At 32.5% G+C, this 121,896-nt stretch overlaps 2 protein-coding genes across 3 annotated transcripts; one reads left to right on the forward strand and one right to left on the reverse strand.

The window, feature by feature from the left end:
- Positions 1-7,334: 7,334 nt before the first annotated feature.
- LOC145279668 (uncharacterized) lies at positions 7,335-110,041 on the reverse strand. Of its 2 annotated transcripts, XM_080130928.1 has the most exons (4): positions 109,609-110,041; positions 77,123-77,146; positions 19,715-20,082; positions 7,335-8,195 (listed from the first exon to the last, which is right to left on the reverse strand). In XM_080130928.1, exons 1-4 carry the CDS (start codon positions 109,695-109,697, stop codon positions 7,963-7,965), a joined length of 714 nt encoding a protein of 237 aa, XP_079987054.1. In that variant the 5' UTR covers positions 109,698-110,041; the 3' UTR covers positions 7,335-7,962. The 2 variants fall into 2 exon arrangements, with proteins under 2 accessions (XP_079987054.1, XP_079987055.1); XM_080130929.1 differs by lacking the exon at positions 77,123-77,146.
- A 5,215-nt stretch (positions 110,042-115,256) lies between these two features.
- On the forward strand, positions 115,257-116,018 carry LOC145280262 (uncharacterized). The gene has a single exon (XM_080132036.1). It carries the CDS (start codon positions 115,257-115,259, stop codon positions 116,016-116,018), a length of 762 nt encoding a protein of 253 aa, XP_079988162.1.
- The last annotated feature ends 5,878 nt before the right edge of the window (positions 116,019-121,896 follow it).

The following is a 121,896-nucleotide window of genomic DNA, read 5'->3' on the forward strand; positions in this document are numbered from 1 at the left end:
TTTGCATAGTTTTTACATTTAACTTAGATAATGTCATAAAATTGTCACAACTACATTCAGCTTTCGATTATAGATCTAATTAGTTTTGAATAAACTGATAAAAATATTTTTGTGGTCTTAATGCAAAATATGATTGCATTTGTGTAGACATTCACTAAATTATATTATAAAAACTTTACACATGTAGTGATCTCTATTGAATTTGAAATCAACATCTTTTGCTGGAGTAAATTTTACAAGGAATCCAACATATACTTTTTAATGTGAAATTAGTTTTACTTATGCAAACCAACACAAACTACACAAATGCATTCATATTTTGATCCAACAAAAAGTCAAAGTGTCAATAGTTATATGAAAAGTAACTCTGTAAAATTTCAAAGTTTGGGAAGAAAAAAAACTGCTTAAGACTTTCACTCTCAAGTAGAATCTGACAGACATGTAAAAACAAAAAGGCTGTTTCTAAATCACAAGTTCAAGTGAGAAGATAGATGGGCTTTTAAAATTTGTCTTGTCTACTCTTTCATTTTTTTTTTTTTTAATTATTTTAAACCAGGGGATGTTAATAAATTTATTACATTGTAAAATTTAAAAAAAAAAAAAAAAAAGAAAGAAAGAAAAACTTTCTGACAATGTCTTTCGTTTTTAATATTTCTAGTCAGATATTTTTCACTTATTTATTTCTGAAATTTGTCATGATTTTCTAAAACAAACCTAATATTAAATAAATACATGTGTATGTACCCTCCCTTTGCCCTATAGAGGATATGCAAATGAATAACCTTTTAAAATTTGCCTTAGTTACTCCCAATTTTTTCTTGATTTAAGCCAAAAAGTATGCACGTTTATTAGTGGTTTCGTAAGAGAAAAATTCATGTTATAGGTTTATTAAGTCAGATCAGAGTCTTTTTTCCCCCTAAAACTTTTGAGTCTTTGAATTCTGAAGAATTTCTTTTCATTGTGTTTCATTCTATGATTTTACTATTGCCTAAGAAAACAGATTTCAATCAATAAAAATATACATGTGTAGCATATCATTTGTATAAATATAATTTTATATTAAATAACATATGGCTCTACTTGTTATCGAGCACGGTTATTTAAATACTGTAAAATTCAAAAGATTAATTGTATGATTTTTCTATTGAAAAGAAAAAAGATTATCTCTGGATGATTATATATATATCCTTATATATGGAATACTTTGAGAAAGGGAATGGTGGTTTTCACTTAGCATAATGCAATATTCTTCCATAAAAATGAACTGCTTTCTATATTAACATTATCATAAATTTGTAAACAAATAAAAAAATTATCTAAGTGATATAATTTTCTCCACTTTATAACAAATGGTAAGACATCCAACACCACAAGTTATATTTGGAAATGTCTGGCATCCAAGTTTTGAATCTCCGGTTGATATGCTTGCTGTCTAGCTACACTGATGAGTTAGGAATCCGCAAAACATCCATGTGCATGATAACATTCATACATTGCGCGCACACACAGAAGAAAATGGATATGAATAAAAACGCCTACAAGATGAATACAAGATGAACAAAGAATGATGAGTGATGACAATGTTTGGTATAGGATCAATACATATTTGTTTTTATATTTTTGTTCTTGTTTTCTAAATATTAAGTTTTATTGATTTTTAGTTTAGATATGAACTGGGTTTTTTTTTGGGTTTTTTTTGTTTTTTTTTTAGATACTCACTTCAAGTTTTTTTGCTTTTTTTTTTTTTTGTTTTTTTTAATAATTGAAACGCTCATTCAGAGACAGGAAAAAAATAAAAACAATCTTTGGCATATTCACAAATAAAACCCACCTTTCGTGGGTGAGAATATACTTTTCTTCTTTTTCATATTTCAAGGGAAACTTGGAAATAATATCTCTTTACCAAGGCTACAAATATCAAAACTGCCTGACAGAGATGCAGAGATGATATTCTTCAAAAGGGAATTTCTGTGCAGATAATGAAGTTGCACTTTTTCAAATAAATCAGACAGTTTTTGTTTCTCTGCCTTGAAAAAAAAATATATATATATATATATATATATATATATATATATATATATATATATATATATATAGAACTAACTTTTAACCTTTGCTTCCAAGACAAACTTTTGCAACCTAAATTATTTAATACATTAAAAAACAAAGAAAATATGAAAACCAGTGAAAATAAATTCATTTTTTTCTCTTAATGAAGATCCTGACAAAGATAATGCTGCCAAAAGTTCAGAAAAATGGGGATTTTTACATGGGACAAATAAAAACAACAACAAAGATGTACAAACTAAATTTCTCAAAAGATAGAAAGGGATTATGAATGTTAGTTTTTTTTTTTTTTTGACAATACTTTGTTTTGAATTGAAAAAAAAAAAAAAAAACAAAAAAAAAAAACAGCAGCTTTTTTTTTTTTTAAAAACAGTACCATTTATGGCATGAGTACTCGCTTGAAACATCCATGCATTTTGATAACAAATAATTTTTATTCTAATTATTATGAGATATTTTTAAAGTTGAGTCATTACTAATACAGAAAACTATTTTAAAGGAAATAATTCCAAAACTATTTTTCTTTGTCTAATCATTTATGACAGATGTATAAAAAAAACAATTTAAAAAAAAAAAAAAAAGAATCAATATTTAATGCTTACAAAATTTGGAACCAATTTACTGTTCTGTAAATTTCATATGAATAATCTTTGGGATATCGTGACATGCCTCATGGATTACAGAGAATTAATATCATTCTGTTAAGGCTACCACTCCTACTACTACTACCACGTGCAATGTGAATAATAATAATAAACACTTATGACCTCTAAATATTTCAAAGAGTTATACTTAATAGTGTGAAAAGCCTAAAAATAAGGGTGTATTTTAATGGTCAACACAAACTGTTTTGAAATGATATTGATAATAATTACAAACATGTATTGCTTCAAAACTATTGGTTATCAAATCTCTCACAAGCTCTTGGTGGCCAGTTGTAATGCAATTAAGAATTCTACGCATGCAGCTTAAATATAGCTTCAATCTTCTGCTAAAGTAATATATTTTACATCATATTGCATGCTTTGGTGATTAAGTGTATTTTAATATGTAATAATGTTAATAAATATTAACATGTTTATGTGAGGTAAGTTTAGTTTCAACTTCTAATTTTGGATTACTATAAAAAAAAAAAAAAGGGTTTTGTAAATTAAAAGCAGAGGTTTTAAAGACATAATCCACATTCAGCCATTTTGAACATAAGAGGAAGTACAATGTAATGATTTGAAAATGTAGATGCTTGTTTTGTTTTGATTGGCTTAAAACTGCTTTTAAATATTACATTTTGTTTTTAACACAAGTAGGTAACAATAAATAAGTAAATCAAAATAATTTTTTAACAGTATTTCCTTTAAAATAATTCATGTCCGCATCTGTAATGATTACCAATTAACGTTATTTCAATTATTCAAATAATTTTTCTCATCTTAAATCTTATCCTCAATTCAACCTTCTTCATAGAGACATCAGACAAAATGCTGTGCAAATAACCAGAAGAGACTAGTAGTCTGAATAATACAAATATACAATTTATCAGTCTTCATTTCAAAAATTCCAAACATGATTAAAATGTTACCATTTGGTGATGCTTATATTATTTATTTAGTAGCACTCGTAGCGGCCATGTTTAGTCAAGTTGAGCCAGCTTCCTCCCAAGTAAATACAGCAACTGACAATCGCAGTCTCTGCATTAAACACTCATATTTAAAGTCAGATGTCCAAAGCACCGTAAATGTCAATTGTTTGAACGTTTTAATGTTGACGTAGTTTTTACACACAAATTATCATGCAATGATGGTATTTATGAAAATGACTCAAGAGAAGGTCTGAAGAAAAATACTATTTAATCATCATAAACAAACCAATGATTAGTGTTAGGTTAGATACCAACCCAGAAAACAGTAATTCTTTCCCTTCTGAAATATTGCCCATGGAATGTGAAGACTGAAGGACAAAATAAGGAAAGTAAAAGTTGCAAGACTGCTGAAAGTAAAGCCAGAGTTCACATTCTAGCCTTCTTACATGATACTATGATCTAATAAATGAAATTAAAAATGAAATGTCAAGTATTCATTGTCAAAATGTACCGAGATTCGAAATATTGAAGTAATCATACCTAAAATTGCACAGTTTACAAAATTATCAAATTTGTTCATGGCGGTAAGATTGTATAAAACACACACTTTTTCTTTAAGAGGAAAAATTAAAAATCATTGAATTTCTAAAGGCAAGTAACTCAATAAGAGCAATAAAAAAAAAAGGTGTTGTGGGAGGAGGTCATTTCAATTTACCCCTTATTCCTTTGTTCACAAAATAGTTTTTCTTTCTAATGAAATAAATGAACAAAAGAAAAAAAAAATTTAAATACTAAACAAACATTTGTTTTTTGTTTTTGGAATGGCTATTTTGTTTAGTCTGATTGTCATCTATTAAAATTATAGCGAAATTGGTTTTCTTTCATTTTCCTTTTTTTTATTAAGTAAAAATATGTACATTGCATACACATCTATATAAAATTATTTCATAACTACATACATTTTTGTTTTAATTTTAAAACTGAATTTATGTAAACCAAAAGAATAGCTTGCAGAATTTGAAATATTAATCGATATGTAATTCTGCTCCAAAACATACAGACCATCTTTTAAAAGATGGAAATAAGAATCAGACTAAGTACAGATTATCAATTTTAGGGTTTATTAAGTCTTTTGGGTAATTCAGTGCCAAAACAATAACTATGATCAACATTTGTATATGATTGACACTGATTGCTATTATATTCATAGTTAGGGTCAAATTATGGGTTCATACCTTTTGCTAAGTTGTAGAATTGAACATAAAAGATCCAATAAGATTTGAACTCAACAGAGTAGCTTACATAGACAGCAACTGCATCAGTTAGATCAATTTAACTCCATTTAGAAAAACCCCAAGATTGGTGAAGAGAATCAGGTCAGCTAAAGACGTGATTACACACTATTAAAGTCGATATTAAACCTAGCTCCAGTCCATGGTGTTCACCACCGGTCTCAGGACTGGCTATCCATTACTATTTTGGCCACTGTTATGAGCTGCGTTCATTCAAAAGGCTGTGTGTTCTATGGGAGGAGCAGGTTCAAGCCATTCTGGGTGAATGTCGCCTTATGTTATCTTAACTCGACTAACCATAAAGAGTAAATCTAATTTGTACAGACATTTTGGTTTTAGTTTCTTTTTAATAAAATTTTTAAATTGCTTTAAATTGAAATTTATCTATATTGTTAGTGAAAGACAAAATTATTCGTACATTCAACAAATTTTGTATAGTTTTATCATTTCTCAGTATCTACCAGTCATATGATGCCACGTTTATGTTTAATAAACAACAGAATATAACAAACCTGATAGGCAAATTATACAAAATACAAATCAACAAAATTATTCTTACACTAGCAAGAGGAGCGCTCTACCTTATTGGTCATAAAATATGCTTAAATATATTTTAATTCATGCAGATGTAGTATTTATTAATACAGAGCTAATTCTCTATTGAATATTATATTGTACTTAATATTTTGTACTGATTTCAAAAGTAAAAAAAAAAAAAAAACTGAATTGGGTGCCATCAGCTAGAATCGAAACCAAAACATTTAGTGCTCCAGCTGCATTTTCCACTGTTTGAGCTAACCAGACAGATGAATAAGAAAATTTTTTAATTAAACCAACTGTAGCTATGATTAAATTTCAATATTACATGATTAGTAATTTAAGAGTTTATCAGTTAAATACAGACACACACACACACACACATATATATACATTTGTTTTATTTATGTAGACAAGTAAATAACATTCTATACTAATTGATCTAAGAGTTAATTTTATAATTTTTTTGGTGGAGTCTTCTAGACTATTTATTCAGTAGAATATTTGTGATAATTTCAGCAAAGAATATCACATGATGCATAGAATGGCACCATTATTATTTGTACATAAAACAATGCGGAAGACAAAAGATAGAGAATTATTAACTTCTACGAGTCAAGAAATAATTACAGCACCATTTTAAATTGGTCAACTGTTCTCAGATCTACAGTAGAGTTTGTTATAATGAAGTTTAAACAGTTTGGCACAACATCGAATTTGCCGGAATATAGAAAGAAACCCAAATTGTGACCAAAAACTGCACAAAAAACATGTCACTGGGTTATATATATATAAACCCAGGGGTTGTTTTGAAAAGATATTGTCAAAGGTTTGGATACAATGCACAAAACATTGAATAAAAATGGGTTATGGCAACCTCACAAACTTTGCCACATTTTTTCATCTGTTTAATCTTACTAAAACGATTTTGTAGAAAGAAAATTTCTTTTGAAAACAATGGAATGAAGAAAGAAAAATTGTGTTTGTTAGAAATAATGTACAGATTTGCCAAAACAAAAGTGAGAATTTCCTTCGAAAGAACACAGTATAAACATATTTTCATATTAACAGTAATCAATTACACTGAAAAAATGGATAACTTACCAAAACCATTCTTCTAACATTACAAGCTAGAATTCTTGTTGACAGGCAAAAGCGAGCAACAGAAAATGAGAGGGGGTTGGTGACTGTCTTTCTAACTTTTTCTGCTTTTAGAGTTGTTTCAGCTAAGGGGGCAACTGAACAATTGCAATAAGAGGAAAAATAAAATCTGTAGACTATATTGAAATTATGGACGAAAAATTTACATCTATCAGCGCAAAATCTTGATCTAGTTCGATGATTTACTTTCGAATAAGATAATGATCTGAAGCAGGCATCTGCATCAGTGTACAACTTCATAAGTTTGGACTTGAATCTCGTCACAAATCTATGACAACAGTTGAAAGTTCTAATAAATTGTCAGTCACCAAAAAAACCTACAGGAATTGGAATGTGTAACAATTGAAGAAAATCTCACAAAACACTTGTTCAAATCTCATCAAAAACCTTAGAAATAACTTGCTATTACTAGTAATATTGTTTACTTTTCAAAATTTTTATACTGTACCAATAATTTTGTCCTTACTTTTTATTTTTCTTCTCAGATTTAAGAAACTTACTCATCCGTTTCAAAATAGTTTTATATTCTTATCTTTAGACTTAACACATAAAAAAAACGTCTCATATCGTATAAGTATTAAATTCTAAGAAACAAGTCAAGATATCCAACATTGTGCATATATGAAGATTTTGTCATTGAGTGTATATTTATATGAAAAATTTAATAGTTTTTTTTTTTTTTTTTTTAATTCTTAAAATAGTTTGTTTTTTTTTTTTTGAAGGAATGGCAAAAATGAAATGTTATTTATGAAAAAAAATTGCTGATAAATCTCTTAGTAATGAGGAAAAGATTTTGTAACAAAGAGAAAATAATTTTAAAATAAAAGTAAAAATAAGTTAGCAAAGGCTGAACTAAGGAGAGACCCATTCGAGTTTTTATTAGACAAAAGAATAAATCTATCCTGCCTTATCCTTAAGTGAGGGGGGCGGGCAAAATTACTAATAAAGGTTTAAAACTAACAATTCTTTTTAGTAAAATGTTGGAAGATATACACAAAAAGGCCTCAAAACGATAAGTGTAAAAATAATTACATCTAAATGTTTGTGTGTGTGTGTGTGTATACATAAGAATTCAGTTATGATTTAAAAGTTTCTGTATTTTACTGTTTGGGGGGATAATTTTTCCCCAAAAAAATAAAACACCTATTTTAAATTTCTTTCCCTTTTCGTTTTTTAGGGATGTTGATGATGAGGTTGCTGCAGTTGTAGTCCTTCAGATGTGTCTTGGGTTTTTCTTGTGAACATTGTTTCCAGCAGAAAAAAAAAAAAGTTGAGTGGTGGCTGGAGAAAGAACATCAAAGGAAAGGGGAAAAGAGAGAAGATCCCCATCTATTTCCAGGCAATAATTCCCTCAAAAAACCTGATGACCAATTCTGGACAGTGGAGTTTGGCTTTCTTTGCAGGAACAAAATCAGCTTCATCAGTGCCTTTCCATTTGACGAGAAACGAGAGTTCACCCAGTTCGTCTGTGGCCCCAATAATGCGTTCTGGAGTCATGCCGTCAGAGAAAGCATCATATTCTTGCCTTATTACAGGGGGCGGTGGCTTACTGGGAACTCGATCTGAAAACAGAAACAAAAACAAAACCGACCTTTATCAGAAAGAAGACAATTTCACTTTAGATAATAACTAGCAGGGGGTGCCCAGCGTTGCCCGGGTGTTTGGAGGTGTGTGTGGTTTTGGGTAAATCAAAACACCTGGGTGTTTGTGTTGGGGGGGGGGGGGGGAATAAAAAAAAGTTTTGGTAGGTAAGTATGAGGATCGAACCCGAACGCTTGAGGCAAAGTTGGAAATTAAAGTGTGAAAAAAAAAAAACGTGCGACATTAACCACTGGGCCACCACAAAATACTAACGGAAACACATTTGAATTTATTTAATTATTTAGAATTGGCAGGTGCACGTTTTAATGACTTAATGAGGTCAACTTTGACTGCGTGGTAGTATTTTATTTACTGGGGGAACGCTTTTTTTATTTTTATTTTACCAATATGTTGGGGGGGGGGGCAAATCCCCATAACAAGGGGATTGTTAAAATTTAATAGCAATTGTTTGATATAAGGAAAATTTCCACATTGATCAAAGTTGATTGTTTTCGGACATTTCCAGCGATCGTGACCGGAAAAATACCGCCAGAATTAGTGTCGCTTTTATTATACGAAAAAGCCTAATTCACATGCGGTGAGCGAAAAATGTTGAATATTTATCTTTTCAAAGTCAAGCAAATTAAATAGACAGGCGACCTCCGTTGTTAACTCGTAGATATGATTTATATGTGATATAAAAAGTTTTTAAAAGTTGTGAGCCGGCCGACCGCTTCTCCGAAAAAAGCCTTTCTTGTACATACACAAAAAGCGTACATGCATAACATACACACATTTTCGCTTTTATATATATAGATAAGCATTATATAAACAAATCAATCATCCCTGTTCGTTAAAGATTCAGAAACTACAGAATGGATTCCACCTCCGAAGTAACACGTTGATGCCAATGAAAGTATATCTTTCTATTTCTAGTATTTTGCCCAAAAAGGATTTCTTAACCTTTTTTGTACCAATGTTCCTTAAATGGAACATAGTTTTCAACATACTATAGAAATTGTAATTTTGCTTTAAATTCAATTTTTATAAGTTATTTCTATTAAAGTAGCTTCATTTTACTCCAGATTTATGAAAACTTTTATAAATTATTCTTATAGTTAAAATAAATGGAATTTAAAATAGAGCTATAATCACTGTTTTTCTGGATGAGAATTGGAAGGTCTGAAATAACCATAAAGCAACCTGAGAGAAGTTTTTGATCAAGAGGATATCCTTCAGCAGCAATCAAGGTTTGTATGTATGCTGTTAAAAATATAATACACCTAACAAAAAATTTGATATGAGAAAAATAAAAAAAATGTTCCATTTATAAAACATTGGGAGGTTACTGCTCCAAAGGTAGCAACATATATCTTGTATTACCTAATACTGTACGTTTTATAAGGTATGCACTAAATATTTTTAAAATTATAGATATAAATTTTATATTTCAGACAATATTCATCCTTTTTTTCATAGATGGATCCTCATAAATTTTATGGAAGAAATACGACAAGAGTTTCTACACTTGCTGAAGCTCGTGAGGTAATTGAGCAATCATCAGATCCTACAGCCGTTGTTGTGCTACCTCCTACTGCAGGAGATGCAGCAGATCAAGAAAGTGATATCGAGGAAAGTCCCAAAGACGCGGAAGTTGAGTATGAGCCGGCTGGAGAAATTGAAATAGAAGAAAATACGGAAAGCGAGTCTGATCACGAAATCCTGCCACTTCAAAAAAAAAAGGAAACAGAATAGTAACATTGTTTGGAAGAGTGCTATATTTAGCAAGCCAATGCAAGTTGGAAATGCCGTTATAGATCAGAAGCTTGAAAAACTTGAAGGAATGACACCTTATGAAATTTGGAAGCTAATATTTTCTACCGAAATGTTGCAACATATAGTTTTTCAAACTAACCTGTATGCTAATAGGGATAAAAACGTTGAAAAATTCATAATATTAGAACATGAAATGGAACAATTTTTAGGGATCATCTTGTTATCAGGATATCATCTTGTACCACAAGAAAAGCTGTATTGGTCAACCCAGCCTGATTTTCGTGTAGAAATTGTTGCTAAAACTATGAGTAGAAACAGGTATCTTGAAATAATAAAAGTACTCACACTTTGCTGATAATCTGAAGCTTACTGCAGGTAATAAAACGAGTAAAATTTCACCATTATATGATATGATGAATGAAAATCTTGTGCAATTTGGTGTTTTTCACAAACTGCTCAGTATAAATGAGTCAATGGTTCCATATTATGGACGTCACAGTGCTAAAATGTTCATTAGAGAGAAGCCAATACGTTTCGGATATAAAATCTGGTGTATTTGCGGCAATGATGGCTTTCCTTATTATATGAAAGTCTACCAGGGAAAGGAGGATAAACCTGAAAACTTGCCCCTTGGTACTAGGGTAATCAACGGCATGGTAGATGTTATAATATCGAATACGGATATTACTTGTCACGAATTGTCTTTTGATAACTTTTATACAAGCTACAACCTACTGTCTGAACTAGGTGATAAAAGTGTTAGAGCAACTGGAACAGTAAGAGAAACAAGAACATCTAATGCAACGAAAAAGCTCATCTGAAGAAAAATTCTCAAGAAAAAGGAAAGGGGAGCTTTTGATTATTGTTCTGATGGAAAAGTTTATGTTGCAAAATGGCATGACAACTCAATTGTAACAATCGCAAGCAATTGGGAAAACCATAAGCCTGTTCATAAGGTAAGACGTCGTGTCAAAGGGGGAGAAAAGCAGGTTCCGCAGCTGCATCTCGTACACTCTTACAATAAAGGAATGGGTGGTGTCGACCTAATGGATAGACTAGCTGAATCTTATCGACCTAGTATACGAGGTAAAAAGTGGTACTGGCCACTCTTCATCAATGTAATAAATTTGTCAGTGATAGCAGCATGGAGGCTTCACAGCAAAACCGATCAAAAAATACTATCTCATTTGAAATTTCGCAGTCAAATCACACTGTGTTTGCTAAAGGCAGGACCACAACGTGGAAGAATATCTATGTCAGCTGGAACATTGCCCGCCAATGTAAGATTTGATGGAATGGATCATACATTAGGGTCCACAACACAAGGGAGATGCAAAGTGTGCAGCAAAAATACTAAAAATATGTGCAGAAAGTGTAATATTCGGTTACATGCGGAGAGGGGAAAATTGTGTTTTGAAAAATATCATAAGAAACAATGAAAACATAAAATAAACACTTCTTTTCTTATATTTTAGATCATGTATATTATACATGGAATTTTATTTTATAGCTTTATAAGAGATCACTTATTTTACAAAGGAATAAATTGTCAGAATTTCAATGTCGTTCACCTGTAACCTCCCAATGTTCCTTAAATGGAACACACAATAAAATAAAAAAATTGATATCGTATGAAGTTCAAATTTTATATATAAAGTCATTAAGCTATGGTGAATATTTTTAAAATGAACGAAACCGTAAAGCAAATGCTATAGTCGGTCCAAAAAAGGTTAAACTATATGAACAAATAAAATATCAATAAATCTACTTTTATTATTTGTTTTCTTTTTTTTTATGGTTGTTTTGCTTTACGGCATATCAACCTTTTTCGGGTTATTTAATGTTGAATTCAGTCATTTTGGAAAAAGATTTTATGTTCGAAGTTCTTTATATTCTCAAATATTTATTCATGGGGTTTGGTTTGGTTGTTTTGTAGAGAAAAACTGTCGATTTTGTTTTTTTTACTTTGTAGAACATGATTAGATTTGGGAAAGGAAAAAAAACAATGTTTGGTGCATTTTAAGTCAGAAAGCCAGTATTTTCAAACAAACAAGTGTTGTTTTTTATAATCTATGAAAGCGAAACATCATGTGGAATGAGAACATGCGTTGCATAGAGCAAAAGAATATGAGAATGATACAAAGGATGTGTAATCTGTTAAAGACAAGCTCAGATCTGATGACCTTTGAGGAAAATTAAATCTGAACAATAAGTACATGGAGATACTTACAGAACAGGAGACTTTGATAGTATGATCACATTGAAAGATTGGATGGGAGTTTTTGGGTCAGCAGATGCAAAACACTTGAGGTAGCAGATTAAGTTCACAAGGGACAATAAAAGAAAGTGATAAAAATATATGCCAGAGGGGGATGGATAAACACAGACCTGGCCAGAGATAGGTTTATCTGGAAGTCAATTTCTAAAAGTCATGTAACACACGCAAGTATGTAAAACTGACATTGAACTGAAGATTATGATAGTAGTAGTGGTGATTATGAAATCATTATCAATAATTTCATCTTATTTTGCTTGGTCAGTGATCTGAGGTTTTCTGACACCTTGCAATCTAAGTCACAAAGGTAATTTTGAAGAGCAATTTCATCGACTAAGATTCTTGTTGATGATTTGCATCCAAATTTTCTTGTATCGTCTAATTTAGTTCCGCCTTTCCACCTCAAGATGCCTATATTTTCTTAAATAAGAAGTGCTTTTCTCAATGAAGCTCATCAGGAGTTTATCAAGTGTTACTATATTCAGCCTCACCAACAAGTCGATTTGCTAAGTCTGATTTGATTGACATTGCATATTTGATCATTGCTCTGACATTACCTTGAAGATGAGCGAATGAGAACTGGATGGTGCTCAGCACGTCTTTACATGGCGTTACACACCTAACAAAGTTGTATTATGCATCTAACGTTGGTAGAGGGATAGAGTACAATGTGAGAAGGAGAAGAACAGTTCATAGAACTCCGTACTAATCTTACTCTAATGTTAGAAATAAACTCACAACCACCTTCACGATTTAACATATCTCCAAGATAACAAAGTGAAAAGAAGATATGACAATTTAAGAAATGAAAACGTTTTCAAATATTTTGAAACCATTTGGGGTCATTTACTTTCTTATCCATTGAAAAACTAACTTTACCTCAGTAACACTTGTTTAATTACATAAGGCAATGATAATAATCTAAGTTAAATGAGCAGGTAAAGTGGTTTTTTAGCATTGGTTGGCAATCACTTAAAGATGGTATCTCAATAAAAACACTAACTACTCATCTCACTGGAAGGGCATCAGGCCTATAAAACTTCTTAGCTCAATTAAGGAAATGACTTCCAAAGAAAAAAGATAAGTTTGGAAGTAAATTTTTTTAAGCAGTCCAACACATGCCAGCATATAAAACAGATGAACATATGATTATGATAAATATTGTACATTACTCCGCAACACTAGTCTAATAATACCACACAAATAGTGCCAATGTTATATACAGATAATCGCAATGCCTTTAGTTTCTTTCACTTCTTTTTTGTTTATCTGCCTTTGTACGTCATTATTATCTATTTAAATCTATACTTCGAAAATAATGAGGGGAAAAAAAACAGGATGAGGAAAAGACATTTGTAGAACCAGATTATAGTCATTAATAATCTTATATAATTATAAAACTCAAATGAGCTTGTAACGGGTGTTGTAACCCACATCCGGTTTACGACTTCCAGTTGCGCATGTGTACATAAACCATAAACCCATAATAGCATAAACAAATAAACACAAATCGCTACTTTTGCAGAATTTGACTTGTGCACTGAAATATTAATGTTATTTAGAATTTATTATTTAACATGAGAAGGGTGGGGAGGTTTTTCAACCATTCTGTATTACAACTATACTGTCGCCATTTTCTTACAAATAAATCTACTTTAACCCGTTGACAATCATAAGAGCATTTTACAGTGATTTACCCACCACCTTCCTTTTTTTTTTTTTTTTTTTTAATTTATTCTCCATTTTTTAATACATCTTTCTTAAAAAACATTCATACATTTTCTTCTACACTACCAACATAAATAAATAATCCTGAAAATTTGTGTTACAAATAAATAATCAACGTGACAATAAAACATTGTTTTACTGTATGCGTTTTTCAGCGTCCCAATTGTTTTGTTTTTTGGTGTTTAAATTAAAAGATATATCAAAATTTGAATTTAATTTTAAGTATTATGGTATCTGTTCAGTGCACATTTACTTATAAGTATGGCAACCCACTTATAATTCAATGGCTGTAAGTTTTTTTTTTTTTTCAAAAATAAACAATTATAAACAGAACGACTCATAGAAATCTATATTATTTTTTCATTTTAATATACTTTCATAGAAATGTTTCTGTTATGTCACAAAAAACTATTCTCTTTACATCACAAGTATCATACTCGTACATTAACTCCATGGCTAATATAAAATACTGACCCAACGGGTCACAAGTAGTCTAGTAACTAATAAAGATGCATTCAGTTTAGAAAATTAAATAAAAAATTATAAAAAATCTAATTGAAACATGAAATTAAAAAACAACTTTAAAACATACAAGAAATTCAAAGAAATATTTTTATTTTTTTTCAATTATTGAACTTGCTGTACCTCCTTGGCATTGCCTGGAATCTTTACTTTCATTTGTTTTTAAATAGGACTTGAAGTTAAATTTAATTATTGCAGTATCATTTAGTCATTAAATTACGAATTAAACAAAATTATTATAAAACTATCTTTTTTTTTTTAATATAACTAACGGGGGTACCCGACGTTGCCCAGGTTTTTAGAGGCGTGGGGGGTAAAATGATTACAAAGCGAAGTAATAACCCTGTTTAAATATTAGGTATATTTTTAGATTAGGTCCACCTCCACAATTTTCTTTTAAATGACGACTTTTAAAGGTTTTCAACTATGCTGAATACGGAAATCGCATTGAAATTTTGCAGAAAGTAGTTATTGAGATATAAAAAGTTGTTTTATGCATTGTATTCTTTGGCGGCCATCTTTGTTACGCGCGTAGACTACTTATTTCTGCAAAATTTCAATGCGATTTCTGTATTCAGCACAGTCGAAATCCTATAAGAGTCGTCATTTATAAGAAAATTGTGGAGGTGGACCTAATCTAAAAATTTACCAAATATTATAAAAACAATGTTAAAAAAAAAAAAAAAAAAAAAAAAAAACACGAACGGCCCGGGTGTTTGAAAAACCCAAAAAAGGTTTGAGGGAGGGGAGGTTCGAATTCGAATACTTGTGGTGAAAGCGAAAAAAAAAAATGTTATGAATTAACTAAAAAGTGAATTAGGTCAAATATCAATCCCGCAGTAAAGTTTGTTTGGTTAAGTTTCCCAACATGTTGGTTCCCATAAAAAATAAGGGTGTCCATATGAAAGTAATTGTCTGATATAACGTTTCCACCGCATTGATCAAAAGCTGATTACTTTCTGGACGTTCCAGCGCGAAAGCCAAGAATACACCGTTTGAATTTAGTTTCACTTTATTTATACTAAAATGCAGGACAAACAGGCGACATAGCGAAATAGTGCGATTTTTATAAAAGTCGATGTAAATAAATCTAGACCCGACACGCGTTCCCAAATCCTAGATATTATATCTAGGGGTATATAAACACTTCTAAGCGATAGTAACCTCCCCCCCCCCGAGAATCACGGCGAAAAAAGCCTTTGTGAGACATACATAAAATGATCACACACATTTTGCCTTTTATATATATATATATATATATATATAGATTAGCATTACAAGTTGACTATTTTTTTTAAATTGTTATTTCATCAATTTAAATAGTGTGTTAAAAAACTCAAAAGCATTTGAAAAAATTGGTAACCGCAGCACTTTCATTTAGAGGGTTGCAATCAGCAAATTTGCAACCCTATTGACAAGCCAATTAGGTGGGTAGTGGTAAGAGTTTTGGGTATTTAATCTGTGAACATGACGGGTTCAGATAACCTTATCAATGACCATTATCCACCACCACCAATATTCATTCTTCAACAAACAGTTCTTCAAATTGGCAATCAATGATACAAAAACGTTTGTGACTTTTGTCTTTTCAAAAGAATTCCACAAAAACTCAGGTAACAACTCTCTGCATTTTACTAACCCAAACCACCACCACCAATTCAATTCTATTCTAAACAAAAGTAAATTCTTCAATTTCTTGGAATGGTAGGAGTGGGGAGAAAATGAAGGCTATGTAAAAAGAAAGTCAGCTTTTAAGAAGCTTAGAGATTCCTAGGAAAATATTTTTTTTCAAATGTATGCATGGGAGGGGGTGAAGTGGTACAGAGCTTTTATAGAAAGATGAAACTGTTCTCAACTTGATGGAGGATTCTTAAGTCTTAACCCACAACAACCTCCCTCTCATCCTAATCCCCTTCCAAATGTTTGTGCAGTTTACAGTCAACTCGACACAGAGGACATTAAAAGGTTTTACAAGTTTCAGAAAATTTAAAAAGTTTTGTTTTTTTTCCTTTTTTTTTTTTATTAATATCAGGATTTAGAAGTCCAAAGAGAAGAAACAAATATGAATAAGAGAAGAGTGGGGGAAAACAAGCGAGAAAGAGACCAAGAGAGTGAAGGAAAAAAAGGAAAGAACAAAAGTGAGAGAGAGAGAGAGCAAAAGAGGAGAGAGAGAGAGAGAGAGAGAGCAAAAGAGGAGAGAGAGAGAGAGAGAGAGAGCAAAAGAGGAGAGAGAGAGAGAGAGAGAGAGCAAAAGAGGAGAGAGAGAGAGAGAGCGCAAAAGAGGAGAGAGAGAGAGATCAAGCAAAAGAGGAGAGAGAGAGAGATCAAGCAAAAGAGGAGAGAGAGAGAGAGAGAGAGAGATCAAGCAAAAGAGGAGAGAGAGAGAGAGAGAGAGAGATCAAGCAAAAGAGGAGAGAGAGAGAGAGAGATCAAGCAAAAGAGGAGACAGAGAGAGAGAGAGCAAAAGAGGAGACAGAGAGAGAGAGAGCAAAAGAGGAGACAGAGAGAGAGAGAGAGAGCAAAAGAGGAGAGAGAGAGAGAGAGAGCAAAAGGGGAGAGAGAGAGAGAGAGAGCAAAAGGGGAGAGAGAGAGAGAGAGAGAGAGCAAAAGGGGAGAGAGAGAGAGAGAGCAAAAGGGGAGAGAGAGAGAGAGAGAGAGCAAAAGGGGAGAGAGAGAGAGAGAGAGAGCAAAAGGGGAGAGAGAGAGAGAGAGAGAGCAAAAGGGGAGAGAGAGAGCAAAAGGGGAGAGAGAGAGCAAAAGGGGAGAGAGAGAGCAAAAGGGGAGAGAGAGAGCAAAAGGGTAGGAGAGAGCAAAAGGGTAGGAGAGAGCAAAAGGGTAGGAGAGAGAGAGAGAGCAAAAGGGTAGGAGAGAGAGAGAGAGCAAAAGGGTAGGAGAGAGAGAGAGAGCAAAAGGGTAGGAGAGAGAGAGAGAGCAAAAGGGTAGGAGAGAGAGAGAGAGCAAAAGGGTAGGAGAGAGAGAGAGAGCAAAAGGGTAGGAGAGAGAGAGAGAGCAAAAGGGTAGGAGAGAGAGAGAGAGCAAAAGGGTAGGAGAGAGAGAGAGAGCAAAAGGGTAGGAGAGAGAGAGAGAGCAAAAGGGTAGGAGAGAGAGAGAGAGCAAAAGGGTAGGAGAGAGAGAGAGAGCAAAAGGGTAGGAGAGAGAGAGAGAGCAAAAGGGTAGGAGAGAGAGAGAGAGCAAAAGGGTAGGAGAGAGAGAGAGAGCAAAAGGGTAGGAGAGAGAGAGAGAGCAAAAGGGTAGGAGAGAGAGAGAGAGCAAAAGGGTAGGAGAGAGAGAGAGAGCAAAAGGGTAGGAGAGAGAGAGAGAGCAAAAGGGTAGGAGAGAGAGAGAGAGCAAAAGGGTAGGAGAGAGAGAGAGAGCAAAAGGGTAGGAGAGAGAGAGAGAGCAAAAGGGTAGGAGAGAGAGAGAGAGCAAAAGGGTAGGAGAGAGAGAGAGAGCAAAAGGGTAGGAGAGAGAGAGAGAGCAAAAGGGTAGGAGAGAGAGAGAGAGCAAAAGGGTAGGAGAGAGAGAGAGAGCAAAAGGGTAGGAGAGAGAGAGAGAGCAAAAGGGTAGGAGAGAGAGAGAGAGCAAAAGGGTAGGAGAGAGAGAGAGAGCAAAAGGGTAGGAGAGAGAGAGAGAGCAAAAGGGTAGGAGAGAGAGAGAGAGCAAAAGGGTAGGAGAGAGAGAGAGAGCAAAAGGGTAGGAGAGAGAGAGAGAGCAAAAGGGTAGGAGAGAGAGAGAGAGCAAAAGGGTAGGAGAGAGAGAGAGAGCAAAAGGGTAGGAGAGAGAGAGAGAGCAAAAGGGTAGGAGAGAGAGAGAGAGCAAAAGGGTAGGAGAGAGAGAGAGAGCAAAAGGGTAGGAGAGAGAGAGAGAGCAAAAGGGTAGGAGAGAGAGAGAGAGCAAAAGGGTAGGAGAGAGAGAGAGAGCAAAAGGGTAGGAGAGAGAGAGAGCAAAAGGGTAGGAGAGAGAGAGAGCAAAAGGGTAGGAGAGAGAGAGAGCAAAAGGGTAGGAGAGAGAGAGAGCAAAAGGGTAGGAGAGAGAGAGAGCAAAAGGGTAGGAGAGAGAGAGAGCAAAAGGGTAGGAGAGAGAGAGAGCAAAAGGGTAGGAGAGAGAGAGAGCAAAAGGGTAGGAGAGAGAGAGAGCAAAAGGGCAGGAGAGAGAGAGAGCAAAAGGGCAGGAGAGAGAGAGAGCAAAAGGGCAGGAGAGAGAGAGAGCAAAAGGGTAGGAGAGAGAGAGAGCAAAAGGGTAGGAGAGAGAGAGAGCAAAAGGGTAGGAGAGAGAGAGAGCAAAAGGGTAGGAGAGAGAGAGAGAGCAAAAGGGTAGGAGAGAGAGAGAGAGCAAAAGGGTAGGAGAGAGAGAGAGCAAAAGGGTAGGAGAGAGAGAGAGCAAAAGGGTAGGAGAGAGAGAGAGCAAAAGGGTAGGAGAGAGAGAGAGCAAAAGGGTAGGAGAGAGAGAGAGCAAAAGGGTAGGAGAGAGAGAGAGCAAAAGGGTAGGAGAGAGAGAGCAAAAGGGTAGGAGAGAGAGAGCAAAAGGGTAGGAGAGAGAGAGCAAAAGGGTAGGAGAGAGAGAGCAAAAGGGTAGGAGAAAGAGAGCAAAAGGGTAGGAGAAAGAGAGCAAAAGGGTAGGAGAAAGAGAGCAAAAGGGTAGGAGAAAGAGAGCAAAAGGGTAGGAGAAAGAGAGCAAAAGGGTAGGAGAAAGAGAGCAAAAGGGTAGGAGAAAGAGAGCAAAAGGGTAGGAGAAAGAGAGCAAAAGGGTAGGAGAAAGAGAGCAAAAGGGTAGGAGAAAGAGAGCAAAAGGGTAGGAGAAAGAGAGCAAAAGGGTAGGAGAAAGAGAGCAAAAGGGTAGGAGAAAGAGAGCAAAAGGGTAGGAGAAAGAGAGCAAAAGGGTAGGAGAAAGAGAGCAAAAGGGTAGGAGAAAGAGAGCAAAAGGGTAGGAGAAAGAGAGCAAAAGGGTAGGAGAAAGAGAGCAAAAGGGTAGGAGAAAGAGAGCAAAAGGGTAGGAGAAAGAGAGCAAAAGGGTAGGAGAAAGAGAGCAAAAGGGTAGGAGAAAGAGAGCAAAAGGGTAGGAGAAAGAGAGCAAAAGGGTAGGAGAAAGAGAGCAAAAGGGTAGGAGAAAGAGAGCAAAAGGGTAGGAGAAAGAGAGCAAAAGGGTAGGAGAAAGAGTGAAAAAAAATATGATTTTGTTATAAACACTAATCTCTCTTACTTGATAATGCTGGATGTACGGAAAAGTTTGGCCCATAGTAGCTGTCAAAATTGGCTTTGGCCTGTTGTTGCTCTTCTAATTTCTGTAGACGCAATGCTTCTCTCCGTTCTAGTTCCTTCCGTTCTCGACGTTTCGCATCCCGTTTCATCCGCTTTTCATCTTCTATCCGTGACCGTTCTGCCTCTTCTCTTTGCTGTTGGATTTTTTTCTCTTCAAGGATTCTCTGCCGGTCAGAGAAAGACCGTTTCCTGTCAACTTCCGGTTTTATCTCTTTAGATGAAGATGACTGTGACGGTGAAGACTCTTCCGGCAGCTCCACTACCACTTGTCTCCCGTCTTCTCCTCCCTCCTCCTCAATTTTCATTTCTCTGTAAAATAGAAAATGGGTAGAAAAATAATTACAACCAAGAATCAATCAAAAGTTCATGGAAAAATGAAATAGAGGCAACATTCCATTCAATTAAAGTGATTTTTTGTATTCTGAAACGTGATTTTTTTTTTTTTTTTTTTTTTTTTTTACAAAGGCATCAGTACATTATCAAGGCCCAGAGGCCACTCAAAGATAAGGGTTAAAGAGTGTACAGTAGTAATTGGTCAATATAGTAATCATTAGTAATGAAAATTTGGTAAATTTGATAACTTATATGGAACGGCTCATCAAGAACTTATTTACTTTAGACTTGAACACAACCATATTGTAGTCAGCCGGAAAGCAGGAAAACGGAAGACAATTCCACAGGCGTGCAGTTCTAAGAAAGAAGCTTTGTTCATGGAATCTACGTTTAGGTTTAGGCACAGATAAAGAGTGGGGGAAATTATTGATAGTGTTTACAGCTAGACGAGTGTTTCTTGTGAAAGTTTGGCGAGGGGGGACCATAGATTGAAGCTCAGTTGAACACTTTCCATGAAAATAACGATACATCAGAGACAAACTCGCAACATCTCTTCTGTGAGATAGAGGTTGCAAGGAGGAGAAAAGGACATCTCCTACGAGGCTACGAAGTCTATTTTGAACTCTATCAAGGCAGGACAAGTCCTTTCTAGCAGCTCCTGCCCAGATGTGGCAACAGTATTCCATCCTTGGACGTACCTGGCTCTTATATAGATAGAGAATAGCATCAGCAGTGAGATATCTACCGGATCGATAGAAAGATCCCACCATTTTTCCAGCGGCCTTGGCAACAGATTTGATATACGTGTTCCATTTAAGATCAGGAGTAATGGTCAAGCCCAGAAGCTTGTCGAAACTTGAGGCCTCCTGAAGACGAGAGCCATTCATTTCAATTGATGACAAATGTGGATTAGAATGTTGATGATGTAAAGAGAGAAGCTTGGTTTTAGATGCATTAAAAGTAACCAGCCACTCCTTTCCCCATTGTACTATGTGCTCAAGATCAGAGGAGAGAGAATTGGAGAGAACGAGGTCGTTTACTGTCTTAGATGTGGTACCATAAATGGTAGTGTCGTCAGCATAAATGTCTACAAATGATGTAAGGATATGATTTGGAAGATCATTAATGTAGATCAGGAAAAGAGTTGGGCCCAGGATGGATCCCTGAGGAACACCGGCATTAATACTGTGAGCTTCTGATTTTTGCCCCTCAACTACTACTCTTATGAACCTATCAGAAAGAAATGATTTAATAATTGAGAAGACTTTTCCAGCTATACCATAGCTAGCGATCTTATGAAGTAAACCTTTATGCCATACCCTATCAAAGGCTTTAGATATGTCAAGAGCAATTGCCCTAGAAAGATTGCCACCGTCGAGAGATTTGCTAATCCTATGCGATATAACTGTAAGGACATCTGCTGTAGATCTAGCAGAACGGAAACCATATTGAGTGTCACTAAGAAGGTTATTTTTGTTGAGATGGTTGATTACTTCTGTATTTAACACAGATTCTAGCAACTTACTCATGACGCACAGGAGACTTAATGGCCTGTACTGAGAGGGGGATGAGCGATCACCTGAATTCTTAAATACAGGGCATACTGATAAAATTTTCCAGGGAGATGGGAAACTATTCTCCTTAAGACAACGTTTAAACAGTTTTGTAAGTATGGGCGCTAATTCAGGTTGAAGTTTTTTGAGTACTATAATTGGAATACCATCAGGGCCAGTTGCTTTACTCGAATCAAGGTTTTTGATTAGCTTCGCAACATCACGTACAGATATACGTATATCACATAGCGTGTTTTCTGATACAGGAGGAAATATTGGGGGTTGGCGGTCTTGGTCGCAAAGGGTAGAATTAGCTGCAAAGTTCTTGACAAAGAAATATTTCAACAAATGCAAAAAAAAAAAAAAAAAATCCATACGCCTATACATTTGTTATTTTTTGTGCGTGTATTGATATTCATATTAAAAACACTTTTTTTGTATTTATTTAAAAGGAAAATACAATTTTGTTACATATGGGTCGTGGAATTGCATTCATCTGCAAAGATTTAGCTAATTTGCATATTCTTTTAAACATCTATATATTAATTTGCTTGTCCGTACGGTGTCACGTCATCATCATCGCAAACATTAATTAATGAAACGCGTCATCATCATCGCAAACATTAATTAATGTGAATTATCTCCCTTTATTGTTCACTCTTTATTAGTTAAAAAATCATTAACCCCTTTTATTTTCCAAAACTTCCCGAACAACAACAAAAAAATATATATGAACTGTCTTTTTATGGTTCTGGATTATTTTAAAGATAATTATGTATAGAAGGTATCGTTCCACAGTTTAAATAGTATTTTACTTACATTTTTAACGATGTCTTCTGCTTATTATTGTAGTGAATACGGAACGCTTATTTTATTTTATTCAGTAATAAATATATTTTTTACATTTAACGTTACGAGTTCGTTTTTTTTTTGTGGCACAGTAAAAAACATTTTTACTGTGCCACTTTTTTTTAATTTACTTTTGAGTAAGCCTTACATAACAAAAAATAGGTTTCGAAATAAATGTTACAAAAGTCAAGAATGACTTTATTAAATAAATAACCAAAGTCACCATTCGCAAATACACTGAGTAACAGTAACACAGAGTTTTACGTCTTGTTCTGTTTTGTTTTTGTTTTACGGCATATCAATCCTTTTTCGTGTTATTTAATGCCGAATCGAGTAATTTTGTAACATTTATACATCTTCACGTTGTTTACATAGTTATTATTTATGTTTTGTCTGTTTTATTTTGCTTCTTTTACAGGCATTCATCATCTTCTAATGCCCACCGACAGGGACACAATTTTTTTTTAATATGAAATAAAACACTTATTTATTTCCTATTTAAAGATTTTCAGTATATTTTATTTAACTGAAGAAATATTTATTGTTCATACATATATTTTTCCATTATTTTTATTACATTGTTAGGTGAAGTTTCAGAATAGTTAACCCCCCTCCCCATATTAAGAATGGCTTTCGGCATGATTCTTACAATAGCGGTATCAAAGCTTTTTATTTTTTATTTTAAAACAAATTATAAAAAAAAAAAAGATACAAGACCATTACATTTTTTTTTCATTAAATCGCTATTTAGGTGAAGGTTCAAAATAGTTCATCCTTCTCCCCATAACCGTTTTTTTTATGCAGTAAAATACTGTTTCAATAATTATGGTTTGAATAAATATTTATTCCTTATTTAAAGATTTACAGTATAATTTATACAGGAAGTCCTAGGAATCTACAACAGCTTTATCAATTTATTTAACTGAAGAAATATTTATTGTTCATACATATATTTTTTCCATTATTTTTATTACATTGTTAGGTGAAGTTTCAGAATAGTTAACCCCCCTCCCCATATTAAGAATGGCTTTCGGCATGATTCTTACAATAGCGGTATCAAAGCTTTTTATTTTTTATTTTAAAACAAATTATAAAAAAAAAAGATACAAGACCATTACATTTTTTTTTCATTAAATCGCTATTTAGGTGAAGGTTCAAAATAGTTCATCCTTCTCCCCATAACCGTTTTTTTTATGCAGTAAAATACTGTTTCAATAATTATGGTTTAAATAAATATTTATTCCTTATTTAAAGATTTACAGTATAATTTATACAGGAAGTATAATTTATACAGGAAGTCCTAGGAATCTACAACAGCTTTATCAATTTATTTAACTGAAGAAATATTTATTGTTCATACATATATTTTTCCCTTATTTTTTTTACATTGTTAGGTAAAGTTTCAGAATAGTTAACCCCCCTCCCCATATTAAGAATGGCTTTCAGCATGATTCTTACAATAGTGTTATCAAAGTTTATTGATTTTTCTTATTTAACAAAAATTATAAAAAAGATACAAGAACATTTTAAATATTTTTTTCATTAAATGGTTATTTAGGTGAAGGTTTAGAATAATCAAACCCTCTCCCCTTATTAAGAATGGCATTTTTATTATTTCAGCATGATGCTTACATTTTTCTTTATATAAAAAAAAAGATACAAGAAAATGTTAAGCTTTTTTTTTTTTTAATTAAAATGTTAGATCAAAGTTCGGAATAACTTACTTTATAGCCAATTAGCCAGCTGTATTAAAATGTTTTAGCATTTAATACCTAATAAGGTTTTCGCTTCAATTGTCAAAGCAGACAATATCGATTCAAAGGAGGTAATTCGTCAACAATTGTTTTAGCCGAATTTTACGGTAAAGTGTAGTGGACTGGTGGATATATTATACATATCCCCCAGTTTGTATTTATTTTCTTCCTCACTGAGCAAATTAGGCACAAGGCCATTTTTTAATGTGGAGAGAGAAGGAAGGGGGAGGGAAATGGGGGACCAGCTCCCGATGGGTGGGAAATGGGAGTTTGATAGGAACTGTTGGTATGAAGGGTTGCCCCTACATTGACCAAGGTAGATATGTGGGGTTACCCCCACATATGGTCTTTGCTTGCAGTATCTGTCGGAAGGGCCGCAAAGGGCGGGGGCCAGTGTATATTCATATCCCCCAGTTATTCATTTGATAAAAGCAATATTTAATGAGCATGGTTCTTCTTGCCAAGCAATGGGTTTACCTGAACCAACAGGTGATCTTCCAATAGATAATATGACTTGAAATACAAACGGGCCTAATGTTGAATTGTTAAACAATGAACAATTAGAGGTCTTTAATACTATAATCAAGGCTGTCATGGCAACTGAAAAAGTAGCCCCACACAGCAATTGCTTCTATTTAGATGCCCCATCCGGATCAGGAAAAACCTTTTTATTCAACATGTTATATGATTACTTCACCTCCAGTAGTACTATAACCGCCACTACAGCATTGCTGCAATGCTACTAACTTCAGGGAAAACACTCCACAGTATATTCAAGCTACCTGTACCTCTGACAGAAACCAGTGTCTGTAACGTTTCTCCTGTATCAGAGCATGCTTCTTTTTTGAGAAAGGTAAAGGTATTCATCATAGACGAAGCCTCTATGATACCTAATCATGCACTGCTTGCTATAGATAGATGTTTACAAGATATAATGGGTAACGATAAAATATTTGGTGGAAAATTTATCATACTTGGAGGTGACTTCAGGCAAATTTTGCCAGTAGTGCCACATGGATCACCTACATCTATTATAGACACCTGTCTTAAAAGATGCCCATTGTGGCATCATTTCAGTCAATTACAACTAACACAAAACGTCAGAACTAACATAAATGAACAGGAGTTTTCTAGATGGCTCCTTCATCTTGGTAATGGTACACTAACGAGCAGTCTTAATGACGTTCCTGTAGATGCCATAGGTGTTCCTGATGATTCGGTATGTAATGGTTCTCTAATCTCAGAAATATTTGATTGCAGCCCTCAAGAAATGGAAAATAGAATCATCATGACTCCAAAAAATACAGAATGTTTAACAGTAAATGTAGAAATTCTAAATAATCTTCCCGGAGGCATAAATACATATTTAAGTACAGATTACATCTCCGATGATGATGCTGAACTTCAAAATTATCCTATCGAGTTCATAAATTCATTAACTCCATCTGGAATGTCACCTCACTGACTTAATGTGAAAATAGGGGCAATAGTAATGCGACTGCGAAATTTATCCATAAATCAAGGACTTTGTAATGGAACTAGGATGAAAATAAAAGAATATCATCAAAACAGCATCATTGCTATTTTAATTAATGGATCTAATAGAGGTTCCACAGTTATCATTCCAAGAATTTAGTTAAAGCCAAGTGATACAAATGTTCCGATTGCATTTCATCGGATACAGTTTCCAATACGATTAGCATATTCACTGACCATCAATAAAGCACAAGGCCAAACTTTTGATAAGGTTGGTATATATCTTCAACAACCTGTATTTTCTCATGGTCAGCTGTATGTGGCATGTTCAAGAGCTCGATCTAAGTACAGTGTGAAATTTAAGGTAATGCAACTGCATAGAGATGATAATCAGGTCAGAAAGTGTGGTGTAACATATACTAAGAATATTGTTTACCGTGAAGTGTTATGAAAACAATCAGGAACAGCTATGGAATCTAAAAATTAACTTGGATGTAAATATGATTTTGGAAAAAAAAATTTTTTAATTGCTTTCCTTATATTTAAAATTCAGAATTTGATGAAAAAGTAGTGTACAGTTTGTTTAACTTTACTTAATTATATAACATTGACATAAATTTGATAGGTACAACCTACCTCACATAATTTTGATTATCAAAAAATCAAAATTTAACTTTACTTCGTAAGTTTTACAGAAACACTTCATTTTCTATGCACACAAGAATCTGAATATTATAACAGATTACAATGTTTTTATGGAAAAAACTTTTGTACAGAAAATTCAAAGTGTTCTATTTATATTATCAGGAAGTTGTGATGCATTAATTGAAATCTATATCAATAATTCCACTTAAAAAATATTTGTGAATTTCCAAATCTTCATTGAATAAAATTAAAAATAAATAGAAAAGTCTATTGCATATGTAAAAGTTGACGGTTGCTTATTTAACTTCATTAAAAGCTATCAAAGTCAACCAAGAGCTGCTCAATAGTCTGGCTTAATGGATCATTTATCAAGGAATGAAGATGGTTATTCTGGTGTACCAGTTATTCTACCATCTACATTTACAGGAAGTGCTAGGAATCTACAACAACTTCATCAAGATGCAATGGCAGTTTTTTGTGACCTATTCATTACTCACACGTGCAATCCAAAATGTCCTGAAATATTAAACAACTTGGGGTCATCAGAACTTGCACAAAATCGATGTCAACAATGTCACAGTTTTTTTTAAATTCACAATCTGACTCCCAAGAACCTGCTGACTGACTACTATTCTCACTCCAAGCAGCTGATCGACGTCCCTGTCACCGCCTCAATCATCACCAGCACTTCTTGACAATATCAACAGCATCAGTTACGATCGCATTGACCTTCAATAAAAGTTTAAACTAAAGTTCTTTGTTCTACTTGTTTCCATACGCTCATTTGTTCTACTTGTTTCCATACGCTCATTTTTGTAATATAACAATAAGGAATTTCTTACTGATGTGTTTTAAAAGATTTTAACTACCGTGGAATTTCCACGGGTCCTGCTAGTTTATTTTAATTAATTCCCTATTAGTTTTTTCGGTTTTCTTGTGGGACTAGCAAGGGGTACCCGGCGTTGCCCGGGTGTTTTTCGGGGTATGTGAAAAAAAGCCGAAGTGTTGAGGACGCGCAGGAAAATAGTAAAGTGTTTTAAAAAAACAGGTGCGCGTTTTTGATTGACGTGACGGCGATAGGTTTTCAGCAGTTATTTTGTGTGGGACAGTTTTGAATAAATGGGTTTGTTTGTTTTTAAAAACCTGCTCCCTCGTCTCGATATGACGAAGTCGACATTGAACAAACTGGCTTTCGGCCTGTGATTAGAGTCGAGTTTCGCTTTTTTTTATACCGAAAACCGAATGTAACGCGTGCCGATGCGGGAAATGTGGAATAATTAAGGTTTGAAAGTCAATAAAATTAAATAGGGAGGCGAGCTCCGTGGATAATTCGTAGATATTACAATTTATAGATGATATAAAAAGTTTTAAAAAGTTGTGAAGCGAGCAAGCGCTTCTTTTAAAGAAGCCTTTCGTGGACATCGAGGAAAAGCGAACATACATTTTCGCTTTTATATTTATAGATGATCATCTTTAGTTAACTATCGTGTAATTATATTCACGCAGCTATTCTACATGATTTATACTTGCATAATATTTACATAAAAAGGTTATAGTAAACACAAACCTCTTTATTTATTTATATATATATATATATGTGTGTGTGTGTGTGTGTATATATATATATATATTTGTTTAAAAACTTTTGCTTACCTAACTCTTGTCAGTTTTTAGTCCACAGATATGAAACTTAATATATAAGGTATTTAAATCCATGCAAAACTTAATATTTGGATTTTAACCAGGGAAAATCTGTGCAAAAGTGAAAATAAAAAAAAAATTGGAATTTGCCAGGTAATAGTTGAACGACGGAATTACAAATATGCATGTGTAACGTAATAGCTACTAGTTCATGTTTTAATTTTTAGACTTGTAGCAAATATGTCTTCATAGCTCAGGCATTAATGTCAAAGGAAAAAGTAAATTGTAAGTTAAATGTTTTGGCTTCAATTCTCAATGGTGGCGCATGAGTCATTTTTTTTTTTTTAATTTTTAAATCATTGCTATTTTTTAATTTTTTAAACCATTGCTATTTTTTTAATTTTTTACTTTTTAAACCATTGCTATATTTTTTTTTTACTTTTTAAACCATTGCTATTTTTTTTTTTTTACTTTTTAAACCATTGCTATTTTTTTTTTTACTTTTTAAACCATTACTATTTTTTTTTTTACTTTTTAAACCATTGCTATTTTTTTTTTACTTTTTAAACCATTGCTATTTTTTTTTTACTTTTTAAACCATTGCTATTTTTTTTTTTTTACTTTTTAAACCATTGCTATTTTTTTTTTTTACTTTTTAAACCATTGCTATTTTTTTTTTTACTTTTTAAACCATTGCTATTTTATTTTTTTACTTTTTAAACCATTGCTATTTTTTTTTTTTACTTTTTAAACCATTGCTATATTTTTTTTTTTTAACTTTTTAAACCATTGTTATATATATTTTTGTTTTTACTTTTTAAACCATTACTATATTTTTTTGTAAACTTTTTAAACCATTGTTATATATTTTTTTTTTTTTAACTTTTTAAACCATTACTATATTTTTTTTGTTCGTTTTAAACTTTTTAAACCATTGCATTTTTTTTTTTTTTTTTAACTTTTTAAACCATTATTGGGTTCAATATAATATAATAATATGAAATTTACATTAATGAAAATATCACATTTAAGTGTATTTTACAACGGTGCAATGCTAGGCAACCTGCTAGTGGAAATAAAAATACAAAGCAAAGGTTGCCTTTTTTTTTTTTTGCATATGAGAAATCAATATTTTATTTTATATTTCTGCTTTCTATCATGCTCTTTGCAGTAAATATATTTTGCTTCAGTACCTTTCACAAAATACTTATTCATACTACTATTGCTTAGATCTATTATATAAAAGGAAAAATATGTGTTTGTGTGTGTGTATATAGCCTCACAAAAACTTCCGAGAGACATGTCGGACTGTGCAAAATTAGTATCTTTAGAAAGATCGATCTGTCGGACGACAAATATCCAAAAATTGGCCAAAAAGATTAATTTTTTGATAATCAACTGGGTCATTTTCTACAAAGAGGGATCAGTTTTTAGCGTCGACATTTTTGCAAAGGTATACACCTACTGATCTCAACATACATATAAAGACAGTTAAAGTGTTTGCTTTTTTCACCTCCTTTTTCTCTTTCACATTACAGGTTTTTGTGCCATCATCTCACATGCAGCACCAGAGTTTTTTTTTGTTTTTTTTTTTGCAATCACACGGATACTTGCTGTTTTTTTTTTTTTTAGACATTTTTTTAGGTTTTGGTTGCTCAGTAGCCTTAGTATACTACCTCTCTCCACCCGAGCAACACCGGGTAGCCATGCTAGTTAATAAGAAAACTCAACATTGCTCTATCTCTCATAGCTTTCAGATAAACAATTTTGTTACATAGTTAATTGAACAAGAAAAACATCCATCCAAGATGGATAATTCCATAGACAGAACAGTTTTTACATAGATTAAAATCAAGATATGACGCTATGTCTGGAATCCTGTGTTTTGTTTTTTGTTTGCTGCTGTTTAATTTTATTTTTGCTTTAAGAATCAAGAAAAATGGTTAAAAGAAAGGTAATTTGTTTCCTTACATTCTAATATATTTCAGTTATTTTATGAACCCAACAGATAATTGCCCTAATGCCCTTAGATTCCAAGGAATATTAATTCATTGGTGTTTCACATTCTATGAAAAATTGAACTATTATTGAAAATTATTTGAATGTTCTAACATATCGAATTCTATAAACATTGACACATGTAAAATAGATTTCAGATTTTAAATCATTTCATTTTTTTCTGTTGCAGTGCTCTTTTGATTTTTTGGATTGCCAGGAAATGGTTTCTAATTGCAAGAAATTTATTCATAAATTGATTCCTTACAATCTTTTTGAATATTAGATATTTTCTGGATTACACAATTTCTTAACTTTTTGGATCACACAATTTATTATTAACCGACTTTTTCAATTTCACTCTAATCCATTCATATTTTGGATTACAGATTCTTCTTCTGGACTTTACAAAGTATAAATTTATTGTTTGATCCTTGACTTTGACGCTTTAATTCTCTTAAATCCCATTGAAAAACCTTTTAATTAAAAAAAAATTAAATAAATAATAATTATATATTTCTAAATTCATGGTAACAAGTAATAATTTTTTTTTTACTAATTTTTATTCTTTGAGGAAAGAGTGTCTTCGAATATCCATGAGTTATGGATTATGAATTTTTATTCTTGATTTTAATTCCTTGTTTTAACGAGATGGATTAATGAATATTGCAATTAATTCAACACAATTTTCATCATAAACTTTCTTGCATTCTAATTGCTCTATACAATATATTGAGCTTTCTATTATATCAATAAGTTCAAAATCATTGTTTACAAAAACTAATTTTAAAAATGCTCGTCTTAAATCTTGGGAGAAAAATTGGATGCAGCGTTAAATCTAATAAGTGGGGGGAGGGGCTGATGACAGATTGGCTCAAATAAAGATATGTTTTCAAATCAGGAAATTATAAATACAACAATAACGAAAGAAATGTGTACAAATAGCAGAAAACAGTTTTTTCACATTCTATCCTCACAGTAATGAAAAAACAGATGCATTCTTAAAACACTCGAATACAATTTTTGTTTAGCGATGAAAATGTCATTTCAAATTTAAATATGACAGACCAGTGAAAATGCGGTTGAAAACTTAAGCATGACAGACCGATGAAAATACTATTTTAAATTTAAGCATGACAGACCAATGAAAATACTAAACTGAAGCATGACCAACTAAAATGCTATTTTTAATTTGAGCATAACAGATCGACAAAAATGCTAATGTGACAGAATGACGGACATAGCCTTTTATAAAAATTTATAGACGAATCCATGCTTTATTATTTTTTCTTATTTCCTATCACCTTTTTATTTTCATCAGTAGCAAATTCTGTTTTAGTTACCAATCTCCTGGAAGTTTTGTATCAATTTCCCTTTCATGCCAAACCAATTCAAAGACCAAAATAGAGGATGAGAAGGAAAAGGAGCAGAATTATGCCCCCTATCCACCCATTTACTCCAACATCTGAAACAAATCTGTCTGGTGATGAAAAGATGAGGGACATTGGATAAAAAGTAGAATTGATTAAAGATTCCACTTTTGAATATTTGAAAGATATCTGAAAAAAAATAAAATAGTTTTTATATATATATATATATATATATATATATATATATATAAAGAAAGAAAAAAAGAAAAAAGACAGAAATACAGAAAAGACAGAAATACAGAAAAGACAGAAATACAGAAAAGACAGAAATACAGAAAAGACAGAAATACAGAAAAGACAGAAATAAAGAAAACAGAAAAAAAGAAAACAGAAAAAAAGAAAACAGAAAAAAAGAAAACAGAAAAAAAGAAAACAGAAAAAAGAAAACAGAAAAAAGAAAACAGAAAAAAAAAACAGAAAACAGAAAAAAGAAAACAAAACAGAAAAAAAAAACAGAAAAAAAGAAAACAGAAAAAAGAAAACAGAAAAGAAAAAAAAGAAAACAGAAAAAAAGAAACAGTCCCTAAGTTGATAATTAAATTAATAGAAAATTAGTTATAATAGGAAAACACTTCCAGATAAATATTTACTATTTCCAAACTAAACTAAAGAGAAAGCAACCAAAATTAACAAGAATACATAAAAACTGAAAGATGAAAAGCACATTGACCTATATAATACTTCAGTAGGTCAATAAATAAATATAAAATTGACCTACATGCTGCACAGGAATAAAAAAAAAAATCTATCCATCTTGTTGCCAAGGTCAGAAACAATAACGCAAACAGTGACCTTTCTGTGATACAAGGTAAAAAAAAAAAAAAAAAAAAAAAAACAGTGACTTCTCCGTGACACCAAAAATAAAAATAAAAAACGGATATTCTCAAGATGCATCCAATCTGCACAGTTATTGATGAAAATGCGATTCCAGACTCAAGCGTCACAGATCAACCAACAGATGGAAACTTTTAGCTGATAGGACGCATAGTGACCTATATACGGCACTAGGTCAAAAAATAAATGAACGAATACATGAAATATTAACCTATAGCAAACAGGGTCACAAAAATATTGATCTATGCTACAGGAGATCAACATCAAAAAAAGCTAAAAGATGACTTCTACGTGATATGAGGTTCAAACAAAAACAGAAAATGTTGATCTCTCTGATATGGGGTAGGGAGACAAAGGCAAACAATGTGCTAATGCAGGTTATAAAAAAAGGATTCATAGTATTTTCATGTTACAGTAAAATAGGCACCGCCAAAACTGGGGGGGCAGGTCAGTACTTTTTGACGGACCGTCTTTTTAAAAATCTACCAAAAATCAGGTAATTATCCGATCAATACGAAATTTTCAGCGATTATTAGGAGAAGAATGAACTTTATAACAGTGTACTTATTTTTCATAAACGATATTTATATATATATTTTTTTTTGCTTACAAAACCCCCCCTTGTTTTGAAGTGGGAACAAATATGCTTAAAATAATCATCTGAAACTGAACAAAACATATTGTGTTGTTGTAAGGGACAGAATTATAGATTAAAAAAAAACAAACAAAAAACATTGTTTGCATACCTTATTTTGACGTCTGAATATCAGAACTTCGATTGTGTTTAATTATCCCGCTTTTGAGTTTTGAAGTGTGAAATTCGGTGAATATGTTAAGTAAAATAATTAATTTAAGTTAAGCAAAAAAAAAAAAAAAAATTTTTTTATATTTATACGAAAAAAGCCATTTTAAAATTTTTGATAAATAAATTAACAATTTTTTTTTAGCGAGCCGAATAATGCATGACCATTATTAAACAGAGCATGCTTTGAATAATCGATACAAAAAAAAAAAATTCGATAAATATTGTGCCCTTTGTGTTAAAAATAGCATCATTTTTTTCGATCTCGTTTGAAAACGTTTGCCGCCTTTCGACTACGGTGGACCAAACGCGCTGAAATAATTTTTTTTTATTCTGCTTTAAATTGCCCCCTCCCCCCATTTTGGGGAGCCTGGCCCCCACACACATACACATTAAAAACCAAACTCATACAAATGGTCACCCATCTGGTACTGGCCAGCCTCAGCTTAATAATACATTGAAATTTTCGTCACTGAAAAATAAGTTTTTTTGGCCTGTTTGGTCTTCCATAGTTTTCGTCTCAATCAAAAGAAAACGTAAACAGAGTCGATCTGAACTCTACGCGACGCGAAATGTCTGGTTACCTATATGAATAAGTGGAATTATTTGAAATTCAGGTACTTATATTATAATATTTTTGCATATTCTCTTAGAAAATCATCCTAAATCTTAGTTAGACAATAAATGAATAAATAAATTATTTCAAAAACCCTTTTTTTTTTAATATTTAAGTACGTTATTTGTGCAAGACAAAAAATATCAATTGTTAACTTTTTGGGAAAATTTAACATTTAAAATTGAATTAAAAATAGTAGAAAAAGTTTTACATTATTCTGTTTTCTATATGATAAAATTCAGAGTTTTATCTTTCTGGAAAAAAAAAAGTTACTCAGAAATGATGGATTGTAATAAATGTAATTTAGTTTTAAAAAACAACAACAACTTGATTTTGCGGCCATTTTTGGCGGTGCCTACAGTAAAAACATTCATATCTACTAGTTGGTAACCATATGGGGGGTGGGAGCTATATGTGGAACCAAACTTCCAGAGTGGATCAGTAAATCTATACAATTACCCAACTGCTTAATAGAGAGAAAAAAAAAAGCTGATTTTTAATATGATGCTTTTTCAGATGAAAATATTTTTTTTTTGCATAATGAATGACCTGACAGATTTGTACCTATTTACAATGTCCCCCACTACCCACGGGACAGAGTTAGACACCAGGGTCGTTTTTTAACGTGGAGAAAAGGTACAAAAATAAAAAATTGTCTCAGTCGTGAAGGACTGCTCCTCCACCGAAAGAGAACAAAAAAATGGAAGTGCAGCATCTGAACAGATACTACACTTTTATCTTAGCCAAAACCTGACAGATTTGTAGGTGATGACACATTTTTCTATTTCAAATTTGATATTTCATTCCCCCTCCCCAATTTTCATTGTTTCATATAATTTACAAGATTCTAAACATTGTGCAATCTTATATTTTAAACTTAGTGCTTTCATCTCTATTTTATCTTAAATTTCTATATCAATAATTTTCTTGGCAAGCAAAAGGTGCTCATCAAGCTAACCAAGTAACACATCTAAGTGTAAGAAATAACAGATAAAGCCCTGTATATCCACTTACAGCAATATCTTCATTATTCAACATGAAGCAAAAATCTGAAGTCAGTGTCACTAATTCAACAAAATTAAGGTAACAATTGCAACAACGCTGGAAACCATTGGATCATTTCGAAGTGATATGTATGATCACTAGTCTCTTCTCCATATCTAGTGACCTACCCAATTACATATCAAAGTATAGAAATCTCTTAATTGATGTACAATATATTTTATATAAGAAAAATTATGCATAACAATCGAACTATTTACTTCATGGACTCGGCTGAACATTTTGAATAAAAATACAATCTAATTTATATGAAATAGCTTAAAAAAGAAATCGGCAAAAAAAAAAAGGGGGACGGGGGGTAAAAATACAGCAAAACCATCTCAGAAAAGAAGTGAAGGCATGGGTATACTTGACATGGAAAAAAACATTAATAACTGGAATCACAGCATTTACTATATTTCAATATGTTTGTATCAAGGATAAAATTGAAAACAACACCTTATACCAAGATGAAACAGCTTTTAGCGTTACACCCGATATCCCTAACATATTACTGCATTTTATTTAATTAAAAATGGTAGAAATTCAAGATAATAAAAATTGTACTATTTATTTCATTTTTATTATTTGTCGATTATTATTCTCATCTTTTACTTGTGGTTTCACACCGTTTTGGACAATTATTCCTCTGGCCTTCGTCTCAAAATTACTCATCTCAGAAAAGAATTCCAAATTCATTCAATAATAAACTGTTCAGTACAGACCCGACAATAGATGAACAAATAAAACTGGATTTATAAGACCAAAAAATCCAACTTTGATTGCGTTTTGGGGCGCAGTGGATAGAGACGTTGAATCTCTACGGTTCCAGGTGAGCATTGTCTGAAGATAATGGTTTCAATCCCATCCAAAGCCGGCCAGAGGATTAGTTGGCCAAACCATGGTGAGACAACAACAACTATGGAAGGCAGTAATTGCTGTGGATGCAGTTGGAGATTCAACATTCCTATCCTGACAAAGGTTAGACGGATAGTTGGCCGAAACGTCTCAAAAAAGAATTCTAAATTAATTCAATAGTTATTAATTCAATAAGGAGTACAGCCGGCTAACCTGCTGTCAGAAAATCTCTTATCAGACGTTTTTTTTCTCTGTAAAAATAAATTCATATTGCTGATCTTTAATCTGATAGTTCTTTCAAATTATATTTTTTTTTTATTACATTTTCACCCCAAACCAGGCACATTGCTGCTTTGATGTAGAGGGATATTATCAGGGACCTAAGTTGCAGGGCTACTATGAAGGGAGTTGAGCAGCAAGATGTCTGCTCACATTACACTTGGATTTCTGCATGTCAGTACAGTTGGAGAAGCAGGAAACCGAAAGAGAATTCCAAAGTCTAGCAGCTCTTGGGAAGAAGCTATTAGAGTAAAAGGCCTTCCTAAATCTAGGGATCTCTACTGTGTAGGAGTGGGACTTCGCTGCTTGTAGGGTGTGTCAGAGGTATTTTCATCGAGGGGGCACAAGGGCTTGTAATTCTTCAGAGCATCCACCATTAAAATACTTGTATAAACAGGCAGAGAGATGCAACATTTTATCGATGGGACAGGGGCTGAAGCTTAGATGACAGTGTGGGACCTATCAGGTTGGCGACTTTCTTTTGGACCTTATCCAGGAGCTAGAGACTAGTAGCAGATGCACCAGTCCAAATGTGACAGCAGTACTCAATACATGGGCGAAAGGTGGTTTTGTAGAGGTACGGGATACTTTCAGACGTAAGTAACTTTCTAGCACGGTAGAGAGAGCCCACCTTCTTCGCAGCAGCCTTGGCAATGATTTCGATGTATCTATTCCAACTCATGTTTCCTGTGAACGTTAAGCCAAGGAGCTTGAACGAAGTACTTACAGGTAATGTATCTTTAGCCATAACTATTAGTGGTTGGTAAGGTTTCATGTAATTATTAAAGGAAACAAGCTTTGTCTTGGCAGCGTTGAACATTACCACCCATTTTTGACCCCATTCCACTACAGTCTTTCTCTAGGGTTTCCGCCATTACCTTATTTTGATGAAGTAGCTAAAAGTAAATTCTATTAATTAAATTATCTTAACAAAATACAAAACTGCCATTAATACTTTCATTTTTTTTTATTTACATTTTAAAATGTAACAAGCCGGGCGTGCGTGGTCCCCCTCTGGTGCTACATGTGAGATGACGCCACAAAAAATAGTGAAGAAATGATGAATATGAGAAGTGTGAAGGGCCAACGTTGCCTTCACATTTTTGCCAAGTTTCAGAAAATGGATGGGGCAAAAGTTATGGGGTAAAAAGTGTCATTTTTTTGAAATTTTGGGGCATTTGTGGCCCCTTTTGAGCTCCTGGGAATGCCAAATCCTAGTGAAAATGGACAAAAGGTGCAGTTTCACATCTTAAGACATGTATATTTGAACTCAGCACCATGGAAAACCACTATATAGACATACATATCAAGTTTGAGTAATATGGAAAAGGAGCTCCAAAAAGGCATGTTTTTTTTTTTTAGCCCTAAAATCCCAGAGGGATGTGAACCAGAAATTTGCCAGGGTCACCCATACTGAATTTATATTAAGAACAATGGCCTAAACATTTTGGTCAAGTTTCAGGAAAATCTAACAGATGGATTAAATGCTATGGGGCAAAGTGTCATTTTTGGCCATTTTGAGGATTTTTTTTTACCTGTTTTGAGCCCCTGGGGACATCAAATCCCAGTATAAATGGATAACTGTGCAATTTCAGGCCTTAACACATGTATATTTGAGTTGATCACCATGAAAAACCACTATACAGTCAAAGTTTTTGTTGAGAAATATGAAAAAAGAGCCACAAAAAGGGGCGTTTTAACACTAAAAGTCCCCGGGGACGCAAATCAGAATTTTGCCAGGGTCACCCATACTGGATTTATATTAAGAACAATAGGCTCCACATTTTGGCCAAGTTTCAGAAAAATCTAATGGATGGATCAAAAGTTATGGGGCAAAACGTGTCATTTTTGGTCATTTGGGGGCATTTTTTTTTTTTTTTTTTTACCTCTTTTGAGCTTCTGGGGACACAACGTGAATTTTTGAAAAAAAAAAAAAAATAAAAAAAAAATAAAAATTTTACTGTGCACATCTATTTTATGAAATACAATTTGTGGCAAAATTTCAGGAAAAACTAATGGACGGTTATTTGGCAATCATCCGGAATAACGGACACACCGACATGCGGACACATGAACGCACATATGCCACTGAAAACATAGGTCCCTCTCCGATAAATTGAGGGACCAAAAATGTATTCAAATTTGTCCTTTCAAAATGAAATTTAAAATAAATGAAGCATTTCTATCGTTTTTTTTTTTTATGTAACCATAATTTTGATTTTTTTTTTTTCTAATTGAAAATAAATTTATTTTTAATAGAAAAAAAATCAATTAGAATTTAAAAGGTAATTTAAACAAAATATAAAAAATAAAAATAATTTTTTGATAAGGAGTTCCATTCAAATGTTGGCATTTGTTGATCCAAATTTATTTTCACGTTAGTAACCACAAGAGAGATCATGTGAAGGTTGCAATATCTCTGATTGGACTAACACAGTCCAAATAATCGAATGTTTTACGGGTCACAAAAGTAATACAATCTTTTTGCTTTTCAAATATTAACAAAAGATTAAAATGACTTATTTATAAATAAATCAAAATGCATTGTGGTGGATTTAATTAAAAAAAACTTCTTTTTTTTTTTAATTTCTTTCGGTATTCTTAATTTCGGTTAATAGTAATTAAAAATAATGTGTAAGTTACACACAGGAGAAAAATACACACATTCAATAATACAATCAAAAGGTATACACAAATTAGGCAAATAATCCTTTCAAATTTATATATTAATTTATTTCCTATATTGGATCCTTATTTTGAATCTTTGAAGGATTGTGGATGAACTGCTTAAACAAAATAAACAAAGCGGGGGGGGGGAAGCTTTGAATGCAATATCTACAGTGTTTTGGGTGAGATGAAAAGATACTTGTTAGGTGTTAGGGTTAAGAGGGAAGAGTGCATTTCAGCAAGTGGGATACGAGGTTGGAAATCCACCCATCCCATGATAAAAGGAAAAGTAAAGGTCAGACATAAGTGAGGGGAGGGGGACAAAGAATCTACTTAAAGGAGTAGAAGGTCAGTTAGGCGCAAGTTTGTCATTTTCAAGATGATTTTTTTTTTTGTTTTTTTGTTTTACATCTTTGTAACCAATGATTATTACTTGAATAGAAAGAAATACAACTTTCGTGAAAGTATCAAATAGTTTACTCACATCTTTCATTCAGTTAGAAAAATAAATACGTTTTCTACAATATGAAATATTTTTTCAAACAGAAATCTTTAGTACTAGCAGGCTGCCCGGCATAGTCTGGTCATAAAATATGCTTAAATATGATACTTTGATTAATGCAGATTTTGTATTAATTATTATACTAGCAGGACCCATTAACCAGCATTGCCCGGTGGAAACATGCACAGGTTCGAATACCCTATATAATAAGTTTTATGTCTGTAGACCAAAAACTGACAGGAGTTTGGTAGGTAACATTTTTTAAACAAATATATATACACATACATATACATATATATATATATATATAGAGAGAGAGAGAGAGAGAGAGAGAGAGAGGTCTGTGTTTACTATAACCTTTTTACACAAATATTACGCAACTATAAATCATGTAAAATATCTGCATGAATATAATTACACGTCATTGTTAACTAAAGATAATCATCCCATAAGCAAACCAAAACACTAATAGGGAATTAATTAAAATGAATGTTTAAAAGAATGTGCTAATTAGCTAGATCTTTAGCAGACGAATATCAATTTCACAACCCATATATAACAAAGTTGAATTTTTTAAATAGAAAAAAGGGTTTTTAATATGAATATCAATACACAAAAAAAAAAAAATTATAGGCATTCAGACAAACATGATTGGCTGGTCACTTTGAGATTAACACTATATCTAAAACTATGCCATAGGTTGATTCAGAGAAATATTTGTAAGTAAAACAACTAGTGAAGAAAATTCAAACGTTTTGCACAAAGCACCTTTTATACACATAAAACGTGTCAAAGAATAAATAGTCAAAATTCAAATATCACAACTGTTACTACTACTAGTTTTCAGGAAACGGATACACTAATCTTTATTAAGGTAAGTGGGAGACGAGTAAATCACTTTAAATACCTTAGTTGTACTATCATCCCGGATGATAAGTGTGACACAGAAATCTAGAAGAGAATTGGACAATCAAAGATAACTTAACAGCATGAAATGCATTTTTACCAACAGTAAGATAAGTCTCAAGACAAAGATATGTTATGAGAGTCCATATATGGTCCATTCTTCTATACGGATGCGAATGCTAGGCTCTAACCAAGGACACAGAACAGCGATTAGAAGCAGTGGAGATGTGCTTCATCTAGAGAATCATGAAAGTCTCACGAGAAAACAAATGCAGAAGTAATGGACATGGCTGGATACAAGAGATCCCTTCTCAATACCATGAGAGAAAAACAGATCAAAATTTTCAGCCATATAATCAGGGCTGACAAACTAGAGAAACTGATGGAGTTACAAAATATGCGGAAACAAGAGCAGAGGAAGACAACGCACAAAATTCACAGACATTTTGAACAAATTTGCAACGAATAAAGAGGGCAATAAAAATGAGCTCCTGAGAAAGATTGAGAACAGGGAAAAATGGAGAGCCATGATTGTCAATGTCTGCAAGACCAGGTCAGACATTTGAAGAAGCAGCACGGGTGAAGGAAAGAACAGAAGTTGACCAAGTGATGGTGGTTTTCACATTCAACAAATTTTGTGCCTACCTTTGCCTTAGTGGAGGAGTAGGATCTCTTTTCAACTTTCTATCATGACAGAAATTGGACACGGTAACTATTTCACAGCTTTTATTAAAAATAAAGTCAATATTTTATGTAGAAAATATAATATACATACATTATATATGCATGTGAAAATGAGATCTTCTGAAAAAGGCTTTATTTAACTGATGTCTTGTAGACTTTCTTTTGAGATGGAAAAGTAAAGAAAAAAAAAAGAATTCGTTTTTCCCTTGAAATGCATCTTCCTTATTCATTTGTAACTATCTCCAACATGAAAACGTTTTTTTTTTTTGTTGTTGGTTTTTACATATTTAAAGGTATATCATATACTAAACCATCATATGGAATGAATAAAAAATTTTTTACAAGAATTTCTAGTCCTCTTAATACTATCTGATAACCACACTATTTTCCATACACACTATATATATATATATATATATATATATATATATATATATATAGAGAGAGAGAGAGAGAGGTTAAATAGTAAATTCTAAGACCAAATCAATATGGCAACAATTTCGTACGTCTAAGATATTTTATCACATTTTTAAGATAACGACGCAAATAGTATAAATTATTTAGTACTCCACCTTCTTGCTTTGGAAAGCCATCAGAACAGTGTGTGTGTGAGAAGAGATCAATATTATTAGAGATTGATTGACTCAACAAAAAACAAAAAAAAACAATATGTGAAGAGCAATTGTTTATTGATGAGATGAGCAATTATCACTTGTCGTTGTACGCGGATTTTGAAGAAGAGTTTTAACTGGTGTCAAATCACCAGACATACACCAATTGTGCATAGTGTTTTTTGTTTGTTTGTTTTTTTTTGTTTTTTTTTTTTACTTACAAACACAAGAAGAAAAGATGAAAATGGGGAAACTTAATCGACACAACAACAGATTTACAAAAAGTAGGCCATTATTTCCACGTACCAATCACAAGAGAGAACATCATGTTTCACAAGATATAACACCTATGGAGATGAGACAATTTAAAAAATAAGAAAAACACAGATAGAAATGTATTGATATTTAAGCTTATTTAACCGACAGAACTGGAAACTTTAAATACAAAAACATACTTTTTACACACAGAAAAAACATTTTTCTTTTAAGTTGCATTTTGCAGGTAAAAATCTGTCAGCTTCTCAAATAGTAATAGATTGTCCGCATCAAGTTACAATCATTACATATTAACATGGGTATGACTGAGTAGATATTATATAGTTCAGACATGTATATGGCAATCATATACACCATCACGTTGACACACAGGTTCTGGTCAGATCACCAAAGTTAAGTAACACTGAGCCTGGCCAGTACCAGATGGGTGACAATTTGGGACTACCAAATGTGTTTGTATATTTTGTAGATTTGCTGATAATGCATGGCGAATTCAATGCAATTGCAAAACAATGAACCCTAACAAGAGATATTTTCAAAAATGGATTTCATGTTTAAATAGAATATAATTTTAAGATGGCAACAACAACAAATATATAGGAAAGAAAGTATGATCTTTTCAATGTGATTTCATTAAGTTGAAATCTGTCAATATGGATATTGATAATGAATGCAGAGAAAAAGAACCTCAATCAATCAACCATATATATATATATATATATATATATATATATATATAAACAGTTCAAAAGAACATTTCATATGGCATGCAATGAACATATTTCAAAATGGCAGAGTTTCTGGGCTTGCAAGACATTTTTCTTTTTTTTTTACCTTAGCTCTTCTTTAAGATGATGAGATAAGAGTTAAATTTTTACAAAGTGCATAGATTAGAATCTAGGAAAAATGGTTCAAGAACTTGCTCAATACTTAAGTGTTTAAGCCACAATCATATTTTGTCATCTAAAAGTAATAGTTGAAGAAAGAAACTGACAAAATGTGTTTCACATGAACTTAATGAAACTGTCATTTTAAAATATGTTCATAGCATGTCTGTCAATTATCATAGTTAAACTTTTCAGAAATAGGACATTGTTTTTTTTTTATTCCCTCCAAAATAAAGTATACTGGCACATAAATATGATGGGCTACTGTCGTAGTGGCCAGATTTATAGGGAGATAACCTGTACAGGTAGTTGGACAGCTACTGTTTGTTCATATTATGTTTTAATTTTTGCATGTTGACACTGTTGAAGAAACAGAGCAAAAAGAAAATTAACAGTCATGGAAACAAGCATCCAAGGGTGGCGTGTGTGTATTATAAAAAGTCACAGACACTCAAACTCGAAACCCGACTGATAAGAAACGAAAAAGTGACATATGCAAATTAGGATACGGTCGAATTTGAACATATAAAAAGTCGGCATTGCTTTCATTGGCGAGAACGTTTTTATTTGTTGACTCGGAATCGTTTGAACATTCAATGAATTTGTGTGTGAGTGGGAAGAAATACAAATTTTCTACAGACGTCAAAACAGGAAAAGAAAAAGGATTGTCGTTTTTTATGTGTGCTGAGAATGTTGCAAGCTGAAAAAGAACCCTTTTTTTGCACAAACATTTAACAGTATTTGGCAGTTTAAAGGAAAACTTTAATTTCAACACTTCACAAATGCAAGTGAGCTGAGAAAAGAAGCTATCAAATTAGAAAATGGCAGCTAGCATCTTCTACACTGAAGGGAGGAGATTTTACTGCTAATCAGGTTATATTCCATAGAAATATAAAAACAAGCACAAGGATGCAACCTTACAGCAATGCAACAGGGGCAAACAGTGCGATAATATTTCACTTAAAGATTTCCACATTATGAACTATAAATTGGCAACAAGAGATTTAGAAATCAAAATACAATCAATGTATTAACTCAAGCCTATTCAATCTAAAGATTGTCATTATCGCTGGACAAGCTTGATTCAAAAAGATCAAATTTGGATTAAATTAATGCATATTGTATTCATGTCTACAACCATTTTTTTTATTTGAATTGCAAAAAGCAACATTTATTGTGGATTGATAAAAATTCTATTTTAAAACAGAAAATTCCTCATGATCATTAGATCATTATGGACGGACATTTCAACATTTAATAAGACAAGTTTAAATTTCAACAATATTTCTTGCAGTTAAAGTTGGCTGTGTGGTTTGTTCTTTGCTAATGGAGTCAGAGATGGCTTTGTGGCCGGGTTCAAATCTTCCAACTGGTTGTAATCGTGACACTCCACTGATGATTCCCAAAAGGATGAAACACTAGTGTCTGTAGGTATTTAAAAATTATTACAGTAATAATTATATGCGTAATAAACATTCTTCCTTTACAGTCTATCCTGCATCAATACATCCACAAAATGACACGTTTTGTTCAGTTATACATAGATAACTAGATTTTTTTAAATATTAGTGATAGTTCATTGTTGGATATATGATTAAAAAATCATAATTTTTTCATGATTCATAACTAGGGATATGACAAGAGAATATTCTTTTCATTATTTTGACTCGAGTATATATCAGTTAATATCTTATATGTTTTTAGATAGAGTGATGTGGTTCTCGGTTGATTAACTGTGTCGGATATATACTCGAGAGCCAAAACAATGAAAAGAATATTCTCTTGTCATAGCCTTATTCATAACATATCCAGTTTGTTAAATTGAAATGAAAAGAGAGCAGCTTATCAATCTAATAGATAACTTCCTTATAAAGAAAAACAAACTACAAATTGAATGTTTCTATTTAATTGCCTCCTTACCAGGGAAGTGAGACAAGCTCGTTTTTTAATGTGAGTCAAAATCCAGCTTCACAAAGCATGTCACTGGATTCGAATAAAAATTTAGTCTAGTAAGATTTCTCCTTCACTGACGAAGGACAGAAAGGAAGTGTAGTATCCAAACAGACACTACACTCTGTTCCATGTCAAAACACCACGGAACTAAATCAGTGTTATAAAACAAGGAGAAAATTCTTAGATGTGTTGCACCAGTTGAAATTGTACAAATATATCAAATCATTATAACATTAAGATTAAAAGCATTTGTCAATATATTGAACAAATCTGGACAACTAAATGAAAAATGCAAAATTGTACAAACAGTAGTGTTAGAGGAAGGGAAAAAAAGAGAGCAGGTAAAAAAAAAAAAATCTATGAGAGATTTAGATAAAAGAGACATGTCATTCTTTTGATATGTTTAGTCTAAACATGATACAAGGAGGAACAGGCAAATTGACACGTGTATCGAGAGAGAGAGAGTGATCCAATGCATAAGTCATGTTTTATTAGTGATAAAAAATGAATAGAAAAAGAGATCTGCGAGAGATTTAACAATTGTTATCATTTAGGAGATTTTATTTTTTGTATCTGTTTATATTGCAACACATTCTGTTTTTTGTTCTCACTATTTGGGTCCAAATATAAAGATGTATGATGTCTGTGATTATTTTTTTTTTTTACTTTTATTTTCTCTAATTTCTATTGTCCTGTAGAGTTCATAGAGGTTTAAAATTACTTAGAGTTTATAATCTAAGGTGAGGAATATGTAATTTCTTTGATTGTATCCGAAGGTCAAAAAGTTTTACATTTTTTCACTTCTCTGGTCATTTTGGATGGAATAGAGTTACTGAATGGGTATGATTTTAATTTTTGACATAATAATCAAGAGCTAATCAGATTTAATTTTTGAAGGCGTTTATTTAGCGTCTGCATAAAACTCTGAAGTGAAGATGTTTTAAGGCTCCAAATAATAATCATGGCCTTACACAAGTAATTTGAAAATGAACGTTAGAAACAGAGAAATAATATACGAAATTTGGATTAAAAATCTAACAGTCTGATAAATATGTAAAGAAAAACAAAGCCTACATTTGAGGATAATCTCATTAATGAAAAAATTTAATATATATTAGAAGAATACTCATTCCAGGACTCGTAGGATTCCCTAACCAGATCACACCACTTATGTTCCTTATGAAAGATTAAAATCAACATACGATATAAAATCTTATATCCAGTATACTTATTGCAATTTTGATAAAAAAAATCTTTACACAAATTTGATATGAAATGTTTAAAATTTAAAGCTCAAACTTAAGGGATTTTAAAAAATTGAAATTCAAGGAATCTTGTTTGATTACTATCTAATTATTATGAATTAAATTTTATATAAATCTTGTAAATGCTTATTATCAATACATTTAAATTTATATCTTTTCTCCAAACAAAATGAATGATATAACACAAAACAGTGCAACCTTTATATAATCACAATAAAGGAAAGAACCCTTTGGCACATAGTGTCTGATGCTCATTCCCATCCACTATGACTTCCATTTAGGAAGAAGAAGGAATAAAATAGAGTGAGAAGAATGCAACAAGTAATTTACCAAGGAATAAGATTTTAGAAAAAAAAACACAAAGGGAGATAACCCATTTAATTAAACAACTGTCCATTAACAAAAAAAAAAAAATGGTGGGGGCGGACAAAATGTTAATCCAATGTCCAGTAGGGAAGTTAATCAGAATTTCATTGATCTTTTGTTTTTCAAAGAAGAGGTCAGAAAGGATTCTAATCAAAGACCTAATTACTTCTAATTACTAATCAGATGCAATCAGGGCTTCTAGAACAAGCATTCATGAAATTAAGGGTTGGCTTTTTAAAACATTCAATATCAATTACATAATTTTTACACAACTTTCCAACCAAAGTCATTGAAAGATTTCACCTCTCCATCCCCAAAGGAAGGAATAAACTACCCTTCCTTCCTTTGGGATGGAGAGATGAGATGAAATCTTTCATACCTAAATGACTTGGCTTGGGAAGTTGTGTAAAAATTACATAATTGGGTTATCTCTTTGTGTTTATTTCTTTTTCTCCAAAATCTTGTTCCTTGGTGTATTCATTCAATATGTGCATTTAACGTTGAAAATGTACTTTCAAACTTGAGTGACAGATCAAAGAAAATGCTATTTCAAACTTAAGCATGACAAATAGACAGAAATGTGTGGATTCTTTTAAAAATGCTGAAGCAGGAGTAATTGACGGAGAGACAAAATCTCAAATATGAGGATACCTAAAAATGGCAGAATTTAACATTTTTCATAAAGTTAATCATCTAACTAATAAGTTAGTCTTCCTCAAATTTTGTCATCAATTGTTTTCTTATTAAAAAAAAAAAGGCAATATCTGGTTCGTCATGTCTTTTGGTAAATCATTGCAGCATGTTCTAAAGAACAATAAAATATATCATTTAATTCTAGAAAAATACTTTGATTTGGTCAAAATCATTTTAAGAAAAGAAACTGATTTGTATTTCTTAATACAGTTATTTCCCTTTGTTAGAACAACAGGTTTGAAAAAAGAAAATGCATAGTTTGAAACACAAATTGCAAGTAAAAACATTTCCAGGCCATGCCAAATAACTACAGCTAATATCGATAACAAAATTCAATAATTTTGGTATGTGATTGGTGTAATGGCTACCATTGTGGACTATGTCGAGTTTAAATACAATCAGGTTTATTTCATTTAATTATGCTCCAATGTTAGTAATTAGTAAATTTCCCCCTCCCGTTATAAATAAAATCGTGAGGAGGGGGGATTATTGCAAAAGGTTGGGGGGGTACTGGGAGAATTTAACAGGATAGAAATGTTCAGTTCTACACTGAGGAAGGAGGATCTAAATATTACACACCTTTTTTATACACTACCATAAAATGTGGGGAGTCAAGGGGAGATGTGAGACAAGGGCAGGAACTTTTACAAAAGTCAGGATTCAAAGTCAGTGTTGGAAGTTTTTGTTTATATTAATTAAACAGATACTTCACTCATTGTTTATAAAACCATCACAAGCTGCCTTTGATGAAAAAAATATTAAAATCTAATAAAAAGATGGAAGGGAAGGCACTTGAGTTTGAGGATTGGGGAGGGGGTAATGGAATAATAAACAATCACCACTTTGTTGTTTTTTTTTTTTTTTTTTTTTTTTTTTAGTCAATGGGGAAATATGACAAAAACAGGGGGGGGGGGTCAAAAAATTAAAGAGAAGAAAAGAAAAAAATTCATGAAGAAGAGAGATACTAAAAATAAAAAAAAAGTAAATATAGATTGTGTGGGGAAGGGAAGAGAGGGGAGCAAAACTATAAGAGAAGACAAAAGAAGTTATCTTGATCCCCCAGAGATATTAGAGAAAGCCGCATCAGGAATATCTAAGGGAAAATAGAGATAAACATATTGATTCTGTAAGTTGTGCAAGAAGAGGATGCAGGCATGGATGAGGACAAAGAGAGTGGAGGGGGTTTAAATTACAATACTAATGTACAATAAATTTTTTAAACAAAACAAAGACAATTTTTTAGTTGCGTTGAAAACTATATATATATATATATATATATATATATTATACACAACAACAACAGGCTCCTTAAGTCTTTCACAGACTATGGATACCCACGTAGGAGTGCCTGCACGTGAAATTTTTGTGGCAGGAGATGCGCAATCTCTAATCACACTTCTCCCGAGTCTACATTATAAATACCAGTGAAGTGTATGTACAGGACAACTAGAAACAAATGCCGAGATAAGCAGCTATATATATATATATATATATATATATATATATACACACACACACACACACACACACACAGGCGGCAAAAAGAAAGTCTGCACTTGTAATGTATTCAAAAACTGCAAATTTAAGCTAAATTTAATGTAATTGTAGCCTTTTATTCTTCTATAATTTTACCTTTTCATATCTGATTTTTAATTGAAATATTCTAGTGTTCACGTCAATTTAAAAAAACAACTTCAAATTGAGGAGGCAAAAAGAAAGTTTGCACAATGGAAAATTGTTATTTAAATTTAACTTTAGGACATTAATGCAACACAAATACAACAGGAACACAATTAACTAGTTAATATTTAGTAGCATAGCCCTTCTGCAATTTGACAGCCTGCAATCTTTTGGGAGTTCCTTAAATTAGACAGCAGCAATACTTCGGGGAAAAAACATGCCACTTTTCTTTCATTTTTGTCCAAAATTCTTCCAAATTTGAAATTTTATCATTGCATAGCTGTTGCTTGATGTAATGCCATACGTTTTCGATAGGATTGAGGTCTGGAGATTGTGCAGGTCAATCCAAACACGGAATATCATGCTCTTCCAGGAACCTCTTGACATTGCCAGCTGTGTGAATGGAGCATTATCCTGCATGAAGATGGGATTATCCAAATTCCGACCAAAGTAGGGTAGAAAATGCTCAGTCAACATATTAATATACTTGGTCGAATTAATTCAACCTTGCAAGCGAACTATAGGCCCTGGACCATTGGTACTAATAATGCCCTACATCAAAACTGAACCTCCACCACCTTGCACAGTTGAAACTGAACACCTAGGATTAAATTCTTCATCTTTCCTCCTATGGACATACTGCCAAGCCTATTGCACTTGCTTACGCCGCTAAAAAGCACTTTTGACCAATATGAAGAGTCATGATCTTCATCGCTTTCTGTTCTTTACAGAAATCATTGGCTTACGCCTTGCAACATATCCTCGCAAATTAATTTCCTTTAATCTGTTCTTGACAGTAGAAAGAGCACTTTTTAACAAGATTGTTGGATTTGGGGAGCCGTTTTAAATCTGTTTCTTAGGCTGCGGATCTTGATAGCATTGTCTTCCCTGTTAGAAGTAACTAATACGACCAGATTTAGGGACATTACGAACACTGCCTGTGTTTTGGTGCTTTTGCACAGTCTTTCGTACCGTTTTCTCATCGCATTTAAATCTGCAGCCGATTTGTTGATTAGATAAAGCAGAAAGGTGGAGATTAATGAGCTCCTGACGATCACTAAGAGAAAGTCGTGGCATATGAACTAAATATTACGTTGTATAACCTGGAAAAACAACAATTACGATTAGAGATGTTGCCTGTTGGTGGATATTTTAAACTGATTTAGGGGTGATAATTTAAGCTGGGTTTAAGTGAATTTGTTGCTGCAGACTTTCTTTTTGCCTCCTTAATTTGAAGTTATTCTTTTTAAATCAACATGAACACTAGAATATTTCAATTAAATTTCAAATATGAACAGGTAAAATTATAGAGGAATAAAAGGCGAATCAAATGAGGCATAGGTTGTTTAAATAGTTACATTAAATTTAGCTTAAATTTGCAGTTTTTGAAAAAATATAAATGCAGACTTTCTTTTTGTCAACACGGTATATAGCAAGAGAGAAAGAAAGAAAGATTTCATGAAATAGACAATTTTGTCTTAATTCTGTTTTGTATCCTTTCCAACTTAACTGTCTTCACTTCTGGCAGCAACTGGCTGATGTAATTGCCATATTTGTTGTAAGTCTAAGTACTTTCCAATCCTTCTGGATTAATTCTCATGGATAGATTAATTTAATTGGTTTTGAACAATATATATTTCATGATTCTTTGAGGGGTACAGAATTTATATATCACAATCATGAAGAGAAGACTTTTCTAATTGATGATTAAAAACGTTTTAAAATAAACGGGGTGAAGCGGAGAAGAAAAAATGTGTGTGTGGGGGGGGGGTCAGCTGACCAGTTTGGCCTAAGCTTTCTCAAAGCTGTATCAAGGGTTTTTGTTTTGAAAAAAAATAAGGGGGGGGGGGTCAAAAATATGTACAATTTAAAATAAAATCACATTGCATTACATTATGTGTGGAGGGAAAAAAAAAAATAAAACGGGGAAAAGTGATTAAAATAAAGCAACGTTATATTACTCGAAGATCCTAGGGACTAATCACACTCAAACCCTTATATATGTATTGCATACATATATAAGTTATGTAAAAAAAAAAGGGGGGGGGGGCTTTTATCAGGCAGTCTGAATTTCAATTGAGGCTACATAATTTCAAAGTTGGAATACTATTTGCCTTATGTTTGCATTGAAAAATTAGCTCACTCTTTGCATTAATTATATTCATAGATTGAGGTGATGTTGTTATCCTAACTGCCTTAGATAAGCAGAGGTTACAAAATTTTAAGCCAGGAGTATATGATTTGGATTACATATGATATACCACTTAATTAAGAAACAAATATTTTTAGAAGTTTTCTTATGAGAGTAGTTAAAGACGTTCTCTAGTTACAGTCTGGATTATTGTTATTAAAAGATGATGTATGATTGAATATAAATAGCTTTATTAAAGTGGAAGTGGGACCGATATACGTGTACGTTTTGGATGCAGTGCTGCTATTATTACTGGTATTAATTGTTCCAGAGTTATTATGTTTATGGTGAGAGCAGGTTGCATTGTTCGGAACATTGTTGCAGAATTAGTTGTCAGTGTTATTGTCATGGGAATTGGCTGGCGAAGGAAAGTTGCTATTCATATTGTTAGTGTTGTGATTTGGTAAGCTTATTGGTAGGGAGGGATGACCAATTTCATTATTATTTGAATTACGGGAGTTTTGCAATTGTGAAATATTAATAGTGTTGTTTGGAGGGATCTAGATGGTAGCTCAGTTACAGCACATGAATACAGTTATTGGCAAGAGGGCATTCATTTTGTTTGTTTTTTTTTTTGCATGTACATTTGGTTTTCTTAGCTAAGGAGAAAGGGATTGCCTGTGTGTCTTTAATTTTCTTTTTATTAGATGCTATAATAGTCTGCGCTAAATTAGGCATTGTAGAGTAAGCTATCTTAATGGTATTTTTATTAACCAAATTATATTAAATTGAAGTTTACTTCTGATTATATCGGGTAAACATTTCTTTTCCACTGCATTGATTGTCATATATATATATATATATATATATATACAAGATAAAAGAAAAACTTTAAAATATTGTACACCAATATATGTCTCCTATCGACAGAAATAAGATTAATTATTTACAAAGAAATTTAAAATCCAAAATCATGTAGTGACAAACTCTTCCTTTCCAATCTAAAAAACATTTGAGTCATCATCTATAAATTCAAATGCCCTTTAGAATACAACCCCTATAATAAAGTTATTAGCATTAGTTTTACTAACACTACCCTTTCTGTAGGCTCACCATGCACACAGTAAATTTGAATTCAATTTAGAAACCAGCTCAATGGGTCATAATGTGGGATATATTTCATTTCGTTTTATACAAAGAGAGGAAGTCTAGATCACTGATGTTTTTAATCGGTATTAGACATCAATTAATAAATATTCCCTAAATTTCAGTTACTTTAGATTATTTAAGTTTTTTTTTAGAGGGCATAATATTGGCATAGCCTGCCATTTGAAAATTTGAATATTTATGATTTGCATTAAATTTGATTCATTGTCATAAGGCACCAATTAAAGATTCCCTTAAATTCAAGGTTTTCTCAAGACCCTTTCAACTAAAGAGTTAATATTTTTTAAACATTTTCTAGAACAAAAATCATGTAATTAGAATAAAGAATCTTTGTGAGTGGACATAAAAGTAGTGCAAAGGATGGGAATTTTTTTAATAATTATACTTATTTATATGTGTGTGTGTATATATATATATGTACATGTATATATTCGTGCATACATGTAGGTGTCATCTGTAGATTATTTCAGTGTATCAATTTTTCAGTATACCTAGAATATAACCTATTCCAAGCCAGAGATCGAACCTTTAGTTGATATTCGGCCACTCTCATCACTCATCTACAAGACAAGTGCTGGTAATGATATGTACAATGTCTTTATTTAAACATTAACATCTTTATAGTGCTTTATTTATTTACAAAAAGCTTTGCATTACGCTAAGAAGTAGTAAGCGATATCATTTAACAATTCGCAACCCAAGACGATAGGAGGTGAGGATGGTTATACATACATGTATGTAATTCTTGTAGAAGGATATATTATGGAATTACCCATCAACTAAAAAGTACATATCCACTCAGCCTAATCGACTAAACCCATGAAACTGGTTAAAGGGTCAAACCATCAAAGTTTTTTTAATGCCATTATTTTGTTGGTTTCATTTTATATGTCGTAAAGGTTAGCTTTGTACAATAGTCAAGACAACGAGAGAAAAATTTTCTTTTTTGTCTGGAAGGGGACAATAGATTTGTTTGAAGGCATCCCTAAGCTATGCGGACAACAAGGCAGGGAAAGTTGGGTGTGAGGAGTGCAGAGTTGAGACGGGGAGAGAGCAAGTCTACAGAATGAAAGGTAGCAGCTGTCATGACCATAACAAAAGAGATGCACTACATTGAATTGTGAAGGGAGGGGGATTGGTCTCTAACCACTACTAAATACGATAAAAGAAATTTAAAAAATAATAAAATAATAGAACACTAGACATGACGATTGATGGTTACTTCAAACATAACATATGAACTAGGGTCAGAGGAAAATCAAAAGTCTTCAATTTTCAATCAAAGTTAAAAAAAAAAAAAAAAAAAAAAATGACTTGTGTGCCATAACTGAGAATTGAAACCAAAATGTTTAGCTTAGGATTTATTTTTTCTTCTGCCGTTAATGACTGAGCTATGAAGACATGTTTGTTGCAAGGCTAAAAATTAAAACATGAACCAATAGTTACTAAGTTATGTCAGCAGATTTGTAATGCCAGCGTTAGACCTTCACCCGGCAAATTTCATTTTTTTTTTTTTTTTTTTTCACACTTTTTTACCAATTTTCTCAGGCTAAAAAACAAACAAAGTTTCATATGGGTTCAAATACCTTATATATGAAGTTTCATGTCTAGACCAAAAACTGACAGGAGTTTGGGGGGTAAAATTTTTCAAAGAAAAATATATACATATACATAAATATATATGGAAAGAGTTTTGTGTTTACTATAAACTTTTTATGCAAATATTATGCAAGTATAAATCATGTAGAATATCTGCATGAATATAATTACACATAATAGTTAACTAAAGATAATCATCCCATAAGAAAACTGAAAAAAATAATAAGGAATTAATTAAAATGAATGTTTAAAAGAATAGGCAAATTAGCTAGATCTTTTGCAGATTAATGTAATTCCATGACCAATAAGAAAGTTGCATTTTCTTTTCAAATAAATAGAAAAAAGGGTTTTTAATATAAATATCAATACATAAAATAAAATTTATAGGAGTATAGATTATATATATATATATATATATATATATATATATATAAAGTATTTTATGTATGTAAAAAAAAAAATACATGAGAAATATAAAAAAAACTTTTGCTTAAAGAAATTTTTTTTAATTATCTATTTTTTATGTATGTAAACGTTTGTTAAAAAGTTCAAATAAAGTTTGTAATGTAATTGAAAAACAACAAAAAAACACCTCGATTTTATTAAAAATAAAACTAGCATTGCCAGTGACCATTTTTTTGCATACACCGCCATGTTAACAGTGTCGCAGAAACAGCAGGGATGCCAAAGTAAAACAAAGCCCTTTTTGTTACTAATGCTGTTTTAGTGGATATATACAACTTAATCCCCATCTCCCTCCAAAGTTCTTCATGAATTACATATAATTTTTTAAACAATTTAAAACTAATCCAGAGAATGCTTCTGGTTTTAAAAAAGTGTTTATCATAACCTTTATAAACCAATTGGGTCAATTTTTTTCTGATGTAAATCAAATGTAAATTTGCTTGACATTCGGAAAGAAATATATACAATGCATTCTGCTGATAATCGTTTTTTTTATTCAATTTATTTGAATACTTCAATTACTATTAAGTACAAAATGTGCATATATAAAAATGAAATATAAATGCTAGTGTGTGTATATGTATATATATATATATTATTATTATTATTATTATTATTAATATACTATAGCAGAGTTAAATAGCATTTGTTGAAGGTTTTTTCACCCTATATATTTTAATCACAAAATACATGTTAAAATATTCTTCAGTTTCTATCATTACTTATCTTTTATTTATCATTTTCATCCTCCCTAGCATGCTTCTACCACTCTTAACATTCATAGGAAATAAAATGGATAGAATAAAAAGACTTTACTATAAACTAAAGGGAATATCAGCACAAATAGTATTATCTAACCCATAGTCATAGAAAAAGGGGAGGGACAAGGAGTAGAAAATTTGTTTTTCTCTTCTCATGATCAACTAACTTTGGAAACTCACCTTGTCTTGATATAAATAATCAAAACCAACCTCAATAGGTGACCCCACAAAAAAATCAGGTTTTATTTTTCATTTTTATACACATTTCTCACACATACACTTTATATATATATGTAAGTGTGAGAGTGTGTGAGAATGGTTCATGTGCATTAGAAACGAAAAAGAGAAAGAAAATAAAAATAATAAAATGAAAAATGTTATTTTTACTTTTATATCGGGCTTTCTAGTTAGGTCAGGGGTCATCAGTATTGTTTTTGAACATTATCCATCTAGACCACTTTTTTTTTTTTTGCTTTCAGAATATGTGCAGTGGAATCATTCTCTCCCCATCCACCAACCCAGAAGACTTCCTTATTCTCTCAACGCAAACATACTGCCATTGTGTCAGTGGGCAATGTTCCATCAAATGACAAAGTTATCAATGTTTAAAAAAATAAATAAATAAAAAAGAAAGTTAGTCATCCTTAATGGAGCCAAAATCAATTTAATAAAGAAAATCAATGTCCAGTGTCAATGAATTCAAATTGAGGAAAAAAAGAAACCTTTTGAAATCACAAAGGAATTTTGTTGAAATTTGTGGACAAGGGATTACAGTTTACATCGTTTACAAAATGCTGAATGTTATCTTGATTTTGTTTGAAGCATTCTCATATATCGAAAAGAATTTTGGTTGATTCACCACTTTTGTTTGAAACAGTTCTTAGCAATCATGCATTGTAGGTGCAAAAAAAAAAAAAAAAAAAAAAAAAAACGGTATTAAAAAGAAAAAGAAAATTTAATATTCTATCAACTTACATAGCTTTTTAATTTTGACACTTTTTCATATTTTGTATCGTTGCCTCAGAGGCTTGCAAAAAATAAGATTTAAAGATGGGATTGTATTTTACTTCACATCTTGAATCCTTTTACTTTTTTACAAGCCTCTAAGGCAACAATACAAAATCTAAAAAGTGTTAAACCCGAAAAGCTATGCAAGTTGATAGAAAATTTAATTGCTTTGCATTTAGTATAAATTATTTATTATAACTTTTCTTTCACTTCTTTTTATTGTTAACTATAATGCACTATTGCCCATTTGTGTTACTGCAGTCTAATATAGAAAATAAATGGTTGATGTCATTAATATGATCATGTATAAAGTAAAAAGATGGAGTACTGCTACCATATCTGGGCAGGAGCTGCTAAAAACAGTGTATCCTGCCTTGACAGAGTACAAAATAGACTTTGTAGCCTAGTGGGGGATGCAATCTCTCTCCCACAGAAGGGATGTTGCGAGCCTGTCGTTTTATTATTTCCATGGCAAGTGCTCGTCTGAGTTCCAATCTCTGGTCCCCCCTTGCCAATCTTTCATGGAAAACACCCATCTAGCTGAAACTACTGTCAGTAATTTTCCCCACTCTTTATTTGTGCTGAAATCAAAACATAGATTCCATGAACAAAGTTTCTTTCTTAGAAGTGCACGCCTGTGGAACTCTCTTCCATTTGCCTGTTTCCCACCTGACTACAACTTGGATGTCTTGATATTTTCAAAATGTTTCAGTCTTATATAACCTTCAAACATCCCCAAATTTCCAACAGATCCATTTATTTAATCCACAGGGAGTAACAGTTTTCTTAGTATTACTCGCACTGGAGACTCAACTTTTCACCTCCAGAAGAGTGTCATTTAGAATTCAATATTACCTCGCATTGAAATTCTGTGCAGATTCAAGAGTTCAACAAAACATACCTTAAAAAAGTCAGAAAATTACATCAGCAAAAATATTCTGAGAATAACAGTCAAGATAAGAAAAACTTGACAAATAATATAAATTATAAAATCCTCACCTCAAAAATTCACAAACATATGCGGTGCCTTCAGTAAGTTTCCAGATTTCTTTCCTACACGCATTTAAAATTGTCATATGCTCTTGAAAATTCAGTATGTTATTGCTATACATCTTATGAGATGCCTGACCAATTTTTATGATTTCAGATTCAAATGAACAGCTACAGCAGAAATTGGAATACACCTTAGTAAAGCCCGATTGTCATAGCTGGTAAATTTTAAAAATGCAATCTGGACGTGAAGACACTTTAGAAGAATGATATGCAATAAAATTCTGTTGGACAAAATGCCATAGAAATGCTTCAGACTGCTTTCGGACCATCTTGCATGAATGTAGCATTAGGTTTTGAGTGGCATAAGAGATTCAAGGAAGACAGAGTGTGGGGTGATGAAAGGTATGGGAGGAGTAAGGAAGCCAGAACAGCAAGCTGATTGGCCAAATAAAGAATTTCATAGTTAAGGACCGTCGTGTGTCTATAAAGACAATAAGTGCAGTTTGATGTCAGTGTGGGGATTGTACACACAATTATTCACGAGGAACTGAAGATGCAGAAAATTTGTGCAAAGTTTGTCCCAAGGGTGCTCCATCATTGTCAAAGGCTATTTGACCAAGATGGGCATCAAGACAGTTCCTCACCTTCTCTATAGTCCAACCCTTGCTCCCTGTGACTTTTGGTTATTCCCTAAGCTCAATGAAAACCTTAGAGATTATCATTATGAGACATTTAAGGAAAGTAAATAGGCTGTGAGGAGGGTCAGTGATATGCTCACACAAGAGCGCTTCCATGGGACATTCTAGAAGTTGTTGGAACAGTACAACAAGTGTGGTTACAGCCAGAGGAGATTACTTTGAAGGGGATTAGAGTTTCATGTATGTACTATCGATAAAAGTGCCCATACAAAAAAAGCTTGGAAATTTATTTAACACACCTCATAGTTCAGGGAATGTCTTGTTTTTTAAAATGTATTTTTCAATATAATCACTGTGTCTATTCTTCTAAAAATAAGTATTTAAAACTAAGGGAGTTGACTGAAAAAAAAAAAAGTTCTGTAAATATTAAACTGCAAATACTAATAATATATTTAATCAAAATCATGGAGAGTACAGTACTCCTCCAAAGATAACACCTTCCCTATTTGTAAAGAGTGAAAAATCAATATAAATTCTTCATGTTTATGGGATGACAAGTGGTAGGAATTTGGGATATTTTTTAACTTCTTCAGAAATATCAAACAACGGACTCCCACTTTAAACTCCCCATAATCCTATATCTGGCTCTTAAGGGGAGACAAATTATTACATTCATCTGGAGCATGTTTGAAAATCAGAACATGGCTCTCAAATGCGTGAAAAGTTTAATGCTAGGAGACCTGCAAATGTTGGATGTGCAGTGTTGAGGTAATTGGCATGACAAGCCTGGTCTATGGAGATGCTAAGCTTTCACACGGACCGGGTCAGAGTTGAGAGTCATGTTCAACTATCTAGCTACAAGCTGTTAAGCTTCACAGGATACAAAGAAAAAGGTGACAGGAGGCCGTCATCAAGTAATCGAATGCTTGCCTTGTAATAGTTGCAGCAAGAAACATATTACATTTTCTCCAAGGCTACCTCTGCCCCTCCCCATCAAATCCAAAGGTGTTAAAGAGCTGCCTAACACCTTTTATGGGGTTTCCATCTTTTCGTCAAGTGAAGAGAGTACAGGTTGAGCCCATTTGCAAACAGACTTTACACCAGTATTGGTCATTGATTGACATCTGCAGACATTACGGGAAACCCGCTTTGGTGGCATGTGTCAGTCATGATTTCAGATGCACGTCACACAAACAGTAATCAATTCTTGTGTTTATGTAAATGCACGTTGCAACAGAGAAAATGGACGCTCTCGAAGGCAGACATTATCGCGTATGTGTATTATTCAATCTGGAAAAGTTCTCATCGAAGCAATCCTTATTTTTATTTTATTACCATTTCACTCCAACCACCAACCTATCCACCCCTTCTTTCTGCGTTTTATATGCAGAAAGTGTCATGGAGAGGAAACCAAGTTTAAACTCAACATATCTTAAGTGAAGCCAATAAAGACGCTGGTCCAATATCCGCTTCCATCTTTGTCTAACGTTAAAAGGATCCACTTTACAAAATGGGAACCAGTAGCATTTTCTCTGTTGAAAAATGCCTGAAATATCAAAGTTGTTTTAAGATTTTTGTTTTGAAATTTGCAATAAAAATTATATCAATAAGTTTACAAGCCAGAAAGAGAGGGTAGACTAAAAATAAAATAAAACCATTTTTTTTTCAACCCAATCCTAACTGACAAAAATTACCAACTCCGACTTCCCACCTCTGCTGGAGGTTTAATTATTCATTTTGAGAAACAAAGAATGTTATATGCTTAACCCTAGAGAAAAACAAATTTAAATTTGAAAGAAGGCCAAGTATGTTCTTTTTTTCTATTCTAGAATTAAAAAAGAAAAAAAAATACCCCAAAAATTCTTAAATTATAATGACTATTCCAATAACAATAAAGAAGCATATTTTGGATCATGAAACAGGTTTTTACTAACTCACAGTAAAATTATCACAAATTCATTGAAAATCTATGTACAACATAAGAGGAAGAGGGAGCATATTAATAATACTATTCAAATATATTAGTGAAAAGAGATGAAACCAAACTCAAATCTAAACTTACAATTTGAAATATAAAAAATTTAACTCAATACCAATGTAAAAGAGAAAATACAACTTGCATATATAACTAAATTATTAACAAAACAAAATCAAAAATGCCAAACTTTTTAAAAGAAAAAAAGAAAAAACATAAAAAAAAACAATCATAAAAATGTGAAATCCAACAAATCAAAAATGCAAAAGAAAATCAATATATTTATAATTAAGTAAAAATAAAGACATTAAATTTTTTTTAGGTGAATCTGATTAGTAAAAGTATGCAAGTTAAAATGAAGTTAGGTTTATATATTTGCATATATAGGATTCTAACAAACTAATTAACTGATCATTATTAATTTGAGAACAAAACGGTTAGTTTTAAGCGTTGTAAATTCAGATCCTTTTGATTTTTACGAAATTATAATTATAGATAAAAAGACATCAATTTTTATGAAATTATAATTATAGGTAAAAGACATCAATTTTTATGAAATTATAATTATAGATAAAAAGACATCAATTTTTACGAAATTATAATTATAGATAAAAAGACATCAATTTTTATGAATATTACCCAAGTTTCACTTTCTTTAGAATACTTTGTGCTTTTTAGAAGACATAAGATAAGCAAAATCTCTAATTCAAAAATTTAAATATATCAAATTTGCATGAGATTTTATCCAGCCATAAGACAACTAAGATTTACTAAATTTTAATTTCATCTGAAGCTTAAACGTTACAGTTTCAAAAATTGAAATCATGAAATGAACTCTGATTCTAATTGGAATAAGGATTCTAGACATAAGTTTTGGTATCATCATATCTTGATTTTAATCTTCATAAAAGGGGCATAAAAGTGGTGTAAAATTGTTCTCTTCAAGGAATTTTATCTATACTGGAATGGTATTCTAGTGTGTGTGTTTCTCATAGCTATTGGATTTTAAAGATGACTGCCATGTTTTTCACAGTTCTAAATTATGTTTTTATTTCCTCTATCTGAATAAAATCTGAAGAATTCAAGAAAACTGATACATGATAACTGCTGTATATTATTTGGATTATTCAGACTACTGTTCTCATATTCAGCGTAGTACTTTATTCATTATGTCGTAAGTAATACTCTTCTGGAGGTTGAAGGTTCAATCTTCAGTGCAGGTGATATTAATACAATTGCAAAATAAAACTTCTACCCAGTCACGTCTGGCAGAACAAGAGCAGGTTATACCCATGGATTAAATAAAGGGTTCCATTTGAAATTAAGTGCAGATTCTAGAGTTCGGCAACATACACCTGAAGATGGTTAGTGGCTAGATCGGCCAAAACGTTGTGAATATAGCATTCAAGATAGGAAGAATAATCGAAATAATCCAAATTATCAATCCTCATCTCAAAAATTCAGAAAAAGTCTTCAATGGTAAACTAACCCGTGAAGGAAAGATGCTGCAAGAAATGTGAGGAGAATTCACCAACAAATGAACAAGAAAGTCTTTCCCTATTTTCATCTCACATAATGGAGGCTAATCACAGTATATTTTGAGGATATACGCATGTAATACTATTATTGCTGATTTATTATTAGACTGGGTTACTATTTACGAGAGCTGGATAAACATTCAGGGTTATGGGTATGAAGGTATTCTGTAACTGAATAATTATAATTCTCTTTAAATAGATGTCATGGTTTAATCAAATTTTTTAAAAAATTTAAGGACTATAAAGCGTGGAAGCTGCACTAAGTTGTCGACAAGTGTCATGAAAACTAACACAAGAAGCCAATAAATAAATAATTCTTAAACCTATTTAAATGAGAAGCAAACGAAATCAAAGAAATATAAAGAAAAGAAAAAAAAATCAACCAAGCAAAGGCAACACAGCGTGCAGACAGACTATTGTCTGCAACCACCATGTCTTCCGATATTGTAAATATGACAAATCAATATTCTTTTGTATCAAAAGAAGAGAAAAGAAAATTAAAATGGCAGGAGGGCAGGCTGGGGGTAATTTTTTTTTTTTTTTTTTTTTTGGCAAGAATACAAAAACAGGAACTGCTAAGTTAACATTGACAAAAATTCTGTCTATGATAGACAAACCATTTCTTTCCTAATAAGATGCTTCAAAATTTAAACAATTTAAGATACATTGACATATATAAGCAACAACCTTAGAATGATTTTTTTTTAATATTAATACAGTAATAAAAGTTTCTTTTTTTAATATTTTGACAAAAGTTTTAATTTTAAAGCATACTGGCTGCACCTGTTAATTCACTTAGTATTCCCATGACATATGATAAACACGTTATTGTTGGCTGGACGCCATGGCGAATAGCCACTCAAGACAAGGGACATAAGTATATAAAAGAAGGCCACTAAGTTCGATAACTCCAACTTTAACATTGCTAGTGTCTTCTGGTATCAGGTGAAAGTCAAAGTTCCAACAGAAAAAAAAAAAAAAAAAAAAAAAAAACGGCTTATCTCTTAGAATTTCAGTAGAGGCTCCCATCTTTCTCAAACAGTTTGAGACTTATTCCTGTCCCCTGATCCATTCATTTTAGATTATTTCCTTTACTCTGGCTACATCAATTCTCAAACGTCGTCACTTAAAAGATTTTATGATCTTAAGGTCTCTACCAAAGATGCATTGTCTGTTTTGCAAAGTACTTCAGGCAACTTAGGTAGTCTGAAAATTTCTTGCAGTATGGCAGTTATCAATACATCTGCATCTGCAGTTTCACTGAGTGCAAGAGTCTCAGACGGCAATGAGCTTTTTGTTACTGTCAAGTTTTTTTGATGACCAGCATATAAAAGTCAGTCTATTCATCTTACCATAAACAAAGATGATAAATCTACTCTGCAAGGAACCATCCTCCAAGCTGGCATAGCTAGCATCAGAATAGCAAACCACACTCAAATCTGAAGGATTTCCCAGTTGTGGAAAGGATATGGAACCTGTCTTTGATTTAAGCTTTAATAGTGACTTGTTGGCTTTAAAAAGTAACTTCATTTTAGGAGATTTTCCGGTTATTACTCATCCTATACAAACCAAATGATACATCAGGTCGAGTCTGGGTAGATACCCACATCATTTGACCTGTTAATCTTTTTTAAATCTGTCTTCTCTTCGCTCAGCTCATCATTTATCCTTAAGGATCTTCCTTTCTTTATATCATTTTATAGGTGTAAAATCCAGCATTGATTATGTCTGAATTCTTTTAAGTCCATACATACAGTGTCATTAAACCAGTTTCCAATCTCACCACCAGACAAAGAGGGAGTTTTCTAAGCCGAACACAAATCAGACATCCTTAATAGCTGAACACAAATCATACATCCTTAATAAGAGCCAGAAACTCCTTATCATGAAACTCCCTACTGTCTCTCACCAATGATACAATTTCTCTTTTGATGCATGAGCAAACTTTATGTAATTTCTCAGCTTTTGTTCTTTTCTCCATTCTAGAGCATTTTTTTAAAGCTTCATAATGTAACAAAGTTTGGTGACTTTTCAGTCTGCAAAAGCATATTTGTCAATGGAAGATTATAATGTCCAAAAGTTGTCTTTTGAAATTTTATAAATCTGCCTAAAATCTTACAGCTGTTACTTTTAAAATCTAGTAACATGCCAGCAGTTTTCATTGATTTATGACTTAGTAACAAGGGTAAATCATTTTTGACAATGTCAGCCTCCATGAATGCTCAGACACCTTTTACGCCTCCTATAGTTATGAGAAATTTAACTCCTTTAATTGCCTTTACCTCCTCTCCATCAACAAAACAAAATGTCCTGTTGGATTTAAAAGTCTTCACTAACCGCTTATCTTGGTTATTTAATGTACCAAAAAATACATTAACCCAAAATTCTCCAGTAAGTCATGGAACAGGCAGAATCCACCACTGCCATACTCAATGTCTCTTTTACAAGATTGAACATTTTTATATTAGAATCATTTATCAATGTTCAATAACAGGGCTCGGAATTAATTAATGAGAAGTGTACATGTTTTGAATCCACAACAGTGTTAATATTTCTAAGACTAAAACAAGTACAGTCTTTGGCAAAATGCGTAATAGAACTACATTTGAAACAACGCATTGTCCTACACTGTCTGTTTGTTAGATTTGTTTTGTTTCCTCGATAGAATTTTTGTTCATATTTACTTCTGTTTTGATTGAAATTTACAATTTAAATTTCTTCCTGGAAAGCGGGAACTGTTTTGCATTCCAATGAAGAAATATCAGAAAACACTTTTTTAAAGTATCCTTCATTGCTGCATAAGTTAAACTTCCACATGTTGTCCTTGCTAATTTTTCGTTTTCTTCCGATACAAAAAAATACTTGAACTCCTTCCGGCAGAGAAATTCCATATTTATGTAATTTCTGATACAAGAATTCATAACCCACCAAAACCAAAAAGTTGTTTATTTATTCCAGCAGCTCTTTTGTAAGAGTAAAATTCCTTGAATGACATGTATGCCATCATGTTTTTGTCCCTTAAATATATCTCGTCCAATTTGTCTGCAATTATTTTTAATCCGTCAGTTCAGCCATATGTTTTGTGGCAATGAACAAAATACTGCTGGCCCTGTTTTTCCTTAGGTAAATTCGTGAAGACAAACCATATACTTATGTCTTGTTTTCACTGTGTACATTTCTTCACTCTGCAAAATAGGTGGCCGTTTCATAAATGACGCCATCTTTCTTTCAATTGTGTTTCAACATAAGTTGAACAGATATAGGTCACATGAAAGAACTACGTTCTGCTACCAATGTTAGTTCACTTAGTACTTCCCACGACGTAGGATAAATATGTGTTACTGTTGGCTGGACACCATATTGAATATCCACACAAGACACGGGACATAACTAAATATATAGAAGGCGGCCACCAAATTTGTATAACTCCAACTTTAACAGTACCTATCTGATATTGCCCAGGTTACAGAAAAGTTACTATTATTTTTAATTGTATATTTTTTAAGCTAATGCAAAAAACAAAACTTTACTTATAAAAGGAGACAACTCTTTACTAATTTTGATTGTTTTTTTTTTGTCAAAAATGAAAAAGCTTTTCATTATATTACAAATTTTCCATACAGAACAATATATTTTAAATACATAGTAATAAAGTATGTTATTATATTACAAACTAGCGGGGGTACCCGGCGTTGCCCGAGTGTTTGTTTCCGGGACGGGGGGGGGGTAGTTTTAAAAAATGTTATGGTAGGTAAGTAGGAAGGATCAAACCCGGAGTCATGAGTAAAAGTAGGAAAATAAAGTGTGGAAAAAAAAAAAAAACATCTGCAACGTTAACAGTTTGGCCACCAAGAAAAGTCCATTCCAGTTGTTTAGGAAAAAAAAAAAAAAAAAAAAAAAACGACTACGGTAGGTCGGCGCAAACGTGAAAATATAATGTGAATTGTCCAGCACACTAACCACTACGCCACAGAGCACTGCAGCTTAGTTTAGTGATTTTAAATAACTTCACATGAAAGAACTACGAAGCCAAACCGGTGTTCTCTTCTCAACTGTTCCTTGTGAACGATCCCCAAACGATGTTAAGTGGTGGCAGGGGGAGGAGGAATTTATTAGAGAGAAAATATTTTATCACTTCCATTGATCTTAACCGATTTTGGCCGTGACTTCTCAGCAGAAAAAGTATAGAAATCTAAGATTATCGAGGAATTTGAGAAATAATAAGCCTATAACACACCTCAGATATTGTTCTGCCGTTTGTGCATATTATATTTGCATGAAATATCTTGATTTTTAATCCTATTAATGTCAAAATCAGACGGGAAAAAATGAGTTCATTTTATTTATATAGAGATAACATGGTCAAACAACAACAAATGAAAATTGCCTTAAGTTAACTTTTGATATATCAGCTTAAACGCTACCTAGGTCTAACTTTTAAAGTCTCACTATTATACTGCATATCAACCTTTTTGAAGGTTATTTTATAAAAAGTGTTTATGCTTCAAATTTTTAATATATTCAGATGTCACAAATGTACAAAGGTTTGTAGATTGTTTTTATTCTTAGGTTTGTAAATAAAAATCTGTCAATGAGAAATTCTATTTAACCCATAGATGTGACCGTGATAAGCATTACCACTTTAGACCAAAAATGAACCGGAGAATAATTGCAAGAAAGTGATTAACCCTCATATTCTCTCATCGGAACCTCATTAACAGATATAGTTTAAAGTTATACTAACAGTATGAGATCAGCTGAAAAAAAATCAACTTCTATTGGATAAGAATTAAGAAACCCCGACATGACTTCAGAGGTGAAAGTGGGAATAAATCAAAGAACATTTTATATAGATTTGGAATTCCTGTAAAAGATGGAAATTCCCATAGTCAACCAGAACTTATGCATTTTGGACCAGTCCAATTTTCATTTTGTAAATCCTCTATCTGGCCAAAAAAATACCCCTATTTTCTGAGATGCAGCCATAAATCGTACTCTACATGAATCCTCGAATGTAGCTTCCACAATATCAGAAATCCTGATAAGCAACAACTATATATTCACCAGTTGATGGTAATTTTCATCATTTCTATTCTTGATTTACTGAAAATTCAACTAGGTAAACAAATAAAATGGTAAATTTTTACCTTGTTTCCACCTTAACATTATTCTTTAAAATGACTACTTTTAAAGGTTTTAGGGTATGCTGAAAATGAATATTGCATTTAAATTTTCTGCAAATAAGTAATTTTCCGGATATTAAGCAATGTCATTTCTTATGTTATCACTAGTGGCCATCTTGGTACGCGTGAGCGCAACCCTGAGAAACTATGTGTAAACGCATATACCAAAATGGCCACCAGCAATAACATAAGGAAATGACATTGCTTAATATCCGGAAAGCTACTTATTTGCAGAAAATTTAAATGCTATATTCGTTTTCAGCATACCCAAAAACCTTAAAAGCAACCTTTAAAGAAAATGTTAAGGTGGAAACAAGGTAAAAATTTACAAAATGCATCACAATGAAATTCTTTATCAAACTGCCTAATTTTTACATTTGGAAACCAAATATTTTATTAAAAGTGATTTTAAAAACAGCGAAAACGGACACATGTCAAAGGCCGACATTATTTTAAAACCCTAATCCTTAACATGTTTTTTTATGCATTTATTTCTGTGATACTTAAAAATTAGTTGGTTCGATAGAGAATTTCATTGTAATGAGTTTTAATTCCACCCACACACACTTTTTTGTGATTTCTCTCCTGTTATTTTATCGCATTGAGATACTGTTTGTGAAAATTTTAAATATTAAAAACAAAAAATGAAATTAATTAAAAGTACAATGACACGTTTTATTTTATAAATGAAACAGATAAGATATTAAAACGAAAAAAGACGTTATTTATATTTTTTTTTTTCATAGCGTAAAGTTTTCCGATATAAAAAATATAAAAAGGTGAAGAAACGGTTATGATTATTATTGTTGTTGTTATTTAGATATCCTCAGTTAAAAAAAAATGGGTTTGTTTTACAGATTCGAAAAAATGGTCTCGACAATGAGTTAAAAATAAAAAAATTATACAAAATACTATTAGAAACCAACCAATAAATGTCACAAGAACATTTATTGGTTGCGTTTCTAACAGAATTTTGTATATTTTTAAGTCATTGTCGAGATTTCAAAGACATGAGATATCACGGGGCTATTTTTCTTGTGCAACGCTCAACACTACTTTTCAAAATAAACAAACATTTTACATTAATTAAATACACTAAAAACTTATCCAACTAGGTAGAAGAGTAACTTATCTTGCCTCTGGTAATATTTATTTGGGTGCTTATGTACTTATGTTATCGTGCTATTTTTTCAAATAGTATTTTCAAGTTAAATTCAAGTTTCACAATATCTTTTTTTTATAAAATTGTGAGGTGAAAGTACGGATTAGTTAACAAAACAGCCTTCCCTCCCCATGTTAAGAATGGATTTCTAAATAATGTTATTTCAGCATGGTAGCATAAGAGCACAAGTATCTTTTATTTGTCATATGTTTGGGTTTTTTTACCACTAAAAAACAATTATACCCTTAGTACAAGTAAGAAGTTACTAGAAGCATTAAAAAAAACAAAATAGTTTTGGCTTGGTATTGTTTTGAAATCAAATTTGAAAAACTTGAAAATAATTTTTTTAAATTGACAAACTCAGAATAAAAAATGACTAGTCTAGTAAAACGAAAGCAGTAAAACAGTTTTCTATTTTTAAGAGAAAACAAACAAAAGCCGTTAATACGCTGACTGTAGGCAGCACATAAGTACGTAGCAAGCAGTTTTCTCGTTAAGCAGATTTGAATTTCTAGAAAAGATAACATTTTAAAGAAATTTCTGCACAACTAATAATCAAATATTTACATATTATACATGAAAATAATTCTGAAACTATTATATGAAAATGGATGATATATGCCGATTTATCTTATCAATTTTTGAATATTCTTCGTCAACTTTGCTCGGTCATAACTTTGCTTCCTGTGGTTGTAAAAATATAAATCAAAGTCCAGTAGAGATGAACTTCTATGTTTATATATTCTGTAAAATTTCAGTCATATACAATGAAATTTAACCCCGCGCATGTGTATCCAAATGTATGAAATGTAAACATTGATAAAACAGTTTCCCTTTTTGCTGTCGTCATTTTTTATTATTTTTTCATTTTTAACTTGGAGCATAAAAATATTGAATGCATAAAAGCAAAATAAATTAACATCATTGGAATGCTTATTCTATTCTCTTTCGAGCAATTTAAATCTTTTAAAAATTGACGCACAAATAAAAAGATATGACTTGTTGAAGCACATTAGGTATGTAATATTGATGTTGTCCACGGAAATACAGCATGCGCTTATAATGCTAATTGGTACTAAATCTAATTAGATTGCAGAACGATTGCAAATTTTATGCATAGCATATATTCTTAAATTGTAATCTAATATTTACATTATATAAAATACTAGCTCAAACACAAACGAGGATATAGAATAATAGTAAAAATTTTATGAGGAGAAATAATGCTTTTTTTTTTACAACACATCACAATGACTTCAAGTGCTCCCCCCTTCCACAAACACAATCAGTGCTTGAACTCCTCAAGGACAAAGTCAGACCAGAGAAATCGATCTTACAGATAGTGAACTCTTCGTACCGGACATTTTATAACGATCAATTTCTTGAAGTGGCACCATACAGTGGCAGTAAACCTAAAGGCATGCCCTTGCATCATCTCTCGAAGGGGATGGAACGCAGAAGAGTGAAATCAAAAGACACAGAATAGAGTAAATCAAATTTTAGTAAAATTCCTCAATTTATATATTTTTTTAAGAACTACTTTTTACCATTAAGTATCATGAAAGAGAATTTACACTTCCTATTTAGAAATAGCCTCCAGAATATGAGAACGACCATTAAGTGTCGACTATGAAGATCACTTCTCAAGACCATTGTCAATAGACAAAAATACACATAAGGCCATTGTAGATATGTGTTGTTAAAATTATGTCAAAGGAACTTCTAAAGAAATATTTTTAAGCAAAAAGACATTTTTAGATAAGTACTTTTTTTTTAAGTGCACATCCAAATCCTTAAAACAAACAAAAACAGAAGCGTCCAGCAAAAGTTCTGACAGGTTGCGAACATTGATAAGCCATAAAAACAAGGGAATGACAAAAGGGAAAACTCACAATGGACTATGTTGCTGCAATCATATTTCCAAAGAGTAATGAAAAATAGCTAGACTAATTGCAGCGCTAATAAAAAGGAAAATAGTGATTCTATTTTATAGAACTGACCCCTAAACTGACATCCAAGGAGAAATAAAGAGAGTGGAGCATTCATTTTACACTTATCGCTTCTTTTTTAGATTCCATTCAAGCATCTCTATAAGGCAATCAGTTGGTCTGTTTCTTTTGATCTGTCATGCTCAAGTTTGAAAATAGCATTTCTTTTAGCCTGTCATGCTTATGGTTGAAAATACCATTCCTTTTAGTCTGTCATGCTCAAGTTTGAAAATAGCATTTTTTAGTCTGTCACGCTTATGGTTGAAAATAGTATTTTTTTTTTTTTTCGGTCTGTCACACTTAAACAAAGAAGAAATGGGTACATGTTAAAAAAATTGTACACTTGTTTTTCTTTTGGGATTCCAAGAACAAAAAGCTTCAGGCATTACTTTTCACCTCTTTTAACCAATTCCATTTTCAAAGAGTTAAAGATGTTTGTTTCACAGTACTGTTCAGCAAACACCAACACAAATTTTGTTATTTTCTCGTCTGCACCTTGAAAGAGAGTACTTAGATTCATATATATATTCACACACTCAACCAATTCTAAATCTGTCATCTTCAGTAACAAATTGGTAAAGAAATGTGTATGTGTGTGTGTGGGGGGGGGCATTTTTCTTTTTGATTTTCTCATTTTATTGTTAAAGAAAAAAATTTTAAGATCAATTTGTAATCATTTTTGCTCTCTCTTCCCTTCTTACTGACCTCAGACGATCAGGGGTTGTCTAATAAGTAAACAATCTGTTTACGCTAGTCATATGGGGTGAAAAATAGTGACAAAAAAAAACTGTGCCAGAAAAAGAAACAAGAAGAAAATTATTGCATGCCCCTCTACATCAACTCCCCCCTGATAATGAGAAACTGAAACGTTTCATCTAAAGATGAGAAATCATTTAGACTTAACTGAGGAAACAAAAAAAAAAGTGACAAAATCTTTTCTTCATTTATGGGTGAGAAAAACAGATTTACTTTCTTTTATTTTATAGATAAGCCAAAAGTGTACAGTCGAAATTATGCGTCTGCAATCTTTGCAGAAGTTTGGTGACAACATGATGAGAATGGATGACATCACGATGAGAGTTAGCAGGGGACAAGATCACTGTTTCCCTGTAGACCAACACGAATGTGTTCTAACGTCTTCTTTATATGCATCTTGTCAAACTCAAGAACCTGCACAGAAATTCAAACAAAACTCTTCATTTAATTCACAGGGTAACACTTATTTCTTTAAGTTTTTTTTTTTTTTTAATTTCCTTTAGTGTGGTATTAATGAGAAATCAGTAAAACATAATATTTTAATTAGTCATTCCATCCACTACATTAACCATTATTTTGTTTCTACAACTTGAACATAGTACAAAAGCAGATATATTAATTTTTATAAAATATATGAGGCGTTATCAAGAGGTTAATTCTAATAATCTGGTTCAACATAACTATCATGAACACAGTTCTAACTAAATTAGTTTCTTAATTAAGTGTCGCAAGTTGTGCGCATACCTAAAAAGCAATCATATTTCCTATACTTTAGTTTCTCAGTGTTAACAGAAAAGGCGTTTCTGCAGTGTAATCAGATTTCAAAAATAAATGCATCTTAGGTAAAAAAATAAAAAACACTATTACGCATTTGCATGTCATGTCATAATTAATAATTCTAAAAATTATGAAAATAATGGAGTAGAAGATCTGCTAAAACTGGTTTTTACAAAATAATATTAGCGATTAGCCATTTTCTTTTTGAAATGGCAAGTTACATTTTGTCAAAATCATAGACTGCAGTTACCTCCCTCGAATTTTAAGATATTTTGAACAAATACGATAAAACTATAATTTCAATAAATTTATTTTTACTTATAATTATTTTTCTACTCAATCATTGTATGTAATTTTTTAGAATTTTTACTAATTTCGACATGACACATAAGTACATAATAGTATTTTTACCTAAAATGCATTTATTTGAAATCCCATAATCCTGAAAAGAATCCATGAAAAATTATTTTGGAGCTGTGTTTTCCACTTTCTATGGTGTCATTGGCTTTGTCCGTCAATTGGTATGTTAGTCTGTCAGGCTTAGCATTTCTCATTGCTAAACATAAATGAACCTTTGCCCCCACCCTAAGAATATCCCTTTTGATTTCCTTGATTTATTTTTGAAATGCCATAAAAGATAGAGCCTTGTACAAATTCACATCACAAAAAAAAAAAATATTTTTTTTTTTTACTTAAAATACATTTGAAATCTCATACTACACAAGCACTAAAAAGATTATTTTTATCTCATCGATTTTGTCCGTCTATTGGTGTTTAGTCTGTCAAACTTAAGCTTGAAATAGCACTTCTCATTATTAATCACGGATGAATTCCCTCCTTCATCCCAAGAATACTCCTTTTGGTTTCCTTCCCGATTTATTTGTTGAAATGTCATAGAAAGTAGGACCTTGTACAAACTCACGTCACAAATAAAAAATAACGCTCTTTCAATCAATCCAGATCATCCCTTTTGTCTATAATCATTTATTCTATCATCAAATAAATTATTTCGGCAGATTCAGACTCCGGACAAGTGTTAAGAGAATTGTCTACTTTTAGAATGAGATCATCATATCTCCTCCCCATCACCATTTTTTTTTTAAATTTCATTAGAACCAAATGAACTGGTCTGGCCAAGATAGGTTCTTTCCAGAAACAACGGGACATAACCTAATCATGCAACAGAAATATCTCCATGGGCACATTTCTGATAAGTAGACGGATCAGATAATTAACCTGCAGAGACCAAGGCCAGCCCTGACGGAGACATAAATAAACACTAATTTGAAAAGATAAAAATAATATCTCATCAGATTTATCATATCCACAAACATTTGTTAAAAGATGAATCAATTTTAGATGACATCCTTTCGCTTTTCTATCACCACAAATGACTAATAAGTTTACCAACAGTGATGTCTAGAAGAGTTTCAATGTAGTGAGCCTTGAGGACAACAGATGCAGATTTGAGCAAGTACTTGAAAATTTCAGTGATCCCAACTAATGTTGCTTAAATAAACAGGATGATTCAATTACAATATTGCAGACAAATGTCTTTTTTCACCATTGTGTAAAAATCAATTTTAATTTTCCTAGAATTTCTTACAAAACACTAGCAAAGATACTTGCACTTTGCAAGGGACTTAGCCGTACGCTCGGGTACCCACAAAGCAGATACCCGAGTGTACAGCAAAATCCCAACCTTGACCTTAAAAAATAGTGTACACCATCCCGAGGTGGAGGAACCATCATCAGGTCAGGTTTGCTCATGATGGTTTGCTCTAGTGATGTGGATTGTTGGAGAGTATATATACATAGGGTTTGACCTTTGACCTTACCGTTGAAACAAGCCACGTGGTCTCCCTCTGGTGCTGCATGTGAGATGACGCCACAAAAAAAAAAAAATAGTGAAGAAATGGTGAATGTGAGAAGTGTGAAGGGTCAACGTTACCTTCACATTTTCGCCAAGTTTCAGAAAAATCTAATAGTTGGGGCAAAAGTTATGGGGTAAGAAGTGTCATTTTTTTCAATTTGCGGGTATTTGTGACCCTGTTTGGGCCCTGGGAACGCTGAATCCCAGTGAAAATGGACAAAAGTGCAGTTTCACACCTTAAAACATGTATATTTGAATTCAGCACCATGGAAAACCCCTGTATAGACATACATATTAAGTTTTTAAGTAATATAAAAAAAAAAAATCTCCAAAAAAAGGCATGTTTTTTTTTAGCCCTAAAAGTCCCAGAACCAGAATTTTGCCAAGGTCACTCATACTGAATTTATATTAACAGTGGCCTCCACATTTTAGCCAGGTTTCAGGAAAATCTAATGGATAGATCAAACGTTATGAGGCAAAACATGTAATTTTTGACCATTTGGGAGCATTTTTTTTTTTACCTCTTTTGACCCTGTGGACTCAACGGGAATTTTCACAAAAAAAATTTTTTTTACTGTGCACATCTATTTAATGAAATACAATTTGTGGCAAAATTTCAGGAAAAACTTAATGGATGGTTATCTGGCAATCGTATGGAAGCACGCACGCATGCCACTGAAAACATAGGTCCCTCTCTGATAAATCGGGGGGACCAAAATGGTATGCGCCATCTATAGGTGGAGGACCATCACACCAGGTTTGGTCATGATCAGTCAAGTGGTGTGTGGGTTGTAGTAGAGTTGTACACACAGACACACCCAAACATTACTACTATATATATATTAGATAGATAACATAGGCATGCATTATTTTTTCTTTTGATAAATTAAACGAAAACAGGTTCTTGTTCAGAATTCACCCTTTATTAAAAAACAAAAATAAGAGAAAAATCTGTATGACGTGATAAAATGAAAATATCATATTTCAAAAATTATGTAAATTGATCTAGTAGTTTTATTTGGATAAAGAAAATCATTAAGTGATTAATTGAAGTTTATAAGCATTACAACATAAATCTAACAAGTTTGAATTGTTGAGTTATCTCCCTTCGTTTTTTTTTTTAAAAGATTGTTTTAAAAATGACAGACAAGACAGATGCTCTTCACTTACTCATAAAATTTGATTTTCATATTTAAAAATATAACTACTTGATCAATTTATGTGGTTTTTGGAATATGATATTTTCGTTTAATCACAGGTACATATAGAAGTTTATTCATTTTGTTTTTATATAGAGAGTTTAGAATAAGAACCGAAAATCAGTATTAAGAGTTAATCAAAGTTCACATTTGAAAAAATTACAACTAACGTTAAAAAAATGCAAATAATAGAGATTTTGAGGGAACTATCAAATGAAATTTCACAGAATTTGATCTGTATGCTGATATTGTATTAGTAGAGTAATGTTTGTTTGGTTTTGTTTCTTTTTAATTGAATTATGAATTGAGTTAAAACAGGAGATACTCAAAATTGAAAATTACGACCAAATATTTTTTTTTTTTTTTTTTTAATTTTAATCAGACCATATGTTTACATCCAACATGATAATCACAAAAATTGCTGATATGATTTAAAGAAATTTCAGAGCTAAACTTGACATGTTAATTTAGAATGGACATTTTTTTTCTGACTGCAAAAGCAAATACTTTTCTTTTTAGGTAATAGGGAAGCAAAAATAACTTGTTTTTTTTAATAAAAAAATTGCTTTCTTTAATTTTTCTGTCCTTCTGTTTGTTTATAATTTGACAAGATACAGTGAAGATTGCAATGAAAGCGGACGTAGATACATGACTCATGAGAGCAAAGAAATTCATTTATTTTGAAAAATAACATTCTTTTTAATACAAATTCATGATCTTACAAGCTACAAACATTTTCTAGCGATGAGAAATATTTTAGAACAGAAAACATGGTTTTTGTGCAGAATTCAGCCTATTTTAAAAAAACAAAAATAAAACAAAAATCTGTAGGACATATGTCCCTGTAACAAAACGAAAACATATTCCAAAAATCATATAAATTGACAAAGTTTTATTTTTAAAGAAAATACAATTTTATGAGTAACAGAACAGCTCTCTTCTCTGCCATTTTGAAAACAATATTTTTTATTAAAAAAAGGCACGTAAAAACAATAATGCAAACTTGCAAAATTTATGTTGTAATGCCTACAAATTCCCATTAATTACTAAAAATAATTTTCTTTATAAAAATAAAACTACTTTATCAATTTAGGTAATTTTGGGAATATGATTTATCATTTCATCACAAGTATGTAATCAGATTTTTTTTTTTTAATATAGGCTGAATTCTTGACAAGAAACGCAAAGTATTATGGAAAAATCACTAAGATAATTTCCATATTTAAACACACAACTTTCACCTAAAAAGTAGAATTTTTTAAGGAATCTTTGTCCGCATTTTCATGAAAATATAAATCAAATTGAGAGTTACTCTGAAATTTGTCAAATGCCAGAAAAAAATGGTTGCAATTTAATTTAAAAATTATCATGTAAGTGTGCATTTAATTAACCTTTTTTTTTTTCAAGTACTTGAAGAACCCATGTATGTAACTTTTCAGATTAGCAGAAAAGAGACATTTTGGCTTGTAACAAAATAGATAAAACATTTCTTAAATTATTAAGTATTTCATATAAATAAACAACATTTAACAGAGATAATTAAAATCTTACTCATGTAGAAACAACAAAAAAAAATAACATCACTCAATAAATCCTAGATCTGACATATGCCAATAACAAAATATTTACAATTTTTATAAACTACTAACCTTCAAATGGCATGAGCCAAAACTTCAAAACAATCGGAAAAATCTGAATTTCATGTGATATAAAGCATTGCTTTCTGATGAAAAATATACTGTTCAAGCAAAGCAATGGTTTGGTAAGTCTTATTTGGACTACTTTATCAGCCAATGGTTAAAATTGCTGATTTTAAACCTGGTCATACAGATAAATGATATTGAACGCTCAGACTACCAAAATTTGGCAGTTGTTCCTGTAACCATAAAAAAAAATTTTTTTAAATAAATAAGTCAACGAATTCATTTTGGTAGATTGTAAATTGGAGTTGCCTGAAATAGCAGAGGAGTTGAAAATATCAGAAGGTGGTGTATTTTGCATAAACATTTATCAATAAGATAGCCGTGTTCAAAGCAGTTGACACGTTGGCTCATAGTCACTTAAAAACTACAATATGTCGATGATTCAAAACATTGTTTAGAACCGTTTCAATGCAACAACAACAATTTTTTACTTCAATGTGACAATTGATAACAGATAGATCCACCACTTAACTCTGGAATCAAATTGACAGTAAGCTGACTGAACAGCACCAGGTGAAGGCCATTCAAAATGATCAAAGACCACAAAGTTAGCAAATAAAGTTTGGGCCTCTGTATTTTGGGACAAGCAGAATATCTTTAATTTTTTTAATTAGGTTGAGAAACAAAGAACCACCAATAACAAATATTATACAACATTATTGGTGCATTTGATGGAAGAAATCGTCAAATGGCTATATATAAAGTAGAAAAAGTGCACTTTCACCAAGGCAATACACAGTATAAAAAGTTGATTGCAACAACAGCAAAACTACATGAATTGCACTTCAAATTGCTTCTGCAACAACTATTCTTCAGATCTGGACCCCAGCAAGTACTGCGTGTTTGCAGACTCCAAAAGAATTTGGTGCAACTTTATTGATAGTGTGTCTTTGGAAAAATGCATTTCAGAGAAAAACATTATTACATACGTGTCATGCTGATATTACTATAAATTCTAAAAATTACGAAAAAAAGTTCAGTAGAAAAATAATTATAAGTAAAAACAGAATTTTTCAAAGTTGCTGTTATTCACTGTAAAATAATCATTTAGAAGATCAAAATCAGAAGATAACTGCATTCTACTGTTTAAGTTGCTTTGTGCAGAATCCGATGACACTATCTTTAAGGTAGGCTATCTTGCTTTTTTACGAAAATCAGTTCTAGCTTCTACTGAACCATTTTATGTAATTTTTTTAAATTTATACAAATTTCAACATTGCATGTAAGTATGTAATAATGTTTTTCCCTGAAATGCCTTTGTTCGAATATACATAATTGGATTGGATGATAGACTAAAAACCAAGAATTCTCCAGAAAAAGAGGTTTGGCTTCAATGAAAAAATATTGGAAACTGAGATGTTGTATTCAGAGGCTAAAGGCACATTGTTCTACAGAAACGGCATCTGTTAGAGAATCAGTGTATCAAGCTAAGTTGACGAATAAAATCAAATTTTATCTAAAAGTTGTATTATTAGTTAGAACCAGAAATTATTGAGTGATGTATTTGGTAAAGTTATAAACATAAATAGCAATTAGGGAAGTAGAATTGGAGTAAGAATAAAGTTATTGCTTTAGTGGTCAAGAGAAGGTTTCAACTACGGACTCTAATAAAAGCAAAAGTAGAATAAACTTTTTTTAAAATTAAAAAAAAAAAAAAAATTGCAACAACAAAAAAGATGACAAGAACCAGCTACTGTATAAATAATTAAAATATTTATATAAACAAAACATTTATATAAATAATCAATGACAAACTACAAAATCTTTTCAATTGAACACTTTACACAATCAACTACAACACAATCACTTGTAAAATTAAAAAAAAAAAAAATCTCACCCTTTGTCTTCAAGTTTAATTTTGCTACCAAAATAAAAGAGAAATATTATTCAAATAAAAATTTGTAAAAATACATTTAAATTTATATTTTACAGTAAAAATGTTCTTAAAAATGTAAAAAAAAAAAAAAAAAAAAAAAAAAAAAAATTCTTGAATATTTTCACCTCAAAATTAAAAATTTTTAATCTAAAAGCTTCTTCCCTAGAACGGCTAGATTTTGGAATGCCCTTCCTGCCACCCAAACTGTACAGAAGTTCAAATGCAAGGTAAACCAACCTGAATCTTTCTCAGGCATGGTCTCAATTAGAAACCCCTTACGTCCAAGTGGCAATATGGCTTGTTTTTGTTTTTATGGATTGTTTTTTGTTTTACGGCATATCAACCCTTTTCAGGTTATTTAATGACAAATCCAAAGATTTAAGAAAAATTTTTTAATAGAATATAAAATATACATAAATATACATATATAAAATATAGAATATACTAAAAATATGTAAATGTAAATATACATAAATATACATATATAAAATATAGAATATACAAGTCGGTTTCTATTCAACCCATAGTTGGGACCCTAACAGGTACTACCACTCTCGGTCAGAGTGGACCTGGGAGCAATGGCAATTAAAGGGTGGCTCCACACTTCCCAAAGCCCGCAAGCTAGGGCCTCACCACTGGATATAGTTTACGGTCATATCCAGGACCTTTTTTTATGGAAGCAAATAACTAGATCCCAAAAATTAAATTAATCCATAAAAAGCTTCCATGTTAATAAAAATTAAATTATTAACAATCTTATTAACAAAAATATCATAAATATATATATATAGCTTTTTTTAATATTAATCTATTTCGGGCCAAGTTCACAGTGTAGTGCCTGTTCTGATGCTACACTTCACCTTTTCTGTCCCCGGTCAGTCAAAGAGAAATCCTTTATGACCGAGACAATTTTCATTTTTGTTCCTATCAAGAGTGCCCCTTTGTGAGGAGCTGGATTTTCCCCACATTTAAAACCGACCTTGTGTCTTACTCTGCCTTCTGCACAATAAAAATAATTAAAAAAAAAAAAAAAAAAATCTTTTTCTTATTCTGCATTATTTAATCAAGTAAAATTCCATTTTTTCAGTATAGTATCTGTTCCGACGCTACACTTCACTTCTTCTGTTCTCGATTAGCGGAAGAGAAATCCTTCATGACTGAGACAAGTTTTATCTTTGTTCCTATCAAAAGTGCAAAACTGCTCCTTATTTTGGGGAGCTGGATTTTCCCCACATTTAAAAAAAAAAAAAATCAACCTTGTGTGCCTTCTGCACAATAAAAAAAAAAAAAATATCTTTTTCTTATTCCAAATTATTTAATAAAGTAAAAATTCCATTGTTTTTTTTTTGTTTTTTTTTTACTTTATTCTGAAAGTAAAAAAAAGACAAAAAAAAACAAGAAAACAACCCGTGTTTTTACTTTTACAACTGACTTTTTTTAGAAGGGAGGGGATGTAAAGCAGATAATTAGACCTCAAAAATTAAATTAATCCATAAAAAGCTTACATGATAAATAAAAATTAAAATTGTTTTTCCCGAACGTTTAATTAATAAAACTGTTCAAATGAAACAAAGTTGCATTTAATTATCCAATGAACATTTTAAAATATTGGCAAAACCTATTTTAAGCATTAGAAAACTATTTTAATTGTTTGCTTACGTGATGAGAAAGTGTTTGCTAATGTGAGGGTTTTCAATTAACGTGGAATTTCCACGGGTACTGCTAGTATACTTTAACTTGGTGCTAAGACTTGGTTAGGTTAAAAAAATTATTTTAATTAGTAATAATTTATAATTAACAAGTCACTCATCTATTTCTCACTTAGGTATTCATACATTTCTCACACCTCCCAATTCATGGTTGATTCAACCACTAATATTCTTCTTGTAAACATTTAAACAAAGAGCAACTCTCTTTTACAGTGTCAATACACACCATAAACATGTAAATTAGATATCAAAATAATAGGTGACTTTACTTCTATATAAAAATGAGATAAAAGTAAAAAAGTTATTTAAGTTATACAAGAATTTTGCAGAGATGTTACAGTTTATGAATTTTCAAATAAAATGAAATTGCAACAAATAAAGGTAGTGTTTTTGTTTTGTTTTTTATACTAATGAGTCACCATTTTTAAGGCCAAAAGCCATTTGAGGATAAGGTTTAACGTGGATTGTCAGGTGAACAATATTATAAGAAGACTGGAAATAATGGAAAGAAACGGCTGACTGAGTACTTAATAAGAAGGCTCAATAAGTATTTGTTAACATTGTACTTAAGAACGACAAAGTTGTAGTCAGCAGGGAAGAAGTATTGTATTATTTATTAGGGACTTTATGTTAATAATGATTAAGTCAACTAGTGTGCATTTTGCCATGGGTCACACTGAGTGCATGATAATCCAGGTCTATAGAGCGAAATTGTTCCTAGGAGATAAGTTGACGTAAAGTGAGGGAGAAACAGGTCAAACGGTAGACAAAACATATGAGGATACGATGAATGACGTTATGTTTTTCAAGTTGGAAGAAACGGGTTTTTTTAGTCTCTCTTTGGAAGTCGTGCAAATTAGACACCGCCAATATTGTCAAAATAATGCCAGCGGAATGTTGTCTCAATGTCTATGTGCATCATTTATTTCATTTAGAAATGAAAGTAAATAATTAACATTAGTCTCACTCTCTCATGAGTCCATTCTCTCCAACTAAAAGCTTGAGGAATACTCAGTAGACATCTACTGGTGTCCTCTTCATGAAAAGAAGTTTATTTCTACAATATCACCAAGACAAAACGGCAATGATGAAAAGAAGCAACTAAAAAGAAAAAAAGACTATATAAACACCTAATGTACATATAAAGAACTCATTATTAAAAATATTATACTTGTAGCATTTTATTCTACAGATAGGAAGTTTGTGGAAAGAAACTTTATGAAGTTTCATTCATTTTAGGTATACAGGGGAAGGAAGAAAATATTCTTAAAGTGGTGGTAGCTAGACAAGTTTTTGCTGAAAATATTCTACAGAGGGTCAGAAGTAGTCTAGTATATTTGGATACATTCGACTGTATATATTCACTGTGCAGACCCTGATCACCCACTGTTTGTGCTGGTTCAAAGTCAATGTTCGGTTTTTGCACCAATCGCAGGGTCAATTTTGCAACAGAAAGATTCTCCTTGAAAATAAAGCTTCAACTCCAGTTTAAAACATGTAACAAACTTACTTTGAGGAGGTTACAATGATACTCGTTTTCTGCTATTATATGATGTCCGTCCATCAGTTCTGAAGATGACCATGATCATACAATTGTTCTGTGAGTTCAGTACTGAAATATCTCTCATATGTGAGACACCTGTAAGATAATTCTGTAACAAAGGTGCTAACTGCTCTGTTTTTCTGATGGTATGTTTTCTCTCACGTTCTTCAATACATGCGGATTTGGCAATTGTAACTATATTGTAGCTTGCAGTACACCAAGATCTGTCTTGGGTTAAATTTACCCATGATTTAGACCACAAACCAAACTGTTTGAAGGAAACCTTCAGAATGTCCTTAAATCATTTTCGCTCCCCTTCTGCAGTCATTTTTCCTTTAGACAGCTTACCGTAAAAGAGCTGTCTTGAGAGTCTAAAATCTGAAATGAAGCATATATGACCTGCCTAACGAACCTGGTACTGCTGCAACATGATGTGCATCAATGGGAGGTTTGCACAGTCTAAAACCTCTGCATCTGGTATCTTGTCTTGCCACTTGATTTGCAACAGTCTACAGAGGCAGGTCATGTGAAAATGGTTCAGTCTGTTATATACAATCCAAGTTTCACAAGTATAAATGAGGATTGTAAGAATCACAGCCTTGTCTAATCTATAACAAACTTTTAAATGAGAATTGTTAACCTAACCAAATCAAAATGCAAGTTTAGCCAAACACAATCCATCACCTAAGAATAAATTATCTCTGAGGAGAACACAAACCTTAACCAATAAGGAGACTCGGCCAACCAACTTCTTCCATTGGAATATATATAGATCCTCAGGTCCGTAAGGGAACTACATAGCTATCAACTAAAAACTAATGGCTAGCCTTATCTATGAACATAAAAAAGGGATTCCATATCTAGTTGGACATATTTTTTTCCAAGTGCTTTACTCTCAGCATGAAATCCTCATTCAAAGTGATATTAAATCTTTCAAGGAGAAATTAAATTCTGAATGGTCAAAACTCCAAACCAGACATATTTCCAATTTCTTATGTGGTTTATCTTCCCTTGCTTAACTATCTCTCTCACAGCAAACATGTCATCTGCATGTATTGCCAACATGCAACCCTTAATAAACATGCCACCGAGTGTATGCTTATGTGTTTATACATAAAATAAATTATGCATCTATTAATAATATATTCATTTTTTATCTTGAAACTTTAATGATTTATTCATACGTTAGATTTGAATTTATTATGAGTCACAGCTGGTGTCAGTACAATAATCCAACAACAGTTCTCAAGTATGAATCTACAGTTGTGAATTTCAATGCTTAACTGAAAACCTCAATTCTTGTATGTTAGGGAGAAAGATGGGGACACAAAGAAATTGCTTGACCAGATGATAAACAAAAAGTCTAAAGTTTCTAAAGAAGCAAAATTCTGCCTGAAGAGCCACTCAGAATAAACCAAAGTTTTAAGTTGTCTTCTCAAGATTAAAAATGATTCTTAGTTAAAAACAAAATATGAAATCCATCCACTTCAAGCAAAGAGGGAAAAAAAAATCTTGACTTCTTGCCTCTTCGACCAAACTAAACGAAAAATAACACGTTGAATGGCAAGTTCGGTATAAGAGTTTTTCAAGACGATGGAATAAACAGTTTTTCTTGTGTTTTTTAAAAATAAAATAAGTCAATTGGTTTGATTAATTAAGACAATTTGGGGGAGGGGGTGTAAATGAATGAACTGATCGTCTTGGATTTCTCATTAAAAGCTAAGAAATTCACAAGATTCATTTGTGGCTGAAACAATTCCTCTTCTTGCAATTCCGGACTTGAAGATTCATTTTTTTTGTTGTTGATACCTCATAGCCATTCGACAAAAAAAAATTTCAAGAGTGGAGAGAAGAAGAATAAGAAAAGGGTGGAGAAAAAAAAAAATGGAGGCAATGTTTAGAATAGAAGTTTAAAAAGAAATGTACCCATTCATTCTAGCTATTCACCGTTACTCAATACTTTAATTATAACTTAGTTTCTATGACAAAAAAAGAACTTCTATTGTTGACCAAGTCAAATTTTAAAATAATTTTTTTTTTTCGAGAAGTAGATGGTTGATGGATGAATATTTTTTTTCCATTTCAGATTTGATACATCTTTATATAAAAAATAGAGAGGGCAAGGGAAGATAAATGGATAAAAGAAGGGGGAGGAATCCAAAGTTAATATTCAATTAAAGAAAAAAACCTCTTCTGGCAGTAGGGGGGGGGGCTCACAATCAAAATGAAAGTAGCTTTTCTTCTTTCTTCCTAATTAGGTCCAAATAACTTGGAAGACAAAGACATCTTGGTTTTTGTGCCCTCACAGATGAAAAAAAATCTAAATTTTGAATAGATGATTTTTTTTTTTACATGAATCCTCACACCTCCAGGAGAGGCTTTGTCAGTCTGTCACAAAATAAATGTTCTTTTGGTCTGTCACACAAGTTTGAAATGTGTTTCTTGGGTCTGTCACGCTTAAATTTGAAACATTTTTTTGGTCTGTCGCACTTACGTTTGAAATAGCGGTTTCATCACTAATAAAACTGATTGAATGTATTTTTTGTGAATCTTAATCTTTTTTTATTTTTCTAATCTGTTTCAGCCATAAGTGATAGCAGTTACAAACCAGCACCAAAACAAATGCCTGCACCCATCTTCTGATTAAGTGCACTTTAAAAGTGCATATGCTACTGCACCCGCAAGCAATGTTCTCATCTATTTTCGATCGACCGAGAAATCAACAAAAACTCACATAATTTACCTTGTGGCATAGCAATTAACTATACAGATAATGGAATTAGTGAATGGAAAGAGACAGTTCTTGAGATAGCGTTCACTTATGAAGCCACAATCCTCCCTGGTTAAAAGATAAATTACAGAAAATATACAGTAACTATAGTAATTATGGGACCAGCCACAATTCATCAAAAAAAATAAATAAAATAAAAATTCTGTATTATTCGGACCACTGTTCTAAGCTTTATGGTTTTCCCGTTTCAGTCAAGGTGTATCTTGTCAAACTCTGTAATCTTAGTCATATTTTTGAATCTGTACAAGATTTTGAATGGAACCCTTTATTTAATTACCAGTGGTAGCATGCTCTTGTTTCATCAGCCATGACAGAATAAGAGTCCTATGCAATTGTATATTAAGTGTCGCCTACACTAAGAATTGAAACTAACCTTCAGAAGAGTATAACTTACAGCTGAATATTACCAACTGCTTTATCTACTATGCCACAAATCCATGCAGATTCTAGAGTTTGGTAGAAAGATTCCAGAAATCCAATAAGATACACTTTAAGGTCAGATGTTACATTGAATGAAATGTGAAAATAACACTCAAAATGAAAACAGTAGTTTGAATAATCCAAATGATATGAATTATCAATCCTAGTGTCAAAAACAAAAATAAAAAAAAACTATATTGCTGAAAGTTTAGAAAATCTTAGGTTTGAAATTTTTGTAATCAGCCGAGATGTGGCATAAAGAGTCAAGAGTCCGGCTTCATGTGTTGTTCAATCAACTTCCTGGCCAATCTTTTTTCAAGAAAAAAATATATTTCTGTTATTAGGAAGATAATTCAATGAAAAATTAATCGAAAAATAAAAACGATATTCTTTTTCATTGTTACGAAGAAATAACAAATAATTGTTGGTCAATTTTTACAAAATTTTAAGATAAATAAAATTCAAATTAAAAAAAAAAAAAGAAAACACTCATCGTAAGGTAAATTTCATAAATATTGATTTTTTTTTATAAACTGATAGCAAAAGGTTTAGGATCCTTTGTTTTTAATGTTTTTTTTTTTGTTCAAATCAAAATATTTAGTTTTATTTATATACATAAACCAATAATAGCAAATGTTTTATTAAATGGTGTTGGCTGCTGCAATTTCATTGGTTTGGCACATTTTTGGCATTTTACGTAAACTGCCCAGACAATTCCGATGATAGCATCGTCTTTATTCAGGATAAATATTAAAGTGTTGAATTGTTTATTGTAGTCATTTAGATTCAAAGGGATTCTGTCTTTGATCAAGATTATTTTTAAACAGGGCTTTACATTGCGAGTGAAACAGTCACATTTGTGAGAGATTTTTCCAAGTGGCGATTTGAAATAATAAAAGGCTTATCTTTTGTTTCTGAATTTTTAAGAGGATTTGTTATTCAGATTATTTGGATTATTCAGACTATCTTGAGTGTCATTTTCTCAACAGTAGTCCGAAGATTTTAAATAATACGCTTATCTTTTAGAGATGGTTTATTTTTTTCACCAACAATCTTCCAAAGCTCATTAGTGAGAGAGATAAATATCTTTTCAATCTATTTTTTTTAATAAAACAGTCAAATTATTTAAAAAATAAAATTTAACAATATCGTTTTTTTTTTTAACAAAATGCTGTTTAAAAAAAACATTTGAAGAAATGTTTATACTTTCAAATAAAGAAATGTTTATACTTTCAAATGAAGAAATGTTTCTCATGAAGAAATGTTTATACTTTCAAATGAAGAAATGTTTCTAAGAAATATTTATACTTTCAAATGAAGAAATGTTTATACTTTCAAATGGAGAAATGTTTCTCATGAAGAAATGTTTATACTTTCAAATGAAATGTTTCTCATAAAGAAATGTTTCTCATGAAGAAATATTTATACTTTCAAATGAAGAAATGTTTATACTTTCATATGAAGAAATGTTTCTCATGAAGAAATGTTCATACTTTCAAATGAAGAAATGTTTCTCATGAAGAAATGTTCATACTTTCAAATAAAGAAATGTTCATACTTTTAAATAAAGAAATGTTCATACTTTTAAATAAAGAAATGTTCATACTTTTAAATAAAGAAATGTTCATACTTTTAAATAAAGAAATGTTCATACTTTTAAATAAAGAAATGTTCATACTTTTAAATAAAGAAATGTTCATACTTTTAAATAAAGAAATGTTCATACTTTTAAATAAAGAAATGTTCATACTTTTAAATAAAGAAATGTTCATACTTTTAAATAAAGAAATGTTCATACTTTTAAATAAAGAAATGTTCATACTTTTAAATAAAGAAATGTTCATACTTTTAAATAAAGAAATGTTTATACTTTCAAATGAAGAAATGTTTATACTTTCAAATGAAGAAATGTTTCTCATGAAGAAATGTTTATACTTAACATAAAAAATACAGAAAAACGTTTATGATGTACATACTTGTTATGTAATGAAGATATCCCAAAAAAAAGTCACATGGTTTGGCTAGTAAACAAAAATATTTAGTTTTTAACAATCAAATAAAGATAAATTTGTCCCTAGAGCCCTGTTAAAGTACTTTTCAAGTTTTATAATTAGAGTACGCCTGGTTATAACGAAATGTTTTGAAAATATTTGGGTGGATATGGTTATATTTTTTCTACATTTAATTTGTTGGTCAACAATTCAGTTGTTGATGTAGCTTTGTTTTTAATTAGTGTAAAATATAAATTTAGAAGAAATTAATTTCGTAAGGAGAATCACATTTTTCATTACTGCTTTTTTATATTAGCAAAGGCACTCACTATTATAATTTAATATACAGGCATTGGTAGCCATCTTCAGATTGGAGAGGCAATATATTTTTACAAGATTAATTATAAAGCTGAAAACGTTTGATGCCATTACAGATCCAAATTGGGAAAAGCAAAAAATTTTAACTTTATCGATCAGAGTCCCAAGACAAGAATAAATAAAACAAAATTCGAATCCAGTTTGGTTTGAGGACTTCCAAAGAAAGATAACTAGATTGTCTATCAACAACCATCATCACAACCCACTATATCACACCAATTGAAATAGAGGAAAAGATAAATATACACATTGATACTTTGATTACATGGTGAAGAATATATCTGCTTGAAATGAGAAATATCTGGGGGGGGGGGGCTTGTTTATATAAGAGGTATAGACTTACGAGAGTTGAAAGTGAACCTTGGGGTTACTTTCAGCAGCTTCGTAACTCTTCCCTTATTCCGTCATTTAGTCCTCACATTCCATGAGCAATGTTTCTAACAAGGGGGGAAGAATTGTTGCTTTCTAGGTTGGATCTATATAATGTCGGGTCTCCCTGCTCGTATGCATATAGATGTAACTATATTAAAATGTTCATTTCAGTAATACAAATATCGACTCAGGCACACAATTCTATACAGACATATTGGTAATAGGTGTTTGACTCAATCACAAATAATATGCAACACTCATATGGGTGTGTGTGTATGTGTATATATATATATACACACACACATATATAAATCAATATAAACACGACTTTAATATAAATATATATAGATATGCAGCATTCATCAAGTATTCTTTGATAAACACGAGTTTCAATGGATTTACATCTAGGAAACAAAAGGTATACAACCATATATATATATATATATATATATATATATACACACACACACAGACACAGACTACCCGTGACCCATTGGGCCGGGTCAGTATATGCTTTAGTTAGCTATGGAACAGTTAGTATACAGAATTAATGTTTAAACTTGATATTCATGGCAGAAAAAATATATTTTTAACAATTATGTAAATGGATCAAGCATATATATATTTTTTGTTACATAACAAAAATTTGTGTGAAAGTATATTAAAATGAAAAATATAGATATACATTTCTCCGAGTTGTTTCAGCATTAAACCTAATTATACCCCACTTTTTTTTTTTTTTTAAATTTTCTTCCTTTGAAGATTGTAACGTTGAGTATGGGGCAACTAAACTAGCTGCCAACATTGCCCTGCTTTTTATTGAAACCAGCCAAGAGCTCTTTTTAGTATCCTCGTTGTTCCCTTAAGTGCAATTGTCTGGATCTCTTTTGCACTTGGTTCACCAAGAGGACTTCAGGTTCTTCTTCATAAGCTTGTGGCACCTATAATAACTGGTATGATTGATATCTCCCTAAGATTCCAGTTTCTTTTCATATCATACATGAGACCTTGGTATTTGGTCTGTTTCTCGCTTTCAGCTCTGTTCAGACTTCCATCATTAAGGACACTCACTTCAACCAAGATTGCCACTCTGACTTGTTCCATATAACTATGCCAGGTTTGACAGCAGCATTTTCAATGTAGGTGGCTGTAGAGATTACATGGTCGTAATATATGGTATATCAGTCGATTTCCAACTGTTCTTTCAGGTTGGTGTTCCCAGGATTTGCTGCTACACTGGATGACGATGATGATGATGTGTGTATTCACTCAATTTTAATTGACAAATGTTTTTTTGGGGTTTTTTTTTATCTAAGTATTATGGTAGCCGTTTGATACAGAGTTAGGAATTAATACGAATTAATCATCACAATTCCAAAGTACTCTAAAAGTATGACATAAAGTACTTATAAGTCAACTACTAAAAATTCTATTGTTTGCATAATTTTCAAAGTATTAATAAACATTTGCAAGTAATTTTGAAGTCTTTAAACTGCCTATTACAGAATCTAATGCAAAAAAAAAAAAAAAAAGATTTAAAGATAGTTTAAATCATAAAAAACTAGAGCAAATACGTAGAAAATTAACTGCTATTGCGTTTGATTACAGTGAGAAATTCACTTAAAATTAAAAGGGAACTGAAATAAGAATTATCAGTTAAATAGTTTTAATTTCTTTGTTTTTTCTTGACAGGTTAACTATGAGATGTCACTTTTATTGCCTTTGGTAATAGTTTATTTATAAATGTAACCTAACAAAAAATCATACAATAAGTAACTATTACTTATTAATTATTAAAAAAGTTAAATGTGTTGGTAGTTAAGTAGTTTCTTTTTATTAACACGGTTTCGAGTGGGCAAGCTAATTCAAATAATTTTAATGTTTTTAAGCTGCCAATTACAGAATATATAAAAGACTTTAAAATAATTTAAATCAAACATTTTTGTTTTGTTTGAAAACGATTCCAACTTACAATGAAAAATACAAATAAAATTTTTAAAAAAAATAAGGCATTTACAGTTTTGTTTTTAGTTGCATATTTTAAATGCAATAAATAAATAAACTTAACACACATTTAATCGCACAATTCAACCTTTGCCCTTGTGGGGATGAAAGTAAATATGATTTTTTTTTTTATCTATTCTATTTTTGTAACACATGAGTATAAAATTTACTTTGTATTTTTGTTTAAACATTCACCAGCAAATTATGACTAAATTATTTGTGTATTTTATTATTTAAAAAAAAAAAATAAAAGTCAAACTCTTAATGCAAAAGAGAAAAGGGAGGTAAAAAAAAAAAAAGCTAACGCGCTAGCTGTCACAGCCACAGTGATGTCACAACGGGTCAAAATAACGTTTTTTGTAAACATACACTAATAGATATGGTATTAAGTTTGCTAGTTAACCAATCGAATTCTTTATTTCTCTCCAATTTCAGCAGTCAATGGTCGAGCTTTTATCAGACAACGATTCTGCTGATTCGTATTTCACCTCATTTTTGTTTCAAAATATATATAGAGAAAGAAAGCAGATACAATGAAATCAACTTATATGATGATATTTTATATTTCAACTTTATAAAACACTAGCAGGATGCACAGCATTGCCCAGTCGTAAAATACTCTTAAATATGATATCTTGATTAATGCAGATTTCGTATTTATTATTATATTGGACCTAATATATAGTAATGATTTAAAGATTACAAAAAAAGAAAAAAAATGACTCGTGCATCACCACAACGTTTAGCTTAGAATTTATTTTTTCCCTGCCATTAATGACTAAGCTATGAAGACGTTTGCTGCAAGACTAAAAATGAAAACATGAACCAATAGCTATTATGTTATGCATGCATATTTGTAATGCTGGCGTTTGACCTTCACCTAGCAAATTTCATTTTTTTTTTTTTTTTTTTTTTTTTTTTTTTTTTTTCCACTTTTGTAGAGATTTTCCCTGGCTAAAACCCAAATATAAAGTTTTACATGGATTCAAATACCTTTTATATGAAGTTTCATGTGTGTAGATCAAAAATTGACAGAGGAGTTTGGTAAGCAAAATTTTTTAAACAAAAATATATACATATACTTAAATATACATGGAAAGAGTTTTGTGTTTACTATAAACTTTTTATGCAAATATTATGCAAGTATAAATCATGTAGAATATCTGCATTAATATAATTACATGTAATAGTTAACTAAAGATGATCATCCCATAAGAAAACCGAAAAAACTAATAGGGAATTAATTGAAATGAATGTTTAAAAGAATATGAAAATTAGCTAGATCTTTTGCAAGTGAATGCAATTCCACGACCCATATATAAGAAAGTTGTATTTTCTTTTTAAATAAATAGAAAAAAGGGTTTTAATACGAATATCAATAGACAAAAAAAATTATGGGAGTATAGATTTCACATAAGTTAAAAATGTTATTTTAAAATTTTACAAAATAAAAAGAAAATAAATAAAATATAATATATATTTATTTACTCTAATTGAAATGTGCATCCTAGAAAGAGTCTATAATATTGAGAAATCCTTTAACTGTTTGATAAATGCTTGAGGTTGAACCACAAAATACTTCAAAAAAACATTTCGATGAACAAAATTTCAAGAAATCCATTTATGGAAAAAAAAAAAGTTGAAAATTTGGTAAAATCAAAAATGTTAAGTGTCACGTAATTAAAAATAAAAACATGGCTGCGATAAGAATCAACCTCAGTTTTATAATCTGTATCTAAAATCGAATCTATACTGTAGCTTTTATTAATTATATTTCTATTACAAATCAAGATATCTTATTTGTCCCAAAATAAGTTATTAATTCTAATAACTATTACCAGTTCTTGTAAAGAATTCTCTCTGTATTATAAAACAAAAATAAACAAAACTCTCTATGATGTACATACCCGTAACTAAACAAGAACATCATATTCTGAAAATCGTGTAAAATAATTTAAATTTTTATTAAGAGAATCATTTTTAAAAGATTAAAGAGAATTCGTAGGCATTACAAAATAAATCGCGCAAGTTTAAATCATTGAGCTATCTCACCAATAATTCAATCTTACAAGATTTGGTGTAATGCTTACAAATTCCCAATAATCACATAAAAATGTTTTGTTTTTTTATAAAAATAAAACTAATCAATTTACATACTTTTTGGAATATGATATTTTTGTTTCATCATGGTATATAAAGATTTTTCTTTATTCTTTGTTTTATACACTGGAGGAATTCTGGACAAAAACCGTTGTTTGTTACAGGAAAAAAAAAATAGGTATAATTATTAAAATTAGAAAAGTTAAACAAATGTAAAAAAAAAAATAAAAAAAAAAAAAAAAAATTTCCCTAAACTTGAGTATAAAATTATTCCTGAACTGATTCTTTACTCACTCTCAGATACAGAATAGAAAATCCCACAAAACTTTAAAATCTATAATTCGAAAGATAATTTCTGTATGTAGTGATTTTTCTGTTTACTTCATGACAATGTTAGAAAAGTAAGCAACATTATTAAGAATTTTTAAAAATACGACAAAGTTTTCTGCAGTATGGTACAATCGAGTCATGGATTTAGTGAGTTTTTAGAATAGTTAAAGAAAAATAAATAAATGTTACCAAAGACAAGCAAAGTTCTTATTCTACCCATCCAGATAAGCTTTTTGTTTTAAAGTGTTTAGTCAAAAATAAAGGTAGTGTAAAACCTGTCGAGTTAGAATGAAAACAAAATGGTGGTTTCATTCGAGCCATAGCTGAACCTCGATAATCATTCAAAGATCAAAAATTAAACAAAATACATATAGAACATTACATTCTCAGATGATAGCTGACATTTATTGGATACTAGCGGGGGTACCCGGTGTTGCCCAGCTGTTTGGAGGTGCAAAAGAAAAAAAAAGTGTTAGTAGGCAGGCTCAAACCTGCGACGCGAAGGCAGAAAAGAAAGGGAAAGAAAACGTGCATCTTACCGTTACGCTACGAGATCATAGGAAGTGAAAAGTGTTCAAATTTGGCGATGTCAATCAAAACCTTGACTTGCTAAGTGAAGGAGTTCACGCAGGTGCAAAAATGAGCATCGGTTGAAAGCCAGTTCAGCTTTCCGTCACTTTATTTATTTGTTTCCCCACGATGTTGGGGAAATCAAGCCCCCCTGAATAAGGGGGAACTCCCAAATGAATAGCAGTTGTCTGATATGAAGGGTTTTCCCAACATTGATCAAAGCTACTTGCTTTCAAAACGTCCCGGCACAAAAGGCCGCTGACGGCTTTACTTCAATGAGTTTCGCTTTATTTATACGAAAAAGACCAACAAACACACGAAATGACGGAATAGAGAGAATTTTATAAAAGTCGACGTAAATAAATGTAGAGACACCGTGCGTTCGCAAATCGTAGATATCATGATTTAGGGAGTATAGAAAAAGTTCTAAAAAATAGTAACCCCCCACCCCCCCGAAAAAAAGCCTTTCTTGGGCATACAAAAACGCGCGCGTCCATTTTGTCTTTTATATATATAGATGTTTCCATCAGTATTTTGTTTAATTTTTCAATTACAATACTTAGTTCGCCACACCTTATCATAAAGGTCCATACAAAATTTCAGTAATTTCAGAGAAAAAGTGGAACGGACAAAGACAAATATAATATAGATACAATGGTGCGCAGAGGTGATAAGCAATCATGTGTTTCTCATTTCTCAGTACTAGGACTTATACTCAAGTCTTAAATGAAGGCGTTGGCCATAGCCAGCATCAGAGCTTTCTTTACACGCTACTGTTAATAAGACAGACACATCTCTCATATCAGTATAGATTAGCAGGCGCCCACCACCACCCAACAGAAAAACTAATAACACGCAACAAATGAGTTTATTAACATTTCTATGAAAATAGAGTTTATTATATTTTAGACATAGAACCAACACAAATGAGATGAATTAATAACTACCAATAAATACTCAGAAAGTAATATTGTGCTACATAGTTCAATACAAATAATAAAATCACATTGTAAAAGACAATCTTTAATTTACTTCTGTAGTTCAGCACCTCTTGGCAGACAATGTTCCTATTTTTTGGCCCTGTTTCTCACAAGTGTTCCCTTTCTTTTATGTAATGTTTCGCTAACTTCTTTCTTTGGTCAGGAACTATATTCATTTTTTAAGAAGAGATTATCCAACAAAGATGGCCATTGACATTCTTCATGTGTCAGCAGCCATCTTTATTGGAAAACCCTGTTGTAAAAATTGAATATTTAAGGTGAAAAAAAAAAAAAAAGAACACTTAAAACTGCTTTAAAACAAAAAAATTAACCAGGTAGATATAAAAACAATTTTTATTGGCTATGGTAACATTTATTGTATATTTAATTTTTTTTCCTAAGTCATTTGTTGGCTTCTCTGCAAAATGCTGGAAAATTGACAGTTACTTGATAATATGCAATGAAATTCCCAACAATTTTGTTCAGTTCCTATTATCATTTTTGACATTCAATAGTTTGAAATATTGCTAGTGTCTATACTTGTTGGTATACAAGAATATCAGAATAATAAAAGCCAAATAGCTCGAGTAACAGAACTCAAAGACAGAATCTACAAAGAGGCTATAATAAATATATACATAAAGAGATAAGTTGGTTAGGTGTTTTATGGTACAGCAAGCCTTTTTGGGTTACTTAATGTCAAATCCAGTAATCTATACTATTAATAAAATTCTAAATGTTTATTTATTTATTTATGTGTGTGTGTGTGTGTATATATATATACCAATAAAACTTTCAAATGGATGCACTGAATTGAACAATTCTTTTTTTCCCCTAAAAGGTGGGAGTCCCTAGATTGTCCTTATCTATATATGGTTTGTAACAAACAACGTGGAGTCACACAAAAAGCCTGAAATAAGGGTTTTTGGGCAGTTTCTTGCAATTGTTGAAAAAGTTACCTGCCCATGTCAACAGAATTTAGCACTGTTTGTATACAGTCACAGTAACATCTTTCGGCATACAAACAGGACTTGTGTAGCAATGGAAAATGCGTCTGACTACGGATCAGAAGATTCCAGATTAGAATCTTGACAAGTTTGTAATAATTTTAACCATTTTATCCAACGTTTACTCATTATCTTTACTCTTAGTTGGGGTATTTTTGTTTTTTTAGTGATTTTATTTTGTTCATATGAGAATTTCCCATACTCCGAGTTCACAAGGTAAGCGTTGATGGTAAGACGATGTTGAGTGTACTCTATTTTGTGTTTGACTCTGCGTTGTGCACCTGCTAGTATAAAATAAAAATCTTGGTTTTGAAAATTTATTCAAATTTTCAAAAAACCTTATAAACTTATAATATATATATATATATATATATATATATATATATATATATATATATATATATATACATATACATACATACATACATACATACACACACACACACATATACATATACATGTAGCCAAATTGAATATTGAAATGCTCATATCTTTGGTTCTACAGGACAAAACTACATGAAAATTTGCAGGCTTTTTGAATATTATAATCCTATTCTATGGTTAAAATTTTATGATAATTGGTAAAAAAAGAATTTTACATTTTTTTTTTTTGCATGATTTCCTTATGAGAATTTCTTGGACCTTTTTTTAAAAAACTTATTAAAAATACATAAAATTATTAAAAACAAATGTTCCAACATTTTTAGTGTTCTCTTTCCAGTTTAATATTTTCTTATAACTATCATACGTATTTGACATACTAGTTTTTTCTTATTAAAAATGAAACCATTGTTTCATTTAGTTTATACATATCTTCAAATATATATTCATGATATTTGGTTTGATTGTTTTGTAGAAGAATATTTTTTATTTCTTTTAATTTTGCAGAAAAAAGGATAGGGAAAAAACAATAGCATCAATGTTTGGTGCATTTTTGGTCAGGAAGCCATTATTTTTAGATAACCTGAACTATTAGTGCCAGATGCTTTAACAGGTATTACCACTCGGGACCAAAGTGAACCTGGGAGCAATGCTAACTAAGGTGCAACTCCATCCTCCACAGCCTCTAAATGGGGCTCGGCACTGGAGGTCTTTTAAGGTCGTACTCAGGCCCAAAAGGATAAGTATTATTAGCCATAAATTTCATTCTATTGCTTTAGAATTACAATCAAACCACATTAAAATACCCTGCCATCAAAAGTAAGAAAATTATTTTTCTTTAATTCAAACAAACAAGATTACAGCAGGAAGCAAAAGAACCTTATAATTGTTTCTCAAAATCAACCACACTTAAATCATTGGGGTTTGTAAACCTGAGAAACATAACAAAGTCAAATAAATTTTATAATCATTGAATTTAAAAAGAAAAAAATATTTGCATCCAGCAATAATCGAAAAATTAGTACAAAATAAACACTAAATACTGTAATAACGTTAGGTGACCTTTTTTTGTCTATATTAAAACATGAAAACAAAACCAGGACAGATTCTAAATAAACTGAAGTTAATTAAGACCGTTAAATTACTATTCTTTGTATCATTAGTAAACTTTCAGATCTGATTATGAGGAGTAGGAAGAGTAGAAATAAGTTGGTTTCCATCATGAAGGATAAATAGGGTTATGAAAAGACAACCAGCATCAGAAAATGCAACAAATGTTTTGCAATGAGACAACAGTATAGCTATTTCAAAATTGAAAGCAAAAAGATTCGTTTTCCTCACTGGACTGGGGAGAGGAGGTCTATTCCTTAGTATTTATAAAATTTTTACTGAAAAAATAGTGTAAAAAAATTTTTAAAAAGTGATGAAACTTATGGTCTTTGAGAAAAATATCCAATCATGCAAGGCACAAAAAGTCATGACTTCTTTTTTTTTAATCAGATTTTAAAATATAAAAACAATCTTAGATCATCAAGCTCTTTCTATGTATGCTATTATGGAGATATTTGAAAATGTCAATTTTTTTCAGGTGTATTGCTACAAAGAAGTTTCTTTTTTTTTCAGATGAGGAAATGAATCGAACCCTGTTCTGCAGTATTTATCATGTTCTGCTTTTTTCAGTTATAGAAAAATAAAACGAAATCAAACAAGGTGTATTCCTCAATAATTACAGAAGAATCAAATTCACAAAGCCAGAGATTAGCAGATTATTTTTATCAATGGATAATGGATGATAGTGTATGTACGAAAAAACAATCCTAATTACATGCTCGGCATCTAAAGATGTTAAATCCTATTTGACACGTAAAATTGTTGACATTTTAAAGTTAGAATTGCAAATCAACTAAAATTTGTTAATTGTTAATAAAAGAAATACAATGTTACAGGAAGACATCTGACTGGGTTGAGTTGACAGCTGTGGCAACGTGATGGCCATGGAACAAGAGAAATGGCTAATCAAAAACATGTCATTTGCATTATGTACTTGTTAAATTCGATGAATCTGTTCTTTTCATTTTAATTTATCAGAACATTCAGCACTTATCCAGTTTTACATCAAAAACTATAATTACATAAAAATTATATTATGTATCTTAGGTTTAAAAATATGCTGTATACCAAAATTTACACAAACACATCCAGTACTTTTGTTCTTTTAAAATAAATTTGATCAGTAAACCATTTCTAGCCAATATAATTATAATGAGTGTGTGTTAATTAAAGTTTGAAGTATCCTCCTGTTGACCTTAATGTAAGCAGAAAATGATGGACAAGACATTTCACCATTAAAATGTGTTTTTTTTTTATTAAAAGAAAACAAGCCAAGCATATGGGGCCCCTCTCCATGAGTGAAAAATTTACTTTTACCATGACTAATGTTGTGCAAAATTTTTTAAAAATCCAAGGCGTGGTTATTGAGAAAAGTGCAAACAAACAGACGAATAGAAGTGAATTATTAGGATCTCTCCTTTGTCGGGGAACCAAAAATTGATGAATTTACATAATTTTTAATGTATTGTCTTTTTTTTAACCTAACACGTACGTACATATATATTTTTTTTTTTACAAGCAATTTTTAATATTGGTTTAAAACTGAATAAGCAACGAGCATTTGTTATACTTCATACAATTTGCTTATATTTTATGCATGAACGTTAAACGACATTCAATTTAATGTCAGAATCAGATTTATCAGATTTTTGTAGGAAACATCAGCATGCACAAAATACAATATTAAAAGGGGGGGGGGCATCACAATGGATGAACAATAACTTGCTGAAGATCGTAGAGCATATTGACTGAAAAGTGATGGAAACTTAAATAGCAACAGTGAGAGCATGTTTGATGAAAAAAACAAAATACAAATAATGATGACTATAATGACATAAGAGTTACTCATCAACAGAGACATCCTCCCACTGAGGTTTCAGAAAGAAATTAATTGCTCATGCCAATGGGTAACTCACTGCAAAAGAGTTATAAAAGATACAAAAAAATCCTATGTCCAATCTGTTCATTGAGAGTGACCAAGAGTTTTCGCAAATAACATTCTGAAAAAAATGTATGATCTATATTCCTACCGTTATCAATGAACCAAAGGTAATTTCCTCAGCATCTTATAAAGACGAACTTCTTGGGAAAAAAAAATTTGCATCAAATTGCATCCTTTGCGATCTGGGTTACCTATCTCCTGAATTTCTCCACAGGGTGGTAAACACTCAATGACATGCATATATTTACCCAAAATGTTGTCAAAGTTATCAAGAACTTAGATGCAGCAAAGCAACTAATTCTAAGAACATTCTAACCATGATGCTTAAGAAGCTGCCACCTGGAATAGCTCCTGTTCTAAGACAGCTGTTAAATCAAAGTATTCAAAAATACTGGAGATCAATCTTCTGCATCTTCATACAAACCGATCAGTCTCCTATGCATCATAAGTTGTTGGAATCAAGAAGTTATTCAATGATTCAGCAAAAACAATTTATTCAGAGACAAGCAATATGGATTTCCTTCTGCAAAAGCGACTGCAAATGTGTTGACTGTAACATCAAACAGGATCAGTGAATCAATTGATGGAGCAATATATTGATGCCTCTGTTCAGTTTCAAAAGACAATGGATACCTTCTGTAGGGGCAACTGCGAGTGCAATTGTGTGGCAAGGGTTGCGCAATTTCCAACTACACATCTCCTGAATTGGCACTGCTTGAGTCCAGTGGCAAGGAGAAGTCCAGGATGACTGAAAACAATGTCAAGATAATCGGACAGCACATACAGCACCTGGAAATCCCAAATAGTCACCCATCTGGCACTGGCCAGGATCATTATTGCTTAACTTAAGTGATCTGATGGGAACCAGTGTGTCAAACGTGATTATGCCATATATGACAAAGCAATAGCTCTTGACATATCAAAGGCCTTTGATAAGGTTTGAAACAAAGGTTTGCTTCACAAGCTAGCTATAGAATATATGGAAATGTCTTTTCAACCATCAAATCCTTTCTCTTAGATAGGTTTATACAAGCAGTCATTAATGGGTAGAAGTCTGGAGGACATGGTATCAATGCAGGTATACCTCAAGAATCTATTTTGGGCCCCATTCTCTTCCTAATCTTCAACAACAATCTCATAAATCACAGTCTTTCATTAATTGACATTTCTGCAGATGACAACCATCTATGGCAACACTTCAAAGAGCATCTGTCTCTCTCTTCCACAATGGGAGAGAGGGGAGGGTTACATCTAAAAATCCAAGCTTTTTTTCCTTTCACCATTAACAATCCAATCTTCACTTTGACTCAATTAAAATGAATAGCTTTCTTCTTGAAAGCCTTACTTTGATAAGCTCCTAAAACTGATCTTCAGACTAAACCTGAAATGGAAAATTTAGATCAAATCTATTGCTAAGATTACTGGAAATTGTTTTTGTTAGTGCTTGAGAAAATATCTTGCTCCTGACGCAATCCTCTATTTGTATACGAGTCAAATGCATCCTAAGATGACGTACTATTACATACGTACTATGATGTACATCTGGGGAGATGCAGCTCAGAACACTTTCCTGCCTTGACAGAGTACAAAACAGATTTCAAAATGCAGTGAGTATGATATACTATTCTCTTCTCTAGAGCTTCTTTCTCACAGAAGACATGTTGCTAGTCTTTCTCTACTCTGTCATTTTTATGGTAGGTGCTCGACTGTCCATCCCTGTAAAACATTTACAATAAGAACTTGTCTAGTTACAACAATTGTAATTAATTTTCCTTTCTTCCTTTGTTTACCTAAAACTCAATGGGACTTCCAGAGTTTCTTTCCAAGAACTATATGTCTGTACAACACAATATCACAGGACTGCTTCCCAGCTGACTATGGTATGGTATGGTTGCTTTCAAGTCCAAGATTAACAAATTCTTGTTGAACTGTGCTCTTCAATAATCTCATTTCTAGCCAGCTTCATCCATTGCTACCAATCCTCATGTTTCACTGTCCTCCTGACAAATTCATTAACCTTTATCCTTGAGAGGTCTATAGGTCTTGATAAGTGATAATTTGTTAATACATAAAAACATAAAAAAGAACTTTGGAACTTTTAGAAATATATGCAGATAAATCATGGTCTGCAATTAATTTATTACAAATTACTGGTTATGGGGAAAACAGATACATACCTTTCCCCAACAATATTAGTGCATTAATGACCACAATATATCTACAAAAATTTGTACTTAGAATTCTTTCCCGCAATGACTTGCAATAAAGGATCACCATAACATGCACATTGTAAACAGAGGGACAAAGGGCAGTGTGTTCAACCAATCTGTATTAGCCTTACTGAACAGCAGCTGCCCACTTCAGAGTGTCAGCAATTTGTTTGCAATAACAGCTTGTCCCACTCTTAATTTTTTAATTTTTTTTTAGTCTTGTTCACGCCAAAAAAGACATAATACCATTTGGAATTTAAGGAGCTACTATTTGAGATCATAAGAAGTTCAGCAGCAAGATGTCTGTGTACATTACATTTAAATTTCTGCATAACAGTTCAGTCAGTGAGACCAGGAGTAAATTCCAAAGTCTAGAAGTCCGAAAGGAAGGACGTATTAGAGCAGAAGGCTTTCCAGCATCTCGGAACCACTACAGCAAAGGGGTGGGGTTCCACTGCTTGTCAGGTTAGTCAGGGAATTTATGTTGAGGGAGCAAAAGTGCTAGGAGTTCACCATTAAAATAATTATAAAACAGGCACAAGAATGCAACACTGTGGTGATGAAACAGGAGTTGGAGCTTGATTGATCGTCCAGAGCCTAATAGGTTGGAGACGCTTTTCTGAACCCTGTTTAAGAGCGAAAGACTAGTGTAATCACTCAGATGTGGCAACAATATGCCATGCATGACTGAATGATGGCTTTGTAGAGATACGGGATACTGTAATGTAGGAGTAATTTTCAAGCAGAGTAAAGAGAGCCAACTTCTTTGCAGTCTTGGCAACGTTTTCAATATATTTGATAAAGGAGTCCTTAACTGATTAAAAATAAACATTGACGAAGAAAATGACTATTTCAAAGAATTGACATTAGTTTATGATCAGAAACACATTCACAAATTTATCAATCTTTATCCATGTCACAAGTGGATCGCTTTGCTTTTATAAAAGCAAAATTAGTCTTTATTAGGAGTTATAGGAATGTAACTAATGGCAAAAAATCTAAAATCAAGATTAATTTTTCTACCTGGGGAGGGGCTATCTCACCAATTTCCCAACCTAGAGGTCCCAGAATGTTCGCTCATTAATTCCTTTTATAAAAAAAGTAGAATCTCATTTTTTCTTGAAAAGAGTTTTTTTTCATACTGAAAGTATCGACTGATAAGATTTAAAAGAGACAGCAATAATTCTTTGATGAAACAAAAATCTTCTACCTCCCCTATCCATGAATCGTTTGCAGCATGGCAAAATTAATATTAAGAAAGAGAGGAAAAAAAGGAAGCGAGATAGTAAAGATAGTAATGGAAGAAGAGAAATAAAATGGAGACGGGGGGTGGGGGGGGATAAGAACATAAAGCTCTACAATTAAACCTTTTTTATATATAAAAAAAAAAAAAAAGTGGAATTCCACCTTTTCTAAATTAAAAAAAAACTTCTGAGTTATTTAAGATTTAAATCATCTTCAAACTGCTGATACTTCTATGAAGTTTTGGTTGATTTGCCTTCTTCAGGCGTCTCGTTCTTTTATGGTGTTTTTTTTTTTCATCATATTCTTCATGTCCTTTGACATGTTTTGTCTATTTATCTGGATTTTATAAATATTAATGATGATTCCAATACAATTACTGATTCTGTACTAAATCCCAGATTCCAATTATTTTAAAGTCTCTAAATATTTAGCTATATAGTTGCTTTTTTATTTTCGGAATACCAGTAAAAAAAAAAAAAAAAAAACTATGTAAATATGTGCATATATTTTCACAAACATAATACATTTATGGTGGGGTATATTGATTTTAGTGCTTCTGGTAGTTTAAAATAAATATTTATCATTAATAACAGCAATGGAAAATTAAGTTTTAAACAAAGAAACATTAAAAAAAAATCATTTTTGACATCAGAAAAAAAAAAAAAAGGTGCAATTTCCCCACTACGATTCAAAATAACCCAATAAGTTTTGATTTTTCCAATTCACAATTAATTGATATACTATCAAGCATATAAGTATACATAGGAATTTCAAGAAAGCCATACAGCACATGATCTGAAACAGTGATACAATAAATATCAATGTTGTTGATATTTCAAGAAAAAAATTCTTTCTTATAATATTGAATTACAAACGAATGTTTTTATTCAAAATGTGTAACAATATCGGAGGAAGAGGGGGATAATTCTAAAATATTTACTTTTTTTCATATTTATAAATTATTTCACTGAAAGAAAACTAGATTGGTTCATCAAGATTAATATTTTTAACTAGATGTTGCAATAGATATGTTTTTTAAGAAAGGGCGCCTGTGGCTAAGATTTATTTATTTATACATTATGATCTACAAGGGATATGTTATTGGTATTATGGATATTGTCACAGATTACGAAATTAGCTATCAAATCTATTGTATTTAAATTATTCACTAATATCGATGGTAAAGGTATCAATCATCAAAATCTCCCCCAGGTATAACTAAAACAACTTGTGTTCAAATACTCGTATACAATGAATGACTTACAATAAGTATTAGGTTTTGACATTAACCCATTAGGTCCCACTATCCTATAAATAGGATACTAAATGTCTTTTTAAAATCTATAATACATAATAATACTGCTTATTGCATAATTAATTTAAAGAAAGGATAAAATTCAGATTATTAAATTCTCTTCAAAAGTTGTTGGAACCCTCATAAAAATTATATTTGTTCAATAATGTATGAAGTTATAGAAATGAGTCTTGCAATAGCAAACCATTAACTTATTGCCAAAATTGCAATGTAACTCGTTGGGTGAACTGCTTTGCTCCTTACCATAATGTGTAAATTTTATCTTGAATGCATAGCCTCTTGATTTCTAAAATATATCATGTATACCTAAGTGTCCTATTCATAGTACAGTCAAATTTTCCTGTAGTCGCTTGTCTGGAAAGCTGAGACCAGACTCCAACTGTAAGTGTAAAAGGGTTTCTGGGCAGGCACAACTATTTGATGCCAACTTCATACCGATAAACCTCTCAAAGTGGTTGACTCCTTTTGTCATCTTGGCGATATATTGGTGTGGTTGTAAATTTAGCTCTAACAAAAGTAAAATCAACAAGAGTATCTATCTGGTCGGGCTCCTTGCTTGGACCAATGTGATACTTTCTCTCCAGATTTCCCTGTCATCCATCAATCAGCTGCCTCAGATCTTCAGGATCACAGTTGGTGTCATGTGCAATTTGCTTGATGTACATAGGACAACCTAGATCCATGTTCATCCAGCAAATTACACAGGACGTCAACCGTGATCCTGAAGATCAGAAGCAGATGTGCAGGAGTTGAAAACTCTCAGCCTAACTCAATTGTCGCCCTTTAACTCAGAAGAGCGACCTAGCTACGTCACTTCCTGTTCCTCATATTTCTTCCTCTTTTGCGTTGGACTTTCAAGCAGTCAAGATGTGACAAACACCGCTCCGGTGGGGCCATGGGCCATCACCGCGTTCCTGACTAGCCAGTCAACCGCAAGTAACGTAACTCATCTTTCAATGAACTCTTATTCTTTCTATCGCTTCTTCATGTATATTTATGTAAATAAATTGCATTTCTTTCGCTGATATTTAACGGTATATTTTCGTCCTCATTATGCGACCTTTTGTCTTTTCAATTCCTCTACCATTAAATACATCCACCATTACACACATGGGGACGGGGTCGTCTATCACACAGCAGACCATCCTGTCCCCAACAGATGTGACCAACAAGGGTAAGTTCCACAAACAATACAGACCTCCTAAGCTATTCCTCTCATTACCAGGGGAAGGATATATAGCTGTTGTATTAGGAAAGCAGAGTTGACATGAGTGAGGACTGGATGAGAGTCCAGAACTTAACTCCATATAGCATCGCTTTCCTTATGATGCAATGATGATGATGGTCATCCATCACTTGCGAAGATGACCACGATCATGTAATTGAAGTCCAAATAAAGCTCTGAAGTATCTCCCATGTAAGAGACCATTGTGGGAGTATTCTGTAACAGAGGCATTGACTGTCTTTTGTAATAGTACAAGAGGAAAGTACCATTAGAAAAGACAGAACAGTCAGCACCTCTACTACAGAATACTCCCACATGTGGGAGATACTTCAGAGTCTGACTCAGACTGACGGACCAACTCTGGAGCTGATGGATGACAGGGAAATCTGGAGAGAGAGTATCACATTGGTCCAGGCAAGAAGTCCAACAAGATAGGTACCCTTGTTGATTTTATTTTTGTTAGAACTAAATTTACAACCACATCCATAGAAAAATTGCATAGTAATGGTTATCTTTGCAAACGATGGACAAACATCATCAGGAAAGTGATACTGTATGCAGTCCTCGTCTCATCTTCAGCGTAATAACAGAATAATGATCAGATGGATATGCAATTGTTGATCAGATCATACCTGACTTATTAGCTCATACTCTGTTGGTAAGGCTATATTTGCCAAAGATTGATTAGCTCTTGACAGTATGTCGACTATATTGGGTTGGTCAGGTTGAAAGGAGCAATTTTTTAATAAGAAAATGCAGGGATCTTAAGGTAGCATGCAAAAAAAAAAAAAAAAAAAAAAAACGGGACAACAGAAGAAACCATAGACATAAATCATTGGCCAACGGAAGTTAAACAGGATGAAGACGGACAAGCTTGGAGACGGGGATTATAGGCTGCCAGAAAACGTCAGAACTCTAAGGGAAATATGATAAAATGGATAATATGATGTTAGGCTTCAAATCAGTTCATCCTTCCATCATTCAGTTTTGGTATTTAAGCTGCTGCTAATGTCCCAGATTCCAGTGTGAGCAACAAGTAATGTCTGCTACCAATGGCAGTCTGGTCGTAAAAACTATCATCAACCAGGTTGCATGCAGTTATATCATTTCTTACATACTCAAGCGTCTGTCTGCCATACTTTTTAAGAGGCCAACATGTCCAAATAATCAGAATCTTTGTGAAAACTATAATGCTATTTCAAGTGTATATATGGAATTTTGAGACTTATGAGTCATGTGGCTCAAAGTTAAGAAAATATACATAGAAGTATCAAATTTGGTCACAATCTTATAAAAAATAGTAAAATGATTTCAATACAAACATACAAGTTTAATAAATATAGATATTAAAATGTCACATTATGAGGTATCTCTTGTTTGCTAATCAAGCCTTTATACTAATATAACAGATGTCTGTTCATCTGTTATAATATATTTAGTCTATTAAACCTAAAAGCATGCAATTTGGTGGGAATCATTGTATTTTTGTAAAGTTATATTTTTTGTGTTATAAAGAAATTCCCAATGGAATCTGAGACCCTCTACCAAATTGTTTTTATCAAATTTTTTTTTTTTTTTTTTTTTTTTTACTGATTTTAAACTACAGGAACAAACACAAAATTATGCAGATTCTCATGATGTTAAGGACTTATGGGTTTGAATTCATGCAAATCCACAATTTCAGTTATGTCAGTTGTCACCATAGAAGTATTTCATTGCTTTGAGGTACGAGGTGACAAAAAAAAGAAATGGCGCTTGTGGAATTAATAAAATTTGCAATCTTTTCCGCAATCCAACCACATTTAGTACAAATATATTTCATTCTATGTCTGACTTGTTTACTAAGTTTCAGTTATAAACAGTTCTTGTTTTACCGCTGTTCAATGATATGCAGGGACACTTTAGTGAACGTCTCATCAGTAGGTGCGATCCTGAACGAGCGTCACATTCAATCTCTGTCACCCAGATTTTTATCTGTGAGGTTATTTCAATGATGATATAAGGAACCTGAACCAATATGTGAAAAAACTGATAAACATTGTGGCAGTATAGGGTGCATACAGAAAGGAGAACATCAATGCTAACTGTCCAGAAACCACACACGTTTATGACCTTTGCAACAAAGTCTGTCACTCCTGTATTGGTCTCTTTAGCCACAAGTAGTTCTGATCCAGCCGAGATAATTAGGATAAGAATGTTTCACCCATGGTCAACTCTGACCACTGTAGGCTTCCTGCTAATATCTATCAAAATAATCCCAAGATTATTCTTGAACTAAAGACTGACATCATAGGCAAAATTAAAAGTCAAGAGACAAGTGTGTCAGAATTTTTTACTGTTTTGCACATGATTTCCAAGTGTTTTTATTATTGAACAGTGTTAAAAGAAAGATTGTTGGCCATTCATGAGTGAAGCTTGGTGGACAAGTCAGGTAGTTTTTTTTTATTAACTAAAAGTGCATCATTCACTGAAAACGGACTTTTCTTTACTGCAAACGTTTTTTTTATAAATGTAAAAATCATATTGATCACATTTTATTAATCTCAAAAGTACAAAACACAGAGGAATGCAGCTATGGTGTAAGCGTGACCAAAACTTCACGTTTTTCCTAACTTCAGAAAATTCAACAAATTTAAATGAAACTTTGTATCATATTTACTACTATTAAAAGGAATGATAAAGTCATTTATATAGATATTCTATATTTCTAAGTAACAAAATATTCTACAAGTTTGTTAAATCCGATCAAATCTAGCACATCAGCTCTGATATGATGTTGGCGAGGCTGACGATACTGAAGTTTGATCAACTAACAAACTATCAGCTATGTTGGTTTGATTACACCAAGACAAGCGATTCTTGGATAAGAAAATGCAAAGACCTCCAAGTAGAAGGCTGGAGGAAAGTTAGACGATCCATGCAAACCACCAACAAAGATCTTAGTGGAATCTGAATAGAATCAATCCTCAAGATCGTTGTAGCAGAATTGAACAGCAACATTAGGGAAATTGATTACATGATGAAAGTAATGAAACAAATGCTGCAGCTACCCTGAGCCATTTAATCACTGGGAAATGCCCAACAAACTTCCTAAAAAATAAGAATATACTTTGTCAGGTAAGAACACACGATACGCTGGGAACCTTAATTCCTCGTTCCCATATCAGACTGCTGCCCCCTTCCAGAACTGATAGGCCAAGCACCCTTGCACTGTTCTGCAGACGGTCTGGTTCTTTGCTTGCTAAAAATATGAAGCTACAATCGCCAAGATTGGCAACTGAGATTGCAGGCTGTCAGAAAACATCAGACTCTTGACCTAGTATAAAAAAATGATAAAAATCAGTGATGATGATTTTATTAAATAATTTCAATTAATTCCATGCGCACATGACATAAATTGACACACATGATACTCAGAGGATCCCAAGTTTGACATGTCCAGTTTATTTGTACGAAATATGGTTGGATTAAAGATTGTGAATTTTATTAAACATTTCATGGGTGTCATTTGAGAGGGGGAGGGATTGATCAGCCTGAATTTTGGTGTAGAGATCCACTTGCATATCATCAAGGCATTCTGTAGTGTGACTATTAGTTCAGGTAATATCATTTGTATATTAAATTGTAGATTTGATGGACGGATGGACATACATAGACCAAAAGTATAATTTTGGGGCAATTGGCTAAATCAACTTTTGAGAGATTTTGGAAAGATTCGACCTATGGGAAAACAAAGCATTTTTTCTTATAATTGGCACCAACGAAATTAGAAATGCTACTCTAAAAGAGTTTCCAATTTGAATAAAATTTAAACTAAAAGGCAAATAATGTTTTTAATTTGGACCAAATATTAATTTAATTATTTGCTTATCTTGGTTATTTTTTTAATTCTTAGTTTAATCATACAAATTACATATTAAACTGTTCCGTTTCAAATTTTCAGTACTAATGCAGAGAGTGATCCGCGCTATTTTCTAAATCGTATTTCCACGTTTAATTAAAGTTTTATGACATGTTTTTGTATTCAATTATAAGGTTAAAGTACAGAATAGGCACAAAACACGTTCCCCTCCCCATGTTAAGAATGGCTTTTTAAATAATAACATTATTTCAGCACGGATCACTCTCTGCATGAGTACCAAATTTTCTTTTAATTCTTGAGATGTACCAAATTTTCAGATCATAAAAGTTCAGGGGTGGAGGATTAAATTGTTTAAATTTTAGTAGGGGGTTCATTTTTTTATGCAAGTTTTACACAATATAGTCCCACTATTCCATTTTTGCATTGGTCTTTTCCCTAAAGAATTCCACCCCCTCCCCCTTGTAAAAATTGGGTGCTTCTACACAATACAAACCAAACTTTTATCGAATTAAAATTTGTGTTAAAAATAAAAAAGTTTAGTTCGTATTGTGTAGAAGTGCCAGAAGCCGTATAGTAAAACTGTATATGAAATTCCTATTTCAATCACGTATATTTTTATAGTTCATTGCGTTTTTATTTACGGCCGCCCCTCTCCTTTAAAAAAAAAAAAAAAAGGTTTCAGAGTTTAATTTTTTTTTTTAATATGAACTCCATAATCTTTTTTTGGGTTTGTATTACTGTACACAGATTCGAAAAAGTTGTCAAAAAACAAATATATAACAAATAAATGTTATCAAAGGCAAGATAAGTTACTTTTCTACCAAACTGGATATATTTTTTGTGTTTTTATTCAGTGTAACATGTTTATTCAGCTCGAAAAACATGCAGTGTTTAGCGATGTATTGGAAAATTCAAAATGGCGGCCGACTCTCTCTCGGAGAGGGTAAGTTTGAGAAAAGGTATAAATAATAAACTAGACAAAATACTGTTAGAAATTCGCTTAATATATGTTACCGTGACATAAATTGACATATATTCGGTTGTTTTTAATAGTATTCTGTCTTGTTTATTATTTATAACATCTTTTCCCAAACTTACCGTGTTAAAGAGACAGTCGAGCGCCATTTTGAATTTTCCAATACATCGGTAAACACTGCATGTTTTTCGAGCTGAATAAACATGTTACATTGAATAAAAACACGAAAAATATATACAGTTTGGTAGAAAAGTAACTTATCTTGCCTTTGATAACATTTATTTGTTATATATTTGTTTTTTGACAACTTTTTCGAATCTATGTGTACAGTAATACAAATCCCTTTTTTTTTTTTTCGCCATTTTAATAAAGATAGCGACTATATTTCCCCGGCAAAGTTTTTAATTAGGCGTCTCACGTGTAAGCTGGAACTTGCTATAATTTAGTGTTTTTAATTTTCTATTTACTGGACATAGTTTTTTTTTTTTTTAATTTAATAGAAAACCATGGCGAAACCCATTTAATTTTAAATAATTTACAAGACTAAAATAGGACTTGATAGGTTTAATTTATAATAAATGTTTTTATCAGTATTATTATAGTTTTAGGGGTTTAATAAAACAGACTTTAGTTTAAATACATTTTAATTAATTTATTCAAATTTTAACAATTATTTTTTTAAAAGGATAACGAAAAAAAAAACCATTATTTGTTCAAAATAATTTTTATAAGAATATTATTTTTGATTTTTTTAAATTGTAATATTTTTAAAATAAAATAGAATTAAATTTTCTATTTAATTTTATGAAATTCATTATTTCACTTTTTAATGAGAATCGTTAATTGTTAATATAGAAGTAATTTAATTTATTTTTTTGTGTGTTCTTGTTCTACCATTCATTGTTATTAATTTTCATTTGACGAAACCAAATTTTAAAATTTTATCCAACCAAAATAAAAATGTATTTCATTTATTAAATTTCGCAATTTAGTCACATAGTTTCTTTAAATAAATTAGTTCTATTTATTTATTGTTTTCTTTTTTTATCCCTAAAATGCCAGGTTGGTTTTTCTTTCTTTTTCTTTTTTTTTAAATGAATACCCGGGTTTTTTGTTTTGGTTTTTTACCTACACTCATATTGCGAATACGACACATTTTTTTTGGAGGGGAAAAATAAATGATTTTCACGCATTGATAAGACGGGTTTTTTTTCTTCTTTAATTTAACTAATTTATTCTAATCGAATTATTAACTTTAGTAAAACTTAAATAAAAGAGTATTTTATGGTTTACAGGAAAACACCTTTTTTTTGGGGGGGGGGGGATATTTTATAAGTATTCAAATCCCGCCAAAGGTGGTTGTATGGTAGGAATAAATAAAAATAAGCATTTAATACCGCTCTATAAGGACTTGTTGCTATATAATATGGTATTTATAGGGACAATTAATATATTATAACGCATTTTTTATGTGATTATTTTCGTTTATATAGTGTAGTTGAGTCCCCCCCCCGGAAAGAAAAAACAAAGCCAGTTCAATAATGACAGTTAAACAATAACTTAGGTAGAATTCATATTATATATATATATATATATATATATATATATATATATATATATGTGTGTGTGTGTGTGTGTGTGTGTGTGTGTGTGTGTATATATATATATATATATTGTTATTAAATATATAATAAATATATTATTAAATAAATTATAAAAAAATAAATATTCCTTTAATGCTGCTAAATTTTATATCGAGGATACTAGTAAATAAAAACTACGTATATAAATTAAAACTAAAATCAATATTTAATAAAATAAATTTTACAAATGGTGGGGTGGGGGTTAATTTTGAAATTGACCTTTGGGGGATCTTTTCGGTGATGGAGAAGAGAAAGATCGAAATAGAGATGTCGATACAGATAGATGGATAGATATTCCGTTGTCTGTGGTTTTTTTAGTAGTGAGGATTTCGCCATTATTTACCTTCGATATTCAGTGATTCTGTTTTCGTATTCTTCCTCCGTCTCGGAGTCGCGTCGTTTCGGCTCCTCCATTTCGTTGAGTTGAGGCATTGTCAAAAACCAGACAAAAAAAAAAAGAATCAGCCCCTCGCTCACTGCCTTTCTATCTATCTAATTCACTCTTTCACTTACCCTCTATATAATTATACACTTTCCCTCTCTCGCTTTATTTATTACATATATAGATAGATATAGAGAGAGTTGTTTCACACGCCGGGTCGACTGACGGTTACTTTATTTTTTTTTTAGGTCAGGTTGGTCAACCGAATTAAATTAAAGAAAGAGCAAAATGGTCTGTTTATAAATTTTGTGAGCTAAATAAGGAAAAACTGGCGATGTAATAATGGAGGCTGAGAGAAGAGTTCGTAAAAGAAGCGGAAGTGGCAGCCATAGACGCTTGATACACACTTCCGGTTTCAACCACATGGCAGCCCTGTTTACTAGAAAGCTAGTCTCGAAACACAGATACAAAGTCCGCATTAAAAACGTTTTTTAAATTTAGATTTTCATAAATCTATATATAAAAAGTTGGAATTTTTTTTTTTAATGATTTTCACGAACAACTACATTACGTTTTGTACTTTTTTTCCTGTTTTTAATAATGAGTCAGCATTTATCAAGGCTAAAAGCCACTTTAAGATAAGGGTTAATGAGATGAATAGATATTTTTTATTATTATTATTCAAGCCAAACAAGGTATATTGCCACTTGGACTAAATAAAGGGGATATTATTTCAGATCATATCTACAGGGGACTATGTGAGTTTGTTCACATTGCATTTAAATTTCTGCATGTTAGTACAGTCAGGGAAGCAGGAATCAGGGAGGTAATTCCAAAGTCTAGTAGTCTGAATGAAGAAACTTTTAGAGTAGAAGGTTTTCTAGCATGTAGGAACAGTGAAGGAGTGGGACTTTGTTGCTAGACGGGTTATTCAGAGTAATTTACGTTAAGGGGGCACAAATGCTATGAATTCATCAGAGCACATTCCTTTAAAATACTTGTAAAACAGGGGATGCAACATTGTGGTGATGGGACAGGAGTTGAAGTTTTTTGATAGTGCAGGACCTATTAGATTGGAGATTTCTTTTTAAGCGGTCAAAGAGGGAGAGATTGGTGGTAAACGTGGCAGCTCAGACATGATAACAATGCATAGGCAACTGAAATATTCGTTCAATTTCTTTTTTTTTTACAAGGCATTTACTCGCGTTCACCTCTAACAATGCATATCGCCACTTGGACGTAACTATTTGGGACTATGCCTATGAAAGATTAATAAGATATTGGTTTACATTGGTTTATGTTACATTTGAACTCCTGCATATCAGTACAGTCAGGGAAGCAGGTAGCAGGAAGGGAATTCCAAAGTCTAGCTGTTCAAGGGAAGAAACTATTAGAGTTCTGGCATTTAGGGACCTCAACAGTGAAGGGGTGAGATTTTGTTGCTAAGCGAGTTTGTCAGGGACATGTACATCAAGAGGGCATAAGTGTAACGAGTTCATCAGAGTACATTCCATCAAAACTCCTGTAAAACAGGCACAGAGGTGCAACACTGCAGTGATAGGACAGGAGTTGGAGCTCAGTTGACAAAGTGGGACCTATTAGATTAAAAACTCTTTTTTGGATGCTATCCAAAAGGGAGAAGCTAGTGGTAGATGCACCAGCCCAGATGTGGCAACAATACTTCATGCATGGGCAAATGGTGTAGAGGCAAAGGACATTCTCAGGTGTGAGTAGTCCTCCAACTCGAAAGAGGGAACCCATCTTCTTTGCAGCAGCCTTTGCAATGTTCTCAATGTATTTGTTCCAGTTCATATTGCCTGTGAATGTTAAGACGAGAAGTTTGAAGGAAGAATACTCTAATAAGGTGTCATGAATATCAGCGGTTGATAATGATAACGAATATTATGAGAGGATTTAAAATAATGAATGGAATAAATAAAATTTAATGATTTATGAGGATGGTATAGGAAAAGCGTCTTTTTTTTTTTTTTCAATTACATTTTCAATTGCAAACAAGGCACAGTGCCATTTAAAGTAGGAGACTACTATCAGGTAGGAGGCTATTATCAGGTAGGAGGCTATTATCAGGGACATAAATTGCAGAGATACTATGTAGGGAGTTGAGCAGCAAGATGTCTGTTCACATTAGACTTGAACTTCTGCATGTCAGCACAGTTGGGAAAGCATGAACTTGAAACGGATTCCAAAGTCTAGCAGCTCTGGGGAAGAAACTATTAGAGTGGAAGGCTTTCCTACATCTAGGGATCTCTACTGTGTAGGAGCAGGACTTTGCTGCTCGTCAGGTTTGTCGGGTGTATTTACGTTAAGGGAGTACAAGGGCTTGTAGTTCGTCAGAGCATCCACCATTAAAATACTTGCAAAACAGGCAGAGTGATGCAACATTTCATTGATTGGACAGAGGTTGAAGCTTAGACGACAGTTCAGGACCTATCAGGTTGGCAACTCTCTTTTGAGCCCTATCCAGGAGTGAGAAACTAGTAGCAGATGCACCAGCACAAATGTGACAATACTCTATACATGGGCGAATGGTAGCCTTGTAGAGGTACAGGATACTTTCAGGCATAAGTAACTTTCTAGCACGGTAGAGAGAGCCCACCTTCTTCACAGCTCTCGCAATGCTCTCGATGTATCTGTTCCAACTCATGTTCCCTGTAAATGTTAAGCCGAAAAGTTTGAACGAAGTACTTTCAGGTAATGTATCTTTAGCCATAGCTATTAGCGGTTGAGACGGTTTCTTGTAATTATTAAAGGAAACAAGCTTAGTCTTATCAGCATTGAATGTTACCATCCATTTTTGACCCCATTCCACTATTGATTGGAGGTATTCCTCTAGGGTTTCCGCCATTGTCTTGATATATGTCTTCATTCGTTTTCCCCTCATGCCTGTTATAGAGTCTATTTTATTAGGGAGGTCATTTATGAATATCAGGAATAATAAATGTCCAAGGATCAATGAAGTATACCCACATTTATATCATATTGTTTAAACGTACGACCATCGAGGACAAACTCAATTCCTCTTTTATTTAAGAAGGATTTAATTATGTTAAGTATTCGTCCAGTAATACTATAGGATCTGATTTTCATGAGAAGACCATCAGGGCATACCCTGTCAAAAGCCTTAGATATATCTAGGGCTACTGCCCTCCTCTCCCCTGCCTCATCCAGTGCATGGTATATAGATTCAGAGATTACAGTTAGAATATCTGCAGTAGAACAGGCTTGCCTAAATCCATATTGATAGTTGGACAGAAGTTTAGCAACTGTAAGGCGGCGGATTAGAGCTTGATTAATTATGGACTCAAATATTTTGGCGAAAAGAGGGGGGTGGCTAATGGGGCAATAATTTAATGGGTCAGTTCTTTCGCCAGGATTCATGTAAACTGGTACCATAGAAGCAGTTTTCCAGCAGCCAGTAAAGCAAGATTCGTTAAGGCATTTTTGTTAAAGAGTTTAGAGAGAACTGGAGCAACCTCAGCAGAGCATTTTTTTTTCATAGCACAGCCGGGATGAGATCAGGTCCACATGCTTTTGAGGTGTCTACGTTATTTATGATATCATGTACTTGAGAAGGGGTGATTTTCAGATCATCTAGTGTGGTTTCTGTCCGCAAAGGAAAATCAGAGAGGGAGTGGTTTGCTAGGTCCAAAGTAGAGTTTCAGGCAAACTAACGAGCAAGCATGTTAGCTTTATCGGTTCCTGTGTAAACAACCTCATGGGGAATTGTTGATTGCTCATTATTTACTACACTGTTGTAGGTTTTCCAGAAATCATGAGTTCTTAATTTCTACACTTTAATGCGTTTTCTAGTAGTTTCAGTATATTTTCTTTTAGCTGTCGCTACTTCTTTCTTACAATTACTTCTATCTTCTACATACTTTTGTTTGTTTGTAATAGACTTATGCTGGACAAATCTGCAGTATGCATGTTGTCTCTGAGCAATGGCAGCTGTGCAAGTAGAAGTAAACTATTGGGGAGAGTGGGGTTTGCTATAGAACTTCCATATAGGAACATGTGCTTCAATTGCCTCTTTGAACCATTCAGTAGTATCATTTGCACACTGTTCTGCAGGAAGAGAAAAGATATTTCCCCATGGAGCATCTCTAATGGCATCCCAGTCGGCCTTATTATAGTACCTTGTCGTTTGAGCAATGGCTTCTCAACTTGGGGTCGAGAGTTTAGAGTGATGTCTATCATTATCACAGCATGATCAGCATTTCCAAGTGGCCAATGGGCATTTGTTACACAATCCTCAGGAACTGTTGTCAGAAATAGGTCCAGAAATGAGATTTGCTGGTCCTGACGATCTGGGAGACTGGTCCGAAATGTTACTGTCTGTGTCAATGAATGCGATATAGAAAAGTTATAGATGATGCTACCTCAGCTGTCTGTTATTATTGTGGTAGGCATTAAAGTTACCAAATACATGTATTTGAGTGCTAGTGTCAAGGGAGAGTGCTACATCTATGCTGTCAGAGACATAATTGATTAGAGTACAGTCCTGACATTGTAAGTCAATATTGTGGCCTTCAATCTTGTGGCAACGTGTTCCATAAATGACCTCATGGAAATTAATACAGAAAAATAAAAAAATTTTTGTTTTTTTGCAGTTGTGATAGGAAGATGAGCTATGAAAGTTTTACAAAGAGGAATCACAGACTGAAGCTCAATCGAACACATTCTATTGAAGATAAAATAGAGCAGAGAAAGACTAGCAACTGTGCGAAAATTGGTGTAAAGTACAGAAGAAATAATCCCCCACTGGATTGCAAAGTAAATTTTGTATTTAGTTCGAACAAGAACAAGTGCTTTGTGCACTACCTCCCCAGATGTGGCAGCGGTACTCCATCTGAAGTTGTATCTGATTCTTAGGTGTGTAGAGCATTGGATAAACATATGACATTGATTAAAAGGGAGTAAAAAATAATATCTTTATTTATGTCAGGTAATTTTATTATTTTTACTTTTTGACCCCAAACAACACACATTACCACTTGGATTATTTGGGATTGTGTCTAACAGATTGGATTGCAGTCTAATATGAATCTGTAAGTTCGCACTGACTTGTTACTTTCACATGCATGTGTTACTTTTTTTTAGTTTGTAATGATTTCCATTGGTTGAATATTCTTTAAGTTAATACCTTCATGTTAAAACTTCTAGCTTTGGGAATTGAGGAAGAAAGCGAATTCCAAAATGAGATCACTATTTAATGATCAGTACTCAAGAGAGAAAAGCTCATATATGAATTATTTTCCTTTCTTTACAAACAAGATATTCATCCTATCTGTTACATAAGCACGAGTTATCTCCCTTTGACTTAGTGACTGCCACCGTCACTCTTGACTGCAACCTCCCACTACTTGTATTAGTGGTAAACTGCTATCTATTCAGTGTTAATATATTCTTTGTTTCGTTACCATGTGCGTCTCGCCTCTGTTCATGAATGCTTCACTAACAAGTTACTAACATGATTTCATTTGATACTCACCTGTATCAACATGTAATATAAAATGATGTCAGAACAAAACATCGAACCATCAACATTCACAGCCGTATATTAATATTTTCACAAAAAAAAAAAAAAAATGGAATTTTTACCACATCCAAAAGAATTGAACTTCTCTTCGGATAATCTCGGACAAGAATGGGAAACGTGGAAAAACCAATTTCAATTGTTCCTGCAAGCTACAGAGTCGGACAAGAAACCGGAGAAGGTGAAAACTTCAATATTGCTGACCTGTATAGGAAACGAGGGAAGGAAAATATATTATACGTTTAACTTTGAAAATGACGAAGAGAAGCTAAACTTAAAAAAAGTTATAGAAAAATTTGACGCGCACTGCCAACCAAGAAAAAACCTGACGTTTCTCACATATCAATTTCTCACATGCAAACAGAAAGAAACACAGAGATTTGATGAGTACGTCACAGAATTACGGCAAAAGGCGAACAAATGTGAATTCGGCGACCTCACTGAAAGACTAATAAAAGACATTTTAATTTGTGGCGTCCATGACGGCATGTTAAGAGAAAGAATGCTTAGAGAACCTTCACTGGATCTACAAAAGGCAATACAAGCAGGCCTGAGTGCTGAAGAAACGAAGAGACACTCTAAGATAATGGCTGCATGTGACACAGAAAGTATCTCAACAATCCGAAACCCAAAGAAAAACAAGATGTCGTCCAAAGTCATGCTCAAACGAGAAGAAAGAAAGCCCGCGAAAACACAACAATGGATTGAGACATGCACATACTGCGCTGGGTCACATCAAAAAGGAAACTGTCCAGCATATAATAAAAATTGCACAAATTGCGGCAAAAAAGGACACTTCGCTCGAGTGTGTTGAACGAAAAAGAAGAAACTATATAATGTCGGACACAATTCAGACCACGTGGAGCAAAATCAGTTCAACATGGACGCCATATTGAAAAAAAATGTAGACGCACTAGAAACTGACAAATGGAAAGTAAAGATTCGAGGCAACGAAACACTCATCAACTTCAAAATCGATACAGGTGCTGAAGTAAACGTATTACCAGCAAAAATATATAGAAATATTGAACCAAAGCCAAAATTAAATAAAACGTCTATAAAATTAACCGCCTACAACTGTATGCAAATTCCCACGATAGGGAGCTGTGTTATACAATTACAAAATAAAAATATAAAAGTAAGTTCGCATTTCATTGTGGCAAACACAAATGCAAACGCAGTAATTGGCGCGGAAACAGCGGAAGAGCTAGGACTGATAAAAAGAACTTATGAAATAAACAAGACGGGCATAGAAGCATTAAAAGAAAAATATAAAGATTGCTTTGGTGACATTGGAAAATTACCAGTCACACATCATATAACCATAAATCCGGATATAAAACCCGTCATAAATCCTCCAAGGAACATACCGTTTGGGATGAAACCAAAATTAAAAAAGGACTTTAAAAAAATGGCAAAAATGGGAATAATAAAACCCGTTGAAGAACCGACAGATTGGGTAAATTCTCTGGTAATAGTGGAGAAACCGAACGAAAAATTAAGACTATGTTTGGACCCTAGAAACCTAAACAAGGCCATAAAAAGAGAACACTACAAATTACCCACCGCCGAAGAAATATTTGCAGAAATGGAAAATCCAAAATATTTCACAAAATTAGACGCTTCAAATGGATATTGGCAAATACCCGTTGATGAAGAAAGCTCTAAGCTATTAACATTTAATTTGCCATTTGGTTGTTATTCGTTCACGCGCCTGCCATATGGAATACATAGTGCCTCTGAAATTTTTCAAGCACAAGTTGCAAAAATAATAGAAGGTGTTAACTCTACCCAGTTGTGTCCCTTGAACACTCTTCACAACAGAGAGTTAACTTCCCTACCGGCGACGGTGTAAACGGGACTTTTAGAAAAATATGGCGCGACCTGTACGCACGTGTTGAATAAACCCTCCTCAACCCTACTCCCGTTATCTGTGTTTATTTGCTTCTACATTGGTAGCAGAGCGTATCAAAACTAACAAACAAAAAAAACATGGCCTCTAAATACATTCCCCTACCAACGTTAAACACGGAAAAATATAATTCCTGGAAGAAAGAAATGCGCATATGGGAACTAGCCACTACTTTAGATGAAAGAAAACGGGCCCCCGTCGTGCTTTTGTCCTTGGAAGGAAAAGCGAGAGAGGCGCTGCTTGAATTGGATATCACTTTACTCAATGCCGAAAACGGAATGGAGATAGTATATCAAAAGTTGGACACCCTCTTTTTAGAAGACGCAAACCAGGCAGCATTTAGGGCGTACGAGGCATTCGAAAGTCACCGAAGAAAGAGCGGCATGGCAATAGATACATTTCTAATTGAATTTGAACGCCACATTGCCAAATTGAAAGAATTCAACATAATTCTTCCTGAGCCGGTCCTAGCGTTCAGAGCTCTCAAAAGCGCCAACCTCACCCCCGAAAACGAACGCTTAATAAAAGCCACCGTTCGAGAACTAACACTCGGAGAAATGTCTAAACAATTAAAAAAAATTCTTAATGACTTTGAAACTCATTCACCGCCGAAAACTCCTCCGGTTGCTATGAAAACCGAATCCGACATTATTTTCACCACTGACGAAACTGAAAACACCTACTACACCAGTAGTCGTGGTCGAGGCCGCCGCCACGGTGATAAAACAGCCAGTCTCACCAGTCGTGGGGCTGGCAGATGGGGTAGGGGTCGCAACCAAAATTCAATCCACTACAACAACAACAACAACAACATCAAAAGAAATTCAAACCACAAGGTTGAAAGCGACAGCAGCAGCAGCAGCGGTGTTTGTTTCAAGTGTGGGTGTAAATACCACTGGATTCGCGACTGTCCGTATGATGAAATTGACAAGACCGACAAAGGAGGCCACTTGCTCGTTTCCAACATCGTCCTCATGAACGAGCGTGAAGAATATGGCAGCACCAGCACGTTTTTGGGAGAAACGCTCGGATCCGCTGTCTTGGATAGTGGTGCGTCTGGGACAGTTTGTGGAAGAAAATGGTTCGAGTGTTTTCTAGAAACCCTGCCAGAAAAACAAAAAATAAAAGTTCGAGATGGAAGGAAAAACTACAAATTTGGTGATGGGAACACCATTAAATCTACTCACACAGCAACTTTACCATGTGTCATTGCTGGCATTGAAGTCAGTATTATCACTGACGTGGTGGATGCCGAAATACCGCTTTTACTAAGCAAAAAGTCGATGAAAAGAGCCGGCACAAGCCTCAATTTTGAGAACGACAGTGTCACCATGTTTGGAAAAAAAATCCCACTGCAATGTACTTCTTCAGGGCACTACCACTGCTGCTGAAAGCCCATGGAGTAATGGGCTAAATGAAAGGCACAATGGGATTTTAGGGGAAATGGTGAAGAAAACCCTAGAAGAAACAAATTGCAGTTTCGAGGTGGCTCTCGCGTGGGCAGTAAGTGCCAAAAATACACTTCAAAGTGTCCATGGATATAGTCCCAACCAACTCGTTTTTGGCAGAAATCCCAACCTACCTGGTTTTCTTAATGACAAACTCCCTGCACTAGAAGGTGTCTCTACCAGTGAAATTGTGGCAAATAATCTTAACGCTATGCATGCTGCCAGGAAACACTTCATAGCGAGTGAATCTTCAGAAAAGCTTAGACGAGCTCTCCGCCACCAAGTTAGAACAGGTATCACCCAATCCTATAAAAATAGAGATGCTGTTCTTTACAAAAGGAACTTGTGTGGTAGGTGGCTTGGCCCTGGGACAGTCATAGGGTGTGAAAACAAACAGGTGCTTGTCAAGCATGGCGGCACCTATGTTAGAGTACATCCGTCTCATTTAACTTTTTACCCCGAAACATACCAGACTCACAATGAGGGCAACAACGAGGAATTGAGCACCCAACAAGAGTCTGAAGGATCCCCAAGAGTGTCAAACTTCGAAGAGAACATTTTAGAAGAAAATTTAGAAATGGCAGACAACACTGAACAACGCCCTACTATGGAGACTCAAGACATAACCAATAAATGCAACACCACCACCAGGAAAGTCAAACTTCCCAAACCTGGACAAATCATAAAATGCAAACTTGCCAACGACACAGAATCAGACTGGAAGAAGTTAAATGTCATAAGTAGAGCAGGCAAAGCCACTGGCAGAAATAAACATTTGATGAATGTAGTTATGGAACAGGGTGAAGCATTTTGGTTGGACTTTGAACATGGAGTTTCCGATTGGCAAGCTGATGAGACTGAAGAAAATGAAGAGCACCATGATTCCTGCACTGAGAAAGAAGTAATGATCACCTCTGCTGACGATAGCCTGGAACTAGAGGAAGCTAAACAAAAGGAACTTCAGAGTTGGGATAAAAATAAAGTCTATGTTCAAGTACCGGATCAGGGCCAACCAAAAATCTCCACCAGATGGATTTACACAAGCAAAAATTCCCAAACATTAAAGGCCAGACTTGTCGCCTGAGGTTTTCAGGATAAAGATGCTAAGAATCTAAGAAATGATTCTCCCACATGCTCCAAAGAAGGTTTACGTGTAGCATTAGCTATAATGGCATCCAACCATTGGGTATGTAAATCCATGGATATCAAAACAGCATTTCTGCAAAGCAAGAAGTTGGAAAGACAGGTTTATCTGAATCCTCCCAAAGAAGCTAATGTACCCCAAGGCTATATTTGGAAACTCTCCAAATGTGTATATGGCCTGACCGATGCCTCTAGGTCCTGGTATCTCACACTCAGGGAGGAATTGATGAAGTCAGGAGCTATAGCTTCAAAATATGATCAGGCTATATTTACATGGCATTTCGAAAACAAATTGCAAGGGATAATTGCTACCCATGTGGATGATTTTTGCTTTGCAGGGTCAGAGATTTTTCATAGAAAAGTTATTGACAAAATCCATCAAATATTTGCAGTTAAATCTGAAGAAACTGCAGAGTTTCAGTACATAGGATTAGACATTAAACAGAATAGGGAAAATATTAAACTTGGACAGAATGAGTACGTAAAGAAATTGAAATATATCCCAGTGGAAAATGGCAGGAATATTAATGACAAAATATCCACAGCGGAAATTTCTGAAATCAGGCAAGTTATCGGCCAACTTAACTGGCTGGCTACCCAGACCAGACCTGATCTCAGCTACGATGTCAGTGCATTAAGCTCCATCCTCAAACAAAGTAATGTGGAATGTATAAAACATGCCAATAGAGTAGTAAAGAAAGCCAAGAAAGAAAAATCCCAAGTAGATATTCCTGATTTAGGAGATCTCAGTCATCTCAAGATTGTTGCCTACAGTGATGCCTCATTCGCCAACCTGACAGACGGAGGATCTCAAGGTGGTTACATAATCTTTTTAGTTGGCAATAACCACAAATATACACCAATAACCTGGCAGTCCAAGCGCATTAGAAGAGTGGTCAAAAGCACACTGGCTGCTAAAACCCTAGCCATGGTTGACATGTCGGAGGCCTGTCTGTTTTATAGGAAACTACTATTAGAAATACTGCAATTGAAGGATGAACCAGAAAATATAAAAATAATCTGCAAAACTGACAATTCCTGTCTCTTTGACTCTGTGCATTCATCCACCCAAATACTAGATAAAAGGCTTCGTATTGAGATGGCTATTTTGAGAGAAATGCTGGAAAGAAAAGAAATAGCAGAGTTCTCTTGGATACCCACCAATGGACAGGTAGCTGATTGCTTAACCAAGAAGGGAGTCCCTTCATTTAAGATACTTGAGTTCGTATCTGAACCCAAAGAAACGGATATTTAAAAATAATTTTTTTTTCTTTCTTTTCTTTCTTTTTCAGTGGTCATCTAGAAGACAAGAAAAAGGGGGAAGTATTGTTAACTCTACCCAGTTGTGTCCCTTGAACACTCTTCACAACAGAGAGTTAACTTCCCTACCGGCGACGGTGTAAACGGGACTTTTAGAAAAATATGGCGCGACCTGTACGCACGTGTTGAATAAACCCTCCTCAACCCTACTCCCGTTATCTGTGTTTATTTGCTTCTACAGAAGGCATACCTGGAACGAAGAACTCACAGGATGACATAATAATATGGTCAGAAACATTAGAGGACCATATAAAAACATTAGACAAGGTATTCAGTCAACTACGCAAAGCTGGATTAAAACTAAACAAAAAATAAATGTGAATTTGCAACAAAGCAATTAACATATTTAGGTCATTTGATCACTGATGAAGGAATAAAACCAGACCCTTCTAAAATAAAGGCAATAACACACATACCTCTACCCGAAAATAAAAAAGATATCCAACGATTTTTGGGAATGACCAACTACCTGTGCAAGTTCATAGCAGAGTACTCAGAGGTAACTACAGTGTTGAGAGTACTGCTACACAACGATATGCTGTGGTCGTTTCACAAACCTCAAATAGAGGCTATAGAAAAACTAAAACGGATAATAACTAGCCTACCAGTTTTAAAATTTTATGATCCCAGCAAAGAAATTAAAATCACCACCGATACCAGCAAACATGGATTGGGTGCGGTGTTACAACAGAAACATGATGAAAAATGGTTACCCGTGTCATACGTGTCACGATCGACAACCCCAGCAGAACAAAATTACTGCCCGATAGAATTGGAAACACTCAGCATAGTGTTCGCCTGCAACAAATTCCACCAATTTATCTATGGAAGAAAATTTCTCATAGAAAATGATCACAAACCATTAAGGC

The sequence above is a fragment of the Euprymna scolopes genome, chromosome 7, assembly GCF_053919585.1.
Source record: "Euprymna scolopes isolate OS-2025 chromosome 7, ASM5391958v1, whole genome shotgun sequence".
NCBI lineage: Eukaryota > Metazoa > Mollusca > Cephalopoda > Sepiida > Sepiolidae > Euprymna > Euprymna scolopes.

What these genes read in the sequence shown, in the direction of transcription:
- LOC145280262 (XM_080132036.1), top strand. Translation starts at nt 115,257, where the DNA reads ATGGAATTTTTACCACATCCAAAAGAATTGAACTTCTCTTCGGATAAT.
- LOC145279668 (XM_080130928.1), bottom strand. Translation starts at nt 109,697, where the DNA reads ATGCCTCAACTCAACGAAATGGAGGAGCCGAAACGACGCGACTCCGAG. An exon ending in AGAATCACTGAATATCGAAG is followed by an intron (nt 77,147 to 109,608) that starts GTAAATAATGGC and finishes TTATTTTGGTAG; the next exon opens with CAAAATTAAACTTGAAGACA. An exon ending in CGTACATCCAGCATTATCAA is followed by an intron (nt 8,196 to 19,714) that starts GTAAGAGAGATT and finishes TTCTGTTTTCAG; the next exon opens with ATCGAGTTCCCAGTAAGCCA.